Source organism: Rhipicephalus microplus, chromosome X (assembly GCF_043290135.1).
Source record: "Rhipicephalus microplus isolate Deutch F79 chromosome X, USDA_Rmic, whole genome shotgun sequence".
Taxonomy (NCBI): Eukaryota; Metazoa; Arthropoda; class Arachnida; order Ixodida; family Ixodidae; genus Rhipicephalus; species Rhipicephalus microplus.
Window position 1 is genome coordinate 315240819 of NC_134710.1, and position 144179 is coordinate 315384997.

The 144179-nt window shown below is 44.3% G+C and overlaps 2 protein-coding genes across 8 annotated transcripts; one reads left to right on the forward strand and one right to left on the reverse strand.

Moving 5' to 3' along the window:
- Window positions 1–47376: 47376 nt before the first annotated feature.
- On the forward strand, window positions 47377–114521 carry LOC119162364 (uncharacterized). 7 transcript variants are annotated; one of them, XR_012887384.1, is made up of 11 exons: window positions 79419–79482; window positions 82266–82327; window positions 87142–87178; window positions 88522–88654; window positions 96824–97030; window positions 98378–98441; window positions 100418–100469; window positions 100962–101044; window positions 103533–103631; window positions 103734–103878; window positions 113678–114521. XR_012887384.1 is itself a non-coding variant. In XM_075879519.1 (9 exons), the coding sequence occupies exons 1-3, from the start codon at window positions 47515–47517 to the stop codon at window positions 88588–88590; spliced, it is 279 nt and encodes a 92-aa protein (XP_075735634.1). In that variant the 5' UTR covers window positions 47377–47514; the 3' UTR covers window positions 88591–88654; window positions 96824–97030; window positions 98378–98441; window positions 100418–100469; window positions 100962–101044; window positions 103734–103878; window positions 113678–114513. The 7 variants fall into 7 exon arrangements, 3 of the variants coding, with proteins under 3 accessions (XP_075735634.1, XP_075735632.1, XP_075735633.1); XM_075879519.1 differs by lacking the exons at window positions 79419–79482; window positions 82266–82327; window positions 103533–103631 and adding an exon at window positions 47377–47687 and having other exon boundaries at window positions 113678–114513; XM_075879517.1 differs by lacking the exons at window positions 79419–79482; window positions 82266–82327; window positions 88522–88654; window positions 103533–103631 and adding exons at window positions 47377–47687; window positions 93781–93819 and having other exon boundaries at window positions 113678–114486.
- A 4307-nt stretch (window positions 114522–118828) lies between these two features.
- Window positions 118829–120078, reverse strand: LOC142777224 (uncharacterized). The gene has a single exon (XM_075881552.1). The coding sequence runs from the start codon at window positions 120046–120048 to the stop codon at window positions 118978–118980; it is 1071 nt and encodes a 356-aa protein (XP_075737667.1). The 5' UTR covers window positions 120049–120078; the 3' UTR covers window positions 118829–118977.
- Window positions 120079–144179: the final 24101 nt, after the last annotated feature.

Genomic DNA, 144179 nt, shown 5'->3' on the forward strand with positions numbered 1-144179 from the left:
TTGAGCTAATATGAACTTCACCATTGTTTTGCTGTGAGTTTACGGCATTTGGCTGATGGATCTCTTGGACTCTTTCGAATCAAGTGTCCGGTGGCATGCAGGATGCCAAGTATTAAAAAACTATATAAAAATACAAAAAACGATAGGAAGAGGAAGATGAAAGCTTCCGATGAATAATCCGTAAACAGGGGTTGTGTCAAGACGTGTCTTCCTCAAGGCTAGAACAAAACTGGTTTCTTTAGTGCTAGCGTGTCTACGCTTCGTACCTTCTCCTCAATACAAAAACAACTATATAAAGATAATGCGAAAGGCATTGCGTTGACAGATCCTTTCATGAAAGAACTGACCCATTTGCATCACCATCGACGAGTCACCGGAAATTTGTGGATGTCAGTCAGTGAGAGTTTTCGCAACCATTTGTGACGAGGAGCTTCCTAGGCGTAGGACTACCAAGATATACTGACAAGTGGTTCAGCAGTACAGTGAAATATCATTTAGCATGTTCCTACACCCCCTACTTCAGAGATCGGGAATCAGCACTCGAAAAGACTGCGCTTCCATCAGCGACAACAACCTTGTAAAATATTATTGCATTGATTACTGTATACACTTCCGTACATTGCTGCAAGCTTTAGGATTGTTATACGGATAAAGATAGATGTTCTGTACTCATGTATTTCAACGAAATCATAAATCGAGCTTTCACGCACATCGGCGTTTACTTCGCTTGTCTTCCACCACGTGCCACGTGACGTTTACCTTTTTGAATCTCGCGCGTAGTGAAGAGTTGCCACACAGAAAGAAAAAAAAAAGTTCAAGACTTGGCTTCGTCTGCCGCCTTTCGTCGTTGACGACGACAGAGAGTAGCCCCCGTATTCACAAACACTCCTCGACTCGACTTCCACCCTTCACTTGACAGAGTTGAGCACTGCGCTACCACTCGGCTGAAAATAACGCTGCGCTACTCAAGAATGGCAGCAGATAATCGCTGATATGCAGTGACTTGCCCTGCCTAGAGACGGTGCTCTCATTGGCTTTCTCAAGTGAAGGTGAAGTGTTGAGAGAAGGGGCGTTCTAGAATACGGGGGTTCGACCGGCGAGATGTAACGTTAAAGAGACTAGTCGTTCCCCTATTTTATGGCAATGAATCATTCGACGCATCAGAATAAAAATGCTGTCCGACTGCACCGGACATTTTGAAAAAGCAGCCAAACATAATCTTTTTTTTTTTCTTCTTGTGATTGCCGGCCGTTTGTTCGGCTCGCGACGTAGAGAAGAAACCATGATTATGCAGCGTGGAGACAGCATCAAGCAAAATTAAGAACTGCTGTGCCTCTCTGAAGCAATGTACCCATAGCTAAGCCTTAAAAATCATTGCTCTTGTAAAACCTAATTATCTACGCATAACTAGGCTAATGAAACCATACTGCAATGAACACTGATTAGGCCGAGCTGAGATTCTTGTACGCCAATAGTCATGCTGAGCAATAAAAGGTAAGATGTGTTGAGCTTAGTCTAACACTAATTAAGAGCCAGTCTAACACTAACTTGATTAACTAGCTAATAGCTTATGATAACCTAAGATGCAACGTAATCAAGACTAAGTTTTATATGAAGATTACGCCAATTGCTTATTTACGAAAAAAGGGGTATTTGGTGCTCCGATTGCGAAGCGATTTTTAATGGAACCCGATTGATGTCTAGTCAATCTTCGCGAATCCCACTGTGATCGTGCAAAAATTTTGTGCATGAGTGTGTGAGTGAACGTGTGTCTAGTGAAGCCTGCAGACGTTCCAGTGCCGACTACCTCTGCTACGCCCCAGCTCTGGACAACTAAGTGAAAGCTGAGCAAATTTTTTACAATGTGGAAAGGCTCAGCTGATAGCATATCTTGAAGTGGTTGGCATATATTTAATGACCGAACAGTTCAGTGTAGCATTTTCGCCATTTCGAGGTCTAGATTACCTTTAACTTGTCGCTAACTTATAATAGTAACTTATCATACCCGTGGTTTTTGACATTTTTCAACTACTTGGCCTTTTCTAGCTGCACAGAAAGCGGTTATATTTATAATATTGGTTGGTGGTTTGACGTCCAAAAAAGCTATATGATTGTTAGAGATACCGTAGTAGAGGGCTCGATAGTTCAACAATGTGTGGTTAATATGCTTCTAAATCTGAGCACATGGAATTTTAGCAGATTGCGTCAGTCAAAATGTGGCTGCCACGTCTGAGATTTGGTCCCGCGAACTAACATGGTGTTTGTTTAACATATGGCTCAATGAGAAAGTACGGCTGCGGTGATCGCATTTTCGATAAAGGCGAAAATGCTTGAGGCCAGTGTGCTTAATCTTAGGCGCACGTTAAAGAACCTCAGCTGGCCTAAATAATCGAAGCACTCTACTATGGTGTCTCGCATAATCATATGGTTGTTTTGGGACGTTAAACTCCTATATTATTATTATTATTATTATTATTATTATTATTATTATTATTATTATTATTTCTTCGCTGTTAATGCAGCTTTACTTGAGTATCTCATACATAGCTGCATTGTTGTCAAAGAACGAGCGCTCAAAAAGGGCGCGCCGCCAAATTCCCGCGAAGAAACGCCGCAGTGACGCCGCGAGGTCAAAAGAAAAAGAGAAAAAAGAAAGCAAGCTCCCCGGGCACGCTCCCTCTCCTCTCGGAAGCGTGGCTTCGCCGACGAACCTCCTCACCCCACATCGGCGGCCGAGCAAGCACTAGAAATTTCTAGAAGGAAATAGGCGTGGTGGTGCCGGGTTGAGTCACCCGTCGGGGACGGCCCTCGTATCGTCTCGACCTTTCCCCCAGCCTTCGCTGCGCATCGCGCCGACGAAATGATGAGAACCTTCTGGAATCTTGCGCGGAAGGTATTTAATCGAGCAGCCGAGACGAGAGATCAGGAGAAGACGGAAGTTAGCGCCAGAGCGCGTAGGGATTCCGCCGTGTAGTCGGCGAAGGTTTTGTCCGTAGACCCAAAGCAGGAGATGAAGATGATTTCCACCTGAGGGGTGACGACTCGAGCTACAGGCCGAGTGTGTGTTTACCGCTATCGAGCGAAGACGCGTGGCAACAGCTGCGTGTGTGAAGCCGACGTGTTTCCGGCGAAGAAGTGGGAAGCTTGGAGAAAGGCCAACTGAAGACGCGGGGTTTCCTGGAAGAGAAACTTCAGGGGCAGCGGAACGACAACAACGCTGGACTTTGAGTGAGTGATTCTCGGAAGAGTATCATCCAGACTTTTGTTCCAAGAACTTTGGACTGAATAGGTTTTTTTATCTCTTTAGTCTTTAAGTGTCTTGGTTGTTCAATGCATGCGACTGCATTGTAGTGCGTATTGTTGTCTGTGTCCGTTGTTTCGATTGTGGCTGATCGTACTGTGTAGTACGTTGTTTGATTGGTGACATATTGTATGCAACTATTGTGGAGTGTGCATTCTTGTGTATTGTTTTCGATCTGCCATTATTGAGAATATAATTTTGCTTGTTTATCAACTCTCGGCTCTGACTTGTTCTTTGGGTCACAGCCAGCGCCCGCTGGCACGCCAAAAAGGACCACTTCTAAATTGTCCACGCTTTCGTGGTGCGGTTCGGGGGGGCCGATACTTCGGCCCTTGGAATTAGCCCGGCGATCGCCTCCCTAATTAACGGGACCTGTGTGACAATTAATCTGGCGTCCGCGACGAGGACCTTTTGGTGCACAGTGTGCCCAAAGTAGTGAGAAAGAGCCTCGAGTTGTTGATAGTGCTATCGGAACGATTTTGTGTGTTGCTCAGTGTTCTCGTTAACGAGTGCAGGGGAGTGTTCCGATAGACTGATTTAGGCAGATACTCTTTGCACGCGGCAAGACTTCAATTGCGAGACACGATGGATCTCGAAAAGTTAGTAGCTCTTGGTGAGAAGATGGGTCTTTCTGGCGTCAAACAACGGAAGTGGGTCACCCAGAAGGAGAAAGAAGAAAAAGAGAGGCCAAAGAAGAAAAGGCAGCTGAGCTGGAAAAAGAAAGGTTGGTGGTCGAAAGAGCCAAAGCGGAAAAAGGAGCTGAGCTGGAGAGAGAGAGGTTGGCAGCTGAAAGGGCGAGAGAAGAAAGAGAAGCAAAGGAGCGACAGCTGAAGGAAGAAAGAGAGGCAAAGGAGCGAGAGCTGAAAGGAGAAAGAGAGGAAAGGGAACGGCAGCGGCAGCACGAGATGGAACTCGAGCGGCTCCGTTTGCAACAGCGAAGTGAAACTACCGTCCAAGCTAGAGTTGAAAGCAGCAAACGGGAAGATCATGGCTTCCGCTTGAACCCAAGCAAGCTGCTCGTAGCGTTCATGAAAGGAAGGACGACCTTCACGCGTACCTTCACAGATTTGAGACGATTGCAAGGAGCCAGAATTGGCCGGAACATCAATGGGCAACTGCGTTGAGTACTTGCTTGAGTGGTGAAGCGCTCAGTGTGTACGGTAGGCTGACGCCGACTGATGCAGCCAACTATGCAAAGGTGAAAGCTGCTTCGCTGAAGCGATTTAGATTTACGGTGGAAGGATTCCGGGACAGATTTCGGACAGGAAAGCCAGCTGATGGTGAGACGGCTACGCAGTATGCCGCCCGACTTTGCCATTATATCGACAGATGGATTGAACTTTCTGGGACAGCGCAGGAGTACGATGAGCTTAGAGAGCTCCTCATTAGAGAGCAATTTCTTACTAGTTGCCACCCAAGCCTGTCGCTGTACTTGAAAGAGAGGAAGGCTGAGTCACTTGAAGGAATGCTTGAATTGGCTGATCAATTCTTGGAAGCGCAAGGCGGCACAAATTTGGCCAAGGTCAAGGAGGAGTGTCCCGAAGATTCGAAAAATTCGGCACCCGAACAAAAGAAGCGTGCACCGGAGAGTGTTCCGCGATGTTTTCTGTGTAACCGAGTGGGTCATCGCGCGAGCAACTGTAGTACTAACTTCACGAGCCCTACGGTAGTAAAATGTTTTAAGTGTGGTCAGACTGGGCACAAAGCAGACGCATGTCGTAACGGAGCGAGTCAAACTCACCAGGTATCCTGTGTGCTAGCAGCACCGAAATCCGATGATAATGCCGTCACCGATGGATTCGTAGAGTTAAAAAATGGGGAGAAAATTCCTATTGCGGGTGCTATAATGACGAAACAGCCAACCGGTGTTACGAAGGGAATGCCAGCGCTGCCTGGAAAAGTTGCGGGCAAAAAGGTTACGGTGTTAAGAGATACCGGTAGCTCCACTGTTATCGTGCGAAAAAATTTGGTACGGGAAAGTGAGTTAACAGGCAAAACGAAACCGGTTTGCCTGATTGACCGTACGGTTCGGATGCTTCCCGAAGCAGAAATTGAGGTTGAAACCCCGTACTTCAGTGGGAAGGTTACGGCTCTGTGCATGACGACCCCCCTGTACGACCTTGTCATCGGAAACATCAACGGGGCGCGAGGACCGAATGCTCCGGAATGTTTGGGAGAAGACCCTAAGATAGAGCCCTCGCCAACCCAGCGACCGCGAGATACAGTGGAGGAGCATCCCGTGACGGATCTCACTCGGGCCCAAGGCAAAGCCGCGGTGCAAGAGACAGTGAATGAGAAGATTATCGTGCTGAATGAGTTCACGTGCTGGGCAGCTGGACTTACGTCGGCACGACCTCAACCGACCGACAGTGTAAAGGTGACGGAGTCGGCCAGCCAGGCCAAATGTCGGAACGTGAACAAGCGGGTGAATAACCGGGCAGGATTGGTTGAGCGTCATGACCCGTTAGCAGTGTCGGAAGTGACAACGATGGCTGAGACGCTGCCTCAGATACCGTCGTTGGAAGGGGCTCGCCGGAACAAAACGAGCAAAAGCAATAGGAAGAGATCGAGCGAGCACCGCAAGAAAGGGCGCAAGCGCCGGTCGAAATACACAGGATAAGTGCTGGGGGTCGAACCGGAATGTGTCTGACAGTGCTATATGTTAAGTTAATGTGGTTGTTGTCCTGTGTCACAACTGTATGCCGAGCGAGTCAAAATGTTTGTTACGGTGATGTGATGTGTAGTATTGTATAATTGTTGTAATGAGAGAACTTTGTACATTTGTATTGTTTGGAATATGTGATGGAGTGTTGCATTCATGTACCTGTGGCTATATTTTATGTGTTGTGGAATTGAATTACAATGTAGAGTTGTATTGAGTGATCTATTGTGAATGTGAAGTGTCATGAGCGACGGATTGTGTTAAAGTCTGTGAGAGTGTGTGGTGTCTGTTCGCGCTCGCTTGTGTGGTTTTGAATATTATGAGATAATATTCTTAAAGTGGGGGGCAGTGTCACAGAACAAGCGCTCAAAAAGGGCGCGCCGCCAAATTCCCGCGACGAAACGCCGGAGTGACGCCGCGAGGTCAAAAAAAGAGCAAAAAGAAAACAAGCTCCCCGGGCACGCTCCTTCTCCTCTCGGAAGCGTGGCTTCGCCGACGAACCTCCTCACCCCACATCGGCGGCCGAGCAAGCACTCGAAATTTCTAGAAGGAAATAGGCGTGGTGGTGCCGGGTTGAGTCACCCGTCGGGGACGGCCCTCGTATCGTCTCGACCTTTCCCCCAGCCTTCGCTGCGCATCGCGCCGACGAAATGATGAGAACCTTCTGGAATCTCGCGCGGAAGGTATTTAATCGAGCAGCCGAGACGAGAGATCAGGAGAAGACGGAAGTTAGCGCCAGAGCGCGTAGGGATTCCGCCGTGTAGTCGGCGAAGGTTTTGTCCGTAGACCCAAAGCAGGAGATGAAGATGATTTCCACCTGAGGGGTGACGACTCGAGCTACAGGCAAGAGTGTGTGTTTACCGCTATCGAGCGAAGACGCGTGGCAACAGCTGCGTGTGTGACGCCGACGTGTTTCCGGCGAAGAAGTGGGAAGCTTGGAGAGAGGCTAACTGAAGACGCGAGGTTTCCTGGAAGAGAAACTTCAGGGGCAGCGGAACGACAACAATGCTGGACTTTGAGTGAGTCATTCTCGGAAGAGTATCATCCAGACTTTTGTTCCAAGAACTTTGGACTGAATAGGTTTTTTTTATCTCTTTAGTCTTTAGGTGTCTTGGTTGTTCAATGCATGCGACTGCATTGTAGTGCGTATTGTTGTCTGTGTCCGTTGTTTTGAGTGTGGCTGATTGTACTGTGTAGTACGTTGTTTGATTGGTGACATATTGTATGCAACTATTGTGGAGTGTGCATTCTTGTGTATTGTTTTCGATCTGCCATTATTGAGAATATAATTTTGTTTGTTTATCAACTCTCGGCTCTGACTTGTTCTTTGGGCCACAGCCGGCGTCCGCTGTCGCGCCAAAAAGGACCACTTCTAAATTGTCCACGCTTTTGTGGTGCGGTTCGGGGGGGCCGATACTTCGGCCCTTGGAATTAGCCCGGCGATCGCCCCCCTAATTAACGGGACCTGTGTGACAACTGTATGTGGGTGCACAGTGCAATGTTCCTTGCGGTTGTTGATACCTCTGCACTTCTTGTTGTCAAGCTGCTTTATCACACATTGATAGCCCGTTTTAAAGCCCATATTCCTCGCTGCACATCGTGTCTCTCGTGTAAGTATACGTCTTGTGGAAGAACCATTTCAAATTGCGATGTTCACCACTAGAGATGGCGGTGAACGTCTTATGAATAGTAGTGGGCGTTGAATTGTTTTTTGATGCGCAAAACTGTACCGACAGGTTATGTGTCACTGAATGAGTACACGTTAGAAGAAATCTCCGTGTTGCGGTGTGGACTGGTGGGACATGTGCACTTGGATGTCACCAAAAGCGGAATAAGACTGTTTCCTTTTAGGTGATGGATAAAATCTTTTTTTCTCTTAGTAATTTCAAAGAGTTGTACAATGGCGGTTCCTTCAAAGAACAGAAAACCTTCTTGCCTGTTTCTGTTATGCAACAATATGATAAGCAAATAAAAATGACGTATCATGGTGATTGCATCATTGCCAAGAATATTGAAAAGTGATTTCGACAGACTACTTCCCAGCATGCCATGTATAATACGCGGAACTCCAGATGAACATTCAATGAAGCCATAGCGCTATAAAGACAGCTACCAAAGAAGAGGACAGTACATGCGCACGTCCTGTCCTCTTCATTGCTCCTTATAATTTAAGCGCTATGGCTCGATTCAACATAATAAACCGTCTAGCCCTAAAGTATGTTGTTGTGAAATTCAAATGCACAATCAGTCACGCCTAAAGTTTGAAGGCAGAAGTTGAGATAGTGTTTATTCACAGTAAGTGAACGCCAGCGTACGCAATAGTGTTCAAGCATTGCGAACATGATGGCGTAGTTGTGCATATCGACCGCCTCACTAAAATTTACGACGACGCGCCATGGTCGGAATGGTTCAGTGTTACTTAATATAAACTCTTTTTTTATGAAGCAGATCGTGCTCTCTTGAATTTTGGAGAATGACGTACTGACATCTTGAATTACAATAGAGTGGGTTAGAAAAAAAACAACGACGGTGACCGTGAGCTTATCACCTGGAAGCTAAAAAAAACCGAAGTATGAATACAGACCTACTATAGCTAAAGACACTCTTACCTCCTTTCTTGTAAATGGCTGAAACTTGCTGGCTTGCAAGGCTATTGGTAATTTACGAGTAATCAACACCGTGATGTACCCGTGTGTCAAAGGCGTCGCCGAAATTTACGTGCCTCACTGCCCTGCATAACAGCGTATCCCCAATGCTTTTCCTGGCTCCGCATTTGTCTCTTTATTTCGAGTAAGGACGGAGACATGAAAGTGAGATATGTTATAAAGAAGTGGTTATAACGCCGCTGGTAGCTGCCGCTTGTCTGTAATAGATGAGACAGGAGGAAAACCTCACGTGGCGGAATGCTTCGGTTCACGTGAGATTTCTTCACCGTCGTCGGATGCTAACGGTGTCATGCAACTGAATAGCGCATGCGCAAGATGGTAACGCCATCGACGTTCTCTGGTTTGATTGGGCACCTCTAGAAAAAAAGAGAGAGTAAACCGCCAGCAGTGCCGTATGCAGAACGACTTCCTATATGCAAAGGAAAGGTGGCAATTTTATATGCAATACGAGATCCCACTTTGAAAGGTCGCGCGAAAAACGCCTGATATGTATACACGACGCCCCGCGCGTCGAATAAATTCCGGCATCGGGCAGCCATTGCCGTCCGCAAAGAAGGGGGAGGTGGTTTTCCTTCCGACCCATTCACGCCCTGCATCTACTTTCCGGATCCCTTCCGACCATTCCCCTTAACCTTCCTCTACCCGCCATTTCTTTCTCTCTATTTTTGCTTGCCTTACTCTGTTCGATCATTCTTGAATCACTCTATAGCATCACTGGGCGAAGCCTATCTGTAGTTGCTTGCTTCGCATTGCCGACAAGGCAACCTTCACATCAAACTCTGTATTTTTTACCGTCATCTAGCCCATCAGCGAGACCTCACAGCGTTCGAGCTCTGATATGGCAATGGTGAGAGAGGGCGAGAGAAAGAGGGGCCCGACTGAAGTGTATGTACTGCGCATATGGCGCGTGGTGTCGGATGCGCGGGTGTACAGGCACGCTCAGTGACTGTGGGTGGCGGAATGTTTCAAGTTAATATTCTGTTTGCCTTCTAACTCCTTACAGTTTCGCTTTCTTTATTTTCTTTCTTTGCTCGGACATGTTATCCATTATTCACGCGTTGATGTACACGCGCACACTAGTGCATTTCTTTTTGCTATGGCGGCCCAACGACGTTTCTTTATCTGTGCAAAGCCAGAGGGGCGGACCTTCGCGGACCTTAGGAGAAAGACGTGCCTGTTAGAGCGTCTTGGCGAAAGTGCCATGGTATCTGCATACGTTTCGGCCTGCATTCTTGCGGGTAGCAACGAGTTTCAGCGCGAGAAATGCGCGAGATGCGAATAGCGTGTTTTTACTCTGAGGCGCCGTCTTGCTACAACGTTCATTCTCAATTCCAGCCGTCCTTCCATTTCACCCTTGCTCCCTCTGTGCCCCCGTATCGTTGTTATTATTCTACGTCTATACGCGTATACAGCTTCGCATATGCACTTTCAAGTCTGTATATAGATTTCCCACCCGCCGTGGGCTCGAAGAAAACGCGTCTGGTACCCAGCGCGGCCCGGGCCGAGGCTGTTCGCTCCTGTTTTGCATCTAAAGCCTAAAGATGTTTGCATCCTGGAGCAAGTAAGGAGTACTCTTCAATGACCGGGTCATGCGTCAGAGTTCGACGCCGAAGATGGAGGAGCAATAACGATCCATGGATGGGCTATCACTCACTTAAGGAAAACGTAGAGCCGTATTAGTTGCTGTCAAGAAGCTGAGAAAAGCTTATTGAGCATATCAGAAAGATAACTATGTGAAAGGACTTTTTAATGTAAAAAAATAACAATATTATTATTTATAATATACCATTAATTATAATAATGATAATAATAAGAAGAAGAAGAGAGAAGAAAGACCACCGCCTTATTATCAAGCATTTTGAAGTCAGAACTAGGAAGTGAGAGCTCGTCTAGTGTAGTTCTTGTGTATTTTGTGTGTTCAGCGCTACCATTACCTTCCTGGAAATGAAAATTATCTATCTATCTATATATCTATCTATATATCTATATATCTATATATCTATATATATATCTATATATTTATATAACTATATATCTATATTTCTATTTATAAATCTATATATCTATTTATATATGTATCTATTTATATATCTATTTAGCTATCTATCTATTTATATATCTATTTATCTATCTGTCTATCTATTTATCTATCTATCTATCTATCTATTTATCTATCCATCTAGATAGATAGATACACTGTTCTATCTAGATAGATAGATAGATAGATAGATAGATAGATAGATAGATAGATAGATAGATAGATAGATAGATAGATAGATAGATAGATAGATAGATAGACTGTTCTATCTAGAAAGAAAGAAAGAAAGAAAGAAAGAGAGAAAGAGAGAGAGAGAAAGAAAGAAAGAAAGAAAGAAAAGAAAGAAAGAACTCGTAATTTTTTATTACGTTAGTAACTTTTTTTATTTCGTTTGTAGCAGCTTTCCTGACTTAGTTAACACGTTTCAAATAATTCTACCCAACTTCGGGTGTATTATGAGCCACATATTGCCGGCATACATACACATTGTGAGAACCTTCGGAAGACTGCTATCCATCTTTCCAAAGAAAAAGAGAAAAAAAAAAGTTTTAGAAAGGAATGTTTTGCGAATACGGCCCCTTTCGTGTACCTAAATTACTTTATACTACTGTTAATCAAAGCTTCCGGTACCACTAATTGTGGGGAAAAGGACGTTGCCTGAAAATCAGGGCGCCCAGAAAAAAGTGTGAACACCCATTAGTGATGGGAAAGAAATCCTCGTCGCTCGCGTAACCAAATTCCGTTCGCACTGTGGCTAATCAGGGCTTCTACAGTGTTGCTGGCATGAGCGCGGCTGCTCTCTATCGAAACTGTAGTGGTGTCTGCGGTATATTTTATAGAAATACCATATGTTGTTTACTACAAAGCAACATAAAACATTTCTGACATGTCTTCACTGCATTTTGTTTTCTTCTGACTCTTGAGCATTCAATTCGCTCCTTCTGTGACGTAATCATTAAGCATGCTTTACCGAGTGCCTGTGACCAGCGGGTAGTACGTCTCTTTTTCTGACGGACACACTGTTCGGTGTTTTTGCTGCTTGTCGCACATGGCGCTTCCGGTAATTGTAACATACCTCTTTGTGTCAGCTGGCACAATGTCTGTTCTCGAGTCATTTCTCGAATGGCGAAGCATCTTACATGAGCACAGCACCACCGCTCCGTTCTTCGACTTCCATCCCAGGCGTGGCGTTCGGTGAATATGCGGTATTTCGGGAAAACTCGCATGATGAGTTGTTATATGCGGGGATGTAGTTTTGAGTATAGTGCGTATTTTTAAGCACATCTGCAAGTGCCCTTTCCTTCCTGCTTTTCTCCTTTGCGCTAGTTGACTGCGATGCCGACGCGTACGCATATCTCGTCCCATGCAAAAGAGTGGGCAAACTTGGACGCATACTCCCCCTCCTTGGCATGACAATGCAGTTGCGCCGGGGCCTCGCCGCATAAGCAGTCGCATACGCGAGAAGTTCGCCTCCAGCCAAGTTGCTGGCGAGTTATGCAAATTGGAGCCTCCGCAGCCTGATGTAAGAAGCGAGGGTCTTCCGAATATCTCGATCGCTCTCTTGTATCTTCTTTTATGCGTCTGCTTTCAGGCAAAGCTACAGAGAGAGAGGGGGGAAGAGTGGTGGTATAGGGCTACAGAAAAAACAAGAGGCTATAGTAAGGCAGGCTCATTTTCGTCACTTTTATCTTCTACTAACGTAGAGGTAAGTATGGCGGCATATATATATATATATATATATATATATATATATATATATATATATATATATATATATATATCACAATCAAATAAGTTGGAACATTGAAGAATGGTGCAGTTACTATTAGGCATGCTGGGATATGCTTAGAATCTTCCCATTAGCACAGAGCTAGCAGAAGGCGTACTGCACTTCTCGAAAGAACTGTTCAGGGTCAGAAATAAAAAAGAGTGAATGGAAAAATTATAAAAAAACTTGCTATTATTTCCTTGAATTTGGTACTCTTTGTCTCTAGCTTATTAAAAAAACACGACTCATCCCTTCGCCATAAGAATCGGTATAACACGAAAGTGAAAAGAGTGTTAACAGATGTGACATTTGCTCTGTATATACGGTTTCATCGAGTTTGTACAATCCCTATTGTGTTTGGCAGCTATAAGCACCATTTGACGTGGATGCACCCAAGTTGACGCCTAGTTGTACATCTTTATCGTAATAAATAATTACCCTGATCATAATTTGAACGCTGTGGCAATTGAAATTTGTAACCTATACCTAGAAGCAACTCATCGTGAACCGCGCACAAAAATGACATCAACAAGGTGTAATTAACACACGCACTGACCACTTGTTCAAAGCCTCGTCAATTAAGAAGAGAAACAGCACGGCGTGTACTCCCAAGTGATACGGTAACCTACACATGTGCTCATGCATACAATACCACATTGCACTTCAGCAACATGGGAAGGAGAGGTCCGCAGCTTGAGCCTCGAACGCGTGCAGGCAGGCGCTCCACGTCCCGCTGACATCCATTAATTGCTCCATCAATTCCACCAAAGCATCGCATTTGCCCCACAAGCATCATTGCCTTTCTGCACCACTTACTACAGCAGTTTTATTAGTCGGTGCCATTGGTCGGAGAACTCACGTATGAGTCGACTCACTCGGACTAACTCAGACTCAAATCATGCACTGCGTCTGGGTAAGTAATATTTTGCCGTGTACCGTTTAAGTTTTCGTGAGTGTGAGGCTGAGTGAATCGGCTAAGAAAACTTTTAGTGAGTCTGAGTCCGAGTGAGCCTAAAGTGCATGATATATTTATTGAGGGAATTTGAGTAAGTTATAAATTTTTTTGTCAACCTATGGTCCTATCTACTCTTCTTCGGCATTACTATAAGCATTAACTGGGTGCACATTCATGCTCACGGCTATTCACACGTTTTTCAATGCAGCATCGTTCATACACCATTTCAATACTTATTGGTCAGGGGCGTGAATTATGTAAGGGGTGCATTGATCTACCTCCTCCCCCGCAGACTCTTCCAGAAAACTATTTGATAAATATATCTTATGTTATGAACTTTCTCTTTTTTAATATTCCATGCTCGTTTGCCACAACTCATAACTCGGATTTTCTGGCAGCATATATCAAAATGTGCCAACACGTGCACCGATTATGATAGATACTGGGGTCCCGACACCATGGTCGAATTGGCTAATTCTGCGCTAATGGACTCATTAGTCGACTCACTTATAGTTAATCAGACTGAGATCAAGCCATGAGTCTGATTGTGAGTGAGTTTGAGTGAATAATTTTTTGGTGAGTTTGAGTCCGAGTGAGTCCGGGTGAAGAAAATTTTCATGAGTGGAAGCCTGCGTGACACCGACTCAGTAAAAGTTTGGTGAGTCTGAATACGAGTGAGCCCTAAGCGAAAAACATATTTAATGAGTGAGTCTGAGTGCACTGTTCAAATTTCGCCGTCCTATGGTTGTTGCTATCTCACTCGCAGTAGAAGGCTACGAAACACCGTTGGTTCACGCGGAAACTGCACTACTCCGACAACGAGACATCACACGCTGACACGGATCAAAAGGCAAAGAACATGGCCAAAGTGACACAGCTGCATTTATGGCGACTGCACAATGATACTGTGGCCAGTGTTAGTGGCTGCTATCGAGATGCTGTAACCGTAACCTCCGGGACTGCGCACCGACGCGCAATCTCGGACGCCATGCTCTAACTGCGTGGTCGACAAATCGTTCTCTGTCGATGCAAATAGGTGTCATGCCAAATTAACTCCCTTCGTCGCTCTCAGACGATGGCGCCGAACCACACCGCAAACAAGTAGCACCGACCGGAAGACAATGTGTGTGAGATATAATGCGCATTTGTAGTGTATCACTTCGCATCTCTCGATTCGCGGCGATATCGGGCTATAGGCAGCAGCACCGTCCCCGGGCAAGTGTGGATAGGCGGTCGGCGGCGCGTATATACAGTTACGCGCAACGGCGCTTCGTTGCGTGTGGTCTCAGACGATTGTCGGCGGATAAAGTGCGTTGACTATACAGTTTCGGTTAATATCTACGCTATTCTCTGCTGAATCGGTGCAGGACACCTTTGCAACGTTGACATTACCCGCAAGTAAGGAGCATTTTGCTTTTCATTGGGATGCTTGCCCTGGGTTACTCTCTTCACGCTTTCACACTAAATCACGCCTTTGAGGTGTTGTTTGTACGTGGTTAGCTTGTGTTTTTCCTGCCACGCCCTGCTGTAGCGTGACTGAACTACTTATTTACATCTTTGTCATCTGCATACTACAAAAAAAGAGAGACAGATGGTAGAAAGCCCGCATATCTGTGCGATTAGTCCAGTGTGAATAGTTGCATATCTGTGCGATTAGTTCGCACCTTCTACGCATATAATTTTTGTCTCATTCTCTATACTATGAAATGTGATACAGTCGATTAGTCAGGAAAGCTTAGTGGCTGCCGGCGCTTTGGGCTACACTGTGTTTACCACGTGTATGCACATGTTCTTGCACAAGTTAAAGTATAAAAATCTTGTATAAGAGTTGAGCGGAAAGCTTTCATCGATGAAATACGTACTTTGATTGAGTGAATAATTGATTGAGTTATCGATATATTGATTCATTGATTGATATGTGGCGTTTTACGTTCCAAAAGGATTACGTGCATGACAGTGCTACAACATATACCTGCGTAATGGGACAACCACGTTTTTTTTAGACAAAAAATTACCACTGCCTACCGTCGGTAACTAACAATGCCACACAAACGCTCAAGACGATGTAAAAAAGATAAAAATTTCAGTGCAACTATACAACATTTTATAGACGACATGTTTTCTGAATTAATTTCAACCTCTGTGCTCTTCAAAGCGCTCTAAAATCCAATAACACGGTTGCGCATGGTAACTGTTTTAAGTACTGTTTAAGTACCGATGTGCCACACTTTATGTGATAGTACTGTATGTAATGGTACCACGGTCAGATAAACTACACTAAGGCTCCTCGCATGATCGATGAACTACAATGTCGTAGTTGTGCACCTACCAACAGCACGCAAGTGCATGGCTTAGAGCCTTTTTTTTTTTACAACCGAGTCGCTGCTATAAAAAGCTGCATTCACACACCATTTAATAGTCCTCATGTTTGGGAGGATGTCAAGAGCATTTTGCGATGTGCCTAAAATATAAAGTGGCAGCCACTTTAAAATTATGTTGGTGAATGGAGGGTACCATGATAATAAGCAGCATTCTGGAAAGTTGCACTCACCGATCTTATTACAATGCATTAGCAACCAAGCAAGACCAAATACTTTCGTACGTCGTTTCAGGCATACGTAAAAAACAGTTACACTCACGCTGACACGACCGGACAAACCATACTTCAAGTACGGGCATGACGTACGCGCACATAAAAACACGACGTGTCTAGCAGACGACGCACGGAGCAATCCACACTTCGCTTCTTCGGCCAGTTGCCGCCAGGATGCGACTCTGATGGATCTCGCGGTCAATGGCTGAGTCGTTAGAACACCGTGTGCATACCATCGTGGGCAGAATCGGAGGTTCGATTCATGGCAGCCGAACCTTCTTCTGTAACTTTCTTCTTTCTCAATTGGTGGCGTCCATTTTGTCAACGTCATATCCGGGACGGAAATACGTCACTGAGGTATTGGTGGACCCAGACATAAAACACTTGTGTGGTAAAAAGACGCACACCAAAAACGACGAAGCGCCCAGATATGCAGATTATCTGGGACTGATTTTTTTTTTCATTTGGCACATTCGTAAAATTCGAATCACCACCTATAATATTGAAAACGCTGCCTATAAGATAGTCATTGGTTATTGTAGAGAAAAACTTGGAAAGGTATGTGAAGGACTCGGGCAATGCGCAAGCAGGGGAACGGTAGAAGGAACCAATCGTAAGTGACTGTACTGTTCTAAAATATATATTGCACCAAATGTACTCGGAACAATGAGATGGGGTTAACACGGGAGATGACTGTAAGCACGAATCAACAAGAAGAAAGACGCCACCACCGTGCGCTTTGCGATCAGACCGCTAGACGTGAAAACCAAGCAGAAAAACTTCTTAGCTACAAACAGATTCCTCGAGCCAGGCTTCCGTGCCTGTAATCACGTTAGGTTTGACTGAAGAGGTCAGAGAAGCAGACTCATCGGTCTTGTTTTTTTATGCTTTGGATGTTAACGACTAAAATGGTAAAGAAAAATAGGGATGAGCAGAACACCTTCTGCGTGCACAGCTTTGAAGAAACATTGCTCGGGCACCACCCCTTTTGCTATTTTTCCCATTCAACCACAATATCCTGCGTGCTATCATACACAAAGCTCTTTTTATCAACTAGAAGCTTATCGTATCGAATTTTGTAAGGGCAATTCAGCATTCTTGCATGTTTCACAAGTTTAGATCGCGCTAGCCTGGTGCTCGGGCTGAAATCCTCACGAATAGCGAACTTAGTGCTTTTATGCTTATTACCACGAGATAGGGTGCGTTCTTTATCGTTGAAGTTAAGAAACCTAATAATGACAAGCCGGTTTTCCTTTCGTCGAATCTACTAAGCTGATGACAGGGTTCTATATTTACCGCAGTAATCTGTTCACCCAGTTGCGTTTCTAGAAAAATTAGCACTTTCTCTTCCGACTCGGACCATGATCATAGCCATTATTTACTGTTGTCGTCATTCCGAAACAAATGCAGAAAGCATATCGTAAAAACAAAAACAAATCTCTAGCACAAGGTCGTTGCCACTGAACTGCTGTGCGACAAGACACACAAAACTAACTCTTGTTGCGCGTGGATAACATTTAGTTAGCACACACACCTTTAACAAGCTGCTTTTTGCACTGTCTTGCGCAGAATACAAAGGCAGCCACGAACTGCCGTCTTCATTTTGGTACCTCACAAGCTTCATCCACGCTTCACGGCACTCATAATTGCGTTCCACTGATGAGAATTGTAAATAATTATTGGTGCAGCTGGAAACGCCACACAAAGTGCATCCATGAGTGGCACTATAGTTGCCGGTATCGTGCTATCAAAAACACATATATAGATGAATATGTTTTATGTGCCACCCGCACGTGCTAGCAGCCCTCTCATCAATAATACTGCTCATTTTCGATGGAGGTGAAAATGCTGTAGGCATGTGTGCTCAAATTTGGGTGCACGTTAGAGAACCCCAGGTGGTCAAAATTTCCGGAGTCCTCCACTACGGCGTCTCTAATAATCATATGGTGGCTTTGCAACATTAAACCTCACAAATTAATCAATCAACCTATCAATCATTATTACTGCTGCTGGAAAATAGACTGTATTAGCGACGGTGCCACAAAGAAAGTTTCCCACAGTCGCCGCCAGGGAGTATGCATCCGTTGCAGAGGCATGCTATTGGTGCATCACGGAGTATATTTGGTTTGTGCTCGACACAGAAAGTTAATGAGTCATCTTTATTTTAAGTCAGAAAAACATTTTTGAACCTAACAACAAAATTATTGCTCGAAAACTTTTTCTCACTGCATGCCACGTCGGCGCAAGATGTCAGCGAGCACCCTTTCACGCAGAATAAAGAAATCATACATCTGCTCATCACAACTTTAAGTAATGTCACAGTGCGCTGCGCAGTTGCGTCGGCCTAAGTGCACATTATTAATCTTAGAGATAGCGATGCTAATTGCGTGCATATGTATAACTTTCTCCTTAAACTGAAATAGCTGAAGAAAATAACCATTAGGCTGTCACTCTACCAACATGCTTGACCAGGATAAACTAGTCATCTGTCAGGGAAAATCAAGCTAATATTATCCTCACTTTCTCTGCATTTGTGCCAAAGGCATCAGCAGCTCTTGGGCAATAGCATAACCTTCTCACTCAGAGCGAGCGCGTGCAGTGCCTGCTTGTAGCATCAAGCAGCGTCATGCTTCGAAGACATTTAAATGCACTCTACATCTTAACCAAGTCCAGCTTGAACCCATGTTATGGAAATGTCCTCAAACCATCCAGTAAACCACACTGTCAGATCTATCCTTACAGGACAACATGAAAAAAATTAATTAGGCTTGCGTGGGACAATTCGGTTCAAATAAACGTAACTTCACCGGTGAGAAATCTTTTATGGCCTACCTGCTTGAGCGTAATATATGTAATCAACAGCACACTCTTTAGACATCGTTTTATAGATAAGATTAAGTCATTACAAGTCACATGCGACAGAAACTTACACACCACCTCCCCGAAGAGAACCATGATGGGATACGATGCAGCAGCGGGGCGCTCGATGTTGTCTCGGCTGAAACGGGCGTTGACACGGGTGCGGGAAGAATTGTTTGAAGCAAATTTCGGTGTGCCATCTACTCGAGTAAACGTTTCTTTGAAACGCAAAGACATAGGAGGCGGGTTTCGTTTTGTGTAAGTGTCACCGCAGATAAACGAGCCAAAAGAGTGTTTCCACTCTACTTGCGGTAGAGCGTTGCAGGTGGTGGGGAGGGTGAAGTGAGAGAAAAGTGTGCTGCGAGTGAGCGGAGGGTCAACACCCCCTAGGTGTGTTGAGAGGAGCCGGCAGCTGCTGCTGGTGAAAGAGAGAGTGATGTCAACGTGCAGCTGTGACATGACCTACTTGGAACCATTCCAAACACTGCGGCGGGGGAACGTGATGCGGTGCGTTGGCGCGGAAATACGGGCGGACAGCGTTACACAGGGTAGTCAAAGAGCTGCTTCACATCTAATAATTTGAACCTGCTCTTACCTAAGCATGCGCTGCCTTTGTGGCAGTGCATGCTTCGAACACTTGTTGACATGATATTTATGTGCCTAACCTCTGAGCCTAACTAAGAGCTTGGGCTAAGTGGTTCCGTTCGTCACAAACGCTTTTAACACCACGCAACATGAGACCACTGGTTACAGCCCGTTCTTTCTTCTTTACACTCGTCGAGCAATGTACGCCTTAGATACGATCTCTTCTTTCTCTAGTCATCACGACGCTTGCAGTACGGAAACGTTTTGCCGGGTGAAGGAAGCTAGGCGACTCACTAAATGGTGAACCCTGGCTTCTCAAAAATGGTTGAAATCACGTTACGATCGCAGACACCTCCAAATAACTTACAAGCTTGGTAAGTTAGTGTGGTTGTGGACTCCCGTACACAAACGTGACTGTGCCATAAGCTAATCGCGGACTATCTTGGACTGTTTGTTATAACTGAGCGTCTTAGCGAGGTGAATTATTGAATTGCACTCCTCACTGCTAATGGGAGAAGGTCATCCAAGACAGAGATTACGCATGTAGCCCGCCTTAAGCCGTTCACTCAGTGACTGCCCTGCTGACTTCCCACCCGGAGAGCGGCGAGGATAGCAATGCTACAGTTGTTTCACTAGATTGAACCTACAGAAGTGACAACGGCAGAAAGGGTGCATGTATAGAAGAACGACGCACAGCTCCAGTGCGCACTTACCGTCCGTCCCCTGTAAATCTGTTCAAGCTTACTATATATATATATATATATATATATATATATATATATATATATATATATATATATATATATATATATATATATATATATATATATATATATATCGGAACGCCATTTACGCTGGACCCGACGTATTTTATGCACGAAAGAGACGATGAAACTTTCACGGAAGCGTCTTAACGTTTTCAGCTGGTGGACTAGCTTTCGCAAATGTGGTAATGTGTTGAGAATTCATAAATGGCTATGTTATTGAAAGGAGCTTTTACATCCATGTATGATTTCTTGTCACATTACTCTGAAGAAGGCTGGTCCAACAGCTGAAAACGTTAAGACTCTTTCGTGAAAGTTTCATCGTCTCTTTCTTGCATGCGTATATATATATATATATATATATATATATATATATATATATATATATATATATATATATATATATATATATATATATATATATATATAGAGAGAGAGAGAGAGAGAGAGAGAGAGAGAGAGAGTCAATTAGATATTTCGGAGGAATGGTAACAACGGAAGCGTTTATTACGACAGTTTCGGCCAGAGTCTGGCCTTCGTCAAGATTGTATAAGCCGCCGTGGCAGCTCAGTTGGTAAAACACCGAACATGTTATTTGAAGGTCGCAGGTTTGGTGCCTACCCACGGCAAGTTATCTGTTCACCCACTTTTTTCTTCATATTTACATGACAATTCGGTCTAATAACTTCCCGTATACTTTCGTTGGCTTAAATTTATTATCTGTTATGTATATATATATATAAAAAGAGTTGTATACTTAAGGGCTTGTTTTTCCGTGTTTTTGACACAATCATATTGAGATCTAACAGACAGCAATGCCAAGGAATGTATAAGGGAAGTTAATAAACCCAATTGTATTGTATTGTAAATGTGAAGAAAGAAAAGAGGGTGGAAAGATAACTTGCCGTGAGCAGTTATCTTTTGACGGAAAGCTTCGAATGTGTTCTATTTAACCGTTGAATTAGTCCAGAAGAACCCGGTCGCCGTTCGCGTACGATGCACTGTAGCGCTTCATACAGCCAAGTAGTGAAAATCTAGAATTCTGGCAAACAGCAGCAATTGTGGGTCACCAGTTGCGCATCCTACGTGCAATGCAGACGAAGCTGCTTCGGGTCCCATTCACACAGACTGTTCTTTATTCTTCATTCCTACATGTAATCATTTTGCCCCGAGGCGTTGCAACAGGGGTTTACAAACATGAAAAAAATTATCTTCATTGTCTCGGCACACTTGCTTAGACAGCAGACTAGTCCGCTTTCAGAACAAAAAAAAACGAATTTGCGTACACGTTCATCCTGACCCAGCGTGGCCTTAATTTGTGTTTGTGGTCTGTACATCCACATATATAATCTTGGTGTTTTAAGTAAATACTCCCTTTGAATTCTCGTTTTATAAGTAATGTCTGATATAACCTTTTTAAACATAGTTTTTTTACGTCGGAATGACATTTATTCCTAGTTTGATTCTTTTTTCCATTTTGGTTAAACTGTGATTTTTTTGCATACCAATTAACTCAAGACAAACTTGGCTACAATATTTTGAACTTTTTTTCTAATTTCTCAATGAAACCTACTTGTGACGAATCCCAAAGAATACAAGCATGTTCTAAGATTGGTCACGTACAAGTAGATAAGCCATGCACCTGTGGTTAAAATCTGCACATATCGTATTCCTTTAAATATAGTTTAATGCTACCGCAGCTTTAGCAACCACATTATCCGCGTGCATATTGCAGGAATAATCGTGTGACAGTAACACACCCAATTATTTGTCCCCACATTTTCTACCGAAAATGTTTCTTCTTACATATTAGTTTGCATTAAATATTTTTTCTTCTTTGTGAAACACACATGGACGCACTTGTTAGTGTCTAAATTCATTTGCCACTAAGGACACCATCGATGAATACGTTCAAGATCAGCCTGCATTTCATTGACATCATGTTCGTTTGGGCTTTTTCTGTAGAAAACGCAATCATCAGCAAGCAGCCGCATATTGTTTTTTTTGCCTCTTTCACGCTGTTTCTGCATTTTATTGCAGAAACATGATTAATTTTTTTCGTTTTTATTTGTCTTAATTGTCTGGTACTCTGGGGTCGTTGTAACTTACACTATGACATGTTCTATTACGATGAGCGGTTGACGGCCCACTAAGCTTTGTAGCTAGTGTTAGTCAACTGGGCTCACGCATATCCCCCACAACTCTCGCCAGGCTGAGACTCACACCGAGCCCTACAGAGCGACGGCGCAATCTCCTTCCTAACGCTTATTCGCGTTGCGTGAGGGCATGCAGACAAATTCAATCCCCGTCGACAACGACGGCGACAACGATGGTGACGCAGAAAAGCAGCCCAAGGGACGGGAGCGAGAGCCACGGTCGAGAAACCGACGAGCTGTCGTTACTTACAAAGCACGAGCGAATGAGAGGGAACCCTGTGCCACGTTTCTATGATTACAGAAGACCGCCGGCGCACACGGGAGTCGGCAAGCAGCGCCGCTCTGCCGGCCGCTTGATGCGCCAGACGGAAAACAAAAATGACCATAAATGACGCTTTTCGGGAACAAGGGAGCTCGCCATAAAAAAGAAAACATGCGAACAAACGAAAAAAAGGGGGGGGGGAGTAGGGGGGGATGCTGGCTGTAAATAAAAGGAGCAAATTGAGCAAGAAGGGTGTTGGAAAAGGAAACAGGATGTAGGACGAGAAAGGTAAAGAGAGAATGATGAGAAGCCGAGACGATAAAAGGGGAAAAGATGCGGCAACTGTGCCTGCGGGGGGAAGCAGCAGAGACCGAGAGAGTAGAAGGCGGGAAACATTATCATGGCACGGAACGCGACGAGTAGGGAGAGGCGGCGGCGGTGCCTACACCGGAGACAAAGCGCGGCCGAAACGAGGGAACCAAAGTAGCAAGCAGGAACTGGATGTAGAGGAAAGGGAGGGGCGCGAGACGCAAATTGGGTTCCCCAATTGGGTCTCTCTCCGAGGCCCTGATCGAGTCAATGAAGGTAATTTTGGCTGCAAATTTGTTTTGAGAGGCTCCGCACAACGATGATTCGATTTGGGATTCAATTTGACGCCGTTCCCGGGGCCCGTGTACTCTCGGCGTCTGGCGGCGGTGGCTTCGACGTTCGGCGGAGAAGGAACGTCGGGGGCCTTCGCTTTTCCCTTCTTCGCAGACTCCTATGCCGGCCCGCATGTCATGCTTTCGCCCCCTCTCTCTCTCTTAACCACGGGAGTAGATATCGTCCTCTTTCCGGTGAATGTGGGCGTGCAACCTTTGCTTTCCACATTGTGCTGAAGAAGAAAGAGACAGAGTGCATAGCTATCGTCGGTAGTTTGGCTGGGCTTTGGGCTTGAGTTTCGCCGTCGTTCGTCTTCTCCACGGTATACGTTGCATCACTTTGCGGCACATACCCAAAGCGGAACACGGAAAAAGGGTGGTGCTGTGGCAAGTTCCTTACTATATACGTGCAAAAACACCACATTTTTCAGGGGCCAAGCTCCTCAAGCCATGGGTCGTGCGTCCCCGATATATGTAGTAGAAGTAGGTAGCCACCTCTCGTTTAGTTCTAGGAATGTCCGCGGAATGGCGGTTGTTGTATATGACTAATATATGATGAAAAGATGAGAGATGGTGGTGCTAAGAGTGTTCACTAGACGGAAGCACGGACAGATGCTCGGACGGTCGCATTGACAGACGGAATCAAGAACGTATGAATGGACGGAAGCTTCGACCCACTCATCATCATTCACTCCATCGATGTGCTGTGATTTTTTTTACAGCGAAACCTGTTATGAGATCCCAACACGTGACGCGTGCACACCGTTGTTGTCTGCCGCCACCGGCGGTGTACGTGACCACTATCGCACGAACTAAACTCAGTAAATAAAAAAACACCAAGCGCACAATAAGATTCAACCCTAGGTCCGCCGCATGCCAGCTCAGTATTCTACCACTGAGCCACGCCGGTGCTTGGAACTACTTAACTGGTTTTAGGCAGGCTTGATGTCGGGAAAAGAATCTCGTTAATACGAGTAATAAACTGTTTTATAACAGCAATGAAACAATCAGATGTCAAATAATGCGAATCGCGCAAAAAGTGGGTCGTCGAATTCTCCGACCGTTTACAAATTCTCGATCTTGTTTACATAATAACTATGGCGCATACCAAATGCGGGATATTGTGGGGATTACAAAAGTTTCTGCCACAATTCTTCATCGTCGTCACGCACAGCACGAAAAAAAAAATTCACTACGCTCCCTGCAAGCGTGCAGCCGGTATCATGCTTCTCCGAAAAAATGAGAAAGGATGGCATAGTGAATGCCTGCCTACTACACAATAAATAACGGCGTTGTGGGTACCCTGCTAATATGCGTCATAGATACCACAAAGAGAGTTTGAAAAGGGCTCTTATAGGCTGCTCTTCCTGCTTTAACTGTGACAGTTCTACATGTTTCGCATCAGGTCTGGTGGTTTTGTTTAAATGCGTATAACTTTATAACCTAGTGGGCGAAGCTTGGTTATAAGGTTCATATGTCTACATTTAAGTCGCTGACTATTATAAAGAGTTAGTGTTTGGAGGTGTTTCATATTGTTTTGTCAAAACTACGATTTATTGCTCAGTGACGTGAACTTTGATGATTTGTGGGGTTTAACGTTCCAAAACCACCATATGATTATGAGAGACGCCGTAGTGGAGGGCTCCGGAAATTTTGACCACCTGGGGTTCTTTAACGTGCACCCAAATCTGAGCACACGGGCCTCGACATTTCCGCCTCCAACGGAAATGCAGCCGCCGCAGCCGGGATTTGAACCCGCGACCTGCGGGTCAGCAGCCGAGTACCTTAGCCACTAGACCACCGCGGCGGGGCTGTGACGTGAACTTTAAAACCAAATAAAATATTTTAGACGCGTGAGCTCAATCCGGTGTGTGGAGAGTGCTGACAAGGCGTATCAAGGAAGCGGCAAATGTGCCTTATTCGATGTCTGATAATCGTGTCAGTACACCGTTAAGGAGCTTCACCTTGCAAAAAAATCACGCGTTATATTATTTACTACAACATCGTTCCGACACTTGAAGTTAGGAGCTTTAGGACCTTGGTGCGTTCCGTAGTTAACCATCATCAGGTTTGCTCGGACGAGAACCAGCGCATTCAGCATGGTGTGGCCGATGGCGATCAGGTTTGCTTGGTCCCAGAAAAGTACTGAGTGCGGCCCCTCTCTTTTATTGCTAAACACAACATAGCGTCTTGCACTGTTGCAGTCTTTGTGCCTCGTAGTTCAAACATCGGAGCTGTTTAGGCTTTTCTGTTGAAAAGGGTAGAATAAACAAGCAGAAATTAACATCACAATAAACCGACGCATGCTCTTTTCGTAATCTTCTTCATTTTCTACTTCGTTACCACAACACGTGCCCCAATTTGTGCGGCGTAGAATCCAATAATCATGAAGGGCGGGTCTGGTACATTACGAGACATTACGTAACATCACCTAAGAAATAGCTCCGGAACTGAAAATCTTGTAATAGCTAGTCACGGGGCTAAAATCACACACTTTTACGAGAAGAAAGCAAATAAATGCCTGGTCTCCTTCTCTTAGTGGCTAAATTCAAACCAACTACAGTTGAATGTTAATAAAACTAAATATTTATTTAAGAGCAAAAGCAAGTGGGAAGATTACAAGATCTCCCTCTGGTGTAAAAATAAATAAATCCGATTAGTACCTTTGTTTGAATTTTTAGGTGTGATTTTGAATGAGCACCTGAGAAGGACACCTCATATAAATAAAGTACACGTCAATACTACTCAATCAATTTCTGTTTTACAGAAACTTAGGTCCTTATTTCCAAACTGGTTGAAACTACAGCTATGTTATCCTTTACTTCATTCCCGTCTACATTATTGTATTTTAATATGAGGCACAACTTCAAACACCAATCTAGACAGGATGTTAGTTTTAAAATTAAAGGTCTGTATGTTATCTAAAAATCTGCAATTTAGGGAAGATACTTCTTCATTTTTCGGCAAGCTTCAGATACTTACTGTCTACCAATTAAGGAATCTTAAACTCAGCTTATATGTCATTAATGAAATAGGAAACATCGTTGGCAGTTGTAGCGAGCATTGCTACCCAAGCGATAGTCCCTAGGATCTACGCTTCTATCGTTTTTGATTGCGTTTATTCAGGACAACCTATGGTAAGCAAACTTTATCATATCAAATACCTTATATACTCCACAAAAATAGCTATGTCCGTGAACTTTTGGAAGAACGTAATACTAAAGACAGTGTGAAGAAAAAAGTTAATAGGTGCTTTCTTACTTGTAGTGATTCATAATTGTATTATCTGTTATAAACATTTCTTTTGTGTCTTTCGTACTTGTGTATATTTCATGAAAGTTGCTCAATTTTGTTCTTTTCAAATGTATTTTTCTATAGTGCTCAGTAATTTTGTCCTAAATCACTCATGGTTTCAATTTTTATATATCTTTATCTTTCTACAGAAAAGTGGTGATGAACGTAATGCATTATTTTAAAACGTAGGTTTTGACATGAAATGGAATGAATGGAATGAAAAAACTTTATTTCCATCCTGCAGGACGCGCATAGCGCATAGTGGGTGTCTCCCAGGTAGGGACCGACATTGAGTACCTGGCAGCCGCTTCGTGGGCCTGCTGGACGGCCTAGTGCTGGTCAACAAGAAATGAGCTCCTGAGGGACCTCTCCCACTTGTTTTATATAGAGTCGGAAGCAGTGTTTCTACACTCCCAAAGCATGTGTGCGAGTGTCACCATGTGTCCACACGAGGGGCATGTGTCGTTGGGATATGCATTAGGATAATAAACGTGAAGCTTGGCAAGGTTTGGGTACGTGTGTGTCTGTAATGGGCGTAGCGTTAGCGCCTGTGGTCGGTTAAGTTTAGGATGTCGGGGGTGGACGGCGTTCAAGGTAAAAGTGCATTGTTTTGTTGTTGTACGTAATGGGTGCATCCCGATGGGTAACTCAGCAAGATGGCGTTTCCTTGTAGCGGCACGGTCGGTAAGTGCGCGCGCTGCATCATGGGCGATCTCGTTGAGGTTGGATGGGGCACCCGGCACCTGGCTGAGATGGGCGGGGAACCAAATGACAGTGTGGTTCTTCAGGGCACTCGGGTCCGCGCTTCGCAGGATACGTAACGCCTGGTTGGAGAAGACGCCGCGTAAGAAGGCTTTTATGGCTGGTCTGGAGTCGCTGTAAATGAGTTTCCGTTTGCTGTCGAGCATAGCTATAGCTGTAACTACTTGCTCTGCTACTTCGGAGTTTCGAGTGAGGATTGTGGCACAGTTAAGAATCTGTTGCCTGGATGATACCGCGACAGCGGCGAAGGCTCGGTTGTTGTGCTGGGCAGCGGCGTCCACGAACGAGACGTTGTCCGCTTTCCATGTCTATGCGCTTGAGAATGGCGGTCGCCCGCGCAAGGCGCCTGCTTCTGTTGTATTCAGGGTGTAAATTTCGTGGAATAGGAGTGATCATGATAATGTGACGGATTTTCCGGGGAATCATAGTCTACTCTGGAGGATCTCTGGTCGTCGAGGAGAAGCCGAGCTCGCGCAGAATATGGCAGCCAGCCTTAGTGGTCGTGAGTGGGGTCCTTTGCACGCGTTTTTGAGCCTCGGCGATCTCTTCTAGCGTGTTGTGCACGCCAAGGTCGAAGAATTTGTGCGTTGGAGTGGTGATAGGGAAGCCGAGAACTCGTTTGACCCCCTTGCAAATAAGGGCATTGAGTTGATCGCGCTCAGCACATAGCCATTTTTGTATAGCGGTGACGTATGTAAAGCGGCACAAAACAAACGCGTGTACGAGACGCAGCAGGTAGTCTTTAAGGCCATGGTGCCGATTGGCTACTCTACGTACGAGTCGTATGGCGTTCTCAGTCTTAGTCCTGAGCTTCTGTACTGTTTCGTATTGGTTCCGTGGGACTCGATGATAATGCCGAGGACCCTGATTGTGTCTACCCTGAGGACTATACGACCATCTCTGGTGTAGAGGTTGATATGCGTTCCACCGGAGGTTTCCACCTTTTGGGCTTAGCACCCCGGCGTTTTGGCAAATATATCAACAGGTCGGACTTTGCGGGTGAGCACCTCAAACCGGTGTGGTCGAAGTAGTTTCGGTGGTTTCGCTGCTCTTTTGAAGGTCGGACTCAATGAAGCCATCTCACCTATATGGGAGCACCATATGATTACATCATCCGCATAGATAGTGTGATTTAGTGCGTCGATTTTCGAAAGTCGTTCGGAAAGCCCAATCATCACGAGGTTGAAGAGCGTGGGCGAGAGGACGGATCCCTGAGGAGTGCCTCGCTGTCCGAGCTCCACTTCTTCTGACACTAGGTCTCCTATGCGGAGGACGGCTCTGCGTCGAGTGAGAAAAGAGCGGGTAAAGTAGTAAAACCGATTACCTAGGCCGAGGGCTGCGACCACTTTCAAGATTGACGAGTGAGTTATTGTATCGAAGGCCTTTTCTAAATTGAGACCGAGTATTGCACGAGTGTCCCGAGTGTTTCCGCCATCTAGAATTTGATGCTTTCGAAGTAACATGGCGTATTGAGTGGACAACCCTGGTTGGAAGCCAATCATGTGGTGCGGGAGGCAGTCGTTATCTTCGAGGTATCGACCAACCCTGTTGAGGACGACGTGCTCAGCCACCTTGCCCACACCCGGCGTGAGAGATATGGGGCGTAGGTGATCTAGGCTCGACGCCTTTTCCGGTTTGGGCATGAGAACCGTGTGAGCTAGTTTCCAGGCATCGGGTATCTCACCCTTTTTTCATATTTCGTTGATGCTGTCGGTGAGGTAAGTGACAGAGGGATCATCCAGGTTGCGTAGGAGCTTGTTGGTCATGCTGTCGGGGCCAGGCAGGGGCTGAGTGGCCATTGAGCTCATGGAGAGCTCGGTGCACATCTTCGGTGGAAAAGTCGGCGTCTAAATTGATGTTGTTGCTACCGGTGTAATCGGGGTGAGGGGTCACAGGGCGCGTGGGAAGCGAGATATTTCTCCACGAGGTTTTTGACGACATCCTCTGTTATAATTTTTTAATTTGATTTTTGTGTCCCCTCATTAAAATAAAAATTAAATTTGTATCTTTGTTCTACTACATTTGTGAAATTGTATTCGTGGAAGGACCTTAGTCAGGCAGAGCTAATCTGCCTTTAGTTTTTCGAACCTAGACAATCTTTGTTTTTGTCTGAATAAACAGTGAATGAATGATTTGAATGAACTAGTCCCATCCCTAAAAATTATGTAACGTCACCGGACACTCAGAGATCTAAAATCACGTAGTATCAAGTAACAAGTACTCACGTGACCAAAACCACGTAACATTTGGAAACTTGTTAGGTGATTAAAACCAAGTAATGTCGCGTCACATCTACTCATGAAACAAAAATCACTTAACACCAAGTAACATTGCTAATGATGCAAAAAAAGCCCCTTGAACAATTCACCTACTTTTACATGTAACAGCTAGTCACGTGACCCCGAAGTCACGTAACGATTACTCTTGGCGTGACTAAAATCATGTAACATCCACTGACAACTATAGTTCGATAGAAGTTAAGAAGTACGGAGAGTGGCAACTAGTCGCCTCCTCGGAAAAAGAAACAGACCCACTTCTGCACTCGGCAATGTTCTACGAAGGTGGATTCGGTGGCCGTCCGTCTTATGACGTCTATCTGCAGCGGGCGCCCATTGGTGCAGGCTTGCGCACATCCGCTTTTGAGGAGGAACTGCAGTGGATTTTTAAAAGTTGTATCCGTTTGTAGTGACGAGAAATTTCTCACCGAAAATATTAACTGCTTGTCACGTAGCATGTCCCCGCCGAAACCACGTCGCTGTTAATTACGTCAAATATTTCCGGTAATACCACGTGACACGAGAGTAGCATGGGAAACCAAACTAAACTTAACAAGAATAACCAAGCAGAACCATGCCTACTATTACGATTGAAAACTCAGCACTTAAGGCGAAATATTAGCATTACTAGCAACAACTCAGAAGAAGCTACAGGTCCAACACAAGCTCCGCTGTTGGTTTCTGCTTCGCACTAGTAGTACAATCAGTAACCATTTATTTATTTATTTATTTATTCATCTATTTAGGATTACCTTACAGGTACGAAGGCAATAAAAGATGGGGTTACAATAAAATCAGAAAGAAAGTTGTAAGCAACAAGGTTGCAATGCGAGAGAGTAAAAACACCCGAAAAATACAGCGCCACAAAATGAACAATGCACAACGTCAGCGTCATTCAGCTGTGCATACAATGAAAGATTACAGCCCTTGAATGAAAAGAAAGTACAACGCTTCTTAAACAGTTTTATAAAGGTTGAAAGTTAAACGATATCGCAATCTCACGACACTAAATTAGGAAACTCCCTTCAAGTTAGTGTGGAACCATGATTTGATTGATTGATATGTGGGGTTTAACGTCCTAAAACCACCATATGATCATGAGAGACGCCGTAGTGGAGAGCTCCGGAAATTTCGACCACCTGGGGTTCTTTAACGTGCACCCAAATTTGAGCACACGGGCCTACAACATTTCCACCTCCATCGGAAATGCAGCCGCCGCAGCCGGGATTCGATCCCGCAACCTGCGGGTCAGCAGCTGAGTACCTTAGCCACTAGACCACCGCGGCGGGGCTGTGTGGAAACGTGTTAGGCCTACTATTTGAGGTGATGTCAACGGAGCGATCATTCCGCGTGCGTAGGGCTTGTGGTTGTGCTCATGCGTTGAACGCGTTTCTGTTATTAAAGATGCGTCGGCGGACGAAGTAAACCATCTGATCCAGCTCGGGCGTGCTCATTCAGCGTCCTTACACTACTAAAACGGCAACCTGGGCAAACTGTTCGGAAAGTGCTTAATTAAAATCAAGAGCTCCGTACACACAGGCAACACGAGAGCTGGGCACTTGTGTTGCCTGTACCGAACAAGTTCACTTGACGTCAATATATTTTAGGCAACTGACAGCTCCATTTCGCTGCCCCAATCACTCCACATTACCGTGGCAGTCGATGAACACTACCCAATTTGAACAAGGTCGTGATCCGTCTGTGAACTCTTCTCTCGTCACACTGAGACCATTTAGCCCCACATTAGCAGCATTGAGGTTTTGCAAGCTTCTCCTAGCAGCTACACTTCCGTAAGTTTTCCTGATAAGACGAGCGCTACTTCCCGTTTCCGCTTCACGTTTGTACAGAGCCCAGTATAGGAGTCGGCTACCGTGACGAAAGGGTTAGATCTCGCGGCCATATAGCACTGCGTGGTAGCGTCTCATTTACTGAAAGCGAAAAGGGTTTCCTCTATGAAGAATACAGACCGGAAATGGGACGGTACTTCCGGCACTCTCGGGAACCCTTTTACGTCGTTCCGCGCGGTTTAGCCCCTGCGAGCCACCACGCGTTGTATAAGGTGGCAGCGAGCCCTGTGTTCTCCAAATGCAGAACTTGTGCGCGATGAGCCTAAGTGGCGACGGCGGCGCTTTAGTCTAATCGCTACCCCTGATGACCCCTCTAATCCCGCATTCAGTCGTCGTTAAGGAATAGCCTGAAAGTCTGTTTGCCGGAACCGGATCTGCGCCGCCAATTGTGAAGATAAATCACCAAATACTCGGCTCACCAATTTAAAACAGAGCGAGAGCTCCGGCAACTGAGAGACAGGGGCGCTTGGAGAAAAGACAATAGATTAAAACAGCTATCTGAGTGCGGTGCGAGGGAGAAAATTTGGTTGAGACTGTCCATAACCAAGACAGTTCTGGCAAAAGGCACACGTTTTATATCGGAGTGTGGAAGCTCCACGTGCGATACTATATTTAGCAATTATTCATTGCGATATTTACTGCTTTTTGCACTTACCATGAAAAACATTCGTAATAGAGTGACTCCGTAAAATTATTCTGCTTCCAGTCGCATTTCAGAATGAAGAAGTAAATTATTTGATTCCCAAATATGTGGAGTTTGTCAAGCACTTTTTAATGATTGTCATTGGAGGGAGGTGTATGTCTCGTCGGTCTGACTAGCCACATATCTTCGCGTTTTTTTTCAATGAACCAACACTAATTAACTATAGAGAACGCATGTCGAGCAAATAATTGTTTCATAACAATAAATTTTAGGTTTTTCATCCCATAACTATGACACGATTAGGATTCACATCCCATAACTAAGACCGAAAATTCCTATGACCTGAAGTTCTTTAACGCGAATCTAAATCTAAGTACACGGGCATCAAACGTTTTACCTGTTTCTAAATGAATAGGCTTGCCGTAACCCAAACGCCATAATTATTTGAGCACCACGGTAGATAAAGCATGGTTTTCTTTATTTTAAACAGTGCAGACAAAACGGCGGTGCTATCATGTGCTATGTCTAGTCTCGTAAATAAACTTTGCTTGATAAATATAAAGGATCATTTTCTTTAGATATTCGGAAATTCAAACAGCTGGATATCGCGTTCTTACACCAAATTTCATGCAAAATAAAAATATATTCCATCATCGCACCTTATGCGATGCTACCCTATAAACTTGGTGCCAGACTGTCTTCAGGAGACAGGCTGGAAAAATTGTATACTATGAGCGGGCAACAGATTGTGGACCACTTCTATACGTGGCCACTCCCGCCAATCACCCTTCGTTGTCGGCAAAGTTACTCAGCACACATATTTTAGAAGTTCCAGACCCTTAAGCAGCTTGTTCTTTTTATACCATGTCTGCTCGCTCTCGACTTGGCAGGGTTGTCCGTGTTCGCCCAACGCGATCGAGGAAGTTTTAAGCAAAATCGTGCCTACGGTGGCCTTGTCTCATAGTACCGCTATCATTTTATGCAGAGAGGGAAGTTAGCTCACCCCGTCTTCAAGGCAAGGCGCTGCGTATCTGTCGTTATGCCTTCAATGTGACCGACACAAGATGGATCAGTTCTCGATGGCCTGCCATGGTCCAATGATGCCGGTCTAGGCTCCCGGGGGGGGGGGGGGAAGAGACGCTGCCACGGCGTCAGTGTGACGACGGCTTCCAGTCATCCGCACGCGCAACACAGTGCGCAAGTGAGGGCCGTCACTGCGAGAGGTTTTAGAGCGAAAATATAAAAACTGGGGAAAGTGGCAAGAAAGGTGGTTTTGAAAGCTGTGCGTACTTAATTGCGGCACGTTGGCCCCCAAACATGCCTGTCTTCGTCCCGTCGCGGATAGCTCATGAAAGGCTGGGTTGTGCCTCCATTAGAGGAGACTCTCTGCTCTTGAGTTTGACTGCTGGCACTCATTCGTCTTCCGCGCCTGTCTGACTGCTTTCGAGGTCGCTTCCTGATTGGTCGATTCCCGGATTTCCGATATTTCATCTTTCCCTATCTCTCTCGGTCTCCCTTTCTATTGGGTGACACTGGGTTTGGGGGGAGGCGTCTTTCTTCTTTGTTTTTTTTTTCTTTCTTTGCTTGCTCGTGTTCTGGTTTTTACCAGAGTGTGACCATTACGTACAGCATCAAAAAAAGATTGAACTTTTGGTTTCTAGATGGTTATTATTTTAGTGAATACTAAGAGTTTTATTTTCTGCGGCAGTTTTATAGGTCCTCGAGCCACCGTTTTAAGTATGCCGGAATTGCTCTGTGCGGCAAAATACATTTCTCTTAGACGTGCGCCCGGGGAGGTGGGAAGAAAGTGTGACCCCTTTCCTTTCATTATCTAATTGGGGCACCAAGTCAGCTGCACATGATTACTAAGTCGAACTGGTCATGCAATTGTTTCAAGTACGGGGTTATGGCCATGGATGTTTTGGCAGTAATGGCAGTCGAGGACCTCTGATATTGACTTCCAGAAACGGTTTACTTCTCACCTTTACCACCTCAAAGCGGGACACCAAGGAACACACTGCTGTGAGCAATATCAGTGTCGTTGCTTCATTTATATGTATGCGCCCACGTCGGAGTTTGTTTTCTGTCGAACTCGTCCAAAAGGCGAGGGGCAGGGGGAGCATCTGTTATACTTTACTCAAAGACTAAAGATCTGACCACACTACTCGCTACAGTGCGTCAGCGCTTGGCTTTTTGACGGGGTGCCCCGCCTTTTTCCTATATAGAAAGAGTACGTGTGACTAAACGAAGCTCCGCGTTCACTCTGGTAACCGCGTCAAAAGCCACACGCTGACGCACTGCCACGAAAGCGTGTGGTCAGGCTTCAGCTTTTCTTGGCAATGAAGGGAAAACCACAGCGCTGGAGCTACTGCACATGTACTCCGCCGCGATGTAGCCCGGTTCGGCCCGGGTTTTGAATGACGGCCATGTTCGATAATAATATTGCATGTTATCTGCTTCCTCTGCTTAGACAACAATTTGTGAGAGAAATTTGTCACAAGCTCCATCGACTACTCGTCGGTATAGCCGGAGGGTGAAGAGCGCTAAGCTAAAGACGAAGATGTTATGAGGTTCCCGTAAAACGTGCGACGTTTTCTCATGTGCGAAAACGTCAAATAACGCCGCATAAAGTAAAAAAATATATGAATATCCCTTTGGTGCGTGCTGCGTCTCTTTATAAAAAGCATCCTCTAGAAAATAAAGTAGGGTTTCTTATAATTTTCACGCTGAAAATGCAGACACAATTGTGGGTCTATATACATCAGCGGCCGGAACACGCTCAATTGTTTCCGTAGCCTTTCCTTCATTGCAAAGAAAGATTGTCCGCACGTCTAGGCTCTCCTCTTGATGCAGGATCCTGGCATGCGCACATCTGTGGCATTCCTTCCTGTTTTGCTTCATTGACAAGAGCCGTTTTGTAACTTGTTTCGTTTATTTTCGCATCGCCCAGCCATTACTTCACCATAGGCTTGGCGTTAGCCTTTTATGCAACAACGCTCGACTGCAGCGCCAAACAATTGGCACGGTCGCACTTATGGCGTGGTGGTTGCGTTCAGACTTCCTGACAGTAACTCGAGTCAACTAGTGACAACGTGTCAGGACGTGCAACGACGCCTTTGGAAAGCATATTTTGCAAAGTATCCACCACCACGGCTGAGTGCAGTCGTCCTCAGTGTTCGTCGATGAGATTGGCTGCGTGAGATGCGACCATCTCGTAGAGAAGCATACATACGTAAAGTGCGGACACTCTCGTAGGGCCCTGCGGCAGACCTATTGCGATGCTTTCGTTTATATGTGGGGTTTAACGCCCCAAAATGACCATATGGTTATGAGAGACGCCATAGTGGAGGGCTGCGAAATTTTGATCACCTGGGGTTCTTTAACCCGAACCCAAATCTGAGCACACGGGCCTACAGCATTTGCGCGTCCATCGAAAAGGCAGCCGCCGCAGCCGGGATTCGATCCCTCTACCTGCAGGGAAGCAGCCGATTAATTTAGCCACTTGACTTTAGTAAACTAACAAAAGCCACAAAACGCAGATATCGGAAAAGCTGGCCCCGTATCTGCATGTAATCTACAAATGCCGTCGAAAGAGGATAGTCTTGCGTGTGGAGAGAGTGAACAATTTATTTGATGTTCTGCGCAAGAAAATTGGTTCATGGTATTCTGAAGGCGCTGCGTTAGAGTACCTCGAGCGTGCAGCGGAGGCGAACGAACGCATGTCACGTCACACGTGAGACATGACCGCCATCTGGCAGTTATCTTGAAAAACAAAGCACGTGCCTCTGAGAAGGGTGTGCGCGCCCGTATCAGAGGTGATAAGGTGTAGAACGCAAGGTGACGGGTAGGTGCCACCATCTCGTCTTAGCAAAGCGTTAGAAACACTCGCCTTTTCGAGCAAGCTTTGCATGGTCAGCGCAGCATGATAAGCGCTACGGTTCTTAAAATTATTTATGTATGCTTTTTCTAGAAAAAGATGCATATTCAGAATATATACGTGTTGTTATGGTGTCCCAGACATGCTCAATAATTGCTTAATAATTGACAATTGCACAAGTATGAATGATAAACCTTGAGCAACATTGGTGGGCGCTACGAATGGGGTTGACCGTTTCAAGCACCCAGCGCCGTTAAGAGTGAACAGACAAATGCACAGACAGACAGACAGACCAAAACTTTTGCGTCAAAGGTCCCCAAGAAAGACTATCGCCTTTAAAAGCAGAGCAGCGGAAACAGAGACAGATAGCAGAGACGTGGCGTGTAAAACCACGTCTCTGCTCTGTGTCTCTGTTTCCGCTGCTCTGCTTTTCCCGATATCTACGTTTTGTGGCTTTTGTAGTCAAGTATGTATTAACTTGCCCAACAAGCAACTCTCCTGAGCCACTAGACCACCACGGCGGGGCAACCCTGCGATGCTTTCATTTCAGTGCCACAAGCGGCTGGTGACACTCATAATGTCTTCGGCATAAATAAACAAGAATTTTTTTTTCTTTCTGGTGCTGGGATAAGAACCCGTACCGCGATGCTCTCAAAGCCAGTGTCTTCACTACTAGGCTACACACCCCTGCTTTCACAATAGAATACACGCACAGCAAATATAAACCCAGTACATTGGTGCAAAATAATTGCAAAAAGGCAACACAGTCAGATATTTCTGATTTTTCTGGCAGCGCATCAAATTTCTTCAGCGGAACACGAGAGTCGACTTGGCTAATTGCACAAATCAATAAACTTCTTTGTTTGAAAAATTTTGATGCCAAGCCTGGGTTTTTGTGGTCCTCCTGGGGTGGCTATTACATGTGTTGATTAACGAGTAGAAGCAAGCTTGGGTACGCTATATAGCGGTTGTTCAGACCCTTCCTTGGTCGTCTGCGAAAAGGCTTGAGTGGGCACTCTTTACAAAAGTATATTTCTCTACGACCACCTTGCACCGTTTCTCTTTTTCTGCTCACGACGTGCTAAGGAACGCTTTGTCCCAGCTTCTCATTGGGCATACGTTCGTTTACTTGGCGTAATAAAATTCTACGCATCAAAATTTGATGTAAGTCGCTAGAAGTCACTAAAATATACCAAAATTATTGCGCAGTTTTCAGAGAATAAAACGCAACATCACAACTTCAAGTGCAAACGGTATGCGTAATTCCTGGAAATCATCATGTCCCTAACGACCGGCCTTCTAATTGCCATGTTGCCTCTGGTGGATGAGCCAATATTACGCTGACGTGACAAAAGCCAGAGAGAGCGTAATTGAAAGCATGGGTCGTATGCTCCACCCTAAATCGACGAGTTTCATGCAGGGAGCATTGTAGTGCATTGTCATGTACAGCTGCTCAGTGGACGCAGTGGCTGAAACAATTACGTATTTGGCTGAATATAGCATTGCTGACTCGAAAGCGACTATCAAAGTAGCTTTAAAATTTCATGGTAAATTCATTGCACCACATGTGTTCTTAATGAAAGAATGAAAGAGTCTACATGCATACTTGCAAGCTGTGAGGCAATTTTGAAGTTGTCATAATTAGCTAAGAGTTAGGACATCAATGGTAAGTGTGTTTCCCGTAAAGTCGACATGAACTTTCCAATGCGTACAGCATTTCTTTAGCTTCCCTCAGCTCATGACCTATAGCCTCGAGCGATGTCAGAGCTGCGCATTGTAACAACGACACTTTCGACCATTTCGACGGTCTGTCTATCAATGTATCTGATGTCACGCCGAGTGCTTGTCAGAAATATGACCATACTGAGTTTATACATGCTTGCGCAATACTAACGTAAGAACATTTTAACCTTGTCCTTTTTTTGCTGATGTGCTGAACAACAAGACGAAACATGAATGGACTCTCAAATCCCAACGTCGACAAGGAAAGTAACGTAACAAAAATATGAGGTGATCAGTCTTGCAGCTCGCTTCTCGCACAAAATAGAGTGGTGTAATTTTTTTAAGATAACTTGTAATTGGAAGTGTGCATGCTTTATTTCTATCGAATAACATTACGCAAGCACTTTTCCTGTGCCAAAACACACAGTTCCTCAATGCTGATTGCTCTGATTGATTGATTGATTGATTGATTGATTGATTGATTGATTGATTGATTGATTGATAGGATTTAACGTCCCAAAACCACCATATGATTATGAGATACGCCGTAGTGGGGGGCTCAGGCAATTTCGACAACCTGGGGTTCTTTAACGAGTAATTGGAAGTGTGCATGCTTTATTTCTATCGAATAACATTACGCAAGCACTTTTCCTGTGCCAAAACACACAGTTCCTCAATGCTGATTGCTCTGATTGATTGATTGATTGATTGATTGATTGATTGATTGATTGATTGATTGATTGATTGATTGATTGATAGGATTTAACGTCCCAAAACCACCATATGATTATGAGATACGCCGTAGTGGGGGGCTCAGGCAATTTCGACAACCTGGGGTTCTTTAACGAGTAATTGGAAGTGTGCATGCTTTATTTCTATCGAATAACATTACGCAAGCACTTTTCCTGTGCCAAAACACACAGTTCCTCAATGCTGATTGCTCTGATTGATTGATTGATTGATTGATTGATTGATTGATTGATTGATTGATTGATTGATTGATTGATTGATTGATTGGATTTAACGTCCCAAAACCACCATATGATTATGAGATACGCCGTAGTGGGGGGCTCAGGCAATTTCGACAACCTGGGGTTCTTTAACGAGCACTCATATCTGAGCACACGGGCCTACAGCATTTTCGCCTGCATCGAAAATGCAGCTGGTACAGCCGGGATTCGATCCAGCAACCTGCAGGTCTGTAGCCGAGTACCACAGCCACTAGAAAGCCACGGAGGGGCAGCACTTTGGGACAACGAAGCAAAAGTTTCAATGAGCAACCTAGTATACGAGAAATCATCTTTATTCTATACGTTTCTATCGCACTGTTAAACAGCTGTATGCATATATTAGTGAATAAAAGTGGTCATTGTAAAATTCGTACGTTCGTGCATTGTATAATAAAAGAGGCATCCTTGACCATGCCATGAGGCGCTCTCAAACTACGCCAAGACGCGTTTCAATCACACAAAATATAATTTTTGGTGGGAGCGCGTAAATAACGCTGTGCAACGCTGTCGTCTCACTGTCACAACGATAACGAACAGAAAGAGGCTAAACCAAAACAAGCCATTCAGGAACAAACAGGAATGCCCCAAGTTGATTGTAGCCCTCTTTACAAAATCGTGAAATCGTGCCATTCTCTTTCTTTGATTCTCCTTTTTTTTCCTCCGCACTCCTACCGGCTCCTTTAGCAGGACGAATGCCCTCCCTGACGGCTTGGTCCCGCTTACGCACACCCTCTACTTTTCCGTTTGCGCTCTCTCTGGTCCATTGATTTGGCTTCACAGCTTGAGGGTGATAATTAGAGCGAATTTAAATTGGACCTTCACTCGAGCCCGGCGGCGCCCTGAGTACCGCACACCCCTCGTCGCTCTAATTGTCTCGCAAATCAATTCCCCATCCGCGGCACCTTTCCTCTCTTCTGCTTTTCCCTTCCGAGCTAGACACGCGCGTTTTGTGCACTGCCATCGCCCTTTCCTCCAGTATTTTTTTATTTCTTTCTCACACCCTTCCTGCTTTGATCCTAACACTGGCTTTCTTGCTCTGACTACCATTCTCGCCTTCTCCAACCGAGGTGGAAAGCAGGCACTGCCAACCTTCATCCTCTCTTTTCGCCCCCCCCCCTCTTCCCAGTTCAGCGCATCTGAATCAAACATAGCGCGTTAGCTCGACTTAAACCAAATTTTCCATCCCAGCCACTTCCTACGCGGCGCCGTCGCCAGGCATTGGTAACGAAGGCAGGCTGCCGTTTGCTCTCTCTTTCTATCCGCCCTCTCTTTTTCTCTCTCTCTATGCACTGCGAATGACTTGATTTCATTCTGTGCCTCCTTCCTGTGTACACCATTTAAACCCCATCTCGCTTTTCTCTCCTGTTAACAGACTTCTCTCACTTTTGTGCTTATTTTGCGCGTCTTCTCGCCCGTATACGTCTCTCCATAATGGGAATAAAGGAGGTTCCGTATTTATTTACTTTGCGCCCCGCTTGCGCGCCACTTTCTTTTTTTAGAAGCAAACCCCCGTTTCTCCTCCTCTTGCGTGCATGCAATTACCGATTCTTGGCCCGGAGCAAAAGAGCCGCCTGCGGCCAAGTCTGACCCCCTCCTCCCACGTCGGATACTCAATACAGGTTTCTCATGGAAAGTATAGAGACGGGTTCGTTCATAGTGCCCGGTATACAGCTTTGCCGCGAATTTATCGTGCTCTTGCACAGGTCACTGCTGATTTGCGGTGCGCATGAAGGCAGGATATATAAATCACCCGTGAATAGCAACGCGTCAACGTGTAAGCCCTCGCGAGTCCTGATGGCGAAACTTTCTTCTTTACGTCGTTCGAACGATTCTATACCAGCAGTTCGGAAGTTGAACGAGTGGACAAAAAGCAATATATGAATTAGTAAATAAGGATCTGAAATGTTTCATGCCCAAGCCTATGCCCATTCAAACGGCTATAAAAAATGTGTGGCAAAGTCACCGTTCTCTCTATATGAAATGTTTGCTTTGTGTCACAAACCAGTGCGTAATTGGGCATGCGTCACCAATTCCAAGCGACGGCAAGAAATACCTGTGCCCCTAGTTAGCCATGGCAGAGCGCACACTCCGAAAAAACGAATATCAAATACCGTACTAATCAGCTCGCCATGATCACGTGCACAAGATCTGTGTACCTCCTCCTAACACCTTGGCATGTTCACAATCATTTCTCCTTAAGACCTCAGTAGATTGGAATAACCTACCTGCATCAATAGTAAGCCTCACCGACCCCACTCGTTTGAAGAATGCCCTAATAAACTCGCAATCGTAGATTGTGCTAACCGGCGTAAGAGTTATTGGCTGTTTAGTGTATTCTTTGTGGTTTGAATTCAGTTGTCTTTTAATAAAGTGTACTCCTTGCATGTAAAAATTTACCATTATATTTATTTTCATGGTAACGTTTTTACATACTCCTGCATTTATTTCTTGCTCAACTGTACTTCTTCACCTCCCATTTATAATGTAAACATGTACTGAGGGATTCACAAATAAAGAAAATGGCACCGAAAGCGCATCCTTCCCCCTCTCCGCATAAGACGCCACCGAGAGAGACTGTAAACTACTTTACCTAAGACATATGAGCACCGCCATTTTGGACTGCTAAGTCGTTTTTTTATATTGTGATAGTAATTAAATTCGTTATCAAACATCAAATGCACTAACTCAACTGTTTTTATTTTTATGCGTTTACCTAACACTGTTCTTTTGGTTGATAAATGTGCGAAACACAAGGATTAACAGCCCAACACGGCAGCCCTGAAACCTCTCTATTAAATAGTCTATACACCAGTACACAGCGAGCTCCGTGCTTGCTGCCACATAGAAAAGAGCGTGGCGCCATCTGTTGCAAGCGCGGCAAAGCAACACTCTCAATTGCCACGCGAGCAGACGCTCTGCAAATCAAACGCGAAACTTCACAACCCGAGTGGGGTTGTAATCTTGTTCCTTTACTGGAATTTCTCCTTTCTCGACAGTCTGGAAGGTCTGCAGCACGTGCAGACTGCGGAAGCAACTTGATCAAGTACGTATTATCCGACTGAAAGAAACACGATCAGCGGAAAGCGTTAACGGCGGCGTGTTTTGGCGGTGACGAGAGAGAATTTGCGCTGTAAGTCGCTGTCAACGTAGCGCTAGAATCTCGCTCCACCTTACGCTCGTGCGCCACATGTGTTTGAATTGCCAGTTCTGCCGGGCTCTCGGAACACACACGTGTTGCAAAAGTGCCAGCTAGGACAAGATTTCAAAATGCTACGTTGACGCCAGCTTTTGCACACGTAGATTCGCCCTTGACAGTTAAGGCATGTCGCAGTTCGACCGAAACGAAAGCCATAATTTCCACGCCGTTCACGTCCCTTTGCATCGCGATAGTAGGCCGTTACAGTTGTACTAAACATGGGTGGTGCCTGCATCCATGCGTGAGTCGTAATACGTATATCCTATTATTGACATGCGGCCTGCGAAAGAGTAGGGCAATTGTTTGGTGCTGCATAATACAGGCATACTACGCGCAAATCATTGCTGTAAATTGGAACAGCTGGAGTCGCGCTTTGAATAAACGCAATACTTACTCGTACACTTCACTGGGCTCGTAGTTTATTCTGTAGATTGCGATTATATCTTAAGGCGGTAGAGCTCAGCGTTTTCCGTTGTGGACGGAAATCTGTGCGATCGCAAAACACCACACCGGCACGATTCCCGCGATGCGTCGTGAACTTCAAAGGCAGTGCTTAGCAATTTCTTCTTCTTGCGCTGGTTGTTAGCGCATCAGATGACAGCGCAGTGGTATCCAGATGACATTTTATAAGGTGGCATAGCGTGCATAGGCGCTTTTTCGCTTTTCAAACTCCCAGAGCTCCTGCATGCCATGCTAGCGAGGCACGCCTTGGCAGTTCAAAACAAATCATGGCGTCTCTGGGAGCGAAAGTATACCGCCAAAGGCGCCTGGTGGAGATAGGCGTGCTTTCGTTTATAGCTGCCGCGCAAAATTGAGGAAGTTCTCGAAATCAACGCTGCGCATCCGACTCCACAGACGAAACTGCAAGAAGTATCTCGCTATTTCTCGAAGCTTTCGATGTGCTACAAATGAGGGATGTAGAAGCTTCGCAAACCCGGGCGCAATCCGAAGCGCATCTGCTAGAAAGGGCGCGACTTTCCTCGGGCATACACTGGGCTGTGAGCAGAGGAGACATGTGGAATATTCGCGAACCAAGGGGCAACCTGATATAAGCGTTCAGCGACGGAAGGTCAGTGACTCAGTGAATCTATCAGGTATGTTTAAGTCACAGCTTGATTCGGTCGACCAGAGAAGACGTGTTGTTTTGGGATGTAGTTTGGTCAATTGGTGTTGAAGGGTTGAGAGATGATACTGTGGAAGCAGCGAAAAGTTTTTAAAAGTGTCTCCGAGTAAACATCTGATCAGACTTAAAATAACAATTCATTAGTGCTACTGTAATTTTGAAGAAACTCGTCAAGCCGATGACATTGAAAGGACTAAAGCTGTTTTCGAATATTCACGAGTGTTCGAATGTGGGCGCTTGCGAATAATTGTTGCCCATTATTTGTTAGATATATGTGGGTTGTGTTTTGATTGAACCAGCTGATTGCACATGTTTATGTGATGTTTGTACTACTTTAACTGAGAACATTCTTTGTTTGTCGTATCAACTTTTCAATGACTGGCCTTTGAGACCACAACCGGCGTTTTCTGGCGTGCAAAAAGGGCCTACTTTGTTGTCCGTGCTTTTCTGGTCCTTTTAGTCAACCCTTTCAACCCTTCCGATCTACCCGAAGAGTGCTACCTCGTTTGTTTCACTTCCCTATGGGCTTCAGAAGGATCAAGTTTCATTGTGCAGAATAAACAGTTTCACCATTTGCCTAATTGTGTGATTTTGCCATTTCCAGTGACGCAGTAATTTATTAAAATGAGAATTGTTCACCACTGTTTACTCCATCGTGCACACGCTAATACACAATCTACCCTAGAGCTCTGAATCTCAATATGTGGAAGGGGGGGGGGGGAACTGGAGTAAACCAAAACTGCATTTAGCAGCTGGTGCTGTTAAACAGTGTCTGCTTAAATGGATCCCAAATTTCATGGAGCTGCCAGTGAGAAATTTACTTACGGACCGAAGTCATCCAACCTCTCGGACAAGCTTTAAAACCATTACCCGCCATCAGATCTGCAATATCTGATCCGACTTTCACCGCAACAAAGCCGCACTCGGCGGCGTTCATATGGCGTGCAGGCGATGTACTTTAGCATACGGTTGGGGTACGCGCGCTCGGGCGACGTCGCAAGGGCCAGAGGCGTTGGCGCATCGACGCGCATGTGCCACTGGGCACGTGCTCAACACTTCCTTTTTTAGGCGCGAGCGACCGCCACAGGCGGGCCCGCAGCATTTGCTCGATGTAACTTCCCGTGTCATTCTGGCTGTCCCAGCAAAAACAGATCTCGCCTCGTTCCCCTGCTCTCGCCGTCCCCTTCCAAGTTGAATTGCTGCTGGGACGGGGAAGCGACCCCGCGCGCCTGATGATGTGTTAACAAGCACGAATTATTTTCGGCATGCCTTCAGCTATCACCTTGCATGCGTGGCTGTATTTGTTTCCTTCCCACCACTGCTCGGGTCCCCATCTACCCGACCTCAATTCTGAGCTGCCACGATGGGTTTCAACCCCTATCTGGACCCCTCTTCCTTCTTTGCACAAGAGCAGCGGGAGAGGTGCGTGGTGCATACACACCGTCCTCAGTCAGTCTTATTCACCTTTATATACATTTATTTCCCCCCTTACTAGCCGATCGCAAAACCACTTACTGACCTGCTACGCCTCGTCGCGTGGCTCCGTATGTATCCTTCGTAGGGCAAGTCTCCGCGTCCCGCCATGGGAGAGCGCGTGCTGCGTGCACCAGATGCTCTCTCTCAAGCAGAGCTGGGCAACGGGCCCGTTTCGAGGCGCGCCGGCTGGGGCTTTCATGAACACCCCATCCCCACTCATAACTGTCAATTCTCACGCGAAATGTCGACCAAGAGGTTATAACGATTAGGCATAACGAGGCTGGAGACCGAGATGGGCCTAGCAGTGGGGGCGCGCGGGAAGGACCACCCGCTTTTCCAACAGGAGGAGCCGCGCGTCTGGGGCGTTTTCTTCTCATTCGGGTATTTATTCGTTTCGGGTGTGTTATTGCAAAATTACTTCGTGAGGGTGCCTAGACAGGAGCTGTTTGCCGGGGTTCGCATTGCCTTTGATAAGTTATTATTTGCCATTTTTATCTATTCTACAATCAATATGGTTGATTGGGCGAGTTGGTGATACATTATGGTTTTGAAATAAGGGCGCACTATTCAGACACGGACACGTGTCCCTGTCTTTCTGTCCGTGTCTAAGAAGTGTGTTCTTATTTCAAAATCGACATTCGAACATGTTTTCTGCGTGCTTTACTCTTTAATTGAGGTCAGGCAGGGTTGTTTCGAATTAATTTCTGTTTGTTTTTTCTCACACCTTCGCTTTCTCCATTTATGCAGTTAAGAAGATATCTTCATCACAGGTTGTTCTGATTACCTTTGATTGCCTGTTTTAACGTCTCTGTAATAATTTTTTCAGCCTGATAGGTGATGTACGCCTCTCGGGCTTGATGAGAAAACACAGCCTGTGGATATAAAACATTGCTGTGGACTAATCACCGCCAATATTTCCGTCATGCGCGGCTAGAAAAACCTTACAAGCGAAGCATGTCATTTTCTCATGCACCCTTTTTTGTACACAGGCCCTTTCTCCTTCGCTTCACAGCTGTCAACATTCACTGCTTTACGTCCAACAGAGGATAACAAGCCATGGTCATAAAGTTTCTCACAAACTTACCTCGAGGAAAATCTGGCGCTAGTGAGCTGCTGGATTCAAGGGAATGGCGGGACATGTCAGCTTCGAGTTTAACCCAGATTTGTATACCATCAAGATGTATCTGAATTCATGTTAAAATGATTGACTTGTTGATAAAAGAGAACGTAATAAGTTATTTATTTTGTTTATACACAGAAACGTGTCTTATTTACCACTGAAACCTTCTGCATTGATGTACAATTTTATGAGGCGTAAGAAGTAACCAACGACTGCTAAACCTGGCAGGCAGACCGGAATGGTCCGATCACAATCAATCACAACAATTTATCGACCACTCCTTTGAGTACGACAATAAAGAATGGCAGAAAACAATGCTAGGCAGCGAAAAAGATTTAATGAATAAAATGTATGTTCCCATCTTCCCGCAGAATACAAAAGACAAACTTCGCACAAGTGCCGCCACGGTCACTTTCCAGATGCACCGTTAACGTCGTCATTTCGGGTCACTCTCTACTTCCAGAAGCTCATTACTTAACTTCAGGTTTAGGCATTGGTTGCGAACGTCCGCTCTCCAGTGACTTACATCTTCTTCTTGCGATGTGTTTCGGTCTCTAGATGCTCGAACTTGTAGCCGACGTTCTCGAACAGCACGATGCCGCAGACTTGGCAAGACAGGTCGATCGCTTCGCCGTTCTGTTCCTGCCACTTCTGTAGTCACTCTGACATGGTCGACATCGGTGAAGACATTGGCGGCGCCGTCGCCGATGATGGCGATGTCGTAGGCGGTGATGTCACGGCCGAAGGCCGCGACGAGAACTCGGCAGAGGCGAGCTGCCTCAGGACTTCTTCCCTCTGTAAAGTATTTTGATGCTTTTTGCCGTTAGTGTGAGCGATTAGGTCGTCTTCGCAGTTCATGGCCACAACACATATCTTCCAGACAAAGGGCATCGAAGCGACCTGGGGCGACGGTTGCCCCGCGGTGGAAGGATCGATTGTTGTTATGACATCAGGGCTGCTGTTCACCGGGCTCCCACCCGTGGCCATTTCAACTAACAGTCTGTGGGCTTGAACTTTTTTCTGATGCTTCGGGCTCTTCAGGTGGTCCATGTAAGACACGGGTGCGCTGAGCTGCATGCTGCATTCCCGGCAGGCGAACTGCGCCGTTGCCATCTGCGGAAAAAGAAAACAGGCCGCGTCCTGGAATAACTAACTGCAGATGTTCCGGGGATTCCTCCCTCAAGTCCCCATGTCCAAAAAAATTACGCGTTGTCGTCAATGCTGTGTTTTTATGGTGGATACCACCAAGGCTGCGTGGCCAGGAAACCGTGATTGTGGTAGCCCGAGAGCTACGCAATTAGGTCAGGTTGTGCAACTTCCACCATACACAACGAACGTATGAAGGTGGAAGACAAAGCGAGCGTTCGCTACGCCACTTTTATGTCGTCTGTTTCTTTCTTTTGCTGGTTAGTTGTGCCGTCAAGGTAGGTGGGCTTTTATTTTTAAATATAAAAGACGTAGGTGAGATCCACCTATAAACTTTTTTTGTTTATAGGTGGATCTGAGAAGCTTTATTTACGCACTATTATGCGCCTTCGAGCCGAAGCATCGCTATACAAAAGACATCACAAGCTTCGCAGACATTTAAACCATAATTCCAGCACTCAAACGGGGCCCCTTATAAAATTCGCATTGACAGTGGCACCACACTTTTACCTAGGTATATTTGTGAGAAACTTTATGGCCACGGTATAAGGCAATAGTGTGAGCGCAGTCACCGACTCTTTTTTATCAATTAGACGTGTCATCATTTCTACAATTTCCTCATTTGTAGATACCATCATCCGTGTGTGCCAGCTCGAGCTCGTCTCGATTAAAGCTCTTCCTCATAAGTGGTGGACGGTGCTTCTCGATCCTCAAATCCTCTCGCACGTTACCACTGGAGCTCCGCTCGGGTCATCGTTTACTGCCACCTGCCATGGCAGTGAAAGAGAGTCCTGGTTCATCCAACACCACCGACCCAGTGCAGCCTCCGCCGTCGACCCTGGCCATCCACAGCCACCTGTGTGATCCGCCAGTATTCTCGGGTCTCAAAGGGGCTGACGTTGAAGAATGGCTACTCACCCACGACCTCGTCAGCCAGTTGAACAGGTAAGACACTCTACACAAATTATGTATGCTACCTTTCTACGTGACTGATGTTGCCACAACCTGATTTCGAAACCACTTTCAAGGTCTTCCCGACTGGGACACGTTCGCACGGCAGCTTCGTCAGACTTTTGCTTCCCCCAGTGTTCGCGCTGAAGCAGCAGCAAAGAAACTCGCTGAATGCATTCAACTCGTACACCTCATACACCTCGTATATTGAGGATGTTCTTGCCTTGGGGAAGCGTGTAATCTCATTTATGCTTCTAGCGACCAAATACGCCATATTATCAAAGGCATAGATACCGTCGCATTCAACACCCTTTCGTCGCAAAATCCTACCGTGACTCTAGATATCATCACCATTTGCCAGAGACTAGACGAACTTCAGTCTCTTCGTCTCTGCCATGATACCTCGGACATTCTCCTTCCTACAGCCCTCGACATCTGTGCCCTGGTCCGCGACATCGTTCGTGAGGAGCTTCATGGGTGCTGCTCTTCCTGCACTCCACCATCTAGTTTAGCCTCAACTCCAACCAACTTGCGGGAAATCATTAGGCAAGAGATTGCATCTACGTCACATCTACCTTGTTCCTCCGAACCCAAACCTCGTCAGGTGCCCACGTACGCCGACGTTGCAGCGCTCTCAGCACCCACCACTATCCCAGCGCCTACACCAGGTGGCCATGTGCCTGTGGCTTCAGTGTCACCACCGATGCGCCCACAGCCGTATTACACCATGCCACGTCCTGCTCGCCCAATCTGTTATTACTGTGCCTATAGAGGTCACATATCTCGCTTTTGCTGAAGACGCCAACAGGACGAGCAACGTTGCTACGCTCCAGAGGAACGCGGAGGCTTCAGTCCACTCATGAACTACCAGCGCACGCCTTACCGGTCTTCCTTTCAGCGTTCGCCCTCTCAACCTTACAGTAAGGGTCTGTCTGTGAACTCCCGTGAGTCTCGCCGCCGCTCACCATCTCCCAATCGCCGTTCCGTGTCGCCTGTGCGACCCGCCTTCAATGTTCTGAATGCCCACTCGGAAAACTGCCCAAGGCAGTTTTAGGATGGGCAATGGCATCCACCCGATTGCCAGCAATTCCTCCAGACAAACCATCGAACTTGTTAAAAGTGTTAGTAGAAGGTATACGCGTGAAGCTCTAGTAGATACTGGGGCTGCTATTTCGACTATTTGCTCCGACGTTTGCTTCCGTCTCCGCAAAGTCACAACACCTTGCGCGGGCCCGTTTCTCCGTCCTGCGACGAACGTCATTACTCGCCCACTCACCTAGTGAACAGTTCGTGTTCTCATTGACGGTATTTTTCATCATATTGTAGCGAAACTTCGGGGTTGTTTAAGCTAGACACATCTGAAGACCATCCAGACGAAGACGATTGGGAGCAGTTCCGCACAGGCAAGCGATGACAAATCGACACGATGATTTCGGGGAGCACTCATCGGGAGTTTATATATCAAATACAACTTAAATTTACACAGTGCATCAAGTCACGAATACAAAACATGAAAAATGACGGCATACTCCTCGGCTTGCATAACTGGTTTCCGGTGGTGAGATGCGCTGTGGACCCCGAGTCCACTCACCCCAAAAAGAGCCTGAGTCACTGCCTAAATAGGGTTTTCCAGCATCCACGGATGCGTGGACCGCGCGGAAGACTACTGTTTCGCACCAATTAGAAGACGGCTTATACGGACCAATCAGGCAAGCCGAGGATAACCAATCCCAAGACGAGTTTTTATGGTCGCCTGAATCCTGCCTCACAACAAAACTGTAGCAGCTTCTTGAAACGGCCACATTCTATAAAACAGCCTTGACGCGCTAACAAGTGTTCAAATTTCAGTGCCGATTGCCCCGGAGGACCCAAGCGGTGGCTCGCTCATTTGGGGCGCGAGGCATACAGCAACCGACACCATGCAGCTTTTACTCCTTAGACTCTCAATATTCCTCGAGGCTTTCTTCTAGAGAAAAGTCGTTAAATAGCGAGTCTAACAAGAGCATTTGGCAAAGAAAGAACTCCAGCTGTAGATGAAAAAGAAAAAAAAAAGCTTTCCGCGAGACATCGCCTTCGAGAAAATATTGCCGTTGCAGTTCCCCGTGAGTGCACCCACGAACTCATTTTGGGGAAGAATTTCCTGTCCTCTGCATGCGCTTCTATGTCTTGTCATCAGCGCCTCATCCACCTCCATTCCACTGACTCTTCTGCATCGGAGCACGAAGAGCGCATTCACTTAGTCACCACTTCAGATTATGTTCTTTGGCCATCCCGCGAACAAGTAATTAGCGTTAATTGCATCAACATTGTGGATGGCGACGTGCTTCTGCTTCCTTATGGACACATGGTAAGTCGAGGCATTCTTATCATTCCAGGCCTGGTTTGTTTTTTTAGGGGTCTGCTTTTCTTACTGCGTTAAATCAGACCCCCGAACCCTTATCGTTTCCCTGTGGATCAACAGTCACATGCGCTATTGACCTGCATCCCGTTGCGATTGTCGCCCTTCCAAGTCAAGAAGACCTACCAGAGCCAAGCTTGCCGCCACTCAACTCTCCCGCTCCTCTATCGGTGACGATAAGCCCAGATCTGACATAGGCCCAGAAACAGGAATTGCTGTATTTATTGAACTGACATCTCTCTTTGTTTGACGTTCATTCTGCTGTCCTGTGTATGATATCTTTTGCGACTCACTGAATTCCAGACTGACGGCTGTCGAATTATTCACCGGCGCTTATACCGCATGTCTCTTGCAGAAAGAAAGATAATCAAGGAAAACGTCTCAGACATGCTTCGACGGAATATCATTCGTCTTTCGTCAAGTCCATGGTCTTCGCCAGTTGTTTTGGCGGAAAAGAAAGACGGAACAGTACAATTTTGCGTTGATTTCCGGGCCCTGAAGAAAATAACACGCAAAGAATTTTACCCTCTCCCACGAATCGATGACGCACTAGATTCGTTGTATGGCGCAGAGTATTTTTCCAGCCTTGACCTGCGTTCGGGCTACTGGCAAATACCAGTGTCCGAACTGGCTAACCTCCCTGTCCTTCCTCATTTATTCCTTCCGAATCTGACAAAAGGAAGACGGCTTTTATCACCCCAGATGGGCTATATGAATTTAACGTAAAGCCTTTCGAGCTTTGTAACGTGCGCGCTACCTTCGAACGTATGATCGATAGCGTACTGCGCGGCCTGAAGTGGAAAACCTGCTTATGCTACCTTGACGACATCATTATGTTTTCGTCTACCTTTTCGCAACATCTGCAACGTCTCGTAGAAGTCCTAGGTTGCCTTGCAAAAGCTGGTTTACAGCCTAATACGAAAAAATGCACCTTCGCAAGCAAGACGATCAAGGTTCTAGGGCACTCAGTAAGCAAAGACGCTATTCGACCGGATCCTGAAAAGCTTGCTGCCGTCCTCGAGTTTTCCCGTCTGTTGCGTCAAAAAGGCCTGCACAGTTTATCGGCTTGACATCCTATTTTCGGCGTTTCATACGCGATTTCGCAAGGCTTGCATCTCCACTTCATCACTGCTCGCAAGTAACATGGCATTTGTCTGGTCCTAAGACAGTGAAAAGGCTTTCCTGGCGTTGAAGCAAGCCCTGACATCCGACCCGGTACTATGTCACTTCGATCCAGGTGCACCCACTATTCTTCACACTGACGCCAATGGTCATGGTCTCGGGGTCATTCTAGTGCAGCGTGACAACACCGCACGCGAACGTGTCATCGCTTACGCCAGTCGTGCTTTGACTGTTGCCGAGAAAAATTACTCAATAACCGAACAAGAGTGTCTCGCTGTTGTATGGGTGGTACAAAAATTTCGTCTATACCTCCACGGCCGCCACTTCACAGTCGTCACTGACCACAACGCATTGTGCTGGCTTTCGTCGCTAAAGAACTTATCAGGCCGACTTGGCCACTGGGTGCTTCGTTTACAAGAGCACAACTTTGATGTCGTCTACAGGTCTGGTAAGAAGCACCAAGATGCTGATGCTCTCGCTGCTCTCTACCCAACCGTGATAGCCCACCGTCACGAATTTTCACCGCAACATTACCCATCGTGGGTGTCAGTTGGCTAAGATCCGGCCACCCATCTACCTTTACGTCACATCAACGCGCTGACTATTACTGCCGCTCCATATTAGCACGCTTAGAAAGCAGATCCACTCCTCCGAACGCCGGGCTTCGTCAACAATTGCAAAAAATTCAAGCTTCACTATAGTGCTTTACATCGCTATATTTACCACGTTGGAGGAAACAAATAGGTCCCCGTTATATCGCGTTGTCTACAATGTCAGGTTCTCGAGACATTCTATGATGATCCTGCTGCTGTGCATATCGGCTATCACAAAACGTACGACAAAATACGCAGTCAGTTCACCTGGTCTGGCCTCTCATCCGCCATTGTCAAATTTGTTTCTTCGTGTGCCTTATGTCAACGGCGTAAACGACCCACTATTGCTCCTTCTGGCTTTCTCGAACCTCTTCATTGTCCCGCTGTGCCATTCGAAGTCGTCGGGATAGACTTGTACAGCCCCCTTTCCGTGACCTCCAATAGAAATCGTTGGATTGTGACGGCTGTTGACCACCTCACTCGTTACGCGGAAACAACCTCGCTGCACGCTGGTACAGCCACTGAAGTAGCCGATTTTTTTCTGTATAACACATTTTAACGCCATGGAGCTCCACGTGTTCTGCTCAGCGACAACGGCAAGGTCTTTCTTTCTTCTATTGTTGCCAAGGTTCTACGCACCGCCAACATAATCCACAAGACAACTTCAACATATCATCCACAAACAAGTGGCATGACGGAACGGTTTCATCGTACCTTGTCGGACATGATTGCTATGTACGTCAACCCTGACCACACAAACTGGGACGCCTTTTGCGATTCGTAACGTTCGCCCACAATACGGCTACACAACGCAACACCGTCTTTTCTCCCTATTTTCTGATTCATGGCCGCTCTACAGGTGTAACTCTGGACGTCTCCTTCCTTTCAGTTCCTGCTACCTCAGCAGGCTCTTTATCCGCACAACTTTTCTCTCGCCTCGAGCACTGGCGTCATCTGGCCCGAATCAACAGCGGCATCGCTCAGGAAGCTCGCAAGTCTCGCTGCGACTCAACTCACCGTGCTGTCACCTTTTCTCCAGAAGACCAACTTCTTCTCTGGACTCCTGTGCGTGCGCCCGGCTTATGTGAAAAATTCCTTAGTCGTTTTATAGGACTTCATATGGTCATTGAACAAACGTCCCCCATTAATTACCGTATCTCACCACTTAACGCTCCTTCCGACCATCATTGCCGCGGGACAGAAATTGCGCACGTGTCTAGACTGCAGCTGTATAGCCGACGCAATTCTTGATATTGTCTCTAAAGCGGCCAGGAGGCCACTTCCGGCGTGACGGGAAATTATTGTGAGCGCTGTCACCGACTCTTCTTTATCAATTGAACGTGTCATCATCATTTGTATAATTTCCTCATCTGTAGATATTATCATCAGTGTGTGCCAGCTCGAGCTCGTCTCGAATAAAGGTCTTCCTCATAATAGTAATAATAAATCATGTGCGCTATTTTGATCAGGCGCGCTTCTTGTCTCAGGATGCAAACACTCTATTGTCTGCCAACATTGCACAGTGAGTTACACTCACCCACAAAAGTAACACGAGAGAACGATTACGTTTCATGACGCATACCCAAGGTGATGACGCCCACTGACGTGACTACCATTGCAGTGCCATTTCTCTATTCTTTCTTTGCTGCACACTCGCGTGGACGAGAGAAGAGAGAAAGCGGTCAAAGTGTGTGGTAAACCCCCGTATCCCCGCTCGTTATAAACGGGTTGAGGAATTTTTGCGACAATCAATTTGTGAGATAATACGCTCCAACACGTCTGCCTTGGTGGATCAGTGGCTTTAGGGTACAAGGCTGCTGACTCAAAGGTCACGGGATCGATCCTGGCCGCGGCGGTCGCATTTCGATAGAGGCGAAGTGGCATAGGGTGATGTAGTGTTTGATATCAGTGCACGAGATGGTCGAAATTTCCTGAGCGCTCCAGTACGGAGTCCCTTCTAACATTATGGTGTTTTCAGACGTAAACCCCTACATATTATTATTATTTTTACCCTCAAACACTGGAATCATTACGTGATTACTAAGTAAAGTAGCTCCCCACCTTTTTAAAATAATGATGGATGACTCTCTTCCACCTTTTTCACGATTAACCTTCAGAAATAGCTTTCAAGCATCGATTGTGATAGCTACGGCTTTGAACGCGAAGCTGCTTAGGGCAATGTTCCACTGCTGGTCGAACGATATCGAACTCGTAGTTGGCTTCACTAAGTACATGAAATGCTGGCCGACGAACAACATTCACGGGGCTGCAACTACCACGGAGGGTCCAGCAGAAAGATGAGTTAGAACTACCATATCTGAGAAATTATGACCGACTCGGCGACAAAACCAAACAGACATCTTTGAAGCATTCCAAAAATTCAAAAAAGAATTGCGAAACCTATTCACGCTGCGAACGCGGATGACCAGTGAAGTTCGACGCCCCGTGCACAAGGCTGATGCGAAAGCATTATTAGGCGTCTCTTTAACCGAATTGCACCTTTACGAAAACTATTTTGAAACTATAATGCAAACTGATTTGTGATAACTGTAGTATACGCAGTGAGTTTTGCATTCCAGCTTGTAATGAAATAGTTTATCGTCATGTTCATCACCTACCCAAGTCACCTAACTGCCATACACAGGTCTGTGATACGCGGTTAGGTGACTTCAGCTGATGAAGCACATGAGCAGAAACCCCTTAAATAGAATTTGTTCACTCACTCACTCACTCACCGAAGGTTTCAGCAGATGATATTATTCATGCAAGGCATGTTACTCAATCTACACACATACAAGTAGCGCAGCGACTGTGCTTTAGCTACGACTCAGCTTTAAATGCGATGCTAAGCATTCGCTGCAGGACTGAAATTTTATTTTAATGTTAGGTGTGTGCAAGGACCGGGCCCTCTGCGTTTTTTGCTGCATGGCGGCGTCCGATGCATTTCTCAACCGGCGCTCCATATCGTGAGTGGAAATAAAAAGAGACACTGCAAAACCACGCTAAAGGCAGAAATAGTTCGAGTCGGTCAATACAATCGACTCATCGCTTTCGCCTTCCAGCCATCTTTCAGACAAGAGGGATAATGCAAGTTTTTTTCAATACCAGCGAATCGAATTGGCTTACTTTTTTTTAAAACGAGGACGTGGCTCACACTACACCAAGCTGGAGGTGATGATGATTATGACGGCCTAAATATTGCTAAAGCCCACTCACGGCGATTCCGTCAAGCTGAACATTTTTTCTTCTCCTGTTCTTCTTCTTTTGCTTATTATATTATTATTATTATTATTATTATTATTATTATTATTATTATTATTATTATTATTATTATTATTATTATTATTATTATTATTATTATTATTATTATTATTATTATTATTATTATTATTATTATTATTATATTGTACTTCTTTCAAGCTGAACTATGGTTCTCACAGACAAAGAAACCCATTTTATTAACTTTAAGTACGTAACATCACATACATATTTCGGAACTCAGCTCCCCAATAACGTTTCTTGACATGCGCACATTAGATACATCAGAAACAATACCAACAAATCTCGCGGGTAAGTACGCAGAAAATTTTCCAAAGCACCATGACATTTAGAATTCCTGTTCTACAATACACTGATTAGACAAAAGCTCAAATCCGCTTGTTCTGTTTGGGATTTTGGTCAAAATAATTAACAACTTTAGGTGAATCATTTCAAATTTTTCAGCGTGTTTAAATAATTAGGACTATTATCTTACACCTAGCGTTTCACAAATGAAATCGGCCATTGGAAAAACGGATTTGAAACTACCCAGAAAAAGTTTTTCATGTCGTATTCAAAAAGTTATCTACCAAAACAATTTCTTCAAATAGGAACTCATTTCAGGACCTCCATATACATCATCGAGTGTGATCATCAGTATAAAATTTCTAATACATTTTGCGGCACAATTTTTTTTTTCGGATTCCTTTCTCCAAACACCAGTGCTGAGTGGAACCACCTTCCTACCTCCATCACCTGCAGCGAGGACGCGTCAGCATCCAAGGATGCACAAACCGAATATGCCTTCAGTCTAAAATAACTTTGTGTTGCTTGAAGGTGTGTTCTCATTGATTTCTTGTATGCCTACGTTTTATTTCAGGCATTTATACTTTTATTTCTGGCACAGTATAGAAAAGATTTTGTACAGCAATGAAAATAGTTGTGTAATCTTCACTTACTATGGATTTGAACTACGTGTTTTAGGAGAATCCGAGCTTCATTCAATCATCAAAGCGCTTCCCCTTGAACTGTCGTAAAATGTAATGAGCGATATCTGGTTATCACTAATTCTGTAGTTAATCCGAGCCGACTTTTTTTAATCACTGCCATCCAGTTTCTCCTTTTCTCCTCCGAGTCTATGACGTTTAGCTTAACGTTTTTTGTTACCATGTCACTTATACTGGCAGACATATCCTCGCTGAGAAGTCACCTATGTTTTTTTTTTCGAATTTGAGCCAACGCTCTTCTCATACAAATCACCTAACACTTTTTCGGGCCATGTGTGGTCTTTCACATTTCTTAGTCATTTTTTGATATCGACTTTCAAACAACTGAAGTAACTACCGACTCCTGCGTCCTCATACGCCAACACGTCGCACGATGCATGTAGTCCATACGTTATCAATTTTACACGGTGCAATTCAAGATGTAGGGCAAAACGTAAGGGAATAAGAATATATTTAGGGAAAAAAGAGTAACTTTGACTTTGGCGCTGAGTATTTTCGAATAATGAATATTTGCAACACGGCAGAGAACACCAGCACCGACTTTCACCGACGCACAATTCTTATAACTCTTCTCATTTTGGGTGTTATAGCACAAAGAGAGAGAGAGAGACAACGAAAGAAAAAAAACAAAGAAAAATTTTGGGCGAGAGAATTTCTTGACGAGGCGGGGTTTCAGGCACTCTCTCACTGCCCCAAGGCGAGCATCTTAACTACTCAGCTATACAGGCATCCTAGCAGACCAGAAAAAGCCTATAGTATAGTGCAACAAGAAGCTGGCAAAGGTAAGTGATGGTAGTATAAGCGACAGAAGAAGCGTAGAGATAAATGATATCATTTAAAGGAAAGTGAATAGGCGGATAGGGAAAGCAAAGAAAGATAAAGATGTAGAGAACGAGAAAGAGATAGAAAGAAGTAGCTAAAAAGAAAGAGAGCAACAAAAATCAGCCATGCTATATTCGTGATTTACTTCAAATGTCGTCGAAAGATGATATTGTTCTGCCGGTCGTACTACATGAGTCCAAGTCTCATCTACGGGTACTCGGGATTCTGTTGTCGTACTTGAAAGGCGTGTTGAAAGCCCAAAAACCGAGAAGAACAAGAAGAGACAGAAAGAGCGCCAACTCACCACTAAGTTTAATTTCCCGAAGCATTGCCTTTTATTAAGGCTCTTGTGGTACACGCGCTGAACTATTTCACTCACTGCGCGTGCAGGAAGGAACGTAAAAGGCATCATTTTAAGACTGCAACCACAGTATCTGAGAAATGGCGAAGCCGAATAAACTCTAACGTAAAAGCCTCGGAAAAAATCCCAAACCTGCGCACCGTTCCAACCGCAGCGAGCGTGTGAGAAAATAGGGAGTTTTAGAAAGCTGTTTGCAAGCGCTGCGGGCGTAGCGGGTGCCGTATAAGTTTTAGAATAGCGTTTGCCCTGCTGCGAACCACAACGCACGATCGCAGCGACACCGTAGCCTCGAAACGAGCGCTTGCGGGTCAAATGCGGGCCGCCATCACCGCCCGTAGCCTCGAAACCAGCGCTTGCGGGCCACATACGGGCCGCGATCACCACACGCAATTTCGGATTTTCTGCGTGCGGTCCGCGAACGCAAACGCCGACACGCGTTACGACGCATGAGCAGTGGCAGCGACAACACTGCAATGGCTCACATTGCGCTATTCTCAAACTCTATAATTATAATAAAAGTAAACAATTTACATGCACATTGTAACAAACCAAAGCAAGAAACATCTAGAACTAACAGCTTGTATTTGCTATTGTGCACAAAAACCGAAGGCATGCAGACGAAAGAATCATCTTTCTTTCTGATGTAAAACGCTTCTAGCACCACTCGAGCAAGCGAATCCCTGCTTCTTAGGTAGTCGGGCGTGGTAAAACTCTGGTTTTAAGCCGCACGTAGTACAGTGGAAATGTAAAAGTTTCTGTAGTGGTTTTCAAGTTTCCGCCACGCCTTTGAAGTAACGATGCGCCAACTGGTCTAACCTAGCGCACAGTTCTCGAACAATTTCCGTCCTAGCATGATACATCCAGTGGAGATTTGTTTGAACAGATTTTCTTTTACAATATTATCGCTGCTGGCATGCCATGTGTTCGTTACTAGAAGAGCATGTAATAAGCTATTTAATTTTGTATATGCACCGAAACGTGTTTTTTTAACACTGGAACCTTCTGCGTCAATGTGCAAGTTTACGAGGCGTATACACTGTAAAAAATGAGGACCCTCCATCGTGAATAATGCTGAAGCTATAGCGGTTCAACCGATAGATCTTATTTCGTGATCATATACAATTTTCCGTGACCCGTGATCATATACATATTCCGTGATCTACATATTCCGTGATATACTTATTCCGTGATCATATACATGCCTTGCTCTTTCAATGCCTTGCTCCTTCGAGCAAGGCATTGTTACGTATTCGATACGTTATTGAAACTCTGACAAAAAATGTTTGTATTGTTCCACACAACAGTCTGCTGTATTGTTCTGCACAACAGTCTGCAGTATTGTTCCGCATGCAACAGTATGCCGCACCACAGCTGCTTGCAAAATATAGCAGTGGAGGATTTTATTTATGTTCTGCGTGCCTGTGAATGTGAGTAATTTGTGTTGTTTGACGGAGAGTTTTGTTGGCTGGATACGCAGTTAATATAGTTTCTGGGCACACCTTCATCTGCAAGTGAACACATGGTTCATAGAATGATTACAATATACTATATGTTTTGCACAGGTGGCATTATTTTGTGGAATGAATGCAGTCATTCATGGCTTGCTCCCTAAAGTACCTGTTATGTACACAACACCAAATTGAACAGGAGTCCAGTTGAAAAAAATCTCTACACAAAGAAAACAACAATGGAGTGTGCAGCCAACATAGGCACAAAGAGCACATGACATGTTTATAGAGCTAATTGCGGCACTGTTATGACAAATATGCGACGGACTGAATATACTGAAGCCTGTCCCATCCTTGTGATTTGAAGTGCTACGCTGAACTTAGTGAAAATCTTACAACAACAAGGCCAAAAATTTGACCGTTCTAAGTTCAAATGACATCCTGCCTTGCTACATTTTGCGAATTTCTTTTTATTGAGCCAATCTATACTTGCAAAGATGTTCCAAACTACGTATGAATTTAGAAGTGAAAAATTGTTTCCTGGACTTGCAAACTTGCAAATAATATTGTTGCATAGAAGTGTTCCCACCTATGCAGGTGGCAGCTCTAGCATATGTTGGCAACAAGTCAGTGAAGGTTGGCCAGCCCTTTAGCAATATACACCCTCGTGAACATACAGTTCTTGGAAGCTAATGGTTGACAACCAAAAACCGATAATCCGAGTCCCCGCCCCCCTCCCCCAAGCGGTCTTCAAGCCACTTTCAAGCACTGTTTATATAGAAGCTATGCCTTGTTGTCCAGCAGTTAAACTCAGTCTCGGAACAAGCTGCACTGGTGGCAATAGCAGCATCCCCCCTTTGCAGTCTTTAAACCTCGGAACTTTTTCTGCCCATTTTGCTTATAGGAGTGGCATCGCAATACCCCAGTGTACTTTGTAGAAGACCTTTCTGCGATCATGCGCAGGTGGGCGGTCCGTGAACGTATATCCCAAGCTATACCAAAAAACACTAAATATTTGAGTGAGGTCATCGGTAAAGTATAATGCAAAGATTCCTGTGCAAATTTCATGGGCAAAACAAACAAAAAATGGTACCCAAAACCTGAAGAACTTGAATAGGATGCTGCTTAAGTTTTTATAGAAACATGTTCTGACACAGAGCTTGTATAATACTGTTGAGTGACAAGACGTAGCTGCTGCCTGAACAATTTGACTATGCCACCTCATGTACAAAGCTGAGAGAATAGAAAACTTTTGGAGTCGCGGTCCCTTCGTTACCGTGTATTAGCTTCCAACAACCCTGGCCTTCTATCTATAAATGTTTACAAGAAAATATGTGACCAGTGGACTGGTTTAACTTTGCACAGCCATTGCCAACATATACTGTGAACGCTACCTGCATAGATGGCAAAGCTTTCACATCATCTTGTTATTATTTCTTTTGCAAGGTCTGAGTAAAAAAAATTACAGTTAAGCTACAAATCCAGAGTGTTGTGGGGATAGTTTGTGTATATTGTCACGATGAATCACAAGCACTGGGGGTTTATAAACCACCGAGTAGCTAGCTCTAGTCGTGGCTGGCTCTCGAGCAGAGAAGAGGCACGCGATCTTTTTTCCTCCAGATTGAGAACCGCTCTTGCTGTCGACCCCCTACGTGTGGGTGGCATTATCACCCCATTTCAAAAAAAAAAAAGTCGCAAAAGAGGGAACATAGCACCACCTCGATGCTACAACTTAGGCATGTGAAAAAAAATTGGAAATTCGGATAAAGGAAAAGTAGAAATTAAAGAGCCTGCCAATATAAAAAAGCCAATGAACGAAGAAGCAAGTTCACAAAAATAAATAAATAACACAAAGAATTCTGTACGCTAAAGAAAAAGTTACGTACAACGCGCAATAAATGGTTTCATGCGCATCATGTGAATGACGTCCGGCCTCGGTCGTATCCTGCTCCGTGCCTGCGGTGTTGAGTCCGGAATTACTTCGTAGTTCACGTCACTGACGTGAGATAACACTTTATATGGGCCAAAGTACCTGCTCAGTAACTTTTCACTAAGGCCTTTGCGGCGGACGGGCGTCCACACCCACACTTGGTCTCTGGGGTTGTAAAACACTTCTCTGTGGCGGGTGTTATAGCGTCGTTCATCTGCCTGCTGTTGCTGGCCGATGTGCAGTCGCGCGAGCTGCCGGGCTTCCTCAGCACGCTCTGCGAGTTCTTCGGCGTCAGTTGCCAACTCGTTCTCGTCTTGACACAGTAGCATAGAGTCCAGCATGGTTTGCACTTCGCGGCCGTAGAGAAGCCGAAATGGCGTGAATCGCGTGGTCTCTTGCACGGCGGTATTCTACGCGAAGGTCACGTAAGGTAAGATCCGGTCCAGTGTTTTATGCTGTTTGTCGATGTACATTGAGATCATGTCTACGGGGGTCTTATTCAGTCGCTCGGTAAGTCCGTTGGTTCGTGGGTAGTACGCAGTTGTTTTTCGGTGTCTGGTGGTTCTCAGTTTGAAAACTTCGTCTGTAAGCTGTGCCGTGAATGCCGTCCCTCTGTCTGTTATTACACTGGAAGGAGCACCGTGTCGTAACACGACGTGGCGCATAAAAAATTGTGCTACCTCAGAAGCCGTGGCTCGTGGGATCGCCTGCGTCTCAGCGTAGCGTGTCAAATGGTCAGTCATGACGATCACTCATTTCTTGCTGTCCACAGGCAGGAGAAAAGGCCCGAGAATGTCTATGCCGACATGGTCGAACAGCGTGTAAGGTGCTTCAAGTCACTGAAGCAAACCAGCTGGCCTAACAGACGGTTGCTTTCGGCGCTGACATTCCCCACAGCTCTTGATGTACTTCTTGACGCTTGCCGAAAGTCCTGGCCAATAGTACCTCTCGCTCACTCTGGCAAGTGTCCATGAGTAGCCCAGATGACTGGATGTGGGTTCGTCATGGCAAGCGAAGAGGACGTCGTCCCGCATGTCTCAAGAAACCACCAGGAGGTAAGCACGGTTGTTCGAACGAGCGTTGTTCTTGTACAGCACAATGTCTCGAAGACATAATGACGTCAACGCGCGGAATAAATGACGTGGTATGATTGCGCCCTGACCCTCTAAATGATCGATGATCGGAGAAATTTCTGCGTCCTCTCGCTGCTGCTTGCTCAACTCTGATGAGTTAATAGAGCACAGAAAGCCTTCGTCTTTCTCTTCTTCCTGACTGACGACATGAGGGGTGCGCTTGTCAGTGTGCTAGCGTCTTCATGCTTACGGCCGAACTTATGCGCGAAGGTGACTTTAAATTTCTGCAGGCGCAAACTCCACCACGCTAGCCGTCCTGAAGGGTCGCACAGGCTTTCCACCTACAGAGGGCGTGGTGGTCCATCACCATCTTGAACGGACGACCACTAAAGTACGGGCGAAACTTGGTGATTGCCCACAAAACTGCAAGGCACTCTTTTTCCGTAGTGGAATATATCTCCTCGGCACGGGATAGCGAGCGGCTGGCATAGGCTATTACTCTTGCGATGTCCTCTGAACGAGAACTGCACCGAGCCCAATGTTACTAGCGTCAGTATGGACCTCCGTGTCAGCATCACCGTCGAAATGAGCGAGAATGGGCGCTGATTGCATACGTTGTCGCAGCTCATTGAAAGCTGCTTGTTGCTCGTTTTTCCAGACAAACGGCGTGTCGTCCCTTGTGAGACAAGTCAGAGGATCTGCTATCTGTGAAAAGCCGTGAATGAACCAGCGAACGTAGGCGCACAAACCAAGGAAGAGCCGGACGGCTTTCTTAACCGACAGGAGCTGGTAATACGGCAACAGCAGCAAGCTTGTCCGGATCGGGACAGACTCCTTCGGCGCTAGCTACATGTCCAAGAAATTTGAGTTCTTCATAGCCGAAGTGGCACTTTTGTCGCTTTAGTGTGAGATCCGCCGATCGAATAGCCTCCATCACGCGGCGCAGGCGGTGAAGGTGCTGCTCGAACGTGGCAGAGACGACCACTACATCATCAAGGTAGACAAGACAAGTCTGCCACTTGAGCCCTGTGAGGACAGTGTCCATCATTCATTCGAAAGTTGCTGGCCTTGAACACAAGCCAAAAGGGAGTACTCGAAATGGCTATAGGCCGTCTGGAGTCACGAAGGCTGTTTTCTCACGGTCTCGCTGATCTACCTCATTTGCCGGTACCCGCTTTTGAGATCGAGAGAAGTGAAATAATGGGCACGACGAAGTCTATCCAGCGAATCGTCGATACACGGCAGCGGGTACACATTTTTTGGTCACGTTGTTAAGCTTTCGGCAGTCGACGCAGAAGCATAGCGACCAGTCCTTCTTTTTGACAAGCACGACCGGAGATGACCAAGGGCTGTTGTATTGTTTGATAACGCCATCGTCAAGCATCTTGTGGACTTGCGTACGTATCGCTTCACTTTCTTTAGGCGACATGCGGCAGGGGTGCTGGTGTATCGGGCGTGCGTCCTCGTACGTGATGATCCTGTGTTGAGTGATGGACGTCTACCGGATCTTTGAGCAACTTGTGAAGCAAGACCTGAACTCGAACAAGAGTGCTCACAGCAGTCTGGTTATCGGTGGACAAATCAGGATTGATGTCAATATTACTCAGTGACGTGTCTGCGGTAACCACTATTTATGACTTGAGACACTTGGTGACGTTTGCTACTTCGTGGGCAAACGCTATCGAAGTGCCACGGAAAAGGTATCAATGTTCGTTGCTAAAGTTGGCAACGAGCAATTCAGATCGGCCATCACGAAGGTGTATTACACTTCTAGCCACACAGATGCCTTGCTGCAGGAGGTGTTCTAAATTTGTCTCGGCCAACACATCCCCATCGCCCAAACCACAGCATGACTTGTCGACTAGAACACTGCTCGTGGAGGAAGCGTCACGCTCTCTTGAGAAATAAAGAGTACGTCAAAACGTCTTCCGTCGTCCTGCACGTTGATTGCTCGCTGGGTTGAGAACGTGACGCGGCGCTATTGCAGATAAACGATAGCTCCATTTTCCTGTAGAAAGTCAACTCCCCGAATGACGTCACGGGAGCATTCACGCAGAACAAGGCAGCTTGCTGCGAATGTATACCCTTGAATCTGTAATCTAGTTCTGCAGGGGCCTAATGGAGTAACGACATGGCCCCCAACCGTCTGAATCTGCGAGTCATACCACAGTGTGATGACTATCTTCAGCTGCGTTGTCAGTTTCCCGCTCAGTATGGAATAGACTGCGCCGGTGTCCACTAACGCATTACCTGCACAGTCATCAATTATCACTGCTATGTCCAGTGAGAGCCGGCAATGCTTTGCTGCAGCAGGTGATGTCAGACCGGGTTCTCTACAATTCTGCGTCAATAAGAGCTCTTCAGCACTTCGACGTTGAGCGACCCCAACCCCAGAGATCGCTTCCGCTAGTTTTCCCGGTGGCAGTGGGAGACCATGCGAAAGAATACCGCTGGGACGTTGATGAAAACCGCCTCAGTGATGGCGAGCGCAACTGGCGCACGGAATACGGTGGTGCATGCTGCTGGGAGAGGTAGTTTTCGATGTCGCGTGGTCTCTGGCCGTAAATGGGTGGCGGCGAGTACGCAGAGAAGCCACGAAGCCCAAGACAGCAATATGGGCACTGGCAGTATACAAGTGATCAGCTTCTCCGCAGTGAAAGCATAGAGGCCGGTTTTCAGGAGTGTGCCAAACATCAGACTTCCGAGAAGATGTGTGCCGATCGTCGATATACTGGAACGGTTGCACCGAGCGATGGGCGACAGTAGCGCCACGGACGAAGGGCAAGGATGGTGGCGTGTACGTGCCTTTGTAGTATAGGGTATGTGCTGCGCTGACTGGAGTAAAACAGCAGGAACAGGATCAACGAACAATGGCGGCGATGCAGTAGGACGTTTCAAGGCTTCCGCGTAGGTTGTCCCATGGCGGTACTCAGCAGGAGCTGGCGCAGCTGTATCAGGAGCCAAGGTGTCCCGGAGGGCCTGATCATCTTTGATCACAGCTGCAATGGAGCTAACTGTAGGATGAGGTGTTACACCAGCCTTTTGCAACTCTTCACGTACTATATTACGGATGAGTTCACGTAGACAGTCATAGCAGGTTCCATTGGCGGTCAAAATGTCAGCAGTGGACATGCCACTGACTTGCCTGTCGTATTGCTTGGATCGCTGCTGGAGCTTTTTTTCCCTTGTCACGGATACGGACAAGAACTTCGCGTTTGTCTTCGAAGGGCTTCGCACGAGGCCGGCAAAAAACTGGTCTTTGACACTGCGCATCAAGTGACACAACTTCTTGTCCTCTGTCATTCTCGAATCAGCCCGTAGGAAGAGGCGCGTCATGTCTTCGACATACATGGTCACAGTTTCGTTTGGCGACTAGACGCGGACCAGAATAGCTCATTCTTGGCGATCAGCGCTGGCATAGGTCTGCAGAAGTCTACAAGAGAATTCGGGCCAAGTCTTCAGCTGCTCCTCTCGATTTTGATACCACGTACGTGCCCCATCTTCGAGATAGAAATAGACAAGACCCCGTTTCGCCGTGTTGTCAAACTGATTCAAGGTGGCTACGTGCTCGAAGTGCGCCAACCAGTCCTCAACGTCCTCGCGCTCTATCACATGGAACGTCGCCGGTGCACGTGGGCTTTCCAACGTATAGCGGTTCAACGCCGTGCTTCCCGTGCCGGTTGGCGAGGTTTGCACTGAAGCGCTGGTCATACTTGTCGACTTGAAGGAGTAGTATCGTTGGCTTCCGGAGGCAGTCCCCTGATTCGGTGGCTTGTCCGATGCACAAGAATAGTGACTGGCATTGCACTCCTATTACGGTGTGTAGCATCCGTGAGTCTACACAGCACTTCCACCAATTTGTCACGATGAATCACAAAACTCGGAGGTTTATTAAACCACCGAGTAGCTAGCTCAATGACGATGCATCAGTTGTGGCTGGCTTTTGAGCAGTGAGGAGGCATGCGATCTTTCTTCCTCCAGATTGAGAGGCGCAATTGCTGTCGACACACTACGTGTGGGTGGCAATATGCACTGTGCTGCGTTATCTTGCAGATGTGTGAGTCATACCTGCTGCTGCATGCCAAATGAACTATGAAATGCACTGCTACACGCTTCTTTGAACACAACTTTGGCAGATGTATACAGAATCATAATTGTCAAAAGTGCTGAAAGCCGCTTAAGAAAATGTGTGCCCGGCTAATGAACAGCTCCACTTGTCTCCGTTCTGAATGTTTGTAAAGGAAGTAAAAAAAAGAACTATTGTAGCAGCAGCAATGTTCAGAGTTTAAACAACTATAGTGTCTACTACGTACATCACCTCTGTTCACACCACTATTTAGTATATCACAAAAGCAGACGATATTTCTGGACAAGAACTGATCACATCCCGAACAAGCAGCAGGATGCTACGAAGACCTATTGCTATAGTAGACAAGAACTGAACTTTAAACACACTATATTCTAACTGCGAAAGAATTCATAGACTAGCATACTAAATTCCGTTTAATAATTGCCATGGTGTGGCAGTTACAATTTCTGTAACTACAAACACCATGGAGAGTTATGTGGGGTGAACAAAAAAATTTTGCATTTTATTATGAAATTTTGCACAAAACAAACAAATTGTAGACCACTGCAATGACCTACGTGTGGCAAGGAACATATTGTAACGGCACCTTTGGGGCGAGAAACAGGAGCTGTGAGATAAGGGGATCAGGACATCGTTGTCGTTTCCGTAGCCTCCGCCCATCCAGCACTCTATCACTGCGCGTGACAGAGTGCTGGATAGGCAAACACCACCCTATTTATAACATCATGGTGGAGGTATTAGCCTGATGAAAAAGACAATATTTGATGCATCATCACAAACGGTGAGCATTAAACTAAGAAGCAAGGCTTGCATCTACAGTTTTTGAAATCCAATAAACACTACATGACAGTTGTACATCTTATTATGGCAGGAGCTAACATGAAGATGCGGGCTTGAATGAGTTTCATATTGCTAAATTAAGTGTGTTGTTCGAGCCAATGTTTGAGTAAGCCAATTTTTGCAAGTTGTGGCAGTGACCTTGATGGAGTTTTCTGCCTTGGTAAAGAAAAGTTCTGTTGTCGAATAATGAGCTCTAACATTTGTTCAATGATTTTTTTTTCATCAGGTATACATCTCAACACATTCATTACAAATCCTCAACATTAACAAATGCTTCGATTCCAATGATACTGGGTGAAAAAATTAAGCTCCACAGGACTAGGCATTTAGCAGGGGTCCGGCTGTTCGACAGTTTAATAACACTATGTCTATGATGCTGAAAAATAGAGATTCGACAAGAACACATCCATTTACCAGAGCAGCAAACCGTATGAAGGCTACTGCCACAACTTAGACAAACGATTTTTGTTCAAATACTCAAAACAACCTAATCTTGAAAAATCTTGATTGACTCCAACAACAAAGTTTTTTAATGATTTGACCCTCATTCAAGCCTCCCCGCTATCATCATCTAAACTTCTGCCGTAATAAGACAACTGTCATGTAGTGTTTGATAGAATTTTAAGATATCGACAGTAAGCCTTTTGTTTCAATTCAATGCTCACCCTTTTAAATTATGCTTTAATGACTGTCTTATCAGCCAAAGAAATTAGCGCAAAATTGTGTCAAGGCGTCTTCAATTTTTAGAGCCAGACGTTTTCTAACTTTTGGTAAATGCAGTTAAAACAAACAATGTAATTTTATTCTACAAGAAAGAATCACTCTTGTAAAAAATATACAAAAAACACTGCAATTTTTCATGTTTGATTTGATTGATTTGTGGGGTTTAACGTCCCCAAACCACCACATGATTATGAGAGACGCCGTAGTGGAGGGCTCCAATACTTTTGACCACCTACAACATTTCCGCCTCCATCGGAAATGCAGCCCCTGCTGCAGGGACTCAATCCCACGACCGGCGGGTCATAGGCGAGTACCATTTCGCCATGTTTCTTCACTGCCAAAATTAGCATAAGTGTAAACAAAAATTATTTCGATACCTTAATCATGAAATTTTGCTGACAAAGAAGCAAAGACTGCGATAAAAGCATGAAGCAACAATCATGTGTAAGATATTTTTTCCCATAACTCAATTTCTGAGCACATGACTGTACTAGAAAGTGTTTCCCAAAAAATTCTGCTGGGACAACTTCTTCCCTTATTGAGGCATCAAAGCACCAGTTTTGGAAAATATTGCAGATGTCAAAGAAATCACTTCGCAGACTAACATGACAAGAACTCGCTAATACTTACAGGTAATGCTCAGTCGCAGTTTCTGAGGCAGCCCGATGGCTTCTGTGTAATTATCTGTACTGCCTTCTGTCCGCCTTTGGGCCAGTTTTTGTAGAATGTCTGCCGAGAAAACAAAAACATTAGGAACAATTCACTTTTTCTAGCAGGCCCCATGTAACGCAACTTTATCGGCCTCATGAGGTAGCAGTCTCGAAAGCATGCAAACAGCTGCTGCTTTATGTATGTATATCTCATACCCCATTCCCAGGCTCAAAAATAATGCCCAGTTATTGTTAAGCAAGAAATTTAACAGAAGAAAACAGAAACAACATTTTACACTAGACCTAAATATAACTTCGTAATACTCACTCAATAACCTATTTTACTTACGCATTATATGCATACATGTTGAAAAGGCTGGGCATGCAAATATCGCGGCAGGTGAGTTGGGACACCTAAATGCCAACTGAAAATGGGAAGGCAGACTAACGGAACAAATAAGACAGCTAACCAGAGGCCCATCATTAAACCTATCTTCATATCACGATGTAAATGCATGTCAAAATTCTAATCACGCAGTTTCGTACAAGCACAAAAATGAAGGAATGCATCTAATGGCTGAGGTTTGGCATAGCGACATGTGGTAGTGCATGTGCGAGCCAACCATCGAATAACTCAAGGAAGAAATCAAATGCTGAGCAGTTATCTCTCACATAGACCAACAGGCATGCTGTCTTGATTGATATCTCCACTTGTCTTGTTTCGTTTCTAGCTTAATGTCAACTTTTCCTGTTGGTGCTTGCAGTGTCTTGACTACTCTCTTCAGTCCATGTTTGCATGCCCAGCCTTTCTAACATGAAAAGCAACTTAGTTAGCCGCTCACCTCTCCTATTTGAAATATGTATACAATCTATAATTACGAATTTGTGCACTCTATGTAACAATAATATTGGGGTTCTGAATGTGAATTTCAATTCAAAAGCAGTTAAGCCTCTAACAATTTTGCCTCCTTCAATAGTGCAACTTCTGCCCTAAAGATTAAATCGACTCAGTGCAGGGGTTGTTCACATGGTAGCATAGTGTTGAGCAACGTAAGGTATATTTCAGGACTATGAAAAGAGCTCTAAGTAAAAGCAAGACATGCAACTAGCAAGGAGCAACACATTATCCGGCCTATAATTTATTCATGGTAACATAGAATACTGTGGCGCAGGCCATGCACCTCGGCAACTGTTCAGCTTTTCTTTCTGAACCACAGCTTAGTAGATTCAATATTGATATCTACAGATTGCTTTGAAAACAACAGTTAGGTTGTCAAAAAGTAGAACCCAAAAGGCCGAAAAAAGCGCCACGATTAATACAATATTAAACACTTATAGATGCAATACACCCAAAACACCGTTTTAGATGCACTGGTTGAATAGGTATTAGGTAAACAAAGCCGCAAAGCAATGAACTGCCAGCTATGTAGCTGCAAAAGGGGAGAAAGGAGGTGGCTCTAGTGCCATGAAAAAACCATGAAAGTACTATCAAGAGGAAAAGCTTGGTAGATGTTGAATCCACAACAAATGCAAGTTTCTGCTAGGTCGGTACTTAATGCTTGTAATTAGGCTGGTGACTGCATAGGTCAGAATGCGAAGTGCAGTATGGAATATCTCTTTCAAAGTTACATTCTCAGACAAAGTGAGAATTCAGCTTCATCGAACATTTCGTGTCCCGCAAACTTTTGATGTCGATGGTACATATTAAACATACAAAATGTTTCGTATAATGAACATATAAATATTTATAGAAGCTGCAGACTATTTCACAGAAGAGCATTGCAAAATATAAATCAACAAAGCCATGCAGTGCATAAATTGACCATTCATAATGGAAATTTAAAAAGCTACTAAACAACCCCACTGTCTGAACTTTCTGATAACTGCAAAATTGTAAAATGTGAACACGTTGCCACAAATTTTGTGTCGACATGATAAAATGATGAACTCACAGCCAATAAAACACACATTGTAGCTGTTTTCAGTTAATCACTTGGCTTCTCCATCGTTCTCATCGTGAAGAGAGGTACGCATACGTTGCCATTATGACTATACTGTCACAAAGAAACAAAGCATGATGCCAATGATTGTGCAATCAACATGCAGCCATCAACTAAGCAAGGCGTCATTGATGTGCCGCTGTGCTAAATCGGCATGGTGAAGAAGTACTGTGCAAGGCATAGGTGAGGTAAACAAATATGCAGCACGCCTTACAAAGACACAATCTATACAGAATATTTTAGGGTCAAAACACTATTTCATATTGCAGAGAGAAAAAACTGACTGTCAGTGCAACATTAAATCACTTCGTTAGCGAAGAGTATACACTGGTCAGGCAATGAAGGGGGTCACCATAATTGTTTTTCGAAATGAAGTTTCTGCGATACTCACACAATGCGATTAATGCAGCACCCTGTAGGAATTAGCGAGATGGTCTGCAAGGTGATAAAAAAGACAAAGCAAAAGCTGCCTAATCGCACTTTGAGAGAATGTAAAACACACTGTGCAGGGAATTACTTTTGCAGACATATTCCTATAAGCTATAAAACTGACAAATAACATGCCTACTCTATGCAACATAGGAATGCCTCACGCCTTTGCAAGACCTTTACTGTGGTGACTTCACTGTCTGTGTAGGCCAGAAGCAGCCGGCCTATGGCTCTCAGGCATCTGATCCATTCGTTGAAAAGAACTTGTGGCTCACATCCTTGTAGCACTGCTTTTGGGAGCTGCTTCCTGCGATAACAAAAGTAGCTCAACACACATATGCTCTGTAAACACTCACATAAAATCCGCATTGGTGCCTTTTTTTAAAAAAAAATTCCAGCTATAGGCTGAACCACAGCATTTCTCTCTTCTGTTATATTGGAGAACCTTATTGCTTTCCCTGGCTTGGTTTTCTTGTTTTCAACGATGACCCAATCCAGCAGAAGTTAAGCTTCAGTTCGGGAGAAAGCAGTTGCAAAACATGAATTTATTATACAACATAAAAATAATAGAATGATGTTGCATGATATAAGAAATGATATTTCTTGTAATGTCCCACCACCAAGAAATGATTGAGCAAGCTGTGACATTAGGGTGTCAAAAAAAATAATGGAGTTTCTTGAAAATGCAATATACTGGCAATTCTAGTATTGAAATGTGCTGTCACTACTGACTTTGTAGCTGCAAGTGCCTGCTGAATCTACTCGAGTGCACTTAGCAAACCTGTGTAATGATAATGACTGACAGAGAAACCCCAGTTCTCACTTAGCTGCCCACATCACAGCATCATGTTACTTCAGATAAGAGTTTCTGGTTTGAAGTATGCAGTTGCATGATTTATGTGGCTATGTCGCACCACATTGAACGTGATCGACATCTGCTCGAATTACGTGAGCAGCTGAAAAATGCTCCATTGTGCAATTAGCTGCAACAATGCAGTATTGCAAGCTATCAGACGCTTCACCGTACACCAACAACAAATTTTGGCACCAGCAAGATTTCGCAGTGTATACAAGCTTCTCAACACAGTATCCAATGCTACAAGCGGCAATCTTTATTTTTATATCCAGATGCATAGAACATGCACACAGTAGCCAATAACTATGCCAAGTAGATGAGTTCATTTTAGGTATTCTATAAAATTCATAGACAAGAATCAGGCACATCACTAAAGCCTGTTGTTTAGCATAAGAGGTGGAACTGTGCTTGCAAACGTACACTGAAAACATAGTGATTGACCTTTAAAATTGGTAAAACCTAGGTTTACGTTTGGCAGAAACAAATCACATACAGTAAAGACAGTCCAAGACACTGCATTGATAAGGTTGTAATTTTATATGTGGCTCACTATTCTTCTCACTATGCACGCATTTACAAGAAAGGGTGATATGCTTGCTGCAAGAAACAATAAATTTTTACAGTTTTTGCGAAATTCTACTTGCCCCTTTCTACGGAAGGCAACACTTTCTGAAACCAAGTCATGTTTCCAGACGAAATGCACTAGCCATGGTGACAAATAGGTGGAGTACTCTTCTACAGCACGTTTTATTGGAACAAAAAACTATGGTAAAAATAATTTCTTCATACAGCTAGCAAGAGCCTTTCTACTGTTGTTTACGTGAAGCAATTTTATCTCAGTGAGTGGTCACACTAATAAGGGCCACATAATAATGACTGCAAAAACACAGTGACTGGTTGTGCAGCAATTTCCAATTATGCTCATTCATGGAAACCATTGCACTTCTCCCTCAACTAAAGGTTACACATAATATAACACTTTAGCATGAATAATGCTAAGTTGGTAGGTAGCATACATCCTGATATTACTCTGTATACCCTCACTTATTTTGCAATAGTTTCACTTCGACATGACTACCTCAAAACAACTCTTCTTCATTTAATGGAACTTGGTACATTACCTTTGAGTTAGTGACAGATGGTGAATAAGCACTTCTTATGGGATGCTTGGCTCACCGTGTAGTCAGCACTGCACAGTTCGTCAGGGCACATCTGTTTGCTACCTTCAGTACACAGGAAGAAACTTAGGCATTCAAACAAAAACAAAGCAAGTATCGCAGCAGCATTTCGTCTTTTGGAGATAGAAAGGGGGGGAGGAGTAGTGCAGCATTGTTCTTCATAAGTTTCACACACGTGCATTAACTGTTTTATTTTGCGCATAAACAGTATAAAATATTGAAAATGGTTAGAGGAGACAAGCGGCCGCATATTTGAAATCCTCCAAAGAAGGCGGAAACACTCACTTGGGATCTTACAGTATATATACTGTGCCATCTATATAAAGTATGCAGAGTGCTGAATTTCACTAAGATTTGCACACTATAAAGCCAATGTGAAACGGCACCGTATTGCACTCGCTTCGCTCTTCAGCTTGTGCTTCCGAAATTTCCTGAAGTTGCACAGACAGCAATGTGGTCTGGTCAAATTTAGGTATACCCATTCCAACAGGCACCGCTGGCTTCAACTTCAAGTGATAGCACCAAATGAACCCATTTATTAGTGGCATGTGACTAATGCTAAGTACCTAAGCATTCGAATAAAAAAAAGTGCAAGTATATTTCAGTTTATTGTTTGATTTATATTGTTAATTTTTCCGCATGTCACTTTTTCTCTGATGCTGGGTATCGAGATAAAGGCAAAATATTTTTAAAATATACTATTACAATATGCTTATCAGCAACAGTCTTACTACATTATACCTAGTAGTGCTAGCGATATCACTGCAAAAATTGAGAGCAATGACAATGGCATATCTCAGAGACCTTCACAGTCTTTCATTTAGCTGCAGTTAAAGGCGGCAGCTGCTAAATGAACTTTGAACCCCTTCTTTCAGAAACCCAGTGAGCTGCTTTTCTTCAAAAACAAAAAACTATCGGGCACAAGGTGCAGACATTGACGGAAGTAGATATCGCCCGGCAACGGGGACTATACCGTTCGGAGTTGATGTGCCGGCACTCTTGCCAAACCGTTGCAGCGAAGGCAGCTTCTTCGCCCCTTTTCGCCCTATGAGCTTGGGTAGCACCCGTGCTAACGCGCTGTACATCTCTCGTACTTGCTCGAATCAGGCGATCGCTTTCGTATGGTGTTTCTGTTTTGTTCTATTTTAATATATTTTTTTCTGATAGCCAAGTAGCGAGAGCAGCGATGCGCCACAGCATTGGTCCCTGGCGCCCAACTGGGACGAGAAAATAATTAACGGACAATGCGAAAATAGCAAGAGCCAAAAGGACAACAAGCTGGACGTAACTTAAGCAACTACTGCTGGCACAAGACCTGCAAACAATAAAATAAACGCTGCTGACAGAATATGCCGCGCTAATATCCATAAGTGCATTATTGCAATTATATACAGCCCAGCTGTCATAACCCTGCTAATCAAAGTGGCTTGTTTATCTACACGAAACACGCCAACTGAACTTTGGTCGTGTCGCTTGATAACGCAACTGCAACACAAAGGATGGGAAGCGCAGTTTTGTCGGCCACTCACCCGGGACGTAGAGGAACTTTCGTCAACTATAACGCAATGCGTACTTTAACACGACACTTGACTGCAGCTACTAAGTCCACACCGCAAAACCCCTGGTAACCAACTTCACGGTAAGGGGCACGTGACACCGTTGCATAGAATTCGCAAATACGCCGAAGCCGCGCGCGCAAAAAAAAAGCCGCTTTCAAGTAAGCCTCTGTGCGACTTCGAAGCAGCGTAAACATTCAAGGCATGAGCATTTTGTCGGCAGTCGAACAGGCCGAAGGCGGGGAAAATTCACGAGAGCCGTAAGATAGAACTTACCTGATAGCGAAGTCCACAAAACTTGTTCGCTGGTCAGCTTAGCGGGAAAGCTCCGACACAGTGGTGACTCGAAGAAGTGAAGTTAACGACACCTTGCGCAGACTTCTGGTGGCATATTGTCCAACTTCACGCAACCGCAGGTTAGCCGATCAGAACAGGACAAGGAATACACGTCCTGGCGTCGCAAATCGCCGTGGAACATGGTCGTTTCCAACGAGTCCCCGCCGCGACGTTCCGCTGCGACAGCCGACCATGTTGGCGTGCGAGCGCCGCGCATCCGCGACCTTACATGCGCTGCGTCAACGCCTCCTATAAAACTATGCCTGCAACGTCACTCTCATTTCCATTGGGAGCCTCCAGCCAGCACAGACTAGAAGGCCATGCCTCCTGCCTTCTGTTGCGACCGCCCGCCTCCGTACCTTCAGTCACGTGACATCATGGCTCCTTGGATTAAACTGTGAGTGCATTGCTGTGTGTACAGGGGGCGGCCGTCGGAGACGCTCGCCTTCGAAGCGAAGGAGGCAGGTAAAATCAGAGGGTATCGCAGCACGTTCACGACTCACGTTCTAGGCATAATTTTTTTTAAGTTCATGACATTTGCTGCAAATATTATCGAAAGACGATAGTATTCTGTTGGCCGTACTACATGAGTCCTAGTCTCTTCTGCGGCCACCCGTGATTTCGTTCTCGCACTTGAAAGGCGTGGGGAAAGCTCAAAATCCGAGAACAACAACAAGTGACAAAAAGAGCACAAACTCACCACTAAGTTTATTTTCCTGAAGCATTGCCTGTTATGAAGGATCTTGTGGGACATGGACTGAACTATTTCACTTCCTGCGCGTGCAGGAACGAACATACAAGGCATTAAACTTAGCCTGCAACCACATTATCTATGAAACGTCAAAACCAAATAAATTCTGACCTAAATGTCTCGGAAAAACTGCCAAGCCTGCGCACCGTTCAAACCGCAGTGAGCGTGTGAGAAAATAATAATAAAAGTAAACAATTTACGTGCACATTGTAATAGACCAAACTAAAAGATGTCTAGAACTAGCAGCTTGTATTTACTACTGTGCTTCAAAACCGAGGGCACGCAGACGAAAGAATCGTCTTTCTTTCTCTTGTAAAATGGTTCTAGCACCACTCGAGCAAGCGTATCCCGGCCTCTTAAGTAGTCGCGCGTGGTATAACTGTGGTTTGAAGTCACACGAAGAAAAGGGGGGAGGTAAAGGGTTTTGAAGTGGTTTTCAAGTTTGCGCTGCGCCTTTGAAGTAATGATGCACCAACTGGTCTTACATAGCTTACAGTTTTCGTACCGTTTCCGTCCTGGCATCATAAATGCACTGGAGATTTCTTTGAACAGATTTCTTTTTACGGCATTATCCCTGCTGTCGTGCCATGTGTTCGTTACTAAAAGAGCACGTAATAAGCTATTTAATTTTTCTATGCACCGAAACGTGTTTTTTTTTTAACAATAGAACCTTCTGCATCAATGTAAAATTTTACTAGGCGTAGGAGGTAACCAACGACCCCTAAACCTGGCAGGCAGACCTAGATGGGCCCGATCACAACTAATCACAACATTTTATCGACGACTACTTTGAGTATGACGATAAAGAATGGCAAAAACAATCCTAGAGAAACAAAAAGATTTATTACATAAAATTCACTCCCCCATCTTTCCCATGGATACAGAGGACAAACTTCGCACAAGTGCGGTCATGGTCGTTTTCTAGATACATCGTTAACGTCATCATTTCGGGTCACTATCTACTTCCAGATGCTCATTGCTGAACTTCGAATTTAGGGCATTGGTTGCGAGCGTCCACTATCCAGTGACCTGCATCTTCTTCATGCGATGTGCTTCGGTCTCTAGATGCTCCAGTTTGTAGCCGATGTGTTTAAACAGCACGATACCGCAGACTCAGCACGACAGGTCGATCACTTTGCCGTTCTGTTCCTTCAGCTCCTGTAGTGGCTCTGACATGGACGACATCGGTGGTGAAATTGGTGGCGTCGTCGCCGACGGCAGCGAATTCGTAGGTAGCGATGTCACAGGATGAATATGTGGCGTTTAACGTCCCAAAACCACCGGTGATATGATTATGAGAGACGCCGTACTGGAGGGATCCGGAAATTTCGACCACCTGGGGTTCTTTAACGTGCACCGAAATCTGAGCACACGGGCCTACAACATTTCCGCCTCCATCAGAAATGCAGCCGCCGCAGCCAGAATTCGAACCCGCGACCTGCGGGTCAGCAGCCGAGTACCTTAGCCATTAGACCACCGCGGCGGGGCGGCGATGTCACAGCGGACGGCAGGGGCGAGATCTCAGCAGAGGCGAGCTTCCTCAGGTGTTCTTCCCTCTGTAATGCATTCTTATGCTTTTTGCCCTTAATGTGAGCGTTCAGGTCATTCTCGCAGTTTATGGCTACACCACATAACTGGCAGACCAAGGGCATCGAAGCGATCTGGGGTGAAGGTTGCCCCGTGGCGGAAGGACCGACTGCCGTTTCGACATCCGGGCTGCTGTTCAGCGGGGTCCCGCTCGCGGCCATTCCAACTAACAATCTGTGGTTTTCAACACTTTTCTGATGTTTTGCGCTCCTCAGGTGGTCACAGTAAGGCACTTGCTCGTTGACCTGCACGCTGCATTCCCGGAAAATGAACTGTGCCAATGCCATCTGCGGAAAAAGAAAACAGGCCACGTCTTAGAATAACGGATTACAAGTGTTCCGCGGGTTCCACCCTCGAGTCCCCTTTTTCTGAAAAATTGCGCGTTGCTGTCAATGATGTGCCTTTATCGGGGATAGCTCCACGGCTGTGTGGCCAAGAAACAGTGGTAGCGGTAGCCTGAGAGCTACAACATTAAGCCAGGTTGTGCGACTCCCAAACTACACAACGAACGTCTGAAGGCGGAAGACAAAAACTTTTATGTCGTCTGTTTCTTTCATTCGCCGTTTGGTTGGGCCATCAAGTTAAGTTGGCTTTTATTTTTAAATGTAATAGGCGTAAATGAGATCCACCAATAAACTCTTAGTTTTTTAAAAGTTTTGTTTACGCAGTAGTATGCGCTTTCGAGCCGAATCGTCGCTCAACAACCGACAAAACAAGCCTCGCAAACACGTATACCGTCATTTTCCAGTGCCTGGGGCGTCTTATGAAATTCGCATAGACAGGGGCGCCACACTTTCGTCTAGGCTTTTATTTGTGTGCGAAAAACTCCGGGGGCCACGGTATTAGCCAATAGTGAGAATAAATGATGCGCTGTTTCGATCAGGCGCGCTTCTTCTTTCAGGATGCAAGCACTTTCTAGCATGTCAACATTGCACAGTAACACTCAATCACAAAAATAACACGACAGAACAATTACGTTTCATGACGCATACTTAAGGTGATAACGCCCAGTGACGTGACTACTTTTGCCAGTGCCATTTCTCGATTCTTTCTTTGCAGCACACTCGCGGGTACGAGAGAAGAGAGAAAGTGGTCCAACTGTGTAATGAACCCCCGTTACGCCGCTCGTTATAAATGGGCTCGAGTAATTTTCGCGACTATCGATTTGTTAGATAATACACTCCAACACGTCTGCCTTGGTGGATCAGTGGCTCTAGGGTACAAGGCTGCTGACTCAAAGGTCGCGGGATCGATCCCGGGCGTGGTGGTCGCATGTCGATAGAGGCGAAGTGGCATATAGGGTGATGTAGTGTTTGATATCAGGGCACGTTAAAGAGTACGAGAGGGTCGAATGTTCCTGAGCCCGCCACTACGGCGCCCCTCGAAACCACATATATGGTGGTTTTGAGACGTAAAACCCTGCATATAGTTGTTATTATTTGATACCCTCCAACATTGGGGTCAATAGGTGAATACTGGGTAAAGTAGGTCCCCACCATTTTTAAAGAATGATGGGTGACGCTGTCCTGCCTTTCCAATTAACCTTCGAAGACGGATTTCAAGCATCGAGTGTGATAGCTACGTCTCTGAACGTGAAGCTGCTTAGGGCAACCAGCCACTTCTGCTCGAACAATATGAAACTCGTGTTTGGCTTCACTAAGTACATGAAATGCTGGTCGATGAGTTACATTCAAGGGGCTGCAACTTCGATTGACGTTCTAGTAGAAAGATGTGTTAGAACTACCACATCTGAGACATTATGATTGACTCGGAGACACAAAAAAGATATGAAAAAAGCATTGTAAAAATTTTAAAAAGTTGCCAAACGTTTCCATGCTCCGAAGGCGGATGACTACTGAAGTTCCAAGCCCCAGAAGGCTGATTCGAAAGCATTATTATGCGTCTCTTTAACGGAAATGCAACTTTACGAAAACTATCTTGAAACATTGTTGCTAGCTGATTTGTCATAACTATGCTATACACTGCAAAAAATATGCTGCATTTACGGACGAAAAAGCAGTGGTATCCTCATTCAAACTATAAGGACCCCGTCCTTGCTACAAAGCACGGGCTTATCACGCGTGCACCATTGAAAATTAGTCTCCATAGCTGAGAAGTGTGGCAGTTTGGGCTAGTTGGTATGGCATGACGATAGTTATAGCGCGAGAAGAAAACGACGACACAGAGACAAGAAGGACACGAAAGACACATAGCGCTCGTGTACTTTCTGTCCATCTTGTCTATGTGTCGTCGTTTTGTTCTCGCGCTATAACTATCGTCATTCCATAGCTGAACATACGGATGCTTCCTCTGTCATTGCAAAGTATGTCAGCAAGCATACTATTACAACAACAATGATGCCTTCGTATATAGATAAAACGTGGCTCCATAGATTGACATATGGACGCTCCCTCCACCATGGCGAAAATAGAAGCAAACAGATTATTGCAATACAAATGAGCCCTCCGTACACAGAATAAGGTTCGTGCAATTTTCTCTGCATGCGGCCGCGACATGCATGCATGGAGCTTGTCATTTGATATCCATCGCTATGTTGCAAATGTTAATTGCTGTACAAATCTGAATCTCGCGCTGAACAGCAATTTAGAGCTTTTCATTCTTCATGTAAACTGGAGAGGGCGCTCCACAATCACCAATCGTCTACTGTCGATAGGTATATAATCACGTATCATCGCGTTGACGATGTGTTCTGTGAAGCTGCACGATTGGACACCAACCTGCTTTGTTCACACCGGCTCGGCGTGGGTCAGCGTATCTTAGGTGAGTGATCGACTATTTTCAACTTGTTGCCTGTGTAGTGATAGCTTCTGCCGCTAAAATGAGTGTGTTGTCGCACACGCACGCTTAGAATAAGAGATAAAGGCTAACGTTGCACCGAGAACATGTGGGAAACTAGCACAGTGTGATCTGGCCAGTCTTTTTCTTTTGTACGCTTTGGTCTCCGCACCTATAAATGTTAATAAGGGATGAGACAGCTGAGCATATTGCGCATTTTCGATACATTTCTGTTTTCTTGCGCCAAGCTGCTCCAAAAGCATAAAAATCGCGAAAATCGCGCCGAACTGCTTCAAAGCAGCCTCGAAAGCTAGAGTTTTGATGCCAACCTCAGCTTCAGTGATAAAAAAAAAGCCGAGTTGACTAGTAATACACGCCCAATCGCGGTTTTTTTTTTCTGCACTTCGCACTTTTCTGGTGACGAAGGCTTCTCCCACGGTGCCTCCATATTCTCCCCTAAACTGATTAATAGCCCCGCCTCGGTGGTCTAGTGGCTAAGGTACTCGGCTGCTGACCTGCAGGATGCGGGATCAAATTCCGGCTGCAGTGGCTGCATTTCTGATGGAGGCGGAAATGTTGTAGGCCCGTGTGCTCACATTTGGGTGCACGTTAAAGAACCCCAGGTGGTCGAAATTTCCGGAGCCCTCTACTACGGCGTCTCTCATAATCATATGGTGCTTTTGGGACGTTAAACACCACATATCAATCAAACTGATTAATGTACGTGACCCCAAAAAATTGTGCTGCCGTGCATCAAATGTGCCGCTTCTACTGGCTAGGCTGTGTGTTCTGGTGCCACTGTCGCCTTGTGAAACCCACTGAGACGAGTGGCGAGCGTAGTGGGGTTGACTCACAGGTTCTGTGTTGTGCGTAGTGCGTTCCTTCGTTCGCTGCGGTTTTCATATCGATGCTGCTGCGTACGTGTGGTCACTTACGCGTGTGCATTTGCCGTGAGGGAGTAATTGTAAGCGTGGAATTATTTCCCAGCATGCGACGCGTCTCCGGATGCTCTGGCACGTGCACATGCATGTGTTCTGAAAAGGGGTTCCATGAGCAACAGAACGCGTGCAGCCCCGATTCCCGGTTTACGCCCAATAGCGTCTAACTTATTTAGAGAAGTGAGTTCTCATTGCATTTTGCATTTAAAAAAGCCATCGGACGTGAATTCCGCGTTTAGGTGTCTGCAGGTAGAAACACTTGGTTATTTGCGAAGCCCTGGTGACAGAACGCGCGTTCACACCATTTTAATTGATATGAACGGGCACCTCGGCGCTTTATTCGTGACTCGTGAAACATCGGCGATCATGTGGCACACTTTTCATGATTTGCCACACTTTCTAAACTCTCAACGTGCCCTTTAAGAGGCGTCGCTGCATGCGTGGCAGCTCTGGACTATACTTTTAGGCTTATCTCGATTGGTGTTTCGGTCCGCGGCAGTGCGTCTTCGTTTTCTTTTTTTTTCTTCTAATGCAATAAAACCGGCTTCTGTACACTCGGCGGTTCGTTTGCATGGACACGGATTTTTTATCGGCGCCGCTCGAGCGCTATTAGCGAGTCGCGGAACGGCAATCGCAAATCTATGTATTATCGGGCGTTCTACATCGACGGTGGTGGTGGAACTTTATTGCCCCCCCCCCCTCAAAAAAAGGGGGTCCTGAAGGACACTCAGCTAGACGCCAGGTGTAGAGGGCATCTCCCACGTCGGGACAGAGAGCCCGAAACTCTCCGCTGCATGGCGGGCCTCCTGGACAGCCCGAAGATAGTGAAGCACTTCTTAGCAGTTTGATTACCTACAATAATAATAATAAAAAACTGGTCAACGTATGCCGTATTATTGGTTGCTCGCATGGAGAGGCGTCATCGGTATTATTCGCTTGGTGTCATACCCACGCGCTTTGGATATAGTCGGTGCGGCGAGGTGTGCTCTTGCGCTGCAATCTTGAAGGTGGTCCCTCACGAGGTGGCCGCGAACGGCGGTGCAGCGTGCTTTCGTTGTCTTTTTAAGGGCTCTCGAAGCTATGTCAGCCTTTTCTTTAAGCGAATAGCCATTGTTATGTAACTAAGATTCTTGAGCAATTCCGTTTTTTTATTTTTTTTTTTGAGTGTGGTGAGTTTTTTTTTTTCATTGTTTCCGGGGAACCTAGTATTTAACAAAGCCTTTTTTAATAAATATTATTTTGCATATTTCTTACGAAGGCCAGATAAGGCACCTGGTATGTAAAAAGGTAGTGCGGTTCATATCTGGTGATAATCTGTTTAAAATCTTCCTTCAAGATCTCTGTCTCTGTTACGTGCATTATAAGGCAACTAAAATATGCACTGGTGCCCCCACATTACTGAAAATTTGTATTTTCAAACTCCCGATACGACATATTAAAAGTCGCTAACTGCTCCCAAACAAGATTCTCTCGCTCAAAAAATGAAATTTTGCTTCTCTAAAGACTGCTCCCAATTTGGTCTCAGCTGTCTCACCCCTGGGTTATTATAATAATTCTGATATTGGTGGTAGCGTTGCACTTACATGGAGTTTTGAAGTGGAGTTCTCACTTAAAATGCTGCATTGAGAATCGCGTGTAGTGATTCGGATGTGCGCCATGTTTGTAGTTGTTGATTTATGTTCAATGTTTTTCCATTGTTGTACATTTACGCTGTATTTCGCGCCTGCACCGCGTAATAAGAAATGGAATACGAAGTATTGTGTTCCAGAAAACATGGCACCCAATAGACGGTAGCTGCATGGTCATAGGCCTTTACGTTAATTCTCACAGGCATCTCTGGCGGTGATTTAAAAGCTTCCTCGGTGAAGTTCGAGTGGCAAACGTACACGTAGGTAAGACTTCTTTTTACTTCTATCTTGGTGTTGTTCAGTAAAGGCAGTTGAAAATTTCCAAGTGTCGTGAAAACGCAATAAGCTGCTTCAAAGTCGACAGCGGCTGTATGATCACTAGTGTAAATCATACTTATAATATATATGAAGCGAACAAACGGTATCTTAGAAGCACAAAGAGAAATTAAATTCTACTTTTACTTGGGTACGGATAAAGTGTGGCGTCTATTTAATGCATAGGCGGGAATCCGCTGCAGATCCCGTGTTAATTGGTGGAAGTGATGAGACTCCTTGCAGTAAATAGAAGGATTAGAAAAGCAGGGGGGTGGATAAAAAAATTAACATGACATGCTGTGTGAAATAAGTGCCCCTTGTTTTTCCTGGTGAAAAAAGAAATGATCAGAATAAGGTGTTACGCTCATTCGATCTCAACAACTTCTCAGTAAGTTTTGCGGTCTGCAGCCACATTCTTCCAGTTTCGAACTGTAATTGCTCTTTGAACATGCAAGCTCGGAAAAAAGAATATATGTTGTGGATGACTGCAACAAAAGCTTCAAATCATCTCGTGACAAAACGAAAGCATAGGTCAGCCTTTTCGCAAGGCATAATTGTTTTGCGGTGAAAAATATCAACTATCAAAAGTGGAAGATATATTTTACGGATCCCCGAAAATGGCTTCGCGGACCCCGCTTGGGTCCCCTGGAAATGGAGAGATGAGAGGAGGATCTGTGTTGTGGTGTTGTGAAAAAGTCGGAAAACAGAAGGCATTGATTAAGCGAGTGTTGAAAGGAAACAATGGTTTGTTCGGTTAGTCTGTGGCTTAGGTTATTTGCGGGGAGCTGTGGTGATGAAGTATACCTAGTAAGGTATTGGTTTCGGTAAGTGAGTGGTTCAATGTCGACATGATTGTACAGTGCATATGGAGTTAGCACAGCAAAAAAAAAAAAAAAAAAACACTCGGTGCCTGTGTTGTGGAGTTCTCAATGAACTCTATGTATTTAAGCTGGGTAATCATGTCGAGTAGTTATAGTGTCTGCATCTAATACGGAAATTGCTGGGTTCAATTTCCAGTGCTGTCTTGCAACCATTGCTTTTCCTGAGAGGTACACCCACCTGGTGCTTCGTGCTGTGGATGCTAATTTCTCGACAGATGACTTCCTTTTACCGCCCCCTTCCTCTTTGATACTGCACTCTTTTTCTCTCATAGCTTACTTACCTAATAGCACTAGACCATGATTTGTTTAGAAGTATGTAAAAAGAGCAGACTAGTCAGATTGGCTTATCATAATTAACATTGTGTGTGTGTGTACTCTCCCCGTCTGTTGCGTCATCACACCTTACACTTCCGTTGTTTAGTAAGACTTCTAAAACGACTATGGCACGACTGTATAGTGTTCTTCGATAGACAAAAGAAAGTAGTTTGTGCACAAGTTTTGTGTAGGAAAAGAAACTTTGAAACATTGAAATCGGTTTCTATGCTCCCGCTCCCCCCTCTTTTTTTTTTATTGTGGTCCCCCCTGAGTCTTGATTTCTCACTTGTACTTGTTTTTTAGAGTGGTAGCCAAATGTTGTATTTGGTCACAACAAATTGGTATGCATATTGGTATTTTTTGTGTTTTTTCTCTGATTAGCACTTTTCTGTAATGCAGCTGATGTGGGCAATATCCAGACTGAAAAGCTTGACATGCCTGAGTAGGAATGTCTGCCACCTGTCGGCTCTGTGCAGAACACCTTAACTCGGTCTTTAGTGGCATACTTCGACCATTTTCGTTTCCATAGCAGCATTGCTATTGGAGCCCTTTGCCCCTCTGAGTCATGTTGCGTTGTTTTTAAAAGCTACTCAAGTTTACGATGTCACGTTTTAAGACACCACAAACCAGTCAGCCATGAAAAGGAGTCTGTGGGACTGTTGTGCCTAATGAAATCGTGCAAGAAAACTCTTTTTTACACGGTCAGAACTTGTTTCACATGCTACTGAGCACTTTCATGGCGACGTGACTACTGTTACCTGTCCTTTTGCTAATTGTGTAAGTGTGTCAACTTCTGCTGCATCATTCAAGACACATGTAAGCAGGTATCATCGCAAAGAAAACAGTGTGTTAGTGTGCTCTGGGCCTACAGGAGGAGCTACGGAACCAGGTTCCGAAATTATGCAGCCATTGCCTGAAAATGAAGTTTCTACAGGTTGTCGTGGCACTGAAGGGGCACAGTGCTCGCAAGTTTCTGACGGAACAATGGAAGTAGAGCCAGATTCTCCTCCGTGTGCTTCCGAAAGTGACGATGTCGGTGGTGCTGCACGCATAATATGTAGTCAGAGAAATAATGACCTGTTCATTGATAATTTCACTCTTTTTACTGAAGTTAGAATCACAGCATCACTTGCCTGCTAGAACTGTTCAAAACATTGTGAAAAAGATACAATATTTGCACAGTGTAAGTAAAAACATGCTTCTGCAACAGATTGCAATGAATGTGTCAAGTGACTTGCTACCTGATGTTGAAGTGTGTTTTGAAAAATATGTGGAAGTCGCGGCATCTAATACATGGAGATCAACCTAATGTCGTCACAAATATTACTGAGAAAGGTTTTGCTACCTCAAACCAGTGGGTCTTTCATTATGACTTAACAAACTAAACCAAATGTGTGTGTATCACTGTGTTCCTATTGAAGGTCTTCTTCACTTTTTGATGTCCTTTTTCCCCTTTGGTAGCAACAACATTGTTGATGAAGCCGTCTGTGACAACATTCTATCAGTTCATTCAATCAGGAACATTGCTGAAAACCAAATTGGTATTATTTTGTACCTTGGTGAATTTGAGATTGTGAATCCTTTGGGCTCTTCAAAAAGAAATCTTAAACTTCTTGGAGTCTACATGACACTCAACAACTTGCCATTGTACTACCGGTCACGTGTTGACAACATTCAGCTGGTTATGCTCTGCCGCCAAAAAGATGCGGGAGAATGTAGCTTAGGTGAAGTGCTTCAGCCCCTGACAGATGACATGGTTCTTTTAGATAAGTCAGGAGTGAGAATTACCAATACTCAGCATGCCGTCAGGCTAAACTTTGTAATAGCTGACAACCTTGCCAGCCATGCTGTTGGAGGGTTCACACAGAACTTCAACTCTTCTGCTTACTTCTGTCGGTATTGCTTAATTACACGGTGCGAGTTTGAGCAGACGCCTCATGCAATAGTTGCAAGACGTACTGTAGAAAGCTACAATAAATCGCTTAAACGTCTTCGAAATGCAGGCATTGGGTCCAGGGATTGTGGTATTGTAAATGTTTCTCCACTTCATGTATTGAAACATTTTCATGCGTGTAACTCTGGCCTCCCACCATGCATAGCACATGACTTATTTAAAGAAGTCGTTCGTCATGACTTGGCCTTGTGCATTAACTATTTCGTGAAAAACAAAAGGTGGTTCACATACAAGTACCTGAATAACAGAATTGCAACCATGAAGTACTGTACGAGCGGTTCATGCAACAAACCACCAAAAGTGCCCACCATTCAGGTTGATAGGTTGGGAGGCCATGCAGTCCAAAACTGGACTTTTTTGAGACTCTTGCCAATCTATGTGGGCACAAAGATTGTAAATGTTACTGATGCCATCTGGCAACTTGTGATTTTACTGGCCAACATTGTGGACCTTCTTATGGCACCAAAGATTACACCTGTCCAAGTTGCTCACCTTAAAGTACTGACTGAGGATTACATCACTTCTAGGAGTTCCCTGTTTCCTCTTCACAAGATTACGCCAAAGCATCATTACATGGTGCATTACAGTGAACTTATCCAAAGGATGTACACGTAGTGCGAGGACCTTTAGAAACATTACCAAAACTCTCAGTGAACGTCACCAATTGTGTGAAGCCTTCCAGGCTGCCAAAGGCTCGCTTGCTTTGCAGCCTGAGGAGTTCACATATATGAACACCTTGGAGCAGTCATCTATGCTGTCCAAAGTGGGCAAAATAGCCTTGCCAGAGGGCATAGCATTGAAAAAGGCAACAATAATTGGCTTTGCATAGACCTGCGGTGACCATATTCTTATTTCTGACACATTATGAGGCAACTTCTGGTTGCATAGTTGGCAAGTTCAAGTGTGAAGACAGGTTTCTGTTTCTTGTTCAGTGCAAATCCGCATATCTGTAACCAAGTCTTTGCTTGTATATGTTGCAGGAACAAAACAATAAATCGCTGTTAGTGCAGGCATCAAGTCTCCTTAATTGTATGCTGTATGAGCCGTATGTCTATAATGGCAAGCCTGTCATTACACTTAAGTCTTCCTTTCCTGAAAGGTTGTGCTGAGCACATAGTTTCTTCCTGTGCATAATTCTTTGCTGCACATGCTTTTCTAACTGTTTAAAATTTGTGGTGCACATGTTTAGTTGCTAGGAGTTACTAGAAGGTAAAAATGCAGTGAGTATGTTTATAGTGCAATGGACTGTTTAAACGTGTGTGTGTGATTTGTGAGTAAGTAAGTGTAGTCTTTTTTCCTTCTTTTCTTAGAGTATTGCTGGCTTTCATGCAGCTTGTTCTTGCAGCAATAAAGGCTTTCTTGTAAAAGCGTTACACTGTTTATTATGTGTAAGTTACGACACATTGTAGTTTGCAGCTGTAAGGGGGGGGTGCAATTCGGATAAAGTGGGGTGTTTTGCCAAGAAATGAAGCTTGGTTTTGCAGCATTACAAGCTTAGGCCAGTTCAGGTCTTCATGATTTGGAAAGTCGGCACTATATTTCACAATTTTTTATTGCTGTAAATATCGTATACAATCAATGTTTTTGATTATACCTTCTTTAAACAATTCCAGAGCACCCTGTGAGCACGGGAAGAAGTGTGCACATCAAGTGAGTCAGCTCTTTAGTTATTCACTAGGTGTTTGCACTTTGGTAGCATAACTCAAAAGAAAAGCCTCAGTGTGACACAACACTTCTTTCTTTGCAAATACTAGACCTAACCAGGCAGACACATATTACTTTAACGTGTGAATTGTTATGTATTCTCTGTGCATACGTCAAATTCACATTACAGAACTTTAAGGCACCCAATATTACATTTAAAGTAAGAAAATGAAGTAACAATGTGCACGAGTTTCTGCCTATAATAGTAAATGACATGTCATTAAATATTTCACTCTTTAGCAGTCGGTAATGCTTCATCTTGATGGGAAAGAAACTATAAAAACACTAGAAAAACGGCCTATGCGAAATGTTTGCTACAAAAAACAACCCAACAGAAAATTTTTCTATTTGAGAGGTAACAACATATGCATCAGCCGAATCTAATATAGCCTAATTTTACTGCATATACCAATACCACAATCTGGCATCTGCTGGCACATAGAAATTACAAACCAAAATTAAATTTGCTCTAGGTTAGCCAGGCCCTAGGGAAACACTTTAACATATGAAAAGTATAAAATTTCTTTTCAAAAAAGGAAAACCAGCTGCCACCAAAAAATAAAAGACTACTGTGGAAATTTTTGTATATTGATAACCTTATGGACATTCTCAATCACATTAAAGGAAATTTCCCCACTGTTTGTGTGCATGCTATAAAAGGAACTTAAAACAGAATGTGACAGTATGTTCATGGTCTTATTATCATCCTTTTGTCACACGTGCATTAACATGTCACACTTGGTCAAAAATTTTTACACATTTTTCGAATAGGACAAAAAAAAAGGGGGGGGGGGGTTGTGGAGAGGTGTTAAAGGTTCAGCCCGACAGTTCTGTCATTCTAGCAAGGTCAACAGCTTGGCTAGTTGGCAGCATTCTCTTCTGAAAAAACAGGAAGAGTTAATGCTGAAGCTTCAAGAAATAGGTGAACCCCTCTTCCCTCCTTTTTTTTTTTGGTTAGTGCTATTTCAGTCGTAGGTGTTTCTGAAGGTGCTATATTTTGCAGTAAAAAGTATTTGCTGGTTTCAGGAGAAGAGCTTGTCAAAAGGCTCATCGGTAGTTGAATATCATTTTCTTTATACAATTCAAAGGCCAACAGTGCTTCAATGTGCGCAAACGGAATATGTCAGTTATGAGGTTTTTGTTTTTGTCTGAAGTGAGGTATTCTTCATAAAATTATGATGCAGATCCCCCTTTATTAAACCAGCCTAGCGGCCTCTTAAGGTAGTTTTGTAGGTTAATTAGGGTACAATGTTCTGGGCATTGAAGATGAACATGCTTTGTTATTGCAGGTAATCAATCATGCCTGTCTTAAAGATATGGAGTGCGGATCACTCAATAAAAAAGATGATCACCGCTGAAACAATGGGTGATTTTATTCAGAAAGCAGAGGAAAACGGGATGTGCAACTCAAGCAACGCAAAGGTGAAAACTTCACTTGTGCAGCATTTTGATAGCTTTTATTTTCTGACCAAAGTGTTCGGGCATCGTCTTTAGACCGTTGCACTAAACTTCTGCTTGGCAGTTACTAATGCAGCAGCAAAGCAACCAGCAGCGTGTTGTTTTTTTGCTTTGCCACCATTGAACAGCATTTCAGTTAAAAAATTGCACCAAGCATATGTGACGAGGCCCAAACTGTGCAATTGTAAAACTGAAATGATAACCCCAAGCGCATCATAATTGTGATCAAGCAAGCAAACACAGCTTTCGATATATAGCTGGGGCACTTTATACCGTGAGGAGCTGTAATTCTTTCAGATGTTTACTAGCTCGAGTTTGTGTATAGCTGCTGTGCAAAAAATTTCCTCACATCACTTGCATTATGAGCATTCCAGAGGAAGTTTTCGGGTAAAAAAAAAATAGCGCTTCTTGCAAGGTTGTGACAGCAGAGCTGTTGGCCACCTGGCTCATCATGGCTTGGCTGGACTTTTCCCCTCTCAACACCCCTTGCTATGCTGTGTGCTATACTGCACTATTCATGGCTGTGCTTGCACTATCCCTAGGGTTGGCAGTTGGCAACCTTTTCAGATGGAAAGCTGATTTGCATGAAGCCAATTGGGCACATGTTGCTCAGCAATTCCCCCGGGGGGGGGGGGTAGGCAAGAATATGAAACTTTAATTAGCAATAGTTATGTAAATAACTATAAAAATTCTGTTCGTTCTCAGCATGCATACCATAATGTCACAATTCATAAACATAAGTTACCAGGAGAGGAAAAAAAACTGTCTGGTACTGTAAGTTGCGGAGGTGGTATTCGGCTACTTAGGGGTGGTGTTACGAGCGTGTGCCAGGGGCCGCATAATTCAGCCTAGTGAACTGCATACGGCCTACGGGCTGCAGGTTGCTGTCCCCTGCTGTATTCAATAGTGCACATGTGCCACGAAAATTGGAAAATCTCCGTACTGCCCCACTCGCCCTCCGTGTCTCTGTCCGACAAGGAACTCAGGTTCCTCGAAGGTTTCGGTGTGCGAAAGTAGTTATATTATCTTTACTTTTCTGTTTCGTTTTCTTATAGATTTTTCTTTGCCGTTTTTCTGTGCTTTTGTTTTTGTTTTTTTGTTTTTGTTTTTCTCTCACTCATGTTCTGCTCTTTGTGCCATATGGTTTTTATCACATGGTTACTGTCTCTATATATTTTCGTGCTCTGCGCAATAAACTCAGTTGGAAGTTAGCGCTCGTGTCTTTCGAGTCCTTCTTGTCTTTGTGTCGTCGTTTTGTTCTCACGCTATAACTATCGTCATGCCATACCAACTAGCCCAAGCTGCCACACTTCTAAGTTACATTTCTAGTTATTCAGGCTCTTTTTCATGTGTTTCTCTTCATCATTCAGTCCTCGTAACCCTCATCGCAGTCTTCATTTGCCGTGCGCGCATCTTTTCCTTCTGCATTCGCACCAAGCAGCTCCCTTTGGACGTTAAAGCCTTGTTTGGAGGTTACCACCCCTCTATTGACCATGGCATACGGGTGTGCAAAATTCTTTGGTCTGAATGGCACCGACAAGAGCGCACGTACCGGGACACCCTGCATGTCCAGCTTAGACAAACAGATCTAACACCGGGAGTGAAGAAAAGAAGATGGCGAGAGTACTGCGACCGGATCGAATACACTGCAAACTGCCTGTGGGCACGTGAGCTCACTAGCCTTCGAGCGCAGCGTCCAACCAAGCCCCGGCAATCAGGTGTCCTCCACTCATGCAGTGACGTCGTCCTCCCAGACTACGCCCACAACACCCTCGCCCTAGGTCCGAAGTTCGCCGTCGACCGAGAGAGGTCCGCACCTGAGCTTCTTTCAATGGTGTGCTCTGTTGCTGGCCGCACTTCACCAGAGGATTCGGACAGGTGCATCTCAGAAGGCGTCGACGTGCTCCTACGGGGTAAGCCTACCAGCAACAGCCTTCCGGTGGGGAAGACAACCAAGTTGTCTTAGAGACAATGAACTTTGTGCCGTGCCGTCAGATAAGGAGGGTGGTTTCGCCGTTCTTCCTAATTGCTTGTACCTAAAAAAGGTAGTCACAGCTATCGACTCTATTTTCAAATGTTGTACTGACATTCGTCTAGAAAGAGTAAAAACGCAGGCCAAGGAAATGTGTCGTAAACTAGAGTTAAAACAGTTAGCACAACATACAAGCAAAAGTGACAAAAATGGGCTGAGCATGTTTTTTTCAGCCAAAACACATAAGGTTGACATGCCCTTCCGTGTCATTCTGACAGAGAGTGTTACGTGGCAGTGGTACGTGGCAAAAGCAACTCGGCTTGTTTATTCAGACCCATCTAAAGTGTCTAAAGATTGATGACCCATTTTTAATCAAAAACTCGCAGGCTCTGATAGAATTTTTCAAACAGTCAAATCAATCTAATCTTTTCGGTTTTTCAATTGACATAAAGGACCTATACTACTCTCTGCCTCACGATGAGGTATTAGAATGTATAAGGGATAACATAGAAATTTTCGGGGAATTGAACTTCCAATTAAAAACTGGCATCAGTGCGCGAGATTTTCTTGACCTGGTTTTGCTGTACCTTACCTCCACTTTCGTTCAATGAAATGATTGTATTTATCTGCAGAAAAAGGGTGTTTCAATAGGCTCATGCATAGCACGTCTACTCAGTGACCTTCTATTGGCAAAAATTAGCAAAAAACTGCTGGAAAAGTTAGAAGGCTCGCATGTCGTGAAAGTATTCAGATGCGTGGATGATTTCTTGGTTCTTCTAAATTGTAATTCTTCTATGTTCCACTCGTTTGCGACTCAAACAACAGGTGTGTTCGAAGATTGTTTAAAGCCTTTTTTGTTGACACAAGAAATGCCCGAGAAGGACAAGTTACGCTTTTTGTATTTAAGACTGGTTTTTAGCTCACAGCACATCTGTTGGTGTTATGAACCACGTGCGCACAAACCTCTACTTCCTTTTTCTTCCGCTCACAGCAAGTTAGTTAAGCGAGACATAGCACGAACCTGTCTTAAGAATGCCTTAAATATGTCGTGCGCCCACAATATCTCTGCGAGCTTCAAAGCTCAAGTTTCCCGGCTTAAGGCTTCGGGTTTCCCCGAGGCGTTTATCGCTTCTGTTGCTGAGACTATCCTCCGGACTAATAAGGCAGAGCAAAGGCAGCTACAGAATCCGAGCAACACGGATACAGAACGGGAAAGGATAGCCGTGATTCCATACAAACACCAGATATCACACACAGGCTCAAGAAAATCGGAAAACGTGTTGGAGTTCGTGTCCTGTTCTCGGCACCGTTGAAATAATCAGCCTCGCCAAATCTACAAACCCCCTAAAAACGCAGTCATCAACGGAATGCAGAGTTCAACATATAGAAACAGGTATGCGGCCTGCTCCCGAAAGTTGTTATAGGACCCCCTTTCATGCGGTGCTTGTTATGTCGGAACGACCGGAAGGTGTCTGAACGATCGGCTGAGAGAACACGCTAACAATTTTAGAAACGGGAAAGATGGTTTTCTTGCTCAGCACTGCACTGAGTGCAATTGTGTGTCCCTTTTCAAGGACACAGCGACGCTGTACAAGCACAGAGATAAGCGCACCCGAGTTATCGTCGAGGCCGCGCAGATGGCACGCGAACAGGTGCCTTGTATTAGCAAACCCCCCCGTGGCTCTGTCCGAGAAGGAACTCGGGTTCCTCGAAGGTTTCGGTGCGCGCAAGTAGTTATATTATCTTTACTTTTCTGTCTTTGCCGTTATTCTGTGCTTTCGTTTTTTTTTTGTTTTTCTCTAACTTATGTTCTGCTCTTTGTGCCATATGGTTTTTATCACATGGTTACTGTTGTTATGAATTTGCTCTGTCGCGCTGGTAGCTATGGCGAAGAGCGGCGAGCAGCCGAGCGGACTTCGCTGAAGCCTTAGCCCGAAGGCGAAGCAGGGAGGCAATCCGTTTTGAAAACAGCAACAAAAGTAGCGTTTACTGTAGCAGGTTGTCGTTTGTACAGAGCCAGCCAGCACGACAACGTCGGCTGGGGCAAAATCTTCTAACACGGGGCCGGCTCGGCCTTAAATAGCGTCTTTGGTCCATTCTCTCAGACCAGTTCTCTGGAACAGCACAGTGGCTCGGCTGAGGAGCCGCAGCCGTACCCGGAACTGCAAAGTGGTTCGGCGGAGGAAGCTACGTTATCCCCGGAACTGCACGGTTCTTCTGCACGGAAGGCGGCGCTGGGAGGTGGGGAGAGAGTTCGTCGGAACAGGGCTCGATCCCGTGAGACGTGCTTCCGAACGAGGAACATGTCCGTGGCACAACACTGTCTCCCCTACGTGCTCTGCGCAAAAAACTCAGTTGGAAGTTAGCGCTCGTGTCTTTCGTGTCCTTCTTGTCTCTGTGTCGTCGTTTTGTTCTCGCGCTATAGGGGGTATTCATGTGAGGTCACCACGGACGTCACATACTGCTCTCCGCCATTTTGGCGTCCTTGGATCGGTGGCTCTGGCAGCGACTATGGCGGCGACAGTGGTTCAGTCATCAACGCCGTGTTAACATTGTGGCTGATTCTTTTGTATTTTCGGCTCTTCGTGCGTCAATTACGTGAGTGAGATGGCGACACAATGCGACGCTTCGTATGAGTACATTGTGCGGCTCTAACAGGCAGCGCTATGAAGAAAAAATTGAACTGTGTGGCGTGGACCCCTTCTCTCCCGGCGTGCGTTATGTTGCAAACTTCTACCTTTGGCCACGCGTGGACAGATGTGACATCATGGATTTTCTTGTTTTGAGGACAAGTTTCGCGAGTCAAAAGCAGCTGAAGGCGTATAAATTTATGGAGGGCCACAATTACGTGACCAGCGGCTGTGTGCAGGGGCTACATGCGGACACAAGTCAATGCGGACGCCGTCATCGTAATCACTCAAGTCAGCGCTCGTTGTCGAATTTCCAGATTTTGTCACATTTTTACCTACTTGGTAAAGTAACCAACTTGCTGAATATCTAGTTTTTTTTACTACGCGGCCACGAGTAGCTGAATTTTGATTTTTTCGCCTCTGTGTTGTATGCAGCCAGTCGCGAAGGGCGTTAATTTTATTTCCTCGCTGTTTTATTTTGTACGCAGGTAAACCACTCACAGAGCCTGTCAGCTCCTCCTGTCAAGGCATGGATTTTTTCCAAAAGCGATGGCGAAGTAGTCGCAGCCCGTTGCTTATGTATGGCCGGCAACGGCGAGACCTGTTCTCATGTGGCGGCCCTGTTGTTTTACTTGGAGTACGGCGTGCGCGCGCGAGACGGCGACTCCTGCACAGTTGTCGCAAACAGCTGGCTGCCGCCGCACGTATGCAAAACCGAACACACTCGGTACTTATCGGGGTCAGTCGTTACCGGCCAGTTGATCCGGGCGATCCACTCGCGACGACGCTTTTCCGACAGGAACCTTGTCTTCTCGCACTCCGTTGTGCGCACTTTCGGGACTTTGAAGAAGCCTGGATCTCTGCTGCTGCTTTCAATTTTCATCTGTTTGCTCTGCGTACGGCTGGAGCAACCGACTATCGCACAGTAAACCATTGTCGCACGTAGTGTTAGAATACGCTACCACGATAAGTTTGCTGAGCGCTCCCGTCGACGTGTTTCCCGTGCTCCGCTGCCTGACTGAGAACGCACCGCGCGCTGTGAATACCCCCTATAACTATCGGCTCGCGATCGGTTACAGCGAACCTAGTCGGCGCTCTGTCGGCTTCCCGGGAAACCACTTTTTACTATGGATAAGGCATCGGCGAGGTGTCCATAGATTCTTATTGTTAAACGCCAACCCTGCCTCCGCGCCCCTCTAGCTGCCGCTCTTTGTTACCCGCCCTTCCGTCTTTTGTCCCCCGGCTACTCTAAGCACCCCGCATCGGACGCGGCCCGTGTTTTCACGCTGCCACACATCTTTGGAAGACCGGTTGGCCATCTCCTCTGTTTTTGATGGCTGGTACTGTCGTTGACGTCGCCGACCTGTAGTGACCAGACCATTCACCAACATTGTCAGCATCCGATCGTCTGCGTCTTGTCTTATTATATTGTTCTAGTGCACGCACGTATGCTACACTACTGCACTCTTATAATTCGCGATTCTTTTCATGTTTAGGACCTGTTCTCGCTCACTTCGCACTCGGCTCAGCATGCCGTCCGCACGCGCGCGGAAGCGTAAAAACGGCTGTTAACTTGCGTGGAATGAATCGCGAAATATCGAAGTCGGTAAGGTCCCGCAAACCCGCCGGCGCAACAAAAGGATTCCTTCACCACAGCCGCTGATTTTTTTTAACCCCACCGCGCGCGCCGTGGAACTTTCGAGAAAGCTGCCCGACCCGCCTCCTTCCCGCGTGTTTTGGTTTTCAAGGTCGCCTTCCTGTCGTATCCTCCCCTCTCATCACTCTATCGCAGCTCCTTGCCCTTCTCTCGCAAATCTGCTCTCCTCTCTTGATCACAACTCCTTCGCCCGTCTCCACCGCTCCGCGACACCAGCCACGCTGCCTCGAAGTTTTGTTTTCTGAGTAGAAACAGGCCCAGAGATGTACCACGCGTTCTGGCGCTTGTGTTGCTTGTGCGCGTCTTGCTCGCTCTCGATGTGCGTGTGTGGTCAGGATGGCGGACGGGAGGCCTTGCACGCTTTTTCCTGCCGCTCAAGGAAACGTCGAAAGTGTTACCGCTTCGCTTGATGAAATATGTGCGTTAAGTGCCGGGTTGCGCAGCGCTTGCTCATAGTTTTTGACCACCTGGTATTCAACTGTGGAGATGGTGAATATTTCGTGGGCGGCGGTGACGGCTACATGTGCGTGAAACTGTTTCGTGAGGCCGGCTTCGTCGACATCGGGCCCGACGCCGAGCCTGAAGCTTCCGAACAGGACCACTCCGGCGGCGATTTGTGGCAACGCGTCTTCGACTCCGACCTTGCAGAGAGGGTGGAACATCTGTTGCGATGGTTTAATTACAGCCGATGATGATGCCGACACCGTGGAACCGTGCACGGATAAGGGCATTGTGAATTGAGTACGCGGCAAGAGCGTTTTGGAGGAATCGGATTGCGAGAACGACAGAACTTTGGAGCCAGTGCCTCATACAGCTTATGCTACGGGCCTCGGCGAAGAGTACACCGCCGTTTGAAATAAACTCAATACCACCCTTATCGCTTGTACTCTTCGAAACGCGTGCATCACGGACTATTTTGGGCAAAAAAAATTGTGTTTTCACTTGCAACTTTTTTTAAAAAAACTGTGTTCCATTTACTGCGAACTTCGGGATACCGCGAACGCATGCCGCGTCAGGCTCATGTTTGTTATAAGCGGGCTCGACTTGTGTCTATATTTAAACTTGTGTTTTACTTTAGCGGAGGCTTCTGCTTACATATAAATATTGAGCTTGCCTGTCCACTTTGAAGCATCCCATGTCAGAATCGACAACTACTGAAGACCTTTGGATAAAAGCTTCAAAGTTTCCAGGTTAGGATCACATTTTCTGTAATTGAATGGGGCAGGACGTATTTTCTTTAGGAAAACTTTGGATTCTGGTAGTTAGTAATCTGCTCTCATTGGATACTGACCAAGTGTTTTCATTACTGAGATGTCCTTGTTTTATCAGTTTATTGCATTTATTGCAGACTGTTGCTGATTGCTTATTTTTCTCACTAGCTTTCCAAAAGTAATTCTTCGGTTTTGCCTGCTACAGACTTAATATTAACGTCTTTGTCATGCACTCTGCAGTGGAAGGTGCTGAATTTGAAAAGGCCTTTCAAAACATTTGTATGCATAAAATTTAGGTACAAAGCCATTCTTGCATATCATCCTGTACTGTACAGATGAATCCCTATATAATAAAGATGTGCCAGGTAGTAATTCTTGTCTTTTATAGGTATGTCTCTTTGACACATTCATTTTCGTAATACTTATTTTAATACAGGCACACCGGTGTCATGTACACTGAAATGTCTGTTACATTAGTCTCTCTTGTAAAGGGTTCTGAATGCATTTCAGTCTAGGAAGGCTGCAACATATCGAAGTTTGCAAAGTGAATATAAAAAATGCTAGTTTTTTCATCAGTGTAGAGTATATGAGACGGTTACTGTCTGTGTCACAGGACATAATTTTGAAGGTATTTATTTCGCAGCCTTTTTTTTTGTATTCTAGGATGCTTTTGGGGCCTCGTTGCAAGATTACGCACCGTTGATGTTCGAGCACATGAAAAGTATAGTCAAGAAGGATGTCATGGCATAGGTGATTGAGACAGAACGGGAGCTTTCAAAGGCCTACAAGAATGCTCAGGAGGTTGCATTTCTATCATGGCTGGCTGGGTACTTTGGGGACAAAGAACAGGGGCTCTTCAAGGTTTTCGAGGTAGGTGTAGTGTACAAAATTTTGTGATTTGTATAGTATTCAGAGAAATGCTCATTAGCAACTAATAATAATAGCAGCACTAATGCAGACTTGTTTAGTGCAACTCCTTTGTTCCCCTTGTGTAAACCTGCCTAATACCTGAACTTTTTTTTTGTTAAGTGTCATCGGACGTATGTTCAGTGCAAGAATATTTTTAAGAGGTGAAAAGTGAGCTGGAGTGAAATATGCATATTCTCTATGCACTATGAGGCACTTTCTTTTAGGAAGTGTGTTGAGGCAAGTTCTTAAGGCCACAGAAATTTGAAATGTAGTGGCTGAAAAAAAAGTCATCGTAATATCAATATTATGCTTTGCTACATCCTCTGGTGCGCTGTCAAAAGTTTTGCTGCTTTAGTAGGCAGCATCGTTGGGTTTTTGTTGTCGGCCTTGAAGTAATTCTTTCACGGGTGTTGTAAGCTGTGAACGAACCAGTGAACAAATAAATGGTCACACTGCACGTTGGACATCTAAACTACGACTACTTTTGGATTGCAGAGAAGTTTATCATGAATACTGATAACCATGAAGATAGTGAAGTGGTGCTTTCATCCTTGTAACTGGTTGACTAATCAACACAATGTGTTATTGCAATGTATAATCTAACTTTAATATGTCCTGAAAAACACAAGCGCCCAGTGAGATACCACTTTTATTTATTGCATTGGTTCTGTGGGTTTAATACTTCAGGACGAAACAGTTTGAACTCAATATAGTGCACGTGATAGTGGCGGCCTTTACTGTGGCCATAGTCTCTGTAATTGCTGGCTAGAGGAGCTGAACGCTCCTGAATGCACTGTGTATTTAAAAATTGGACTTGCTGCTTCCTATCTCTTGTCTTTGTTGCTACAAGAGTACCTGTCCAGCAAACAGTTTAAGCTGGGTTATGTAAACTGCTATCGTTGCAACCATGAGCCTGCACGACTGTGTGCTTAGACAAGCCAGGCATCATTAGCAATTAAAACCACAGGTACCCTGGTGGCTGGCACTCCAGCTCCCTATTCTGCTTTGCAGGTGCTCATGTGGCCACACACTGACATTGTGAGAATTATGGTTCATTGTGTAGCACCATTGGTCTTGGCATGCCTTTGTGTAAAATCTCGTTTCACTTGATGAATATCTGCATGTGGCTTTTTTAGTTAGAAGTGCTTAATTTCCTCACCTTCACCAAACAAGATGCTATACAAATACATATAAGGTATACATTATGCATTGTGACAAAGTTTTAAGGGGAGGGAAAACACTCTTAGTAAATGGACGTCCTATATAGCATATACCACTTGAAAACTGAGTCATTCTTTTCCTTTTTAGCATGGCACAAGTATAACTGAAGTGCTTTCTGAGCTGCCACCTACACCCATCATTGCAGCCCTAGGTAAGGTGTGTTTTCAAGTTTGTAACTAGTGCGTCAAGGAAGGTGTTCCCTGCAGTGGGCGTGATAGGATCGATGTACTGGGGTGAGAGGAACCATGATAAGAGTTCAATCTTGGTGGGGGGGGGAAGGGAATTCGGGCTTCTTATGACAGTGTTTGCCCTTAGGAGGATGGGCGCGATAAAGGGCAGGCAAAAGTGGGGAGAGGTAGGCACCATACTGCTGCAGCCCCTGGTTTCATGTTGTTGTGGATTGACACTCTTTCATCGTGGTGCATGTATGCTCATTTACTTGTATCAAGATTTGCCTGTCTTGCATGGAATCAAGAATATGAGAAACTCCGGCAGCCTAAATGGTATTGATTACAGTACTGTTAAATCAATGCACTTAATTGAAGGGGTGTCTCCTAACTTTCGAAATAAAGCCACGATTCTGTGTTCCAACCAGGTGTTGCAATGCATAAAAAGCTAAATGTGTAACATGGTCTAGCCTTGCATGTTTTCATGCCACGGAAGATTTGAGGCTTATGCATTCTGTATATATTTTTTATGTATGTATGTAGATATGATGTATGTATGCGTGTATGAATAAACTTCAATATTTTAAAAGATGCACTATCGGAAGGCAGTCACACTATGCTGAGAATGTACTCTACCGTACTTCTTTTGTTAGTAGCAAAGAATTGATTGATCAGGTCATCATGTTTATGGTTAACTTTGTAAATATATACACTCATGCTAATATTTTCACAGTAATTGTCTTGCATGTGGGTGGGGCATGCAGAACTTTTTTTTTACTTTTGCAGTAAAGGAAAGATATTGGCAAACACTGTAAGTGCCGCTATTAATAAAAGTTTGCATTATACACCATGGAAAGCGATCATTTGTCATACAAGGTTATCGCAAGCTGCTACATATCTTTTGGTTGGTGCATCATATGTCATTGAGAAATGTAGGTTGGTCCTACATTTAAAACTGTTTTGTCACCATGTCCAGGAATTCAGATGATGGGCGGGTAAAGGGTAAAGAATGAGAGGACAAAGGCTTTTAACAGCAGTCGCGGTACGAAATCAAGTACTATCACTTGTAAAATACAGGGTAAAAATGAACGGTTTTTATACTGCACATTCAGCATATGGTGGGACACTGCAGTTGTGCCACATGCAACCTCTGAAGCAATTTGACCTGCATGGATGGGAACACTCGACACGATGGTCTAGTGCTTATGGTGGTTCGACTGCTGGTCCATATGTCAGGAGATTGAATCCCAGCCGCAGTGACTCCATTTTTGATGGGTGGGGGGAGTAAATGCTTGAGGCCCATGTACTTAGATTTTGGTGCACTTTAAGCCACCCCCTGCCCCTTACAGGGTCTCTCATAATTGCTTTCTTGTTTTGGGACCAAAAACCTGATTAAATAGTATTGTATTTGCACTGGCAGGAACAATTCTTATGATGTGCAAGAACATTCGTAATGCACTTTATAGGAAGAACCTGCTCTCTAGAACATGTCTTCATATGGTCTAGATAAATTTTATGTAATCTCTTAAAGTAATTGGTTACTTGTAATCGATTACAAATTCTTTTAATTTTTGTCATACAATCTATGATTTCTTTTCAAAACTGTAACACTTTAGGTTTTTTCATTCTTCTTGTAACTGTTTGCCCAAAATTAACACCTTACCTGCAATACCTTATCTAAGGGCCAGTAGCAGCAAAGCACTGCACAACCATGACCAGTGTGCAAGGTGTTGCTTTATATATAATACGACCTTTCACTCCAGCACATGCACTGAGAGTGTTCAATGTAGCAGCTGATTTCTTAGCAAGAAAGCACTCAATTATTATTAATAACAACTTTGATAAACTAATGACATTAAACGTTAACCAGATCCAAATTGTTCAATTGCACAAACATCTACAACGATGACCTATGGAAGAGACAATTTACCAACAGAAGTCTGTTTCCTTGAACACGCAGTTTTTATATGAACCCATGAGCACCATTTGTACAATCCGCCGCCGAGGTCTCGGTAAGCCTTTCAGCCTGCAACAAACCTTTAACCTTCTCTTTAACATGCCAACTCCAGTAGTTTAACATGCCAGCCACAAGGTTAGAGATTACGTAAACTTGCATTATTGTGCTACAGTAATAAAATTATGAAGTAGTGTTAAAGGAACTGATTACATTTCTATGATTCTTGAGTTACTTTTCTAGGGCTGAATTTAACCCCCCCTCCCTAATCAATACATTTAAAAAATGTAATTGCAATTTTGATTGGTTACTTGTTTACTGTAACTACTACAAGTCGAATGTAAATGAGCTTTTATATTAATTTTTTTTTGTTCCTAAGACGCTGCTGGAACAGTTGTTAGTTGACTGAAAACCATCAAATAAAGCGATAAAAATATAGGCTCTCCCATTGTACCATGTAAATCTTGTAAAACTTTGTAGCAATACTTAATTTCTAAATTGATGCTGTAACGTGAGTTTTACTATAGGAGTCTTTCATTTTTTTTTACAGGAACCATCATTTCAGACAAATGTTATGTCACCTGTGAGCAGGAACTCGTTTGTGAAGCGGCCGATTTTACCGAGGCAGTCTGTGTAATGTTCTTCACTTATTATACATTCAACATGATGTACCCAAATAGTGCTGCGATCACACTAGAATTCTTGCAAATGTCAGCCTTTCTGTTGGTGGTAATTTGCATTGTTAAATGAGTGCTGTCATTCTCTTATTAAATTCAGTGCCGCCTTAAATTCAGTACTGGAATTTATTATTTCTGCACACAAATTCAAAAATGTCTGATGCCAACCACTAAAAGTGTTCCCGAATATTTTTGTAAGTTATGGCTCGCAAAACTCTAAAAGCATTCATCTCTTACGAATAAAAAAAAAGCATTGACCTGATCTGTGGGCTGTTAATGATGGTATTTGCACAGTGGAATGTAGCATCGCATGCCAGGTCCTGACACTTTGTTAATGCCTACTAGTTCTTTAGTTTAGGTTTAACACTGCACTGCAAGCTGTTGTTATGAAGAAAATTTATACTTGTGCCTTGACTTCTACAGTTTGTACAGAGTGTAACAATGCTCTGACCTAGTTATTGCAGTTAGTGCAGACATGACTAAAACGTGTGTTCTAGGTATTCCGTGTAGCCAAGGTGCAAGATGAGAAATTTGACAGCTCGAAAGCAAAGAGTAGACAGGCATTTACACACAAGTGTAAAGAGATGTGCAAAGTCAGAAGAACAAATGCTCGATTGAGAGGCCTTTGTCTCTTCAAAAAGGAGCAAGAGTGGGGCCTTGAGATGTGGAAGAAAAAAAGAACATTTCTATCATGGTACATGCTAAGCATGAGATCACGAGTGAGACATTCCTTGCCGCTACGATTGATGGTAGAACGGTTATGGTGCTTAGCTGCACACTTGGAAGTTGTGGACTCGAACCAGGTTCTGGCAGTCACATTTTGATAAAGGTGATAGAGGCCGAAGCACTGTGTGATGTCACTTCACGTTAAAGAAGATGAGGTACTCAAACTTTTCAGAGCCTTTCACAATCGCGTGCCTCATAATCATATAGTGGTTTTGGCACGTAAAATCCCCCATATCAAGTACAGGAATGGCTGTATCAGAGTACACGTGCAGTGATGGTTGCTGTTTAAAAAAAGTAATGTATATAATATATATAGGTATTTAGTATATAGTACATATAGTATTGGCATACCTAAATCTAGAGTAAACTGTGAAATTCTGAGTGGATGTCTTGTCCAGTTTTGTAGCTAATTTCTGTACTGTTTCAGGAAACACTTTGCACTCTGTTATGCACCACATTCATGCAACTCTGATTTGCTTCAATCAAACAAAATCCCAATTAGAAACATTGATAACCTCATTCAGGTGCAGGCACATAGCATCGCAATTTCACAGTGATATTTACTTTTTCCACATTATTAACACTCGCCCAACTGTGCTCATGACACCCATGGTTAATTTTAGGTTCCTACAAGCAAAACCTTGACTTTCAAGATTGGTATTTGCGATTCAGATGAGATTCCTACGGTGCACATATTTGGCATATACACGACCTTCAGTATTTGTGTATACTGCCTGAAGCTTTTGCATTGGTGCGGATTTCTTGTCAGTGGTGCTTCGATAGTATAATCACGCAGTCTGGTCATGTCTCCTTGCTTGCCTTAGGCTGATTGTATCAAAACCAATTATATTACACCTTGCCAAGAATGAGACTTTCATGCTTACACTGCTTTTTTTTTTCCCTGGAGTAAAAAAAATCTGTTGCCATCATGTTGAGTTTTGGTGCTATTCTCTCAAGCCCACCCTACACTTTTCTGGTAATTTATTTTGTGATGCAGACGTGGAGGGGGGACATTTGCTTTAAATAGGTTACTTTAAGGCATTACTCTCTTTATTGCATTTCCTGTTGCACATTGAATTTGATAATTGCTTACACACATTGTTTCATTACTTTGCATTCTACGTTCACTGATCTCTGCCACGTTAGGCCATTTCGCCTCCACTGAAATGGGACTGTGTACTGTGCAATGTCTGTGCACGGTAAAGAACACCAGATGGTCGAAATTTCTGGAGTCTTCTACGATGGGGTCCCTCATAATCAAGCAGTGGTGTTGGGTGTTGTACTCCAGATATAATTGTTAATAATAATATTATTAATATTATAAATATTATTATTACATGTGCACATGCTTTTAGTCTGCTGCACATATATCTATGTAAAAACAAGCAACAAAAACTAACTTGAGGGTCATGCACCAGCTGTATCGTAACCATGTGCACAAGTTGCAAAACCAGAATATCTTTAATAATGTATGCAGTGTTTGCAAAAAAAGCCGCTATGCACATGTACATACCGCATTATGAGAAACCACTCGACACAACTAACAGTGCCTTGAAATTTCGCTTCAGCTGGTTACACTGTCAAATGCAGTAGTTGCTGCTAATGCATTGTGAACCATTTGGTCATGTGCATGTTCAGACCATCACGACTCAGAAAAATAATTATTTTTTAGGTAGTAGTCAAAGGCTTAGGCAGAATTTTTCTTCTCGGGAGAGCAGGGGGCACCTGCCATGGCAAAAAAAAAATGTGGGGAAGGAAGAGCATAGACCCAGTGTGCCACCCACCCCCCCCTGGCTAAGCTAGTAATACTATCTCAGGTAACTGCTTTCTATGGTGGTATTATACAGTCTTGGAGTAGCAAGACAGTTAAAGCGCATGGATGGTCTTCTTGCTAACTAAAGAAAATTTTCATTTTACAGGCAGCTGTTTCATATCAATCCCCCAAAGGTTACCAAGCGTGAAGGAGGACAGCGGTCGAGGACATCTGTTACTGCAAAAGTAAAGAAGCTCAACCATGTGCACCAAGCAAATGTCCTGTCAGAGCAGCTGAACTGTCCTAACCAGGTGTGTTTTATTAATCATAAAATGTCTTGTAATAGCTTATTCTCATATGGTACAGTTTTTCATGTGAAGTGCTGCATTTTAACAGCAGATCATGAGTGCAAGCTTATCACGGTTTTCTGCACAATTGTTTATTTTCGGGTTTTTGATTTGAACCTCTTCGATACCCTGATATAACTGATAATTCATTGTAGGAGATACCAGTGTGCTTGCATCATAATAGGGTTGGTCAGATGAGGACATGGTATACCCTGCTAACTCGAACAATTTGTACACTAACTATCAGTGTCTGTATTGCACTAATTTTGGTGCTCAATTTTGCTTTGTGTCAATACGCAAGGAATTTCCTACACAGCTCCCCCCTCCACTTTTTTTTTCCTTAGCGGATTGTATTGGAAGTGTCGGTTATGTGCAAGAAAATGCAATCGCTGCAAAAACTACATGTCAGCATGCATCTCTTATGAAATAGCTTTGGTACTTGTTTTTTCGAATCTGGGAACAGAAATCTAGTGATATTTTTCAAAGTGATGACTGCCATGATTCCAAAATATGTAAAATATCACATTTCTAGCTTTGATTTTAAGACAAATAGAGATACCAAGAAGCTTTGGCAATTTCTGGGAAAATAAATCTTTTATATATGCAAGACTCATGATCAGTTTATTATTCTTCCTTCTGAGCATAAAGCTTCATTATTATTATTTTCATGTGCATGCTGTTCTTCATCCAAAACCTGTCCATTTTTTTGCGTGAATCTCAGCAGGCTGAAAATCTGTCAGTATCATAGCTTCCATTGGCTTGGCACTACATAAGCGCAATGTTTCAAAGCATGGGGTTACAGAGCAGCGAAGTTGTGTCAACACTCAGCGAGTTCCACAGTTGCACTCGTGGAGCTTAGTTTCAGCACATGCTGGTTGAACTTGGGAAGCGAATCTGCATTGTTGGCCACAGTAGCTCTCACGTGACTGGCTCAACAGATGTGTGTGGGAGGTGTCTAAAACAGCTCCAAACTTCCGTGACATTAGCTAGTTTTTATATATGTCTGAGATACTTTATTGAATTGTACCATGTCATTAGGAGGCTAGTTTAGTGTAAACCTTTTTAGAACAAGATTTCACTGATATGGCAGAGCTCTTGGGTACTGTTCACAAAATAGCTCCCGCCAGATCATTATTGAAAGTTGACACTCTCTGCCGCATATTGCTTTTGGAAAGATGACTGAAGCATGGCCTTGGAAGTTTTCGGCTTCTGGGCCTCACAACGTGCCCCGAGTGGGTCTCTTGTCAGGATTCCGTTAACATGATCAACTTTTTTCAAAAAAGTATATGACCCAAATGGCTGCTACTTTGCTGTAATGATGCCAGTTTTCATCAAGTTGCATTAGGAAGCTCAGCACTTTTATGAGTTAGCAATTGATAAAAACTTTGCAACTTTGCCATTTATTTGAAACTACTGAATGTGACTTTTTGTCTGGTTTAAAAGCTGGTAGGACAATAAATTAGTATGTTCTCTTGGTACAGCTCCCTAACATGTTTAAATAACACTGTGTGCTTTGCACTTTATGTGCTGAAGCTTAAACATTATAAAGGAACGACAAAAACAAGTGCTATTTCCAACTATCGTTCACTTAACCAACACAAAAATACATACCTGACACATGTTATCACAGCCATATCTGTCAAAGCAAAACCAAAAGGCAGCTGAACTACATAGGATTATCAAGTGCAGGTGAATCTAAGGGAGCTACTAGTTTCCTTTTAGTTAGTGCAATGAATGACTTGTCGAGGTAGTAGCAATATCTAAGAGAACCTGTATCAACGATTCAGTACTTACGGCCCTCAGTCAAGTACTCATGGCCCTCAGTCTCCAGCGGCTGTGAAGCAACTGACCATGGCAGCGGTCAGATCTGCAACGCAGCAAAGGGTGCTAAGAATCTCTCGATCCGGACAGGCCGCCAGTGGAACCTAAACATGGCAACGTTTAACGCTAAAACCTTATCTAGTCAGGCAAGTTTAGCTGTGCTATTCGAGGAGCTAGAGGGCATTACCGTATTTACTCGATTCTACCGTGCCCTCGATTGTTATGCGCACCCGGTTTCCACGACAAAAAAAAGACAAAAAACTAAGACATCGATTGCAACGCGCACCCATTTTTCTCGTTGACCCGCTTGATCACACCACTCGGGAAAACGACTCCTTTTGAGAGCGTCTTCCGTTTAAATGTGAGGTACGGGGGAAGCTTGTGCCTATCTGACCTGCAACGGAGCACTGCTGTCACTCTAGTTTTACCGTGGCCCGATGTCAGTACACGAACTTGCTTCGCCCCCTTCTCCTCGACGGTTGTGGTGCCAGGCATGTCGAAGTAAAGAGGCGTCCGATCAGCATTCCCGATTTGCCCAAGCAGGTAGCCGTTGTTGTGCCACAAGTTTAGGAGGAACCTCTAATAACTTTGACGCTTTTCTTCGTACTCCTCCAGCAACTTCCGGCATATGCCCGTTCGCCTTCGGAGGGAAAAACCTTTCCTCTTCATAAAGTTAGTTAGCCAGCACCTGCTCACTTTAAACTGGCTCTGCATTAGCCCTTTTTCTAAGGCTAACTGCATAGCCTGCACTTGGAGCAGTTCTGTCGTCACGGGCCGCTGTGCCGCTCACTGCTTAATCACATACTCGCCGAGCAGCTCTTCAATTTGTGGAAACCGACCCTGCTGTGGTCCACTGAAGCCTTTGCGTGAATCTTTACTGTCGACAATATTCTGCTTTTGTTTCCGCCAGTCCCGCACGCACGTTTCGGGAACTCCGAACGACCGCGATGACTTTTCTTTTAAAAGCAGCATTGTGGTACACTCGTTGAGTTTTTTTAGTCGGCCCTACCATGCCGTCGATGCTAATGTACTACAAAATGACGAACTCCTCAGCACACGTACGAAGTGCCGCACATGGGAAACACATAGCCAGAAATGGCCGACGCGCCATGCCGACGCACGTAGGGGGCGGCCATTTTGAAAGTGCCGATGGCAATGGAATGATCATAATCATTTTTTTTTCGTACTCGATTCTAACGTGCATGCGATTTATGAACTCGCTTAACCGGAAAAAAGGTGCGCGTTAGATTCAAGTAATTACGGTAAATGGGATGTAATAGGGCTCAGTGAGGTTAGGAGGACAGACGAAGCCTATACAGTGCGACAGAATGGGCACGCCCTTTGATATTTGGGCTTGGCTGACACAAGAGAACTGGGAGTGGTGTTCTTTGTTCACAGAAACATAGCTGGCAACATAAAGAAATACTCTAGCAATAATGAAAGGGTGGTAGGTATCGCAATTAAACTCAATAAGAGATACAAGATGAAGGTGGTACAGGCTGACGCGCCTACATCTAGCCATGATGACCCTTCAGTTTAAAGCTTGCATGAAGACGTGGAATCGGCAATGAGTAAGATAAAAACACAGTATACTATACTGATGGGAGACTTTAATGCGAAGGTAGGGAAGAAGCAGGCTGGAGACCAGGCTGAGGGAGATTATGGCATTGGTACTAGAAATGCCAGAGCAGAGCTTCTAGTAGAATTACCAGAATGCAATAACTTACGGATTTTGAATACCTTCTACTGAAAACAAGGAAATCGTAAGTGGACATGAAGGAGCCCTAATGGCAAAAATAAGAATGAAATAGACTTTATAATGAGTGCACACCCAGGCATCGTGCAGGATGTGAAAGTGGTTGGCAAGGTACGATGCAGTGACCATAGAATGGTACGGTCTCGAATTCATTTAGACTTGAAGAACAAATGAGAGAAACTTATACTCAAGAAGCCAATCGATGAGCGAGCACTGAGAGGGAAAGTACAGGAATTCCGAGTCTCTCTTCAGAACAGGTACTCGGTTTTTATTGAGGAAACCAACCTTAGCGTAGATACAATGAATGATAAACGGACGAGTATAATTACGAAGTGTGCAGTGGAAATTGGAGGCAGGGTAGTTAGACAGGACACTGGCAAGCTTTCCGAGGAAAGGCAGAATCTCATTAAGAAGCGTCAAAGCAGGAAAGTCTCAAGTGCAATAGACAAAGCAGAACTGGCAGAGCCTTCGAAGTTGATTAATAGGCGAAAGGTATCCAATGGAAGAAGGTATAACATGAAGAGAATTGAACACTCTCTGAAAAACGGAGGGAGCGTCAAAGCAGTGATGAGCAAACTTGGGATAGGCAAAAATCGGATGTATGCACTAAGGGACAAAGAAGGCAAAGTAACTACCAATATAGATAGGATAGCTAAAATAGCGGAGGAGTTTTAGAGAGACCTGTACAGTAGCCGGGAATACCAAAACCTTAATACTATAAGAACTAGCAGTAACCCAAATGACACCCCACCAGTAATGATAGAAGTCGGAAAAGCTTTGGAGAGCATGCAAAGAGGCAAAGCTGCTGGTGAGGATAAGGTAACATCAGATCTGCTGAAAGATGGAGGACAAATTGTGTTAAGAGACACTTTGTAAACAGGGTCACTAGTTTTTCTAATGGGAAGAGTATCAGAGTCTTGGAAGAATGCAAACATTATCTTAATACGTGAGAAAGAAGATGACAAGGACTTGAAGAATTACAGGCCGATCAGCTTGCTCTCCGTAGTATACTAGCTATTTACAAAGGTAATTGCTAGCAGAGCAAAGAATACATTAGAATTCAATCAACCAAAGGAACAAGCAGGATTTCGAACAGGCTACTCAACAATCGACCACATTCCTTCTATTGACCAAGTAATAGAGAAATGCTCAGAATATAGCCAACCACTATACATAGCCTTCATTAATTACGAGAAGGCATTTACATGGCCATTGATATTTCTACTGAATCAGACACTGCAGAATCAGGGCATCCACGAAGCATATATAAACATCCTGGAAGAAATCTACAGGGGATCAAGTGCTACCATAGTGCTTCATAAATAAAGCAACAGAATACCAATCAAGAAGTGTATAAGGGAGGGTGATACAATCTCGCCAATGCTATTTACCGCGTGCTTACAGGAGGTTTTCAGATGCCTAGAATGGGAATAGTTAGGGATAAGAGTTAATGAAGAGTACCTTAGTAACCTGCGCTTCGCCGATGACATTGCACTGCTGATAAACTCAGGGGACAAATTGCAACTCATGATTACGGAGTTAGACAAGGAGAGCAGAAAGGTGGGTCTTAAAATTAATTTGCAGAAAACGAAAGTAATGTACAACAACCCCGGAAAAGAGCGGTGCTTCGAGATAGGTAATAGTGCACTTCAAGTTGTAAAAAACTATGTCTACTTAGGACAGGTAATAACCGCGGAGCCGAACTACGAGACTGAAGTAACTAAAAGAATAAGAATGGGGTGGAGCACATTTGGCAAGCACTCTCAAATTATGACAGGTAGATTGCCACTATCCCTCAAGAGGAAGGTATATAACAGCTGTATCTTGCCGGTACTTAGCTACGGAGCAGAAACCTGGAGACTTACAAAGAGGGTTCAGCTTAAATTGAAGACGACGTAGCGAGCAATGGAAAGAAAAAGGGTAGGTGTAATCTTAAGAGACAAGAAGAGAGCAGAGTGGATCAGGGAACAAATGGGGGTTAAGGATACCATAGTTGAAATCAAGAAGAGGAAATAGACATGGGCCGGGCATGTAGTGCGTAGACAGGATAACCACTGGTCATTAAAGGTAACTAACTGGATTTCCAGAGAAGGCAAGTGGGTTAGGGGGAGGCAGAAGGTTAGGTGGTAAGATGAGATTGAGAAGTTTGCGGGTATAAATTGGCAGTAGCAAGCACAGGACAAACTTAACTGATGGAACATGCGAGAGGTCTTTGTCCTTGCAGTGGACGTAGTCAGGCTGATGATGATGATGTGTCAACAATGATTTTGTTGCTATTGTTAAAGTGACTGGTCAACACTGTGATGGTTTTTACGTAAGTGAATCTGCTCAATGCTAATGCCTCTCTTTGTTTCATAAAACAACAGACTTTGTTTTGCACTTCTTGATTTCCAATTTTGGTATTCTGGCAGCTCACATTGTGAAATGCCAATGCATGTCTTTATTTCATGAAGCAACAGTGTTGACCACTCATCTTAGTATCGAAAGATTCATCAATTGGTTGTGGCAGTAGCTAATGTAATCTGCATTAACAAGCCATCTAATGCACTAACAAAAAAAAGGTCTAGTTTACAAAAACTTTTTTGCATGCGTTATTTCAGTGGATTTTTCTGGCTTTTTGGTTTAGTTTGTTTCGTCGGCTTCATGCTACGACAAGTATGATTGTGATCGCATGTCCCAGGCATATCTTTGTGTGTTGTAGTTGCAAATAACAGTTGTAAATCAGTGCTTGTCTTTTTGTTTCTCTTTTCTCTGTGCACTTTTCTGTGCCATAAGCCAGTGCTTGTCTTTTTGTTTCTCTTTTTTTGTTTTCTTTTTGTGCCATATTACATTATGGAATACCAACTAGCCCACTTCCATACCTTGCCTAAAGAACACTTCCAACTTCATCACTCGAGCTGAAGAAATTGCATGGTCAGTGCTCACATGTGAAATATTTAGCACATCTGATTCATGCAAGATGTCGATCGCATCAGCTTCGCAGATTTTTTTTTGCAATTTTTTCACGCATTCCGCTGAGGTTGTGGCAGCAGCCACAATGTCCTCATATCTTGCCTTCTGCAGGATGTTGCAAGAAAGCTTTGCTTACTATGCTGGTCACCAGATATCTGTTCAAAGCATTCACTCAGTCAACATTAAACAATCTGTTCAATTATTTTTTTACTGTTATTGAGAGCATTGGTGGTATGCACAGCAGTGTTGTTTATGGATTAGTTGATTCAGACATTAGCATTCTTGCATCTGCAAAAAGTTTAATCAGTACATCTTTGTCATAAACTTCTTTTGGGTATATCAGCTCAGGTGTTCGTCCTGTTAGCATGGTCTTTGTGGCTTTGTGGTTCTTACATGTGATACCTTGCATGTTTAAATGCCTGTTGTGCTGATTCTGGTGTATAGTAAATCCATGTCTTTCTTATTGCTTATGTCATCTGGTCCAATGTCTTTTGCATGTTGCCTGCAAGACACATCAGCGAGTGTTTACTGAATTGTTTGCACCATCTAAGCTTCTGGTGGTACCATCTATAACTGATTCTGGGATTATGCTATTTGCTAGTGAATTGGGTCATGGAGCATCTGCAGTAGATTGGTGACCATCTCAGCTTAGCAAACGCAACAGCATTTTAGTGCACAAATACTGCCAGCTTTAATTGTTTTGATATTCGGATACTCATTATCCTCATACCATCCTCTACTGTCTTTCATTTTCTTACAATTTCTAGGGCTTGTCTCGTAATAATATTGTGATTCTAAGGTTTAGAACCTCAACACTTCTATATGTTATTCTCCAAAGCTGAACTTGTTTCTACCAGTACTGTAACCCAGCTAGAAGTCAATCATCAACATCCTTTCGATAATGCAAGTGCTCACTGTCAATGCTAAAGAAGGGCCAGGGTGTTCTGGAGACCAGCACTTTCAGCTGAATAATTGATTGTTAAGCAGCCAGCCAACTCCTTGATTATATGTCAGGCAAGGGAAAATCTCTCAAAATGCTTACATTCTGTTCGTCAAAGCTTTTTGCCTTTGTTGCAGGAATGACATTGAATTTCTTGAAATATTGCATGCAGCTGGTAAGTACTTCATATATCATGTGAGGAAGAGTTTTTAATTATTAGCGCCCTGCTGCCACATCGCTCTTCTTGAAGAGGGTACTGAAAAAAATACTGCATTAGCACTTTTTTTACATGGCACACTAATTACTGGCACGTGCTGCTATAAACAATTACAGGGTCCTCATTATGAACCAGTCTCAGTTTCAGTTTGAAAGAGCTCCAAAAACGAAAATTGGCCCCATATCTGCATGTAATCTGCAAACGTCGTCGAAAGACGATAGTTTTGCGTGTGGAGAGAGTGAACAAATCGTTTATTTGATGTTCTGCGCAAGAAAATTGGTGAATGGTATTCCGGAGGCACTGCGTTAGAGTGCCTCGAGCGTGCAGCGGAGGCGAACGAGTGCATCAAGTCATGTCACACGTGAGAAATGAGCTCCATCTGGCAGTTTTTTTAAAACACAAAGCACGTGGCCGTGCGCAGCTGTCTCGGAAGGGATAAGCTGTAGAACGCGAGGCGACGGGTAGGTGCCACCACCATCTTGTCTTGGCAAAGCGTTGGAAACACTCCCCGTTCCGTGCAAGCGTTGCATGGTAAGTGCAGCGTGATAAGTGCTACGGTCCTTAAAATTATTTATGTATGCATTTTCCAGTAAGAGATGCATATGCAGAATATATGCGTGTTGTTATGGTTCCCCAGACATGTGCAATAATTGCTTTTTAATTGACAATTACACAAGCATGAACGCTCAACCTTGAGCAACATTGGCGGTCGCTGCAGATGGGGTCAGCCGTTTCAAGTACCCGATGCCTGTAAGAAAGGACAAACAGACAAGTGTACAGACACACAGACATACAAACAGACCGGCCAAAATTTTTGCGTCGAAGGTCCCAAGAAAGACTATCGTCTTTAATAAGCCTACATGTGCAACTACCACACCTAGCATGTGCTGATGCCCTTCTAAACCAGCACACAGAACTGTGACATGCTTTAACGCAGTCCTCATGAACTCCTTTCAAACGGAGAAACAAGAAAGCAGAGTCGCTAAACATGAAGTGTGCATCGAGTCCATTGACTAGACTTACTGGTGGCCGCTCGCAAGTCTATCTGCTGGCACTAATAGGGCAAAGGGGAAATGATGACTATGTTGATAAAACTTGTCGCACCGACATTGGGCAAGCAGAGCGTCACTTTCAAGGGTGTCCTTTCTGTGAGGAGTGGCATATAGCACTGAATCGCGCATGCAAACCTCAAAATTCGTATATACCAGATTCCAACCAATATTTGCAAACGATAGCCCCCCCCCCTCCCCGCCTTGTTCTATGGCTAAGGTGTTTGGCTGCTGACCGGCAGGTCGCGGGATCGAATCCCAGCTGCGGTGGCTGCATTTTCGATGGAGGCGAAACTGCTGGTGGTTCGTGTGCTCAGATTTGTGTGCACTTTAAACAGCCCCAGGTGGTCAGAATTTCCGAAGCCCTCCACTACGGCTTCTCTCATAATCATATGGTGATTTTGGGACGTTAAACCCACATGTCATCATCAATATTTGCAGACGGTATGCACGTGTTCATGGGAATCCATGTCATAAACTCTCTCAGCTGCGAAATTTTGTGTCGATACCTTCCTAATCCTACCACCCCCACTGGTTCACAGAATTCCATGAGTTTTTTTTTTTCATTCTTTTCAAGGTAGTTAACAATTAAACATAATTTAACCTCATTGTCTCATGGCGGCACAGTCAGTGCATGTGTAATGCAAACACCATGCAGCAATACGACAAAATAACAGTTGGCATGTTTTGAATTTTTTTGAAAAATTCGCTTCTTCTAGAAACTTTGCTTGGTGTAATAATTGTTTTACGCAAATACAAGCAAGCCTTTTTATCTTTCGCATGATCAGTGCTGATATTTCTTTCTTCCTGCTGTCGTGCAAAATAGCGAACCAGGTCCAACCTGTCTGATGCTCCCTGCTTTCCCCTTCTTTTCTCCCCTCTCTCATCGTCTCTCTGCGCTGTATAGGGGCAGTGTAATGTACACGTAAGGCTACAAAATGGGATGAGACTACGTGATTGCTACAATTCTTGCTTTTTGTACTCGAGGAGCGTGATTATGATGATACTCCTTTTGTTTTGTTTTTCAGTGAACACACCTGCGGAATTGTTACAGGTGCCGCAGGAATGTGCAGGAAGTACAAATGCTAAAATTATTTATTATATGGGCTTTTGAGAAGCACGAATGCCACAACTGTTTGTAGGTTTTCATAAGACTTTTTATTACATTCTCGATCTGTAATAAGACATTACAATCAATTAAAGTTTCTGTGAATTCACATTGCATATGCTTCACCTATATTTTTTATGTGCATCTGCATAAAAAATCCAAGCAATGCATTTCTTTAATGCATGCCTATTATTTACCTTATGGATGATACATAGATCCTTACGTATACCTACCGTATTGATTAAATTATAGCATCACATAGATGGCACTACAATGTGCCCCTCGTAAAAAGAAATCCCAGCGATGCTGTTTTTTTTATGCATGCTTACACTTACGAATGATGCATTTGTTTCTTGCGTACAGAAAGTGAATTGATTGAAACATAGCACCACATAGATGGCCCTACAGTGTACATACCATATAGTGCTCTTCATTCCAATGTTACGGAATCGGGTGATGTTATGCATGACTATCTGTACGTGTTTGAATGCTACACCATTTCTAGACTTTCATTTTATTTGTACGGGCGTGGCTGGAAGCATGTTACCTACAGGTTTTTTCATATACAATAGAAAACATTTTTTGCAGTGTACTCACTGACTTTTGCATTCCAGTTTGTAATGAAATTGTTTATCGTCATGTTCATCACATACCCAAGTCACCTGACCGCCATACACAGGTCTGTGAACGGTGGTTAGGTGACTTCAGCTGATGAAGCACATGAGCAGAAACCCTCCCATTTGATGCTGGAGAAAGAATTTTCTCTCGGCACATAAAATGTGTCCATTCAAGTCTCCAAATATGAATACCGTTGTGACATAATTCACTGTTCTGAAAATTGGTGCGCATATAGTACTGGATGTCAGTTTTTTATGATTTGCAATAGACATACACTGTGATCATAAAGATTTCATTTTCAGCTTTCACACCACATACATATCAACAATATGCTTAGTCTCATTGAAGTTAGAAGGCTTGCACACATGCGTCGCGCATTTCAGACAGCAACACCTCCGGAGCGATCCTTTTCTCGCATTTCTACAACTATGGTGGTGTATCCATTTACTCTTGGCATGCTTTGACGTGACCATGTTTGTTACAGACACACCGATATCTTGTTGACAGCCGCAATACTCCTCCTTCACTCAGTTGCTGCCTGTCATCTGACTAGATAAAAAGTCTGTAAGTCTTTCGAAACTACATACAACACTAAAAGTTTACAATCCGCTGGTTAAATAAAGTTTGTTCACTTACTCACTCACCAAAAGTTTCATCAGATGATATTATTCATGCAAGGCATGTTACTCAATCTACACATATACATGCAGCACAGCCACTGTCCTTTAGCTACGACTGAGCTTTAACTGCGATGCTGTGCTTTCGATAGAGGTATGAAATTTTATTTTAATGTTAGACGGGTGCAAGGACCGGGCCCTCTGCGTTTTTTGCTGCATGGCGGCGTCCTATGCATTGCTCAACCGGCGCTCTAAACCACGCTAAATGCAGAAATAGTTCGATTCCGTCACTACAATCGACTCATTGCTTTCGCCTTCCGACCATCTTTACCACAAGATAGATAATGCAAGTTTTTTCCAGTAACAGCGGACCAAATGGCTTATCTTTTAAAACAAGGACGTGGCTCACGCTCCACCAAACTGGTATTGATGATGATTATGATGCCCTAAAATGGCTAAAACCCCCGTGAAGCTGAACATTTCTTCTTCTTCTTCTTCTTCTTCCTGTTCTTCTGCCTATTATTAATAATATTATTATTATTATTATTATTATTATATTGTACTCCTTTTTAGTGGAACTATGGTTCTCATAGTCATAGAAACCCATTTTATGAACTTTAAGTACGTAACATCATATAGATATTTCGGAATTCAGCTCCCCAATAACCTTTCTTGACATGCGCACATTGAATACATCAAAAACAATACCAACCGATCTCGCGGGTACATATGCAGAAAATTGCCCCGCCGTGGTGGTCTAGTGGCTAAGGTACTCGGCTGCTGACCCGCAGGTCGCGGGTTCGAATCCCGGCTGCGGCGGCTGCATTTCTGATGGAGGCGGAAATGTAGGCCCGTGTGCTCAGATTTGGGTGCACGTTAAAGAACCCCAGGTGGTCAAAATTTCCGGAGCCCTCCACTACGGCGTCTCTCATAATCATATGGTGGTTTTGGGACGTTAAACCCCACAAATCAATCAATATGCAGAAAGTTTTCCGATGCACCATGACATCTAAAAATACTGTTCTACAAAATACTGATTAGACACAAGCTCAAATTCACTTGTTCTGTTTGGGATTCCAGTCAAAATCATTAACAACTATAGTTGAATCATTTCAAAATTTTCAACGTGTTTAAATAATTAAGACGATTATCTTACACCTAGCGTTTCACAAATGAAATCGGTCTTTGGAAAAACGGATCTGAAACTACCCAGAAAATTTTTTGTCCATGTCGTTTTCAAAAAGTTATCTACCAAAACAACTCATTCAAATAGGAACTCATTTCAGGACCTCCATACACATCATCGAGTGTGATCCTCAGTATAAATTTCTATTACTTTTCGCGGCACTGATTTTTTTTTTCAGATTTCTTTTCTTCAAACACTAGCGCTGAGTGGAAGCACCTTCTTACCTCCATCGCCTGCAGCGAGGACGCGTCAGCAATCAAGGCTGCACTAACCGATTATGCCTTTAGTCTATAATAACTTAGTGGCCCGTGTGCTCAGATTTGGGTGCACGTTAAAGAACCCCAGGTGGTCGAAATTTCCGGAGCCCTCCACTACGGCGTCTTTCATATTCATATGGTGGTTTTGGGACGTTAAACCCCACAAATCAATCAATTATAATAACTTAGTGTTGCTTGAAGATATGTTCTCATTGATTTGTTGTATGCCTACGTTTTATTGGAGGCATTTATATTTTCATTTCTGGCACAGTATAGAAAACATTTTGTACAGCAAAGAAAATATTTTTCTGTTCTTCTCTTAATCTTGATTTAAAACTACATGTTTTAAAAGAACCCGACCTTCATTCAAACATCAAATCGCTTCCCCTTGAACTGTCGTAAAAGATATTGTGGCATATCTAATCATCACCAAATCTTTAGTTACTCCGAGGGAACTTTTCAATCACTGCCATACAATTTCTCTTTTCTCCTCTTAATCTATGACGTTTCACTCAACGATTTTTGTTACCATGTCGCTTACATTGGCAGACATATCCTCGCTGAGAATCATCTATATTTTTTTCGGCTTTAAGCCAATGCTCTTCTCATACGAATCTACTAACGCTTTTTTCGTGCATTGTGCGGTCTTTCATGTTGCTTAGTCGCTTTTTGAAACCGACTTTCAAACAACTGAAGTAACTACCGACTCCTGCGACCCATACGCCAACACGTCGCACGATGCATATAGTCGATACGTTATCAATTTTACACGGTACAATCTTGAGGTGTAGTGCAAAACGTAGGGAAATAAAAATGTAGATCTACAGAAGAAAGAGCAATTTTGACCTTGGCGCTTAGTATTTTCGAATAATAAATATTTGCAACACCGCACAGTACACTTGCACTGATTTTCATCCGCGCAAAATTCTGTTAACTCTTCTCATTCTGTGCTTGTTAGCACAAAGAGAGAGAGATGGAACGAAAGAAAAAGGAAAGAGAAAATTTTGGCGAGACAATTTCTTGACGAGGCGGGGTTTTAGGTGCTCTCCCACGGCCCGAAGGCGAGCATCTTAACCACTCAGCTATCCAGGCATCCTAGCAGACCAGAAGAAGCCTTCTGTAGTAGAGTGCAACAAGAAGTTGGCAAAGGTAAGCGATGGAAGTAGAAGCGACAGAAGTGTAGAGATAAATCATATCATATAAAGGAAAGTAAATATACGGATAGGGGAAGCAAAGTAAGATAAAGATGTAGAGAACGAGAAAGGGATAGAAAGAAGTAGCTAAAAAGAAAGAAAGCAATAAAAATTTACAATGTTATAAGCGTGATTTGCTGCAAATGTCGTCGAAAGATGATATTGTTCTCCTGGCCGTACTACACGAGTCCCAGTCTCTGCCGCGGCCACCCGTTATTCTGTTCTCGTACTTTAAAGGCGTGGCCAAACCTCAAAAACTGAAAAGAACGAGGAGAGACAGAAAGGGTGCAAACTCTACACGAAGGTTATTATCCTGAAGCATTCTCTTTTATAAAAACTCTTGTGGGACATGCGCTGAACTATTTCACTCACTGCGCGTGCAGGAAGGAACATATAAGGCATCAAACTCAGACTGCAACTACTGTATCTATGAAACGGAAAACCAAATAAATTTTGACGTAAAAGCCTTGCCAAAATCCCAAACCTGCGCACCGTTCAAACCACAGTGAGCATGTGAGAAAATAATAATAAAGTAAAAATTTACATCCATGGACATCGTAACAAACCAAACTAAGAAATATCTAGATCTAACAGCTTGTATTTACCATTGTGCACCAAAACCGAAGGCACGCAGACGAAAGTATCATCTTTCTTTTTGATGTAAAACGGTTCTAGCACCACTCGAGCAAGCGCATCCCGGCTTCTTGAGTAGTCGGGTGTCGTAAAACTGCCGTTTAAAGTCCTAGAAGCAAAGTGGAAAGGTAAAGGGTTTTGAAGCGGTTTTCAAGTTTGCGCCACGTCTTTGAAATACCAACTGGTCTAACCTAGTTTACAGTTCTCGTACAATTTCCGTCCTGGTATAATACATCCAGTGGAAATTTGCTTGAACAGATTTCCGTTTACAACATTATCACTACTGGCATGCCATGTGTTCGTTAATAAAAGAGCACGTAATAAGCTATTTGATTTTGTCTATGCACCGAAACGTGTTTTTTTAACACTGGATCCTTCTGCATCAAAGTACATTTTTACGATGCGTAATAAGAAACCAATGATAAACCTGGCACGCAGACCGAGATGGTCCCGATCACAACTACTCACGCAATTTATCTACGACTACTTTAAGTACGACGATAAAGAATTGCAAAAGAAAACAATCATAGAACAAAAAGATTTATTACAAAAATGCTTGCCCCCGTTTTCCCCCAGGATACAGATGACAAACTTCGCACAAGTGCGGCCACGGTCGTTTTCCAGATGCACCGTTAAACTCATCATTTCGGGTGACTATTTACATCCAGAGGCTCATTGCTGAACTTTGGGTTTAGGGCATTGGTTGCGAACGTCCACTATCCAGTGACCTGCATCTTCTTCATGCGATGTGCTTCGGTCTCTAGATGCTCCAGTTTGTAGCCGATGTGTTCAAACAGCCCGATACCGCAGACTCGGCACGACAGGTCGATCACTTCGCCGTTCTGTTCCTCCAGCTCCTCTAGTGAATTTGTCAATGACGACCTCGGCGTCGAAATCGGTGACGTCGTCGCCGATGGCAGCGATGTCGTAGGTGGCGATGGGATGGCCGACAGAGGCGGCGAAGTCTCAGCAGAGGCGAGGTTCCTCAGGTATTCTTCCCTCTGTATTGTCTTCTTATGCGTTTCGGTCTTCAAGTGAGCAATTAGGATTTCCTCGCAGTCCGTGGCCACACCACATACCTGGCAGCCCAAGGGCATCAAAATGAGATGGGGCGACGGTTCCCCCGCATCGGCGAGCTTCTTCAGGTATTTTTCCCTCTCCATTGTCATTCTATGTTTTCGGCTCTCCATGTGAAAGATTATTATTTCCTCGCAGCTCGTGGCAATACCACATATCTTGCAGACCAAGGGACACGAAGCGATCTGGGGCAACGGTTTCCCCTCGGCGGCGAGCTTACTCAGGTATTCTTCCCTGTGGATTGCATACTCATGCTCTCTGCTGTTCATGTGAGCGATTAGAAATTCCTCGCAGTTCGTGGCCATACCACATAAATAGCATACCAAGGGACTCGAAGCGATCTCGGGCGACGGTTGCCCCGCGGCGGCGGAATTCCTCAGGTATTCTTCCCTCTGCATTCTCATCTTATGCTTCTCGCTCTTCATGTGAGCGATTAGGGTTTCATCGCAGTTCGTGGCAACACTACATACCTGGCAGACCAGGAGATTCGAAGTGATCTGGGGCGACGGTTGCCCAGCGGCGGAAGCACCGACTGCCGTTTCGACATCCGGGCTGCTGTTCAGCAAGCTCCGGCTCGCGGCCATCCCAACTAACAATCTGTGGTTTTCAACATTTTTCTGATGTTTTGCGCTCCTGAGGTGGTCAAAGTAAGGCGCTTCCTCGCTGAACTGCGCGCTGCATTCTCGGCAAACGAAATGTGCCATTGCCATCTGCGGAATAAGAAAACAGGCCGCGTCTTAGAATAACGGATTACAGGTGTTCCGCGGATTCCACCCTCGAGTCCCCATTTCTGAAAAATTGCGCGTTGCTGTCAATGCTGTGCCTTTATCGTGGATAGCACCACGGCTGTGTGGCCAAGAAACAGTGGTAGCGGTAGGCCGAGAGCTACGAAATTAGGCCGGATTGTGCACCTCCCACACTACTCAACGAACAGTTAAAGGCGGAAGACACAGCGAGCGTTCCCTCCAACACTTTTATGTCGTCTGTTTCATTCTTTCGCCATTTGGTTGTGCCGTCAAGGTAAGTTGGCGTTTATTTTTAATTGTAATAGGCGTAAATGAGATCCACCAACAAACTTTTAGTTTTTTAAAAGTTTCGCGAACGCAGTAGTATGCGCTTTCGAGCCGAATCCTCGCTCAACAACCGACAAAACAAGCCTCGCAAACACGTATACCGTCATTTTCAGTGCCTGGGGCCCCTTATGAAATTCGCATAGACAGGGGCTCCACGCTTCCATCTAGGTTTTTTTATTTTTTTGTGCGAAAAACTCTAGGGGCTACGGTATTAGCCAATAGTGAGAATAAATGATGCGCGGTTTCGATCGGGCGCGCTTCTTCGTTCAGCTAGGATGCAAGCACTTCACAGCCTGTCAACATTGCACAGTGAGTAACACTCAATCACAAAAATGACATGAGAGAACGATCACGTTTCATGACGCATACCCAAGGTGATGATGCCCACTGACGTGACTACATTTCCCAGTGCCATTTCTCTATTCTTTTTTTTTGCAGCACACTCGCGTGGACGAGAGAAGAGAGAAAGCGGTCAAAGTGTGTGGTAAACCCCCAGTGCTGCTGGTTATAAACGGGCTCGAGTAATTTTTGTGACTATTGATTTGATAAATAATACACTCCAACCCGTCTGCCTCGGTGGATTAGAAGCTCTAGAGTGCTCGGATGCGGACTCAAAGGTCGCAGAATCGATCCCGGTGGCGGCGGTCGCATTTCCGTAGAGGCGAAATGGCATAGGTTTATGTAATGTTTGATATCAGGGCACATTAAAGAGCGCGAGAGGGCCGAGTGTTCCTGAGCCCGCCGCTACAGCGTCCCTCTAAACCATATACATGGTGGTTTTGACCCGTAAAACCTTACATATTGTTATTATTTACTACTCTCCAACACTGGGATCATTAGGTGAATACTAGGTAAATTAGGTGCCCACCATTTTTTAAGAATGATGGATGACGCTGTCCCGCCTTTCTGATTAACCTTCGAAGACGGCTTTCAAGCATCGAGTGTGATAGCTACGTCTCTGAACGTGAAGCTGCTTAGGGCAATCAGCCACTTCTGCTCGAACGATATGGAACTCGTGTTTGGCTTCACTAAGTACATGAATTGCTGGTCAATGAGTTACTTTCAAGAGGCTGCAACTTCGATTGACGTTCTAGTAGAAAGATGAGTTAGAACTACCACATCTGAGACCATATTGACTCGGAGAAAAAAAGAACGATATGAAAAAAAGCATTGTAAAAATTTTAAAAAGTTGCAAAACGTTTCCACGCTGCGAAGGCGGATGACCACTGAAGTTGCATGCCCCACAAGGCTGATTCGAAAGCATTATTATGCGTCTCTTTACCCGAAATGCAACTTTACGAAAACTATTTTGAAACATCATTGCTAACTCATTTGTGATAACTATAGTATAGACACTAACTTTCGCATTCCAACTTGTAAAGGAATACTTTATCCTCATGTTCATCACCTACCCAAGTCACCTTGCCGCCATACACAGGTCAGTGAACGGCGGTTAGTTGACTTCAGCTGATGAAGCGCATGAGCAAAAACCCTCCCATTTGATGCTGGAGAAAGAATTTTCTCTCGGCACATAAAATAAGCCCAATCAAGTCTCCGACAATGAATACCGTTGTGGCGTGATTCACTGTCCCGCAAGTTTGTGCGCATGAAGTACACGATGTCAGTTTTTTATGATTTGCAATAAAGATACACTGTGATGATCAAGATTTCATTTTCCACTTTCACACCACATACAGATCAACAATATGCTTAGTCTCATTGGAATAAGCGGGCTTGCACACATTTGTCGCGCATTTCATACACAGTAACAACTCCGGAGCGATCCTTCCCTCGCATTTCACCAACTATGGTTGTGTATTCGTTTACTCTTGGAATGCTTTGGCGTGACCATGTTTGTTACAGACACACTGGTATCTTGTGGACCGCCGCAATACTCCTCCTTCACTCAGCAGCTGCCCGTCATCCGACTAGATAAAAAGTCTGGACGTCTTTCAAAAGTACAAACGACAGCAAAAGTTTCCAATCCGCTGGTTAAATAAAGCTTGTTCACTCACTCACTCACCAAAAGTTTCAGCAGATGATATCATGCAAGGCATGTTTCGCAATCTACACACATACATGCAGCGCAGCGACTGTGCTTTAGCTACGGCTGAGCTTTAACTGCGATGCTGTGATTTCGCTGCAGATCTGAAATTTTATTTTAACGTTAGGCGGGTGCAAGGACCGGGCCCTCTGCGTTTTTTGCTGCATGGCGGCGTCCGATGCATTGCTCAACCGGCGCTCCATATCGTGAGTGGAAATAAAAAGAGACACTGCAAAACCACGCTAAATGCAGAAATGGTTCGAGTCGGTCACTACAATCAGCTCATTGCTTTCGCCTTACGGCCATCTTTAACACAAGAGGGATAATGCAAGTTTTTCCCAATAACAGCGGAACAAAATGGCTTACCTTCTAAAAAGAGGACGTGGCTCACGCTCCGCCAAGCTCGTGGTGATGATAATTATGACGCCCTAAATATGGCTAAAACCCTCTCACGGCGATACCGTCAAGCTGAACATTTCTTCTTCTTTTTCTTACTCTTCTGCTTATTATTAATATTTTATATTATTATTGTTATTATCATTATTATTATTATTCTCCTTTCTAGCCGAGAATGGTTCTCACAGACATAGAAATTCATTTTAAAAGTTAAGTACGTAACATCATATGAATATCTCGGAATTCAGCTCCCCAATAACCTTTCTTGACATGCGCACATTGAATACATCAAAAACAATACCAACCGATCTCTCGGGAACATATATGCAGAAAATTTTCCAAAACACCATTACATTTAGTGCTCATCATTACATTTAGTGCATTACATCAGTGCTCTACAAAACACTGAATAAACACAAGCTCAAATCCACTTGTTCTGTTTGAAATTCCGGCCGAAAGCATTTCAAATCGTTCAGCGTGTTTAAATAATTAAGACTATTATCTTACACCTAGCATTTCCCAAATGAAATCGGGCCTTGGAAAAACGCATTTGAAACTACCCAGAAAATTTTTCTGTCCATGTCGTTTTCAAAAATTATCTACCAAAACAATTCATTCAAATAAGAACTCATTTCAGGACCTCTATACACATCATCGAGTGTGATCATCAATATAAAATTTCTATTACTGTTTGTGGCAGAATTTTTTTTCAGATTCCTTTCTCCAAACACGGCGCTGAATGGAACTGCCTTCCTACCTCCATCGCCTGCAGCGAGGACGCGTCAGCAATCAAGGGTGCACTAACCGATTATGCCTTGAGTCTATAATAGCTTAGTGTTGCTTGAAAATATCTTCTCATTAATTTGTTGTATGTCTACGTTTTATTTCAGGCATTTATATTTTTATTTCTGGCACAGTATAGAAAAGATTTTGTACAGCAAAGAAAATATTTGTCTGTTCTTCGGTTATACTTGGTTTAAAACTTCGTGTTTTGAAAGAACCCGACCATCTTTCAAACATCAAGGGTCTTCCCCTTCAATTGTCGTAAAATGTATTGTGGCATATTTGGTCATCACCAATTCTGTATGTACTTCGAGCCGACTTTTTTGATCACTGCCATCCAGTTTCTTATTTTCTCTTCTGAATCTATGACATTTCGCTCATTTTTTGTTACCATGTCGCTTACATTGACAGACATATCCTCACTGAGAAGTCACCTATCTTTTTTTTTTACTTTGAGGCAACGCTCTTCTCATACAAATCTCCTAACGCTTTTTTCGTGCCATGCGTGGTCTTTTATATTGCTTAGTCGCTTTTTGAAACCGACTTTCAAAGAACTGAAGTAACTACCAACTTCTGCGTCCACATACGCCAACATGTCGCACGATGCATATAGTCTATACGTTATCAATTTTACACGGTGCAATCTTGAGGTGTAGTGCAAAACGTAGGGAAATAAACAGATCTAGAGAAGAAAGAGTAATTTTGACATTGGCGCTGAGTATTTTCGAATAATAAATATTTGCAACACCGCACAGTACACTTGCACTGATTTTCATCCGCGCAAAATTCTGTTAACTCTTCTCATTCTGTGCTTGTTAGCACAAAGAGAGAGAGATGGAACGAAAGAAAAAGGAAAGAGAAAATTTTGGCGAGAAAATTTCTTGACGAGGCGGGGTTTTAGGTGCTCTCCCACAGCCCGAAGGCGAGCATCTTAACCACTCAGCTATCCAGGCATCCTAGCAGACCAGAAGAAGCCTTCTGTAGTAGAGTGCAACAAGAAGTTGGCAAAGGTAAGCGATGGGAGCAGAAGCGACAGAAGTGTAGAGATAAATCATGTCATATAAAGGAAAGTAAATATACGGATAGGGGAAGCAAAGTAAGATAAAGATGTAGAGAACGAGAAAGAGATAGAAAGAAGTAGCTAAAAAGAAAGAGAGCAATAAAAATTTACAATGTTATAAGCGTGATTTGCTGCAAATGTCGTCGAAAGATGATATTGTTCTCCTGGCCGTACTACACGAGTCCCAGCCTCTGCCGCGGCCACCCGTTATTCTGTTCTCGTACTTGAAAGGCATGGCCAAAGCTCAAAAACCGAAAAGAACGAGAAGAGACAGAAAGGGTGCAAACTCAACACAAAGGTTATTTTCCTGAAGCATTGTCTTTTATAAAAGCTCTTTTGGAACATGCGCTAAACTATTTCACTCACTGCGTGTGCAGGAAGGAATATATAAGGCATCAAACTCAGTCTGCAACCACAGTATCTAAGAAACGGAAAAACCAAATAAATTCTGACGTAAAAGCTTTGGCAAAAATCCCAAACTGTCGCACCATTCAAACCACAGTGAGCATGTGAGAAAATAATAAAGTAATCAATATACAAGCATGCACAACGTATCAATCCAAACAAAGAAACATGTAGATCTAACAGCTTGTATTTACCATTGTGCACCAAAATGGAAGGCATGCTGACTAAAGAATCATTTTCTTTTTGATGTAAAACGCTAATAGCACCACTCAAGCAAGCACATCCCGGCTTCTTAAGTAGTCGCGCATGGTAAAACTGTGGTTTAAAGTCGCACGAAGCAAAGTGGAAAGGTAAAGGGTTTTGAATTGGTCTTCAAGTGTTCGCCACGCCTTTGAAGTAATGATGCACCAACTGGTCAAACATAGCTTACAGTTCTTGTGCAATTTCTGTCCTGGCAGGATACTGTTATGAACATGTGATTTGGGTACTAGCCTCTGTGTAGCAGGCCTCTGGGTATAGGCCTCCGGTGCACAACCCCTTCAAGCCTACGAGTACACAGCGTAATAAACACATTACTAAACGTAACAGAGTGGTGGAGGTGCTGGGTACAGCACGTCGACAAACCACGGAGCCACAGCTGTTTGAACTTCACCAGAGCCGTCGTCTTGCTGGTCTGCCATCGACAACAACCGTCATGACCGGGAGCGAAGGTCACGGCTTCTCAACCACGCAAAGGTCAGTGCCGGCTGCACCTTGGTATGACTATACGGAACCCCGCAAGTTCGCGGGAAGAGCAGGCAAAGATGTGGATGCGTGGCTGACAAAATACAAAAAGGTGAGCCGGTACAACGGCTGGGATCCCACCGACCAACTGGGAAATGTGCGCTCTTTCTCATGAAAACCACATTGATGTGGTACAAAACTACGAAGATTCCTTAACAACGTGGGATCGTTTCCTCGAAGAACTCAAGAAATGCTTTGGATACTCTGATTCGAAAAAAAAAAAAAAGTGCGGAGCCCATGTTGGCTCAAAGAGCCCAGACTTCTGGAGAAACGTGTCCCACCTACACTACAAAAAACATTTTCCTTATAATACGGAAAGAGGCGTAGGTAACTTGCTGCCAATCACTTCCGTAAAAAGAAAATACTACACCAGAGATCAAGTAGAACACATAGAACGTACAGCCCGTTCATCTTCAATAGATATCTCCGCAATGATAAAATAAAGTAACGGCTGCTACGGAACAACACCAGCTCCGTAGGGCCATTTCTCACACATTATTTGTAATAGTATTGCTACATGTTCGTAAATAACAAATGTGTTTTCATTAGATTCAACATGAGGCATACGTAATCAGCAGATCTTTCTTCTGCAAGTACAAAGTCATTCAAAATTTTCCAGGCCACTATTTCAAGTAATCCTGTGGCAGCATCACCTGGGAACTTTTGACTGCACCTGCACATGCTATAAAATTTAGGAAGTGAATTCAAATGTTAAAAAACCAACAAGGACCAGTTTCTTATTCACTGAAATCAAATTTTATTTTCTCATGATCATAAAACAAATGTAGCACAGACAAGCTACAAATTGTGTGAACAAAAATTGTCAAAAAATTATTTTATTTCGGCGGCTCTGTATCTGAATTTTAAAATACGAAGAAGGAATACCATAACTTTCTGATACCCAATGCACCTGTGTTGTTTTCATAGTCTAACAGTATTGTGCACACTTCTCAAAAAAAAGAAGAAAAACAGTTTGTCAGCACAACTACAACAGGCGAGTACAGAGCAAAAAACAGTGCTAGCACAATTAATTTATTCATTTCAAGACTCCTAATAGGCCTTGTTAGAGGCACTGGCTTGCAGCACAAAAATAAATGATCACACATAATAGATAAAAATACGTATCACACAGAATAAAATGACTGAAAGCACAAACAACTTCATAAACACACCAAAATATTTGCTAACAATATTAGTTGAGGCAAAAGGAGTGAAGGTGTAATTCAATATATTAAACAATGCAGTGATTAGGGTTATGGCATGCAAAGTCACCCAGTGTTTTTTGACCCTCACAAATATAGCGGAAAAAATTTGCACATTTCTTCAAGTCGGAAACTCGTCCTGGTCATTTAATTCCGTTGCCAAAAATTTTTCTCCCTAGTTATGAAAGTCTGTGGCGCCGACTGAGCTAAAAGTCATCAGACAACTTTTTTCAAAAATCATTTAGAAATGCACTCAATAAATGGCATTTGCAACAAGGTAATGAAGTGATCCAACTAAAAATAATGACTTACTATTCTACATCAATTCTTCGAAAGCTTTTGCTGCGAGCAATGTTGAATTAAGTTGCAAGGTTTGAGATATTTTTCTGGTAATGTGACAAATTCCAAGGACACAAATAAAATATGTGCTGGTGACCTTCTTGACATGCTGCAAATTAAAAGTAATTTATGCTTTGAAGTTTAGCAGATTGTCTAAAAAAATTGTGAATTTCACTTTTTTTGGGAAAAGCTCCGTATTCAGCATAAAAAAGCTTACCTTGGTGGTCGGTCAAAAAACATGCACATTTCATTTTGAAGCTCTATGTACTACCTCAATATAGGTGAAGTTACTAAACAGTATTATTTTTTAAACTCAAGAAGTATTGTTTTGAAATTGTGTATCTCTACCAGCTTTACCCTTACTTAACTCAATTTGATTGATTGATTGATATGTGGGGTTTAACGTCCCAAAACCACCATATGATTATGAGAAACGCCGTAGTGGAGGGCTCCGGAAATTTCGACCACCTGGGGTTTTTTAACGTGCACCCAAATCTGAGTACACGAGCCTACAACATTTCCGCCTCCATCGGAAATTTACTTAACTCAAGCAGCATGAAACACTCGCAAGGGCAATCTTCAACAGACTTCCACAGACCTGGGATACACACAGCAAGCTCGAAGTGGAGCCATTGAAATAGGAAAAGGGCAATCATCTGCATTCCATTTTCAACAGAGGTGCACTACAATGAATGTCGCTAGAGTGTGGAGACCAGTAGCGTAGCAAAAAGATATTTTTCGCGTGGTGGTAATGTGTTAGGGGTAGGCGACTTCTGTCATACTTTATGTACATTCTTGTGTGTTTGTATGTGTGCATGTAGGTATGAACATGCAGAACTGAGAACATCGCAGCATATGTACAAAGTGAATGATGATCTGTAGGGTGAAGCTTCAGAGGGCTTTATCAGTAACCATGAATCTGTCTGTCTGTCTGTCACTCACACTAGCACCTTCTACTGAGTCATCGATAAACTACCCGGTCACAAACCGGTCACAGTAGAAGGATAATCCACGACTTTAAGATAAAAAATACCTGGAATGGGCTGGGGGGAAGGGGGGGGTTAGGCAGCTCCTTTTGCTTTCCTGACTACGCCACTGGTGATGACTCCCAGATAAGCCATCAAGCTGTTAAAAAGTATAAAGTACACAATTATCCCTTACGCACAGCATAAATCAGACTATCTCCTTGGCTACCAGTTCTTAATTTAAAGTTTTTTTCACTTCTGTATTTATATGACAGGCTTTGGGTCTCAGGGAGCAGGGTGCTCTCCTGAAAGCCTAAAAAATAAGAAACGGTTGTTTTGATAGCGTTTATCAGTGTACTCCATCAATGCTACTAGCATGCTTTGATTGATATGTGGTGTTTAACGTCCCAAAACCACCATGTGATTATGAGAGACGCCGTAATGGAGGGCTCCAGAAATATAGACTACCTGGGGTTTTTTAACGTGAACCCAAATCTGAGCACACGGGCCAGCAACATTTTCGCCTCCATCAGAAATGCAGCCGCCGCAGCCGGGATTCGAACCCCCGACCTGCGGGTCAGCAGCCGAGTACCTTAGCCACTAGACCACCGCGGCGGGGCTGCTACTAGCATGCTATAAGACATATGTACTGAATATGACTAAATAATTTTATTAAGAGTATAAGACACACCTACTGCATTTGCAGAACTCTCCAGAAAAGCAGGATGTCTGACTTTATATCTATACAGCTGCATGGCTCAGCTGTAAGTCACCACACTGAACCGAGTCCTTATAGCACCCCTCAATAGGCAATAAAATGCAGATGATAATCCTATTCCTGCTTCAATTACTCTGTAGAGAGCACCAAACACGCTCTCTGCATAACAGGTCAGTGGAATTCTGCTGAAGATTGCCGTTGCGAGTGTGTCATGTCACTTGAGCTATGTAGGCGAGAAGCTGGTGCGGATACATATTAAAAAAAAATATTTTTCAAATTTAAAACTAATACTCTCCAGCGATTCTACCTATAATAACTTGACCATAGAGCTTTAATATGAAATTTTGTGCATATTTTTAGTCCGATCACCAAGGCAAGTTTTTGATGCTGAATACAGAGGTTTTTCAAACGAAGTGAGACTCACAATTTTTTTCAGACTATCTGCTAAAACATCAGTGCCTAATTATTTTTAAGTTGTAGCATGTTGACAGGCCACCAGCACATATTTTATTTGTGTCCTTGGAACTTACCATATTCCCGGAAAAAAACCGCGAATGTGGCAACTTTATTCAATATTTCTCGCACGAAAAGCCCTTAAAGAATTGATATACATAATTAGGTCATTATTGTAAAGTTAGATAACTTCATTACCTTCCCAGAAATGCCTCTTATTGAGTGCATTCCAAAAACTTCTTTTGGAAAAAAAAACTTTGACACCTTTTACCTTATCTTCAGATGGGTACAAACATTAATTATGGCAATAATTATAGAAATTAACACAATTATCTATTTAACCAGTGCTAATAGCCGGTTGGGTCGAGTATGAATTGAACCCCTTCCTACAAATAGTCCATAGCCAGTTTGAAATTTAGAAAAAGCGGCCACGGGTAATCACCCCAGAGTGATGCATTCTGCTCAATTTAGCTGGTGAAACCGAAACCGACGCACCAAACAGTGCATCTACCATTCACTTCGACAATGCCCCCCTTGGCGACACTGTCTCTCTTGCATTGGGGGAGAAGACTAAGTGAGCATCGATAAGCAGGCACAAAGCAGTGTCTAAATTGACGGTTGATAACCGATAGAGAAACAGTGTCGTCATTGAAGGCGTTGTTGAAATCACTGGTACATGTGCTGTCTGGTGCATCGGTTTCTGTGTCGACAGCTAAATTAAGTAGATGGCATCGCTCCACGGTGATTATCAGTGGCTGCTTTTCAAAAATTTCAAAGCAGCTATAGACTTTTCATAGAAAGGATTTGAATTGGACTCGACTAGCTACAACCACAGGTAAAATGGGTAATTATCCTAATTACCATAATTACTACTGCAATTAATATTTGTGCACCCCACTGCGGTGGTCTAGTGGCTATGGTACTCGGCTGCTGACCCGCAGGTCGCGGGTTCGAATCTCTGCTGCGGCGGCTGCATTTCCGATGGAGGCGGGAGTGTTGTAGGCCCGTGTGCTCTGATTTTGGTGCGCATTAAAGAACCCCAGGTGATCGATATTTTCGGAGCCCTTCTTTACGGCGTCTCTCATAATCATATGGTGGTTTTGCGATGTTAAGCCCCACATGTCAATCAATTATTGTTTGTGTCTGTCCGAAGATTTTTTTTGTCACAGGAAAGGTGATGCTGCAATTACCACCCAAGTGCCTCCTTTCTCAAATTTTTAAAGATTATTGGACACATTTCTTGAAACACCCTGTATTTCATACACATGCAGACAATGCGAGGTAGAAACAAACGATAAAGAACGAGCAAGAAGAAATAACGAGCTCATAAAGAGACAGCCTTGTAGCCAAGAATGCTTTTCGAAGGGGGTACACATGCTGATGGCCATGAAAAATTACTTTTTTCATTACTTATGCTCAGTAGGACAACCCACAACATGCGAATTTGGGAGGGGGGGGGACAAAATCCTGGGGCACCCATCTGGCTATAGGCTTCCACTGGGCACATTTCCACAGAATACAGCAAATGTCATGATAGCTAAAGAAAAGTTGTCATTATTAACAGATATAAATGGAGGTCTGCACAAAAGAAAGTCTTTAACCCAACTGAGCAAATTCAGAAGAAAGTTTTGCTTTGTTAGTAAAATATGTAGAAAGAAACCCTATCAAGACCTGTAGAAAAATATGGAAACAATGCATCAATGAGACCCCATATCAAGTAACAAATGTATACAGTCAAAAATGCCAGCAAGTCTAGTGTCACATAAAAATACTTGCGAAAGCCATACTCACATTGAAAAGGATGTTACGAACACGCAGCTAGAGGCCTTGCTTTGCAACAGGAAAGTTTCTACTCATCTAAGAATAAACTACCTAATCGTTATACAAGTTAGCAATGATGGTTCTGATCTTACTAGTTGAAAAGTGGCCTAAGCATACTTGGTGCGGAAGACTGAGGCGCAAAAAACATAACGTGAAGCAGGAAGAGCAGGAGAGAAGACAGAACAGCGCCAACTACCAACTGTTTAATGACCGTCTCGGAAACGCACTGGAAAGTAGACAAAACCGCACATGCGTGTACAACCAACAAACATCGCACAGCGTCATGAAAAAGGCACTAAGTTATCCGAAAAATGCATTTCTGTTGTGTACAACACAATAGATGTATCACTGACACAATCGGGCCCTTTCTTTTTGATGTAATAGGCTTCCAAGAGCTCTCTAGCTATTTGTTTTTGCTCCTACTAAGAATCACCGTCCTTTCAAACAATGGCACACATCCGCAGGCTTTACAGTGCGCTGGAAGATGCGCATGCTCACTTTTGCCTAAACTATTGGCATGCTCCCTCAGTCTGTCAATAATGCAACGCCCCGTTTGACCGATATAGATCTTGCCACAGCCTAGGGGAGTCCCATATACCACGCCTTGTGCACAGCGCACAAAAAGTCTTGTGTGCTGCTTCTGGCAGCCCCTTTGCTCATCCCATGTCATACGTGGGCACAATTAAGCAAGTTTGTTGGGAGCTGAAAAAACAACCAGAACACCATAACGGGAAGCCACCTTCTTGAGGTTATGGCTCACACGGTGTATATACGGGACCACCTCAGGCTTGACCCGCTCTCTCGCCTTCGGGTGCGCATTTGCATTTCACACTCTGCCTTTCACCCTTTGCAGCAAGGATTCCACCACGGAACTAACTACGGACTGAGGGTAGCCAGCCTTGGAAAGCCTTAGAAGTTGACGCATAAAGCTAGCTTGCATAACATGCTCACACGATCTGCGTAGTGCCAACTGTAAGTAAAGTAGAGCGATTCCGTACTTCACAGTCTTTGAATGCGCTGAATCGTAAAGTAACAACTCCTTCTTACTCCGAGGGAGGTACGCACAGCATACGTAACCAGCCGAAATTGTCAGGTTAAGGTCCAAAAAATGCAAGAAGCTATCTTCCGGAAGTTCATTAGTAAACGTGAGCCCTTTAGCATTTGCTCTAAAAACATCTAAAACCACGATATTATTATGAAGGACACCGTGGTGGAGGCCTCCAGAAATTTTCACCGTTACGTCATCTTTATCGTGCAGGGATATTGCACAATACATGGGCCTATACCATTTCCCCTCCATCAAAACGCGACTATATACGACAGCCGGCATGGAACGCGCGGTCAGCAGTTGACCACCGTAACTTCTTTACCACCGCGGCAGACGAAGCACACTCTTTTTATTATTTTTTTAGAACGCATTTTACGAGTAATGGTTTCTAGCTTTCTGGAAGGATTCACATGCCGTTTTACATTTCTTGAGTTGAAGTTCTCTCAGATTTTTCGCACCTTGGTGCTACCTGCCACCAGCCACCTTTTATTAGACAACGCGGAAGAGATGAACTTCGGCCGGACGGGGAGAACACGCGAGTAGGCAGCAGCGCGCCAAGATTTCACGGTAGATATCACCTCGTCTTTCGGCGCAGCGGCGTACCAGCAGCGTAAACAGAATGCCGCCAGCATAAAGGGAGGCGCCCACATTAAATGGCTGCACTATGGCGTTGACAAGCCCGAACACTGTTGGCATAGAGTAATGCAACTACAGTGGACAAGTGATCAGAGTGCAATGAAAATGTCACACTCGAAATGTAAACACGACTAACACAGTCAACCGCCGATTTCCGTAAATGATGTATTTTCTGCTTTCAGCACGTACTCCGTCTCGGAAAAAGCATGCATGATACAAGCCGCGCGAAACCGACATCGACAAAGGGGCACTGCATTTATGGCCTCGACTTTACTCGAAGCGGCCTAATCTGAGGTATTGCATTACATGACACAGATCATTAGTGGCATGAGCTGTAACCTAAACGGCGAGTAAATAAGAAGTTAGGCACTCACCTCCAAGATGCAGACCAGATAAAACAGCCACGCCAGCCGGGTCACAGAACTCCTACGCCGGGTTAGCCAGGTCCCGTTCCGTGTGTGTGTCCTGGCAACGCCTCCTAGATTTCCCGTGCCTGCCGGATGAACGCGAAACACCAGTCATTTACGGCGGCGCTGCCTACGTAGGAATAAGGGTCTTTGTACTTGGCCATAGAGTTTTCCACAATACTTACTAGAGGGAACTCTGGCGCTAGTATCTATGGGAGCTGCAACGCAAGACGCTTCAACGAGCAACGTTTCTAGAACTAGGTTGTAGAACGAGGTTGTAGAAACCTAGTCTAGGAACGTTGTCAACGAGCATGGGAATGATGGGTAGTACACACATTTGTTTAAACTTCATACTTCTGGCCTGCTTTTGGCTCCGTGTGTGTTCGTGTGGCTTGAAGCTGTTTTCTCATGAAAAAAAAATCAGCAAATGTTCAGCAATTGGGCTCGTGTCTTTCGTGTCCTTTTTGTCTCTGTGTCGTTGTTTTGTTCTCGCGCTCTAAGTATCGTCATGCCATACCAACTAGCCCAAGCTGCCACACTTCTGGGCTTCACCGCCCTATTTTTTTCAAATTACCTTTCCAAATCGGGTCACGAAGTTTAAAAGGGTTTAATCTTTTTTTCAAAACAAAACCGTAACCAGTAATAAACCAAGCCTCAAGTACGATTCGCCACCCGCAAGTACGAAGACTAAGCAAATGTGTGTACTACCCATCATTCCCATGTTCGCTGAACGATCGCAGCGCCAGAGTGCCCTCTAGTTAATTTTGAGAAACTCTGCGTACTTGGCCTTTGAGATTGGCAATTTCGGCGTTTGCTACTAAGTTCAGAGAATGCCTTGTATTAAAGAAGTTGCTTGTTGAATGACGGCGTCACTTGCGTAGGGTTAATTATAATTACGTTTACGCCTTTTGTCAACTTTTTAACGTTATTTTTGTTGCATATAAGCTCTAAAACGTAAAAACCTATTTGAAGACACCCCCTACCTGAGTAGCGCCACCACCGTAGTTCCGACGACCGCCGCTTCCCAAGTGACCACCGATAATCAGACAGATATCTAGGAGGCGTTGGTCCTGGCCTTTGAGGAGTGGAGTCGGGCTAGTGACTAGAGTAGTGACAGCCGATGGATGAGTGACGATGGTGGTGCGCCTGCCGCGGTCGAATGGTTCCTCATTCCGCGATGACCACCTAAACCGCCATTTGGGAACAAATACAGTTTCGTAGAAAAAAATCGGTGCAGAACACGTCGCGGCGATGGATGCAATGATGGTATGTGACGGCTATATTCGTATAAATTTCTAGAGGTCATCCATATTGCAAATGATTACTTTCGTTTAATTTTTTGTTGATGGAGGAGACACATGTTTTTGCACTATTCAGTGAAACATGATTGGTAAACGTGAGCTGTATCCATAATACTCGCGAAGTAGTGAAGTCTGTGATTCGTAAACGTGTGATGTATCCTTGATGTTGGTGAAGGGAGGGAGTGTGTTTATTTCCTGGACACTATGTCCGTTTTTCTGTCCGTCAATACGCGCAATTTTTTGCAGTGTACATAGAGGAGGCTCTGATGCTATGCAAGATCATAGACCCGTATATGTATGAAGAGGACATGGTCGGACACCTTCTGAAGGGTATAGCAAAGGACGTCTACAACTTTTTCGATAGGCAGGGAAGACCTCACTTCCGTCTCCGCCGTTCAACGTTACTGCCATAGTTTCGAGAAGCTGAAGGCCTGTTCGTATTGCCCCGAAATTTGGTAGGCTGGCAAATGTCACTATGGTCACCAGTGTCGACGCAAGCCCGCCTGCCGACCTTGCTACTACTATCAGGTAAATAGTGCGCGAAGAGCTACAGCGACAAGACACACTGGTCGACAACACCATCCATCATCTGCCTACCTGTTCATCCTACTACCCGGGGCCGTTCACTCCTGTGCCTTCTTCGGTATGTGCGATGGACTTTAGCGAAGCTAGAACTTCCTGGCCACGCCGAGACTCATTGGCGCCTGACCACTGGTATGACCAATGCCATCGCACTGGCCCCGCTTCACAGAGGCGGGCAGTTCCCGTTGAGCAAGCTGGTCCACTCCATTCGGGTAGGCGACCTTACACAGCGGAGCGCTCGCAGCAGTGGTTCGGCGAATGACCCCTACCCGTCTGCTACAACGGTGGCGTCGAAGGTCACATAGCCAGGTACTGCAACTACCGGCAGTTGCCAAGGTACGACCACTCACCGAGATCCCACACCTGTCTGGCTTTGCACGAGCACTAACGTTCCCTGGAAGCACGTCCCACGAGATACCGCCACTGCGACACCGTTCTCCGGCCTGTGACCGCAGTGTGACACCCCCGCTAGCCCCTCGCTCCAATCGGTCGCCGTCTCCTAGGCGCCGCTGCCCTTCGCCGCCGCCGGAAAACTAGTCGGCGCGACCGTTGGAGGTGAGGTCGCTGGACAGTCTTCGATTTCCACAGAAATGCTTCCATTAATTTACATGTTTCGAAATAAGGTTCGTGTGCTAATTGCCGGTGTCTCCACAATGGCTTTAGTGGACACAAGTGCAACCATATCAATAATGAGTCTAGCATTCAAACTCCTTCTTGGACGAAAGGTTATGTTCCGTTGGGACTGTGCTGCTACATTTCGTGGAGCGAGCAGAGATGTCTTACAACCTATTGGTGTCTGCACAGTGACTGTTAGTTTGGGTGGCCAAAATTTTATCGCTGATTTCGCTGTTCTCTTTCATTCAACGCATGATGTAATTCTAGGACTCGATTTCCCGAATCTTTGTGGTGCCACTCTAGATTGCCGCACAGGAGAGATTCCAGTAGATTCAAATGTTCCAGTAGTGTTTATGGAAAGCCCACCCTGTATGGAAAGCACCTTTTGCGTATTCATGGACACAACTGTTCCACCCTTGTCTGCCAAGTGTGTTCCTGTCGTCAGTTCCCCTGCAACCGAGACGACATTTATAGCCACAGTAGAGCCCATTCACCTCAATTGCATAAAGAAAAATGTTCTAATACCCTATTGTACGTTGTCGGTTGTGCAAGGGCAAACTTTTTTGTGGGTTATCAATGGCTCCAATAAACCGGCGGTACTGCCAGAGGGTCTAGAACTTGCTAAGGTCCGTCAACATCAGGTGTTCTCCCTTGCCAGCCTTGCAGAGAGCAGTGATTTTCCGGATAAGCCCGATTCCAATCATTTGCACGCCAGGAACACCTCCATAATGGCAATGATTGACAAGTCTCTTAGCACCAACGAGCGTAATGACCTGGCGAGTATTCTGCGCAAACATGCTGGTCTTTCCAATTTCGCACAGCTACAGGCTCCACTGTCATTCCCTGCTTCTCCTGTAAAGCACCGCATAGATACGGCATATCATATACTTCTCCGACAAAAGCCATACCAGGTATCGCCTTCGGAACGCGCAGTTATAAATTAACAGGTTGGCCAGATGCTAAACAAGAACGTGATTCAGGAATCATGCAATCCGTGGACCGCTCCCGTAATATTGGTCAAGAAGAAAGATAGAACATGGCGATTTTGCGTTGACTAACACCGTCTCAACGCCATCACAAAGAAGGACGTGTACCAACTAACACGTATTGATGATGCCATAGAGTGTCTTTCACCAGCCTCCTACTTTTCGTCTGTTGATTTGAGGTCAGGGTATTGGCAGATTTCAATGCACAAGGAAGATAAAGAGAAAACGGCATTTGTTACACCGGATGGACTTTTTGAATTCAATGTGATGCAATTTGGACTATGCAATGCGCCTGCAGCTTTCGAGCGCTTCATGGACAACATTATGCGTGGTTTGAAGTGGGAAGTACACAGTAAAAATTTTTGCACCCAAAAGGGTGTAAAAAGGGTGCTTTTACGAGAAAGCACCCTTTGCAATACCCTTTAACACCCATAAATGGTCGATTGAAAAAAAAGCACCCCTTTGTTTGGGTGCTTGCCTCAATAGCACCCTAAAATAGGCTCTAAGGGTGCTTTTGTGCCTGAGAAGGGTGTAGGTGCCGATTCATCAGATGGAATATGCAGCATAAGAAGAACACATAATTATAATATTTGGGATTTTACGTCTCAAAAACCTGATATGATTATGAGGGTCGTCGTAGTGGAAAGCTGCAGAGATTTTCACCATTTGGTGTTCTTTAATGAGCGCTCATATCGCACAGTGCAAAGGCTTCTACCTTTTCGCCTCCGCCTTAACTCGACTGCCACGGCCGGCATCGAACCCGCGACCTTCGGATTGGCGGCCGAGCAGCGCAGCTACTGCACGAATATGTGGACCTTGCGTTAAATGACGACCTAATTGACTTAGAATGTGTGAAGGTGCTCTCCGAATACAGCAGAATGTCAGCAGAAGCAAATCGCGTTTCATCCATGTTACGAAAGCTTTCCTTAGCGTTGGTTATAAGCTGCATGTTTGCTATGGATTATATACACACAAATAATGTTCGCCCGAGTATGGGTGTGTGTGCATGTAAGCGCGATTGTGTGTACACCCGTGCATGTGTGCGTGCGCGTGTATGTGCGAGTCCGTGCTTGTGTTAAGCGTGCCTGTGCACATGTTTACGCCCATGCATGCGTGCGTTTACGGTCGCGTGTGTGTGTGACCGTATGTGTGTATACGTGTATGTGTGTGCGCCTGTGAATAAGTATGCGTGTGTATCAGCCCGTGCGCCCTCGAATTTCGTGTGTGTGTGTGTGGGGGGGGGGGGAGGCACTGCTTCTTATTGTTTAAGGTCCCACGCCTGTTCATACTAGGAGTCTATATGGGAGGTGGCTTAAGGAATGGCGGTTGTCAACGCACTGTACATGGACTATTCAGTACATGGAAAACAGCTGCACATTTTCGTACCTGATCGTTGCTTACGAACTTGCTGTGATAGCTGATTAGGTATGCTGAGGTGCTTCTACGCTCGAAAACGTGGGTTATGACAAATTTCCACGGAAAGCTGTCACTGCACTTATGCACAACCATAGTTTATATTAACAACGTTTAACAAGAACGTGCCCTGCCTTTGCTACAGGTGCTTAGCTAGCTCATTGGGTAACCATATGGAATTATGTGCTGATCATGAGGTCAGCAAAAAGCTTGTTATAACAACCTCGGCACGTTTCGTGGTGCGTGACAAGCCTTCTAAACATCCGCGACTGTGGATTAATTTGTTCCAGCTTCGACTACGCATTCAGTGTTTGCGGCACCATACGCGGAAGTGCCAGACACAGACAATGCAAAAAGAAATTCCCCTGGAAAAAGGTGTAGCGATGCTCTCCCGCTAATGCCACCGAGGACGAAATAATTATTGTTTCTGGCCATTCCATGGTGCACTTTGTTTTCCGCAAGTTTTGCTTCACTATTTTTCGCCCACTGCAATCGCATTCCGTCAAAATACTCCAAGAACCCGAGGCTGGTAAATAACCTGCGTCGCTGTGCGACTGGCTGGAAGGAGAGTTGCCATTTACAAGGAGTCATTCCGCGAGGAACGGCCGTCCGCCGTATGCGCCATAGCGTTTGCTCTTCGGCGCCGTCCTGGCGGGTTTCCCGCTTCTCCCCCCCCCCGCTCACCCCGGCCAGCGTTGCTCCCACAACGGCGGCGTAGATAAGCGAATAGTTGCGTCACCAAACACCTGCGTCGACAGCTGCGGCGCCGCCGCGGCGCTTTAGCCGCCGCCAGTGCCTCCTCCTTCTCTCTCTCAACGTCGCTCTCTCTGTCTCATCGTCTTTCAAATGCGTTGCGTTGGTCTGGGGTCTTGGTCGCTGTGTGTGTTCTAGCGAACAGGCGCATATTCAATGGTGGTCACGCATGACACCGTGTTCGAAGTGACGCTCGGATTAAGGAATATTCATGGAGTGGCGGACACGGACAACGTGGGCCTGTTAACGGTGAGTGTACTGTTTTCGTAAATAGTAATCATACAGCGCTAGCTGGGCGCCTGCAGCAGCTCTGCCGAAGTAGGCTGCCAGCCATTTACAACAGCATGCGTTCGCAGGTCTGTTGCAGATGCCGGATTAAACTTGTGACTTAACGAGTTCACACTGCTATGCGCGATGTTGTGTAAGTACCTGCATCACTCATACAGTGAGTGATGTGATCACTTAACAAGGGCGGGATTAGTTGCTGATCGCACATTGTCTCTACACTGCACAAAATGATTGATATTGTTTTAAGATGTGCTTTGGGCTACATCGTAATAACATTTCTATTTATACTCAAATGTGCAACGTGCTTCTGTAGGTGTAAGCGCAAAAAAAGAAAGAAAAAGCAAAAATTATGTACAGAGGCGCACTGTACGAAATGGCTTTTTTTTTTTGCTTAAAGACGGTATAGTTGGAGGTGCTGATATGCCGCGATGCTCCCAGCACGTGCGCCTCGGTCTTTTAAGCTATTTAGGACAAGTGCCACCAGCTACAGGGAAAGATCTAGCAGACTTCCAAAGGCGCGTTGTTGTGGCCATCGCCGTGCGTCGTTTTCCCTCGTTTCTGTTTGCTGTTTTCGTGCTTCGCTTTCATCTGCGATAATGTTCGGCGTTATAACAGAATCGAGAGAGTTATACGTGACTGTTCGAGCTATGTGCGGTAGCTCTAGCATAAGCCATGGCTGCTGCAACGTAGTCGGCGTCCGCGCGCGTTGGTGTCGTTCGAGCGCTCTTACTTGCGTGATTGTGTTTAACTGAGTATTTAGGCACGGGTTACGTTTGTAAATCCCGTAGTCAATAATCGCTAATAGCGTGCCCCTGATTGCCATCAGAGGATGGGCTTGGTTGTCGAAATATGCCAGACGCTTTTTCTGAAAGCAAGCTTTGATTTTTTTTTTAAAAAGAAGTACTTTCATACGTGCAAGGCAGTGCCTATTGCAGGCCCGCAACTCTTTAAAAACTGGACGAGCTATCACACCTTTTATCAAATTACAATGAATTAAGATGATTGAATTATAGATGACGAATTTCTGTGCTAGATTAGGTGCACAAAACACATGTTCGCAGCCCTACGTCTAGAAAGCAGGCAAATAGGAAGCACAGCGTCAAATTTGGATTAGATTCCATTGACGGAGCGTCTTGTGAAGGTAGAAAGAACGAGAAAATTGTTCATTTTTGATGCCCTTATAGAGGCAGTCAGAATCGCACTGATTGGTGACTTGTAACAATTCCTCAGATTGTTAGAGGCGTGATTAAAGTCGGTAAATCTTTTACTTTTTTTTTTTGCAGACCTCTTCGCTAGTGCCACGCCCAAGATCATTTGTTCTCATGTAAAAGAGAAAGCAGAGATGTCTTCACTGTTTGTACATGAAGAGGTAAGTTTCTTGTGCATTTTGATTAATGTTACATGTTCTTAACGTTGTACTTTAGGAATTGTTTTTCACACTGGCTCACTACCCTAGAAGGAATTTGATTCTTAGGTGAGTTCAGGCTTTCGTAATTGCCATTTTTGAGCTGTAGTCTTACAACTTCACCTCATTTCGGGAATTCGCTGTATGCTGGAAAACTCTTATCTTTATCATACAAAATTACTGGAATGTACGGGTTGTATGCATCGAGTTCAGTGTAATGTCAATTACACGCCATTTCGAAGGATACACACTACACATTCTTTTTATATGGTGCTGCCAGAACAGCATGACCATCCTTTTATGAGAAGTCATATTTGCTCTTATTACAGGATAAGAGGGTGCCGCTTACGTCCTGCGTAGTCTACCCCGGAACCAGCCTAGAGCAAGCCTACTTCCTGAACCTCCACATGGATAACCGAAAAATCTTCCGTGTCGGTAATGACGAAGAAGGGGTGACAGCACTGGTGAGTTGATTTTTTTTATTTTCAACATTGTCTACGGCCGCAAGGCCTTTAACAACCACCGTGATTGAGCGGCTTTTTCTCGGCGTGAGTTTGGAGTTTATCAAAGAAGTTGTTCAGGCAGTACGACGCTGCAAATTTTAGTGTCACAATGCCTGACCAACTTTTTCTAGTGTGGTCATGGTAGATGATCAAATATTGTAATTTGTGTAAGTTATTTTGCTTAAATATAGCTGGACCACTCCATTCCAAACGTCCCAGCCACTTTGGCGACCATCTGAATTGTATTTGAAAAAAAAAATGTGCCGACTTACTGCGTTGATAACAGTGAACTGCTAGAATATTTCAGCGACAAAAAAAGTTTTGTTCATGTGGCTGGCTTATAACTTCCTGGCATAATGCCGTCTGTGTGCCGTTTGTGGAAAATTTTGTTTTAAAACTACCGCTTATTTTTTCTAAAGCAAATTCGGTCTACCTGTTAAGTAAATGTGCTTCTGTAAGGTATTTGAAACTCAATAATAATAGTGCAATTTTTTTGCCACATTCGCTTCCAAGAATAAAGCCAAAATGTGTTATGTTTGCATTTTTTATTGCAATATTGCACTTTGTATGAATATCTGAGCAGTGAATACTTACTCCAAAGAAGGTATATTTTGAGGAAAAAATATCTTTAGACCTCTCAAGCTGCTGAAATATACGAGAAAATATCATGAATTTCACAAAATGTTAATTTTGTCCGTATTGAGATGCAATTTGCTTCATGTTGCGATACAATGAAAACTCATCATTATACCTGAATTGTAAGAAAACGAAATTTTTTCTGTAATAAAAATCTTATCGCAAAAAGGACAGTAAAGAGCGCTGTCAACTGAATTTTATTGAAGGTGCTACGAGCGTTTTTATACTGAGCACAAGACCAGGGCTCATCTGCAACAACACATGTGTGACCATGACAAAATAATTTTAACCGAGAAAAGAATACTCTTTTTCGGAAAAGATAAGTGAAGGTGTACTGATGCATCGATCCTTGGCCTTCCTGATAAAGAGTTCTAAAATCTCTCATTTTTCTGCTTGCTTTTTTTTCAAAAACCGTGTTTTATGAAACCTAGGACCACACTTACATTCTTTACGGTGCCCGGTCATGAGACTACTATAGCCCTTCTTAACAATTAAAGCATGCTGTCTTGCTTGATCATTGAAGCATTGCCCAGTTTGTCCTATGTTTACTTTTCCACATGTTAGCGGCATCTTATACACATTAGATTGGCATTCAGTAAACCTATTCTAGTGACGAATGTGCAAGATTGACTATTCCTGTTGCTGTAAGTACATGCACTTTTGAAAGCTTGCAAGGGGTGGAAAACAACAATGTCATATCTGCTGGCTCTTTTCCTAAAATTGTGAGACACCTTACGTACGTAGTACCGTGTGACATGCAAAGGTGATTGGTCATTCTCTTTTTCTTTTGGTCCTGTTTTCTTTAACTTTACTTTCTGCAGGAGGGTTTCGCAAACAAGTGTGATGATGCTGTTGGGGTATTGGCTGGTGCTATCAGCCCAGGAGTGCTAAGAATATTCTGCCTTTTCATAGTGGGCATTCAAAATTAGTAGAAAGAGGAATTGATACCACATGTACTCAGGCCACCCTTCAGAAGTCTTGTTAGCACAAGGGTGAGGTCAGGTTTAAAAACCAGATTAAAAGACTAAAAGATGCTGGGTATTCCAACAGAATCATCACACCTGTTTGCAAAACCCTCCTGCATAAAGTAAAGTTAAAGAAGACAGGACCAACAAAAAACAATGACCAAAACCTTTGCAAGTTATACCACATCATGTGTCTCACAATTAAAAAAATTGCCAGCAGATATGATATTAGCGTGTTGTTTTCCACCACTTGCAAGCTTTCAAAAGTGTGTGTACTAAACAGCAACAGGAATAGTCAATCTTGCCCCATTCGTCACGAGAATAGGTTTACTTAATGCCAATTTAACGTTTGTAGAAGTATTTTTTATCAGGTAAACCAATGATCAGTGCATCACTACACGTTCACTTATCCTTTCCGAGAGGGAGTATTCTTTTCACAGTTAAGATTATTTTGTAGTGCTTACACGTGCCGTCGCGCATGAACACGGTTCTTGTACTCCGTATAAAAGCGCTCGTAGCACATTCATTAAATTCAGTTGACAGTCGGTGGTCTTTCCTGTCCTTTCTGTCTCTTCCTAAAGTTGTCGCGCTGTGACTAGCACACAACCACGATGAACCAACTCTCCCAAATTAAGCTCTTGTTACGTAACACGTAGACCGAGTTTCGTATGGAAAGAAGGAGCGGTGCTTTTAAAATAAAATTTTTCACATACAACACCTAGACGGCATTCCAGGAAGTTCAGAGGGCAGCCACGTAACCAAATATTTTTCCTCTCCTAAATATTCCAGAAGTTCACTATTTTCAATGCAGTACGAGTTTTTCGAATACATTTGAGATGGCTGCCAAAATGGCTGGGACATTTGGCATAAAGTGACCCAGCTGTGTCATTAGCCATAATTATGCATTACCTCTTGTTTTTTGTGTGTTTTGACTCAGTTTTGTGTTCGTTTTTAGCTCATTGTGTTTCTGATCATATTGTATTGGTTTCTTAAGTATTCGCTAAAGTTATATGTGCGAAAACCCGTATATGTTTGCATGTACATCATTTCTCATAACCAATTGTTATACATCCAGGAATACAAAGCTTAATCCACTGTGATTGTATACATTTGAAAACACTATCCATATATATTTTTGTGCGCATCACTTCTTGGGAACGATTGTGTACATGAAGGCGTATATAGTGAAATCATGGTGATTGTATATATTTGAAAGAATCATTAGTATATATTTGCCTGTATTTCATTTCTGTTAACCGAT

Bases quoted from the DNA above. Each gene is read 5' to 3' on its own strand.
- LOC142777224 (XM_075881552.1), bottom strand. From the start codon at position 120,048: ATGGCAATGGCACATTTCGTTTGCCGAGAATGCAGCGCGCAGTTCAGC.
- LOC119162364 (XM_075879517.1), top strand. From the start codon at position 47,515: ATGGCAGTGAAAGAGAGTCCTGGTTCATCCAACACCACCGACCCAGTG. The intron at 47,688-87,141 runs GTAAGACACTCT...AAACAATTCCAG, and splicing joins CTCGTCAGCCAGTTGAACAG to AGCACCCTGTGAGCACGGGA. The intron at 93,820-96,823 runs GCATGGATTTTT...TTTGTATTCTAG, and splicing joins TGTCAGCTCCTCCTGTCAAG to GATGCTTTTGGGGCCTCGTT.